The 144179-nt window shown below is 43.2% G+C and overlaps 4 protein-coding genes and 1 long non-coding RNA gene across 8 annotated transcripts; 1 reads left to right on the top strand and 4 right to left on the bottom strand.

The window, feature by feature from the left end:
• Positions 1-17520: 17520 nt before the first annotated feature.
• FUS (FUS RNA binding protein) lies at positions 17521-29227 on the bottom strand. The gene is made up of 15 exons (XM_081970928.1): positions 29137-29227; positions 26004-26028; positions 25122-25276; positions 24339-24480; positions 23983-24176; positions 23586-23796; positions 21960-21997; positions 20510-20542; positions 19980-20089; positions 19323-19452; positions 19050-19160; positions 18601-18742; positions 18409-18497; positions 18037-18184; positions 17521-17817 (listed from the first exon to the last, which is right to left on the bottom strand). The coding sequence occupies exons 1-15, from the start codon at positions 29147-29149 to the stop codon at positions 17778-17780; spliced, it is 1581 nt and encodes a 526-aa protein (XP_081827054.1). The 5' UTR covers positions 29150-29227; the 3' UTR covers positions 17521-17777.
• Positions 29228-41496: 12269 nt separating this feature from the next.
• On the top strand, positions 41497-43596 carry LOC309381848. The gene is made up of 2 exons (XR_014173581.1): positions 41497-41666; positions 43070-43596. It is a non-coding gene; the product is annotated as an uncharacterized lncRNA (long non-coding RNA).
• Positions 43597-46435: 2839 nt separating this feature from the next.
• Positions 46436-56905, bottom strand: LOC309401343 (sulfotransferase 1C2-like; the record flags this gene model as incomplete). The annotated part of the gene is made up of 7 exons (XM_081970409.1): positions 46436-46733; positions 48528-48708; positions 49937-50031; positions 53566-53692; positions 55153-55250; positions 55434-55559; positions 56749-56905. The coding sequence occupies 7 exons, from the start codon at positions 56903-56905 to the stop codon at positions 46621-46623; spliced, it is 897 nt and encodes a 298-aa protein (XP_081826535.1). The 3' UTR covers positions 46436-46620.
• Positions 56906-69481: 12576 nt separating this feature from the next.
• On the bottom strand, positions 69482-112348 carry BCKDK (branched chain keto acid dehydrogenase kinase). 4 transcript variants are annotated; one of them, XM_081969651.1, is made up of 14 exons: positions 112206-112288; positions 111357-111422; positions 103651-103733; positions 99810-100025; positions 96229-96297; positions 91761-91871; positions 88557-88604; positions 87515-87634; positions 85631-85729; positions 79712-79785; positions 76851-76979; positions 74167-74256; positions 72092-72253; positions 69482-70612 (listed from the first exon to the last, which is right to left on the bottom strand). In XM_081969651.1, exons 4-14 carry the CDS (start codon positions 100017-100019, stop codon positions 70468-70470), a joined length of 1257 nt encoding a protein of 418 aa, XP_081825777.1. In that variant the 5' UTR covers positions 100020-100025; positions 103651-103733; positions 111357-111422; positions 112206-112288; the 3' UTR covers positions 69482-70467. The 4 variants fall into 4 exon arrangements, with proteins under 4 accessions (XP_081825777.1, XP_081825776.1, XP_081825778.1 ...); XM_081969650.1 differs by lacking the exon at positions 111357-111422 and having other exon boundaries at positions 112206-112348; XM_081969652.1 differs by lacking the exons at positions 111357-111422; positions 112206-112288 and adding an exon at positions 112117-112183.
• A 997-nt stretch (positions 112349-113345) lies between these two features.
• VKORC1 (vitamin K epoxide reductase complex subunit 1) lies at positions 113346-124137 on the bottom strand (the record flags this gene model as incomplete). The annotated part of the gene is given in 4 exon segments (XM_081933649.1): positions 113346-115828; positions 118169-118278; positions 123877-124052; positions 124054-124137. Coding segments are annotated over 4 exon segments (597 nt in total). The 3' UTR covers positions 113346-115601.
• Positions 124138-144179: the final 20042 nt, after the last annotated feature.

The raw sequence follows: 144179 nt of genomic DNA, 5'->3' as shown, positions 1-144179 counted from the left end.
TATGGTTTTTACTTTGTTGAAAATTCCTTTCATTAAAAATTATGGATGACAAATCCGAAACAGATTGGAGACAATGGGAATTGTAATCCATTCTTGCTGACAAAAAGCCATATTGGATTACAGAATGTCGGGTTTCCAACCTTAATCCTCAAAATTGCATTATAATAATCAGTATTAATTTAATTGACACGATAGTCTTCTGAGATCAATTTTAGACCCAGGCTTACAAATGGAAACTGAAGAAAAAATATACTAAAGTTCCGTATCTCCAATCAAGAATGGAGCTGATATCAAAATGCTTGGGCTCCATTTTCGACTTGTTGCATCATCAGAAGCTATTTTTTATATGATGTTCTTTTAAAGAGCAGAAAAACTCGGTAAAATATAAAGGTTGATCACCATGGATGGTAAGTGCCTATCATGTTTGACAAGAAAGATGATATTTTGGGAGGGAGAGCTACCAGATACGGTTTTATTTTGTGTTCCTTTTATTAAATTACATGTAGTCCTTCACTTATAACCACAACTGAGCCCAAAGTTTCTGTTTCTAAACTAAGTGACTTTTGCCCCACTTTACGACCTTCCTTGCCACAGTTGTTAAATAAATCACTGTAATCGTTAAGTAGTAAGACGGTTACTAAGTGAATCTGGCTTCTCCATTGACTTTGCTTATCAGAAGGTCGCAAAAGCTGATTGCACACTGCAACTGTCATAAATGCATGCCAGTTGCCAAGCATCTGAATTTGCATCATGTGACCGTGGGGATCAGGGGTGGGTTGCTGCCAGTTTTACTACTGCTTCGCAATCCCCTGCGCACCAGACATACGCTGCGTGCGGCAGACATGTACTGCGCCCCTGTGCGCTGTTCAATGTAAATTGATCTTTGCGCATGCGCAGAACAATTTACAGTGATCTGCGCACGTGCAGTCACTAAAAACCAATGGAACAAGTTCAGGGTGTGGCAGGCCTGAGTCGCTGCCGGTTCTGCGTCCCAGGCCTGAATTCCATTACCGGTTCGGCCAAACCAGGCCAAACTGGGAGCAACCCACCTCTGGTGAGGATGCTGCAAAACTAGGATGTGTGAACACAATTATAAGTCACTTTTTTTTTCGGTGCCATTGTAATTTCAAATGGTTACTAAACAAATGATTGCATGTAGCTCCCATGATTTTATTTTATATATCTGTCCAATGCTAACCTCACCCATCTCTCTCCATTCCATTACACTGACCGAGCTCATATATATGTTGCATTAACTTCTACGCAAGGTTTGATGAAAGCCACAAGATTTGCCTTCAAACATGCTAAGCCCTAAATGGTGCTTTACAAATCATCACAGAGCTGGCTTCACCCAATTGCCAACTCAGTCAATTGTGTGCAGGTTTTGCGTGATAGGTGAACTCAAATCTGTGAAGCCTTACTGGTTTTAATGGTCTTTGATTCCCCAATTACAACTCTTAAGATTTTGTTATTACAACATCCATGTGTTTTAAGGCCTGCATCACATCCATGTAAATAAGATGAACATTGAGAATTAATTATGCCATCTAAAGGAATCATTACCTTTGGCAGCTAAATAAATGACTAAGAGTCATGATGGTTTATACAACTGCCACAAAAGAATATCAACCATTGAATACCAGTCCTTTAAAAACAAGAGATAGGGACATGATTGTCCTTAGGTACGGATCTCCAAGCTTAGTAATTTTACGATTTGTGGACTTCAATTCCCAGAATTCCTCAGCGGCCATGGCTAAGGAATTCTGGGAGTTGACATCCACAAGTCATAAAGTTGTCACATTTGGAGACTCTTCTGTCCTTATGAATCTTTTATTTTGGTTTCAAAGAGCTCCTGGCTGTCCACTGTGGGAACATAGAAACTAGAAGAGGTAGACTTTGGGTGTGGTCCAACAGGGCAATTCTTATCTTGAATATTTATGCCCTATCAATGACTCCTGTTCTGATGCAGAAAAATGTTCGCAAATCTGGTTTATAAAAACCGAAGAGTCCGCAATATAAATGTTGACCAAGTGGGAAGTTCCCGAGCAGGAAGCGGAAACCCGGCTGAAAGAAATATTCTATATAAAGTCTAGAGAACAAATAGTGTGTTTGGATAGGAGAAGAAAACACAAAAGCGGTGTTTGCACAAAATTACTAAGTACGGGTTGCTTTAACCTTGGTTGGTGGTTTAGGCAATTTGATGGGCCAATCCACCCTTTGTGGTTAGTTTATGGATCTGTTTTTTCATTCCAACCCCAAAAATGGAGAAAATTGAATGAACCATGATAAATTTACTCTTTGGACAGGATTAGGCAATTATGGCCCTTTTACAACTTGTGGGCTTCAACTCTCAACATGGCTGGCTCAGGAATTTTGTGAGCTGAAGTCCATAAATTGTAAAGGGACATAGTTACTCTTGGGAGAATCCTGCATTTTGTAATTTACAGCACAAAAATAAGGAAGGAAACATAATTACTGGATTCAGGGATAAGACTGGGATGGTTAGCAGTGGTGGGTTCCGGATTCCATTCCAACCGCTACGGTTGGAACAGGCCCGGTGGAGTCCACATGGATGCGTACAGCACGCGCATGCATCTTAGCGCCTCCGCAAGCCTCTGCAACGCTCCAGCTGCTCAGTGGAGTGTCACGCAGGCTCTGTATGCGCCATGCACGTGCGCGGAAGCACCAAAGACTTAAAAGTCCAGTAAGGAGATTGGGTGGGTGTGTGGGCCCACCCACCCGTACCGGAACAGTATCCAGTGCTCCGGGAAGGCTCCGGTACGCCCGTACCAGGGCGTACCGTCTGCAACCCACCACTGATGGTTAGGTACTCGGGTGGGGAATCAAGAATCTAAAGAAGGAGTGGGTGCCAAAGATAAAATCTTTGAGAAGAGGAATGGAAGGTGCAAAAAGCTTTGGTAAATGGAAAGGCCAGATTAGTGGAGTCCATATTCAATATGAGGTTGAAAGAGAACAATGCTTTCATTGATGATGGCAACCGAACTGTGAGGCAAACAAGAAGGAAGACTGAGAAACAGACAGAATTAAAGGAAATAGATATTTTTGGACTTCAGATGCCATTTCCCTTACTTTAACCTACTCTCCTCTTCTGTATCTTGGCCCACAGATCTGCTGGTGTCACCTGTTCCAATCGCAGAGAGGTTGTTTCAATCCTTGAACATTCCAGGAGTTCCCAACTTTTGTGTTGCCAGTCAGGTGATACTCACGAAGGAGTGACTCAAAGTCTGTCAGGAAGCAAGAGGAAAATTAAAGTTTTCCTGTCCCGTGACATGTGAGTGAGGTTTGTTGGCGGCTAGAGCAGGTAAGCCTCAGGGGACAAGAAGCATTCCTGGCTACTAACATTCCCAGGAAAGCTTGCCAGCACATCTGGATGAGGCTGTAGCTTTCAGAAAGTGTCTGCTATGTTTTACTAGATGGGTTCGAAGGAGATTTCAATTTAAGAGCTGGGTGATGTGGGTGGCTCAGGTGTTGCCTTGTGGAGAAAGTCCATAATCAGTTCAGAACGCAAGTCTTGGGCAATTAATTATTGGTCTAAACTTGCATAGAAGGTTGTTATCGTGGTGAGTACCCTCCTCTGTTTCTGATGCCATTTCTCAACATCTACTGTCCTATTGTCAGCTACTATCTACTATCAATGGAATAGCTTGCCTTCAGAAGTTATGGGTGATCCATTGCTGGTATTTTAAAGAAGAGATTGAACAGCCATTTGTCTGAAATGGTGTAAGGGGGGGGGGTTCCTGCTTGAGCATAAGATTGCATTGGAAGACCACCAAGGTCTCTTCCAACTCTTTATCCTGTTATTTGGAGGATACCTTACTCCTTGAGGGGATGTGGTGGCTTAGTGGCTAAGACTCTCAGCATGTTGATCAGAATGGTTGGCAGTTCAGCGGTTCGAATCCATAGCACCACGTAACGGAATGAGCTCCCGTTCGAAAGCATGTAAAAATGCAAGTAGAAAAATAGGGACCACCTTTGGTGGGAAGGTAACAGTGTTCTGTGCTCCTTCAGCATTTAGTCATGCTGGCCACATGATCATGGAGACGTCTTCGGACAGCGCTGGCTCTTCAGCTTTGAAACGGAGATGAGCACCGCCTCCTAGAGTCAGGAATGACTAGCACATATGTGCGAGGGGAACTTTTACCTTTACCTTTGCTTTACTCCTTGAACATCCGTTGCTCTGAAGGGGAGAAAATAAGAGGGTTTGCCCAAAATTATTTAAAATCCATTCTGCGTATATGGATGGAGTGTGTTGGTTCTGTCTTTTGGAATAACAGAGATTCATCGTGTTTTCTGAATATTCTAACCTGCAACAGCGAGAGTTCAGTTCCCTGCTTCATTATGAAAAAGTAACCTTTGACTGCCCACCTGCTGCACCAAATCATTCTCATAGGATTTGGGGGAAAATAAAAGTAGGCAGGGGAAATTATTTGTAGATCAGTTCAAGCTTTTGCTAAGAAGAGAGAGATAGAAATATAATAAAATTGGGGAAATGTAGATAAATGTTTTCTCAACTTCCCCCCCCCCCTCCCTCTGGTTCCTTTCCAATAGGCCATATCACTAAATATCGACATAAGTCAATAGCTAGTGAAGTTTTGGTGTCAATGAGACTTCATTTGTAATATAATACACTTTGCTCTTATATTACCACCCCCCCCTTAGATGTGTCTGACCTGAATCTCCCAGACGACCATACAGTTCCTGGTTGAGAACCACTGAATTAGTTGACATCTTATTAGACGCAAAGATTTATCTTTCAAAAAGTAGATATTCGAGGTTGCTTATTTCTGGATAGAGAAGCACCTTACTACTTAAGAGTCATTCCACATTATAGTAGATTTCCCATGCTTTGCTGGAGGCGTTTAAGCAGAGGCCAGAAACCTGTCTGCGATCAGTTAAGCTATATTAAATCATGGCTAATTGGACAATTTACAATTGGATAGGCCCACATATTGCATTAAGCTACAAACTGCACTTTACAGACCACAACATCTGAGCTCACAGATCACAGCAAACTAAAACCAGCCAGATAATCCTTTCCTAGTTTTTGCATTAACCCAACATATAATTTTTGGTACTTATCAATTTATTTTTGGAGGTCATAGAGACCACGCAAGAAAAGGGTTGGTTTTTTTTTGTGATTACCAGAGGGATCTAGGACAGCTTGCCAAGGCCCACTCTCCACGGGGCAACTCTCCTCAATTCAATGTTGTATTAATCATTTCATTCAATTGTCCCAAAGGTGTTTTTTCAAGAGACAACTGGACTTTCTTGGATGAGAAGCAAAACGTCTTCAAAGAGAAACCAGAAAGTCCAGTTGCTTCTTGAAAAAAAAAACACCTTTGGGACAACCATGTCCTGGATGACTTAGAATGTTTATAGACATTTCATTCAATTACTTTTATTATTGGTGTCCACGCTTTCATCAAAATTATTGTAACTGTTGTATTTCTGAATTGACTTTATTTTATTATTGGCCACCATTCCATTGAAATTGATTTTTGTATTTGTTGTTTAATTGTCCTGCAATGAGTTATCCCATGGCAAGTGAGCTACAATGAGTTGGCTGTGGCAAGTTGTCCCATTCCACAACAGAGAATCTGGAGTGTGCACAAGAGCACACCACATTTTTGTGTAGCCCCTGCAGCCTTCTAAAATCACAAGTAGGTTCTTGCACAATTTTTAGAGGCTCCAGAGGCTACACAAGAATGTAGCATGCTTTCTCTCTTATGGGTTTAATGGAAAAAGACTTGGGGGGGGAGGGGGAATTGAAACTTTGATGTTGTATTTATTTATTTATTTCTTAGATTTTTAGACCGCCCCTCTCCCAGAAAGGGACTCGGGGCGGTGTACAGTCAATACAAATAAAATCAGTCATAATAATAAAATACATTTAAGATACATTTGGAGGGGGAGATAGGCTGTACTAAGAAATAAATATATTCTAATCCTAAAAACATCCCAATTAAAACCCCAAACCCAATTAAAATAGAATAAATCCCCGGGAGGTAAAACTAAGAAAGTGCCAGGCCAGCTGATTGAAATAGGTGAGTCTTTAACTTTTGCCGGAAGGAACGGAGGTCGGTGGTAGTTCGAATGTCTGGGGGGAGGTCATTCCAGAGGGTTGGGCCCATCACAGAGAAGGATCTACTCCTAGGTGTCGCCCGCTGGCATTGCCTAGCAGACGGCACCAGGAGGAGCCCCTCCCTGTGTGAGCGGATAGGTCGCAGGGACGTGTGTGGTAGGATGCGATCCTGCAGATAACTAGGTCCTATGCCATGGAGCGCTTTAAAGATGGTGATCAATACCTTGAAACGCACCCGAAAGGCCACAGGTAGCCAGTGCAGCTCGCGCAGGAGAGGTGTTACGTGGGAGTAACGTGTACTTCCCATAATAACCCGCGGGGCTGCGTTCTGAACTAGCTGCAGTCTCCGGATGCGTCCCAAGGGAAGCCCCATGTAGAGGGCATTGCAGTAGTCCAGGCGAGACGTCACCAGCGCATGAGTGACCGTGCGCAGGGCACTCCGGTCCAGTAGGGGGCGCAATTGGCGCACCAGGCGGACCTGGTGGAACGCCCCCCTTGCCACGGCTGCCACATGGTCCTCCATTGACAGCCGGGCATCGAGGAGGACGCCCAAATTGCGCGCCCGCTCCACGGGGGACAGTTGTTCGCCCCCTATGGCCAGCGATGGAATCAGCTGGCTGAACCGAGGTGCCGGTACCCACAGCCACTCGGTCTTGGAGGGGTTGAGTTTGAGTCTGTTGTCCCCCATCCAGACCCCGACGGCTTCCAAACACCGGGACATCACTTCGACAGCCTCGTTGGGGTGGTTTGGGGTTGAAATGTACAGCTGAGTATCATCAGCGTAAAGATGGTACTCAACCCCAAAACCACGGATGATCTCACCCAGCGGCTTCACATATGCGTTGAACAGGAGAGGCGAGAGGACCGACCCCTGTGGCACCCCACAAGTGAGTGGCCTCAGGGACGACCTCTGCCCCCCTGTCAACACACATTGCTTCCGGTCGGAGAGGTAGGAGCCGAACCACCGCAAAACGGTGCCTCTGACTCCCATCCCCTCCAACCGGCGCAATAGGATACCATGGTCGATGGTATCAAAACCCGCCGAGAGGTCTAATAGGACCAGGATAGAGGAACAACCCCTATCTCTGGCCCTCCAGAGATCATCAACCAACGCGACCAAGGCTGTCTCAGTGCTGTGCCCGGGTCGGAAGCCGGACTGGCGTGGGTCTAGATAGTCGGATTCGTCTAGGTGTCGTGGAAATTGCTGCGCCACCACATTCTCAACAACCTTCGCCAAGAAGGGGAGGTTGGAGACTGGACGATAATTAGCTAGCTCCATTGGGTCGAGCGAAGGTCTCTTGAGCAAGGGTCTCACCACCGCCTCTTTCAAGGCGGTTGGTAAGTATCCCTCACCCAATGAGGCGTTCACCAGGCCCAGGAGCCAGCCTCGTGTCACCTCCCAGGCTGCCAGTACCAGCCAGGAGGGGCACGCGTCCGTTAAACATGTGGTGGGTCGCAGCCGTCCACGCAACCTGTCCAAATCCTCGGGGGCAACAGAGTCAAACTCCTCCCAGAATGGTCTCTCAAGACTCGCTGTTGGCGGCTCGTCTGGTCCACTGATGGAGGTCCACCCGCTCCGGATCTGATTGATTTTGTCCTGAAGATATTCCCCAAACTCCTCTGCTCTACCCTGTAAGGGTGTCTCCCGCACCCCCTGCGATAAAAGGGAGCGGGTCACCCTAAACAGGGTGGCAGGGCGGTTATCCGCGGACGCAATAAGAGCAGCACAATGTCTACGTTTGGCCGCTCTTATTGCCACAAGGTAAGTCCGCAAATAGGCTCTTACCTGTGTTCGGTCAGATTCGGAGCGTGAGGACCTCCACCTGCTCTCTAGACGTCTCCTGTGGCGCTTCATCACCCTAAGCTCCTCAGTAAACCAAGGAGCCCGGGTGGGTCGATGCCGCAGGAGAGGTCGCAAAGGCGCAACCCGGTCCAAGGCTACAGGTATTGGCCCAAGCTCTGTCTGGAATCTATCAGATTCCATCAGGTGCCTGGGGCGGTACCAGTTTATAGAGTCTGGTTCCGCCTCCTCGCGGTGGGGGATAGCGCCAGGGAAGTCCAGCCGGAGGGATGAGTGGTCTGACCATGACAGGGGCGTGATGACTAAATCCCCTATTCCCAGATCACTCGTCCACTGTTCAGATACAAAAATGAGGTCCTGTGTGTGGCCCCCTTCGTGAGTGGGGCCCTGCACTAATTGGGTCAGGTCCATGGCCGTCATGGAAGCCATGAACTCCCGAGCCACCTTGGAAGCCGCTCCCGTTGACGGCAAGTTGAAGTCCCCCATGACCAAAAGTCTGGGAGTCTCAACTGCCGTCGCTGAGGTTAGCTCGAGGAGCTCGGGCAGGGCTGCTGAAGCATAGCGAGGAGCCAAGTATACAATCAGCAAGCCCCACTGCCTCCCTGGGCCCCAGTTCACACCAAGGGACTCACACCCGGGTATCTGAGGGACAGTGAACTCCCTCGGCTCTAAACATTCCCGCATAACCACCGCCACCCCACCACCCTTACCCAGGGCCCGAGGCTGATGGAATGCACGGAAACCCGGTGGGCACATTTCCACGAGGGGTAAACCACCCTCGTGGCCCAGCCAGGTCTCCGTTATCCCTGCAAGGTCTAGCTCCCCCTCTGAGATCAACTCATTAATGAGGGGGGCCTTGTTGGTGACAGACCTTGCATTGCAAAGCATCAGCCGCAGGCCCTGGCTCTGTAGCACCTGTCCACCTAGACTGCAGGGGTTGGTACAAGCGACCGGGTGTAACCAGCAGCCGCGGTCTCCCAACCGACCTTGGGATCTTATCCTGTCCTCGCATCCCCTCCTCCCCGCGACCGTTGTAATAGGACAACCCTCTGCTTTAGTGACCTTTATATTCCCCCCCTCCACCGCATCCCCGTCCTTCCTGGACTCACCTGTCTGTCCGGCGCTGGCTCTCCTCCCGGTCTGATTAGCCCTCCCCCCCACCCTGGAACCCCCTAAAAAAGATAAAAAACATTTTACTAAAAATCCCCTTAGCTTCCGGTTCCTGCACCTCTCGGGGTCCACGAACCCGTCCTCGAGGCGGGCCCTTGAAAGTATATGTCGACGGCGGCAAAATTACTTTATGCACAAAAATGGAAGGACACTTCAATCTCCACAATGGAGGAATGGCTCCAAAAGTTGATGGGAGTTAGCAGAAATGGCTAGATTGACTGATTTGATAAAAGAAAAATATGTAAGTACTGTTGTTTCTACTTGGAAACCACTTCTGGACTTTGTGCTTGAGGTGGGAAAAATAAGAAATTTTGATTTTGAGTTTTACCAATTAGATAGATTTGTTGATATAGAAATGGCTGGTGTATGCTACTATGTAAAAGTAAAAAGTTGAGGTTTGATGCAGTGGTGGGTTTCAATTTATTTTACTACCGCTTCCATCGTGCGCATGTGTGCACTTGTATGATGCTTCTGCGCATGCGCAGAAGCTTCCGGACAATTGGGTGGAGCCTCCCACCACCGCCACTACCAGTTCGGCCGATCTGGGGCAAACTGGCAGAAAACCACCTCTGGTTTGATGTTACTATCTTATTTTACTGCACCAAAGGGAGTCAGAAGTCAATGCCTTTTCTTTCTTTTTCCCTTCTTTTCTGCACTCTTCCCTTCCCCTTTCCCTCCCTTATTTTTCCTACTATTTGTTATTTTATATTATAAACAAATAATAATAATAAAGAATGTAGCATGCTTTCTCGTGGCCTCTTGAAGCCACATATGAGGGCCCCCTCCTCTCAAATGGTTTCTGATTCCTCCAAAAAGCACAGGAGAATGTGATGGGCTTCCCTACTCTTTTTGGAGGCTGCAAAACCAAACTGGAGCATTCTCTGAGGTGTCCAGGCCTCCTTTGACCCAGAGCTGGTTCGGATAGACATTTTTGTCTGAGTGACAAAGACAAATAATTTTTTAAAAAATTACAATTATGTAAGCACTGCCTAAATTTTCTCAGCTGTCATTTCAGACTTGTGTATCTGGTAAGAAAAGGCCATAAACTTCTATTGACAAGATAACTTATCTTCTTAGCTGGACAATATGACTTGATTGAACCATAGGACAAACTGAAGCTTCAAAGAATCTTTTGTTTCAAATGAACAGGTGTGAATGAATTTATCTCCTGCTTCTTGGGGACTCTTAGTATTATATTTGCTGACTGTTTCTCCTTCTTTCAACTTCTTGACATAAAGGAGTCACTGCCTTACAACCTTTTGCAGATTATATGCAAAGGGCAACTGGCCAATCCAGTTTTCTCATGCAAAGAAACCTTTGACTTGAGATCAATGGATTTATCTCAGATCTTGATCTTGACCAAGAATAGCATTCCCCCCCCCCCACCAAGAGGGGGTGGTCACCAAAACTGGTTTTACAAGACAAGAAGCAGATTGGAGCTTTATGTCCAAGGAATATCGCTTTGGGGGGAAAGTAATCTGGGGTTTTACGGATAATTACTACAGCTGGTAATTTCTCTTGGCCTCAAGGATCTTGAAAGATCAAGTAGAAAATATAAAAGAAAAGAATGGAATTTGTATTTCGGTGGCTTGCCCCCCCCAAAAAAAGGAATTTGCAGAGAGATGATGTGTATCAATTAAGGAATTCGATTTTAATGAATGTGCATGGTTTCGTCCCCTACCCAATTTTTATTTCCCCACCCACCCAATTCTTTGGCTGTCTTGTAATCAGTCTGTCAGCCTTTTCCAAGCAGTATAATTTTCCTAGGTAGGTTAAGGCTGAAAGATCCAACTTGGCTCTCCCAAGATTAATTCTTAATATTCAGAAAAACCCGTTATAAAAGATGGATAAATCAAAATTTCAGAATCTGGGTTATTATATTGATAGCCTGGATTTCCTTCAAATTGTTCAGGGCAAATGTCGCTTTTCTCTACAGCAAGGAGAGTTTGAAGCAGAGATTCAAACTTTGAATTGAAGCAGGACTACTCCAAACTAGTTTAATGTGATGGTGCTGAATAATTTAAATCTGGATTACTGGGTTTAATTGATTTTCTTTTGCTGTCAACACTTCTGCTTGTCACTGCCCTTTCATCTTCCACCTCACCCTTGTGTAACCCAAAGGAGCACCTGCTTTGCCACGATCCCCCTTACTCAGCTGTTAGTCACAAAGGGAATTGATGGAATGCACAGGGTTAATATGGTGACATCCTCTGTGTTGTTACATAATCGTAACTTGTCTCGAGTTCCCCGACAGCCGGAAATCCACCATTACTGAACATTGTGGCCTCCAGTAATTGAATAATTGACAATTATAGGGTATCTTATTAAGCCTGAAGGACGGAAACCAGTACTTACAAAAGGATCTGTTCTCAACATTGAAATGCAGTTATCTCCTGGGTGAGATCAGGCTGACGTGTGTGTGTGTGTGTGTGTGTGTGTGTGTGTGTGTGTCTGTGTGTCTGTGTGTCTGTGTTTGTGTGTGTTGCCTCAGACAAAAGTTCTGTGCCATCCACATACCAAATTTTATATCATTTTTTTTTGTTTCTCCTATTCCATTTGTGTGGAATCTCCTGGGTGAGATCAGGCTGACGTGTGTGTGTGTGTGTGTGTGTGTGTGTGTCTGTTGCCTCAGACAAAAGTTCTGTGCCATCCACATACCAAATTTTACATCATTTTTTTTTGTTTCTCCTACTCCATTTGTGTGGCCCAATCAAATTTATTCAGTAAGGGGTGAGAGAGATGTCGGATAATTTGTAAATCAGCTGCAGCTAAAGCCCTGAGACCAGTGGTTCTCAACCTTCCTAATGCCGCGACCCTTTAATAGTTCCTCATGTTGTGGTGACCCCCAACCATAACATTATTTCCATTACTACTATGTAACACCGGGAGCCACAAAACCTGGGTGGGTGAGGCCAACTCAACATCACTCCCACCCAGTCACATGACATCCCCCCCCCAAGACATGCCTACCAAGGTTTCATGGCTCAGTGTTTTCTGTGGAAATAGGGTCTCTCTCCCTTCTCTCCCCCTCCCTCTCATTCCTGTTTTTCTGTTTTTCCTCTCCCTTTCTCTTTTTCCTTCCTTCCTTCCTTTCTTTCCTCCCCTTTCCCTCTTTCTTTTTCCTTCTTATTGAATACGATAGCCATTTGTTATTTTCTTTTTAAAAAATCAGACTTGCTTCCAATTTGTGCCTTCTGGCAAACTGCAATTTTCTTGGCAAGAGATCTAGCTTGCCATTGCTTTCATCATAGATCTGAGAAAGTTAGTTTCTATTTTTCTTTCTTTTTCTTTCTTTCTTTCTTTCTTTCTCTTTCTTTCCTCTTCCTTCCTTTACCCGATTTGTTTCCCTCTCTTTTCCCCTTTCATTCTCTCCCTTCAGCTCTTTCATTTCTTTCTCCCTCCCCCCCCCTTCTCCCTCTAATTTGTTTCCCTCTCTTTTCCCTCTCTCATTCTCTCCCTTCAGGTCTCTTTCATTTCTTTCTCCCTCTCCCTTCTCCCTCTAATTTGTTTCCCTCTATTTTCCCTATCTCCCATTCTCTCCTTTCAGCTCTTTCATTTCTCTCTCTCTCTCTCCCCACTTTTCTTTCATCTTTCTTGCGCGTGCAAGCAAATAGCCTCTTGGGCCGGTATCATGGTGGCGGGGACAGCAACTCCTTCCGCTGCCATCACTGAGAAGTGAGTAACTGGCTGCGCTGCGCAGGAGACTCCTGAGCACCAGACTCAGGTCGGTCCCCTTCGTGTTGACTCAGGAAAGAGCCGGAGCAGCTGTCTCTGGATGCAGAGAGGGAAGAGTTCCAGAGCCCTGTGCAGCGCAGGAGAACTGGAGCTCTTCCCTCCCTGCTGCTGCTGCTCCCTATTTTCCTCCTTCCTGAGCCAACACGAAAGGGACCGCGGCTCGCAATGACCTGAGTCTGGCACTGAGGAGTCTCCTGCGCAGTGTGGTTCCCCTGCGCTGCATACCGTTACCTCATTGCGCAATGGCGACAGCAGGAGAGTCGTTGGTCCCCTCCGCCTTGATCCGGCCCAGGAGGGTATTTTGCTTCCGTGCGCGCGCGCAAGAAATGAGCATGAGAAAAGGGCTGGAGCTCTTCCCCACACTGAGTTGCCTGCGAAGGACGCGGAATCGCAAAAGCAGGCGAGAGGCTCGTATCTTCTCAGGGCGGAGAGCAGATTGTGTGATTGGGTCAGCAGGGAGCCGCAGGAGGGGGGCCAAAGCCTATTAAGACTGTTACCCATGCTAAGCATGGGTAACAATAGGGAATCTCAGTGTACGCATATCCCCCGTTCCTTTATTTCCCCCGCCTTGTTTTACGCCTCAGAAATGGTACCTCTTGGCTTCTGTACCTCTGCCCATCAACCTCCATCATTCGGAGCGAGCTGCTTTCCCAGTGTCCTCTGTGATGCGCGTCTCTTTTCCCCCTCCTCGCCTTCATTGCGGCTCCTACTTTCCCACCACTCACCAGACACACACACACACACACCTCTCCTTCCGCTGCGTGGGGAACCTGAGCCGCTCCTTCCCTTTGGGCCAGTTTCTCACCAGCCTCTCCGCGGGGGCTCCTCGGCGACCCGTGAAAAGGTCATTCGACCCCAAAAGGGGTCACGACCCACAGGTTGAGAACTGCTGCCTTAGAACTTTATATTAAAATATGCCTGAAAGGGCTTCATTAAGTTTATCTGATACATGACCAAATACTTGGAATCAAGGATGTTTTAGCTTGACTTTTTCTGATATTCTTTTCTAAATATGAGAAATGGAACACTGATCTTGATCAATAAAGTTGGCTTCTGATCTTGTACAAGAATGATTTTAAAAGGATTATTTAAATATTGGGTTGATCAGCAGATGCAACTCAAAAGGATTACTGAAGAGAGCCAGAATCTGGATGAAACCTAATTCTCAGATGATTACAAGCAACTATTCTCTTAAGCAAACGTCTGCATACCAAATAGTGTATAGCTCATTATTAATCATTTTCAGGTTTCTAAGCTGCCCAATCACCTCTAGACATGGGCAGCATACAAATTTAATGAATGGATGGATGGAGGTAATGAAAAACACAAGGGCAAGAATGGTCATTCTAAGGTCTAGAATGTTCAATTGCAACTCCTATAACAGCAACTAAAGCCATAATCTTTCTTCAGTAAGAACAGTTGGACCATGAGCACCACTGATTTATGCTGTACTGTAATCCTGTTGAGGTAAATATCCCAGCCACCTTGACTGTTGCTGAGAATTCTGGGACTTGAAATTGATACATCTGGATGTTGGGAGTGCAGATGTCCAGGCTGAGCCTGAGGGAGGGGTCAAAGGTGTCATCAGTCATGAGTCCCTTCAACTCACAAAAGATCTGAAGTCCAGGCCACCTTGAATTATTTTATTCTTAACTCCCAATTGCCATTGATCCATAGTTCAGATTCTTGTAAAGCGCTTAAATTTACAATCAATCTTTATTCCCATCTGAACTACATGAACCTCCTGATTTCTCTGGTGCTTGACAGGGAAACTATCAATAATGCTTTTATCCTGGAGGAGGCAACATCGCGACAATACGGATGTGCGGTCTCGATGCTCAGAGACCGCAGCCGATACTTTTGCCGCTGAGTGATCCAATCAGACCTAAACCGTCCCACAGAGACGGTGAACAGGAAGAATACGTCTTGCTGATCTCAGGGACATCGCAAAGTCCCTGATCGATCCAAGAGAAGTTCTTCAAGCCGGCAACAAAAAGTCCAGCCATTAGGCTGATGAAGTCGGGACGGTTCCAAAACGGAAAGATACGGAAAGAGAAAGTGTTTCCAGCTGGTGAGGAATTTTTACCTTTTTAAAAGAGACTGCCTATAAAAACCTTAAAGCTAATTTAAATTTGAGAACAGAAGAAATAAGCGGCAGAATTAAGCTTTGAATGGTTTTGGACAGTGGGTTATCTTACTTTTTAAATGTTATTTTCATGGATGGAATTTATGCAAGCCTTTTAAACCAAAGAGATTAAGTTTTCTTCTTTTTTCATTATTATTTTTTGCAACCTATTATGGACTAAAATTCTCCTTCATTACTGCATGTGTTTTTCCCTTTTTCTTCTTTATTTCATTCAAGAATTTGACTTTTTAAAAAAACTTAGAATAAAAAAAAGATACAAAAAGCAACAAAGAAAATTGTAACAACAGAAAGACTACACTGCTACTCGGAGGCTGGAAGTTTGTGTATCGGAAACAAAACACTTTTATTTCCTCACTGATTATTCTGGCTTGGCACTTCAAGGTCACTGTTTTGTCTATAGAGAGTGAAAAGTGAAAATAAGACCTTATTGTGAATTTATGCTTAATCTTGTAAAAACCTTCCAAGCAAGAGCAGCAGTGTTTGTTAGCTTGAGATAATCGTACAATCTCAACAGCAGAAATAAACTTTAAGTTTGCAAAAGATATTGTTAGAAATTCAGAAATTATCAAATACATTTGAAAGGACGGAGAAGAAGTTGGAAAATCTAGAGCATTTAACAGTAAAATATGATGAAGTTGGAGATGCTTATCAAGTGGAAAAAGTGGAGGTTAGAGTCCTAAAAACTGAAGAGAAAAATGACTACAAGGAAATTAAATCCGCTGATATCTATGGTGATTGGTTTGTGTCTGGAAATGGAAAGAGTGGAACACTGAAAGAGGAATTAAATGGAGGGGAACCCTACCCCAGATGGCAAGATACAGAAGAAAGAATAAACAAATTTATGGATTTAAAGAGAGAAATTTTGTTAGCAACATCGTTGAAAACACCGACAATTAAAGATAAACTGATTAAGGAAACAGAAGGGCATCAAAATTGATGAGACTTAATAAGGAATGAATTGCAAAGAGGAGTCCATACAAATTTGATTAAGGAGATGATTAGAGGACCGATACCACAAATGGCAGAAGATATGAGATTGTTTTGCTACTGGAAAGATACAGGTTGATAGATGAAAGAGTATAATCTAAAACTAGTTAAACTTAGTGAAATTTAGTGACAATAGATATAGTTGAATAAATTGATAATGATAATAATGTATACATGTGTATTGTTATAAGTAATAATTGGATATGAATATTGAATGCTACCTATGAAAGTAAGATTAGAAACTTTTTTGGTTATATATAAAGGTTAATAAAAAAGAACTAAGTGAAATTTAGTTAAGTTTTGTTTATTAGGGGGAAAATGTTATGATAAAGGACAAATAAAGGAGAGATAATGATAACAATGTATATATATGCATGGGTACAACATAAGGAAAGTAAATGTAAATTGTAAACAGTGATTTGGAAAGGAGGATTAGAAATTTTTGTTACTAAATATTATGGATGTTTAGCCAGAATAGGCCATAAGGATTCAGTGTTATTGGAGGATATTAGAAATAGCAAATGAAATGCTAGTATGTGGTTATGTTTTAAATCTTGATATATTTTATGAAGGACTTAAACAATTAGTCAAATGAAAATGGAGGTATGATGATGGTAATATGTATAAATATATCTGAGTTAAAATGAATTGTGGTTGATGACTGTGGAAGAGATGCACGAAAGTCTTTTGTAACCAACTGATACACTTTCTACAGTATGTAAAGAAGGATTCTTTGTGTTGTGTGTTATGAAAAAGAAAATAAAAAATTATATTAAAAAATGCTTTTAGCCTGTTTTCTCATTGATAACTTCTGTCAAAAAAGAGAAAAATCTGGATTCTTTTTCCCTCTTCCTTTTTAATATCTGCTCTCTTTTGCTTCCAGACTGTAAAATGCATCCATCCTTCTGTAGGTGTTTACCTCACTTCTTAGCAACATCCATTTTACACAATCAGCGTAAAAATGGGAGATTTGTACCTCCACATTTCCACCTGTCTGTATTTGCATAGAAAGTGCCTGCAGTTTACAATCTCAATGTCTGCACTTCAACATGTAAAAGGCCAGCTTTTGCATTCAATGAAGGTAGACTTCTTTTAGCAAATTTAGCAGTTCCAACCAGGATGAAAAAGTTAACTTTGTAACTAATCCTCACACTTACATCTGTTATAGGTCTATAAAGCAAAGAACAACTGAAGTAACATCATAAGCAACTGCAATTTTGCTTAGTGACTGCTTTGCTTAATGACCAAGCTGACTGTCCCAATTGCAACTGCTAAACAAGGGCTATCTGTACTTCATGGGAATTTCAATGATGTAGGTAGAACAGCAACATCAGACTCTTTAAAAAAGACTCTGTTCCTTGTATTCTTACGTACCAGATTTTGAAAACAAATGAGCCTCACTAATAACCGCCCACATTTCTACAATGGTTTTTACTCAGAACATTTTTACAGAAAAAATGTATACTGAAATTAACAAAATTAGGCCTGGGAGTCTCTTAGCTCAGATCTGAATGACAAATTGAATTTAAAACTATCTCATTGGCGTAGTATTTCCTGTGTGACATAAAACCAATACAATTATTTTGAGAATTGCCTGAAAACATCTTTATTATTCAGCTCTATGTCCGCCCCCACCTTGCAGTTACAAGCACACAACTAAAATATATTTTTGTAATCTGGGATTACTCCAGGGACAGTCAACAAAAAAAATAAGAATAGGCATACAAAGTCTGTACACAAACTCAACATGGGGTACACAATTTGCAATGAAGTTAGACATCATACAAAATAAAAAAGTGTTTATAAATTCACATGGTCTGGGATCTTGTATTGGCTCAATAAGGTCTCTCACGGCGGTCTTGTCTGTGATCCCCCCTGCAGAGTGAGAAGAAAAAGATTAAATTTAAAATTACAGATTGTGACTACTAGCTATAGTTAGCTGTACTCCAGAGATAGGCTATTATGGGTGAAACTGATAGGAATTTAGGAGTGAAAAGCACAATACAGGTCCTAATAGCTTTTGGGAAACTTTTTATTCAGATGCAGAAATATGGTATATCATCTACAAATCCCACTGCTAGAAATAAATTTTACCTGGAGTCCATTTTTCCTGGTCCAAAATTGCCTCTGTCTCCGCCTCTTCCACCACGGAATCCACCTCGGTCTCCCCCTCGACCTCCACGGAAACCACCCCTGTCAAAGCCTCCCCGTCCACCACGTCGTTCTTCACCAAATCCACCTCCTAGGAAAAGAGAATAGATTACTCATCTCAAAGCAGAACTATAGTTTTCTCTTCTTTCATTCAGATGTTTGCATGAAAAGGCAAGCTACGTGTTTCACAAAATGTCGGCAAAAGACCATCATACATTTGTGTTCTTCTCCCATCCAAAGCACACAATAAATCTCACTCCTGTAAATGATTCTTCTCCTGTGCTAAGAATTGCAGATGAACTCTCTAATACTCACCCATATGTGGTCCCCCAGACCCGTCTGGTTTGGGTGCTTTGCACTGATTGCATTCATTGCGCCATGAAAAATTCATGTTCTCACATGTCCTACAACAAACACCATGGGAAGAAAGCAAGCCATTACAGATCAAATAAATTCACTCTAACTACCATCTTCCCTGTCACACAAATTGCTATAGATTTTACTTACGGATTAGGACACTTCCAGTCTCCAGCACGCTGCTGGCCGCCTCCACCACTAGGGAAACCACCCCGGTTTCCTCCACTGGAGCCACTGTTGCCGCTACCGCCGCCGCCGCCACCACCACCAAATCCACCGCGGCCCATTGGTCCTGAAGAAAATTCAAGGCAGCAACTAAGAACGTTTTCTTGCCAGTATTTACGATCTCATCCACTATAACAGCTATTTCTCAAATCTCAGCAATTTTACACATTTTTAAATTGCTGAGGTCAAGAAATACTGCATAAGGTATTTCCATCCATTTTATCTCCACATTCTACAACAGAACCTGGCCTTTCTTTCACCTTCACTGCTTTGCCATAAGACCAGTTCTTACTCTTCTCCTAAAATAAAATGACAGGAAGATGGATAAACAGATGCTCCATTACTTTCCAATTCCAAAGATAACTCTTACTCACCTCCTCTACCACCACGGCCTCTTCCGCCACGGCCATTGCCCCCTCCTCGGTTGAAGTCTGCTCTTCGGGTGGCAAATGAAACTTTAATTGGATTGCCAGAGAATTCTTTCCCTATAGAATTGGGGGAAAACACTTCTGTCCCTTACTGTGTTCATCACTAATTTTTATTTCACTTAAATTCCAATGACATAGAGACAATCCCTATACTATCACTTTAAACACAGCCATACAAATTCCCAGCAATAAAAATGCTGTTCCAAATCAATGACCTACCATCAAACCAATCAATGGCAGCTTTTGCAGATGGGGGATCATCAAAAGAAACTGTGGCTTCTCCTTTCAGTTTTCCTGTCTCACGGTCTGTATACAGGTTAATCATAGGCTGCCCAGTTTTCTTATTCATCTAAAAAAGACACGAGAGGACATTCTGATCAAAGTTTTAATGTAATTGTAGCTGCTCATACAACTAATGATTATATTTATTTGCTGTTCATTTCTGGAGACTGTCTCCCATCTCAAATGTTCGATTCTGGGCAGCTTATATTAAAAAAATAAAAAAATAAAACATAACTGCTGATGCTGTATTAACAGCAGCAATCAATTGAACAAGTAAGCAAGCAAGCAAACAAACAGGAGGGCTCCCATCATTCATTGGGGTCCCAGGCTTGATCAGAGAACCAAATCTTTAGGTCTTTTTTCTCTTTATGTAATCTCTGAAGTATAAAAATGTTAACTAGGCCTTTAGGTGAAAAATACATTACAAATAAAACCATCTGAAATCATCTTGGAGTCTACTATTTTCTTGCTTCAATTTAAAAATTCAAGGCAATTTTTGTCTTTACATGTGATTCACAAACTAGGTGATAATCCTCTGGATTCCCACTAGTGTATTGCTAAATGGATCCACAATAGTGCAAAGAATTTGTTTACCTTGATGAGGCCAATCTGCTTAAAGTATTCTGAAACCGACTCAATGGTTACATTTTCACCAAGTCCTTGGACAAAGATGGTGTTATTGTCAGAATTATCCTGCTCATTAGCTGCAAGAGAAGAATTAAGACTTTTAAACAAAATTAATTCCAAACAACACTTTAGTATTGAACCATTCTGGGCTGTACAAATTTTTAACTCTATTCCATTTTATCAAAGTGAACAGACATTTTCTTTGGTTAAATTTTCAATCCTGCATTATGATGTTGAAGTTCATTTCCCCTACAATTCAGTTTGTTTTTTTAACACAACTGAAATCAGTTTAATAGTTGTTTTATGTTCATGAGAATCCCAAGAGAGGTCAAAAGGCAGATTTGAAGATGCCCATCAAAAGTCTCAAGTTATTCTTGAGCATTGATTGCCTCACTGGTTTTCAGGAATAGCGGTCCTTAAGACGGAATACTTGTGATAAGTGCAAAGCTTTATTTTGATTATTAAGTGGAATGAGTATCAAACCGTCAACCACTTACCAGAATCATGACGTGAGCCTTGGTCCCGTGGTCCTTTTGTCACATGAAAACAAGGAAGGAAAGGTTCTGTTAGACAGAGTGGGGGGTCCTTTTTTCACATCACCAACACGATCACATTAGAAACAGGCCAGTGTTGAACATATGCAGCCTCATGATTAGAATGTAAGAAAACATACCCGCCCAGTGAGAAGTACTTCATGTTTTAATTATGAGATTATTTATTACATAACCAGTTTAAACATTCTTTCCGCCAGGTCATATTGAACCTTAATTTTTGCAGCTTTGGAGGGAGGAGCATAGCCTCCAGATACACACTCAAAACAGCATGGGACAACCACCCAGAGGAATCTATTTTTCCACTTTCATAGCATACGTTAGTCACTGCTACCCAGAGTTTTGTATTGACCCTCGATCACATTTTTTAAAAAATCTCCAGCACATGAGGCCTGAGGCAGAATTCTGCAACTTATTCCATTTTTGTTTTCTTGAACACAAGAGCTGTGTGTTAAGTAGACACCACCTTACACCACAGAACACATTTTGAGTAAGTCCTTTTACAAGATTAGATCTTTAGTGTTGAGAAACCATCAGGTTCTTTATTTGCATCAACCATTCTATTAACATATTATACAGAGAGTTCTTTTAAAAAACATTGTCACCTTTCAGCACATCCAATCTTAATTACTTTTGAAAGCGTATGCCCAACACTGGTCTCAAATGGATTAACAATCCTAGGTAGACCATTTAAAAATTTTTGTGCCAAGCCTTTTTCAGCAAACCCTATGGGAACGTTCCTTAAAACCAATTAGCTTAAGTTTGGTACATTCACGTTTTTTTTAAAAAGACCACCTTTTATGAAACTTAATATTAAAACCAAATTTTCTTTAAAATAAAAGCCCATGAAAACATTTATTTGTCAAAGAGCTCTTAAGAGTTTCATACAGACAAAATTATACATTCCGGTTTCAAGGGAGTGGCCCCTTGCATTTCTTTCCTGTACCAGTAGTTTTTTAAACCAGGTAACATAAACCTTCATTTTACCGTGTTTCTTCAGGACTGCATGCACTTCCATTAATACTTTTTAAGCCAACATTTGCATGTGTGTTTCTAACAAGGGACAACACACAAGCCCAACATTTATGAAGTGAATTTTCCACGTGTTCTCCCACAAAACACAAGTCTAGGTTTCATTTTTCCCCCAGTCTTGTTGCATAACATACAACCAAAATTGGCCCGAAGAACCCGTGTAGAAAACCCAGAACGTGGAAATCAGCACCACAGATACAACCAACCATTTTGGAATATGTGCCATAAACAGGGAGTGCTCCCATAGGTTTTTATCTGATAAACGGTGGCTTTTCATTTCTTTGGCATACAAACAGTGTCTCCGAAAAATAATATAATAGAAATACACTTTTGTGGTTCAAGTTTTTGAACTCTTTGGACTTACCACCAAATTTATTGAAGCCACCACCTCGCTCACCACCGCTGAGGAGATAAGTTAGAAGATAATGATGCTTTTTCCATGGCTAAAAAGGTTTGTTGCTAGAAACTACACCATATCCATTAAGATGCTGGCCAACACTTATGATTGATTCTTCCTGAAGATCTAAAGACAACCTCTCCACCTTTTTCTTGCCCTCATTTTTTTAAAATAAAGCATGATACCCTTTGAGAAGGTTTGCAATTGCTAACGTTTAGTCAATCTTGCTTCCGATCTTGAACCGTTACATGTGGCGTCCTGATGCAGCTTTTGAGACAAAGTTGTTTTCCTTGTAGGTGTTCTATTCTTGGCATGGACTGGTGAACCAAGCTTGTTTTTAAAATATCGCATACCGTGCACACTGTATTTCTAGGTCACTTTTCTCAAATTATTGTTTTTGCAAAGCTTTTGTTGCATACAATCCTACATGCAGATATCTGCTTTGAAAGCATGTATAAAAACCCATTCTCTCATCAGAATACTCATATTAAATCACTCAGCTCTAAAAACTGCATTATCTGCCTGCCATTAAAGATCTCTCTCCCTTCCTCAGACCCTTAACTAAATGTGGAAGGTGGAGATTTGATTAAAGTTCATTGACTTTCACACCTGTGGCACACAAAATGCAGAATTTGTTAACAGAACAGGTATTGTTAACAGAGCAACAACTTTTCATAAGCAAACAACCCTTCAACTACCCATATCTATACTCACCTCTCTCCTATCTTGTCTCCCCAAATCAGAAACCCACATGGTCAATGTTGCTTAGCAATCATTGTTTTTCAAATACCAACTTTAATCACCCCTCAATAAAAAAAAGGAGGCAGTACAAGTACCAAAGAACAGTTTGAGGATCCTACATGGTCGCTCGTAAACCACAAGTACAAGAAATAAGTAAACATGAACACATCCGTTTAAACCCAATTTGACAGCCATTACATGGCTAAACCATAGCATTAACCCCAAGGAAAAGCTGGCTTACAATTTGCCCAGAAGCATGTTGCTGAAACAATCATAGAAGCCTCAAAGTTGCTATCAGCATATAAACCATGCCCTTCATTAGGTTTACACTGGGGTGGAATTGAAGGATAATCCTATTATCAATCTCCTTTTTGCAAAAATTGTAGTAGTACGGTACTTGGTAGTATGAGAATCCTCTATGTACTTGTACACGACTCTAACATGGGTCACAGAGAAGTATAATTCACCTTCGAGGAACAGTATTGATACTCATATCAAGTGCACCTTTGAGGTTGTCAACAAATCCAAGTAGGATTACAAGATGAAAATGCCGTATTTCACCCCATGCACCAACTTGTTACTGCAATGACTGATTTGTCAGAAAGTAATTTTAACTCCTTCGCATGCAGGTAACAGAATACCTTTTGACAGTCATTAAGAATTCATCCCGCACCAAAAAACAAAAAGCACACCAATTGTGTACAAGATGATTTTCCCAGCCTTATTCACCAAAACTTCAGTTTTTTAAAAATGTTGTACCCTCCCAGAAACAATTAGCTTTTTTCAAGTACTAAGATTTTTTTTTAAAAAAACCCGCTCCCTCTACCACAACAACCTATTAGAGACACCTACCCCATGCCACCTCCACGGCCACCTCTGTTGCCACCTCTACCACCACTCCGATCAAAGCCACCTCTACCATATCCGCTGCCTCCTCCTCCTCCGCTGCCTCTGCCACGGTTGCGATCCTGTTGACCCCCATATCCACCTTGATCCTGGCTGCCATAGCCTCCTCCACTACCACTTCCACTCATGGAGGATTGATCCTGGCCATAGCCACCAGCTATAGAAAAAAGTGGGGAAAAAATCTTAGCTGATAAAACATGACCCTTGACTTCTGACAATAAGAAAACATGAGTAGGAGGGGTAAAACTCTTGCAGCGTTCCACCAGAATCAGACATTGTATTCTGTAGACTTCCCCTTTACCAAAATTTAAACTAAGATGAGCTGAAAAGAACATCTACTCACAACTGCCACCACCTCCTCCTCCACTGCTGCTGCTGCTGCTGCCATATTGACTCTGCTGGCCATAACTCTGAGGTGGATTGTAGGAAGGTTGCTGCCCATAGGAGCTTTGCTGCTGGCTGGCATAGCTTGACTGCTGGCCATAACTCCCACTTTGGGGTTGCCCGTAACTGGAAGTTTGGGAACTGGTGCCGTAACTGCAGATTTCACAAAAGAACAAGTGTAAATAATACTACTCTAGCCTCTTGCAAAGTATGTCCATTAAACTGGCTTTACCCTATTAGGATTCTTCAGGTTCCCCTCCCACAACTCAGGAGTTGGGGAGGAGAATCAGGACACACACACACCCCAACATTTACCTTCCAGTGCTGGAGCTGGTTGGCTGCTGAGAATAGCTGGGATAAGATGATTGTTGTCCATAGGATGACTGTGAAGTCTGACTAGGGCCATATGCTGTGGATGAGCCATAAGCTTGTGGTGTGGACTGAGTGCCATATCCAGCTGTTATGTTTTTTAAAGGGGGGGAAGGAGGGTTAGCAATAAATCAGCATCAAACATGGTGTCATATCAATACCTACAGGATTTCCCACCATTACTTATAGCTTTGAATTAAATGAGAGTGTTTATTTTTGGTTCAGAATGTATGTTTGGAATATGCAGGAGCATATAATCCAACACCTGCCTACAATCCATTAAAATATATTTGTTGCCAAGATCGCATAGCTGCATCACCATCCCAACAAGAGCTATATTATCCTGTAAAATGACAGTTGCTTTAGTAACTCAAAAGGGTGCTGCATTTGCTTCTGAAGTATTCCACACTGATGTTTTAATGAACAGATACAATTGTCAAGTTAGGAAATACAAAAGGTTTCACAACCTTACAGATAGTTGTTTTCCTAATCTCAAATCAAATTCTGTAATTTTAGCTAATAAGCCAAGAAATTCCATCAGTTATTACCAAACTATCACGGGATGGGATGCAACAGCATCATTTTTATATCTTTGCCTCTATAAACCAAGCCTGTATGTTGGTGTGTCACAGAACTGACAAGCCAGAATCACTCATCTCCCCCAGGTCAGCTGATCTCTCATGGTTTCCTATGTAGTTATGAGTTCAAAAACAAGATTAGTGTACTCACAGCCCTGTGTCTGGCCATAAGATGAGCTATAACTACTTTGGCTATATCCAGAAGTATCTGCTGATTGCCCGTAGCCACCATAACTCTGCTGTCCATAAGGCTGGCTAGTTTGTTGAGAATAACCTTGTGTGGGGGGAGTTGGGTAGGCCCCATAACTAATGGAAAAGGAGATAAAAATTATTCAAGGAACTTATATCCACAATGTACTTTCAGATTTTTGCTTTTTTACTGTATGTCTAGTGTGCTCCATTTAAATTACAGAAGTTGCAGGTGTTATTTTCAAAATTGCTGATAACCTCACAAATGTGGGAACTGTGCTATGTAATTCTAAAACTTACTGGAAATATTCAGAAATAAGCAATATATTTGGAAACAGCTTTAATCTTTATAGTTGGACAATTTAATGACTTTCCAACAGCACTTGAAAATTTGAGCATTATGGGGTCATCCTGTTGTCAAATTGCATTGGAAAATTTAATGAATATCTAAAATAAATGAATTTTAAGAAGTATTCCCTAAGGATAAATAAGATGTTTTTATGTTGATACACACTATTTTAATGCATTTCATATACACTGAATTTATTGCAGTTGATAGTTAAGATTGTTAATTTAAACAACTTTCTGTATTTTAGCCCCCAAGGGCAACCGATCTAGACATACTACTTGTAAGGAATTATGGTTATCAGTACATTTAAATAAAAATCAAGGCACAAAATTTCTGAAATTAGTACATCTTAATCTTTCTTATAGAAAAAAACTACTGCCTATTGAAAGCATGATATCAAAACATCTAAGAGAGATGGCCAGTACCTAAATTTGGTAAACAAAACAAAATAAACATGTTACTCATGCACAGAAAATTAATCCCAATGTCATTTACCTCTGTGTGGCTGATTGGCTATAATCTGCAAAAGAATTGGGGAAAAATTAAAACAGATCCACTGAACAAATTTTGAGAATCTAACACAATGAAAGGCAATCCCTAATTTGTATGACTACAGCTCCCAGCATCCCCAAGAATCAGGGCCAATAGATGCCTAGAGTTTTATTGCAATTTCTGAGATGCCCCAAGTTGTATAGCATTACCCATAAGTCTGTAACTGAAAATGTTTTGCACAGCCATGGCTGCCTCTCAGAATGGATGCATTAGCCCAAGAGTTGTATTTCAGTGTTGGTACACAGTATTGCACAAAAATGTGTAAAAATATCTCTATGCCACCTTGGCATGAGATCTGAAGAATGTGAGAATTATGTTGTTACACTTCAAATAGTACCCCTTATGCACCACACAAATGTGAAAAAGCAGAGCCCACCCTGTAACGTTACGTTTAACTTTATTATAGCTGTATTACCTGGAAATTCAGGTTTCATTAGTTTTTTAGTGGTGATATTAGCATTTAATCATGGCATCCATGCATTCTTTTGAAGTTCCAGAAACCAAATTTTTTTTTTGAACCAAACCAATATTTTCAATGTGATTTTTTTTTTCAGCAACTAAATGAGAGAGTGTATTCTGGAAGTCTTCGGATACATTTGCAAGCATTAAAAAACATACAAACTTGATTCAGGAAAAGGAATGATGAAACCCACAAATTTGCCGCTAGTGAAATGTTACCTAAAACCAGTGCTTTCTACTATTTCTCATGTCTAATTAATATTTTCTATTGTTTGATTTATTGCTTTCTAATGCATCAGATATACTAAATGCATTATTTCGATAACCTATAAAAAACTTGACACTCCCCCTTTAATCAATACCTTTTGCTCTGCCTGAAGTATCCATGACTTGTGGTGTGCATATTGTGAAAAAGCCAACTTTGCAAAGTAAAGTGTCTCTTCCCAAATTCAGTGATCATATTCTTTTCTTATTTACACCAGTTGGATGCTTGACTTTTAGGCAAGCAGCTGGGGATGCTTCTGGTGCTGTTTAATCAGATTTACAGAACTCTTTTTATGGCAAAGTTCAAGCATCCTTTCATTCCAGAAGGGAAGGGATTGGGAATTAAGGCATTTGAGGGGGAAAAACTGTTACCTAGAATGTTTGACTTATTAAACTTTTAAAAGGGTAATATTAGCATTTTTAACAATTGCAATCTAGCCCTCTTCTTGTAACTTTTAAGAAAGCATGCTTTTCTCTTCCTAGCCAAAGCCACTTGTTTTAGTATTCCAAGAACTTGTTTAGTACATAAAATGTATTCTGGAAGTCCTTGAATATACTGTACTTAAGTGTTGAAAGAAATACCAACTTGACTGGAAGAGGGAGTATGTAATCTATAAATCTGTCACTTGTGGAATATATGAATCAACGTTTTCTATTATTCAAGTTTTACATATAATTAATGTCTTTATTGTTTGATCACTTACTTACTAGTATATCATATGTACTGAATGTATGTAACATTTGTTTCTGTAACCTATAAAATACCTGATCCTTCTTAATACAAGTAGTCCTAGACTTACAACAGTCCATTTAGTGACCAAAGTTACAACAGCACTGAAGAGAGTTATGACCATTGCACCATCCCTATGGTCAAATGATCAAAATCCAGTGCTTGACAATTGCTTTATATCTATGACCATTGTCACGTTATTCCCTTTTGCAACCTTCTGCCATGCAAAAGTCAGCGGGGAAGCCAGATTCACTTAACCATTACTATCTGAAGACAATGCTCCACTTAACATTGTAACAAGGAAAGTCGTAAAGTGAGGCAAACCCACTTCACCAGTGTTTCATGTAGTGACAAATTTTGGGCTCAATTGTGATCGTTACTAGTTTATTACTGTAAATGCTTCTTTTTCTTTGTCTGAATTACTTGCACTCCAGGGGTTTTGGATTTTCGGGTAGGTGCACCATCTTTGCAAGATGTCCTTTGCACTTATGTTTTTTCTCTTCCACATTCCGTGAATATGGTCTTCAGCTCTAGCCTGGGACAGCAGACAATTGTGAAGCCCTCCAATTCTCCTCGTCCAAAGGCCCATTTCTTTTTAACAAAACCATCCAACAGCCCGTAATGACGGCAATTTTTTTTTGCAAATAATAAAAATTGTGAGGGGTGGGGGGAAAGGCCGCGCAGTGAAAATGATTGGCAGCTTAACAGGGACGAGGAATAATTCACCTACCCATGGAGCGGAAAAGCTGTTAAAAGGCTCAGTTACGAGCTTAAATAGGTTTGACAGAAAGGGAGCATGTGGTATTAGGACCGAAGCCCAGCCGCTCCTTTTACGGACCACTAGCGAAGACGGGGGGTGGGGAGAGATGAGCGCGCGCTCCCTCAGCGACTAAGCAACCGTTGCGCGCGCGTAGGCGAGCGGCCATTCTAAACGAAGGCGCGCAACCGCAGAGGAAAAGAACCCGGATGTTGCACTGCGACAAAAAAGAGCGGATGCTACGCGCACGCGCAGCCGGCTAGACGAGGCAGCGCATGCGTACTCCAGTCAGAAAGCCCGCTTATTTTCCTTAGCGGCTCCGTCTCGCGCATGCGTGGTTGTCCCTGTCCCCTCAACAGTTCCTCGGAAACCCCGTTCTCTTTCTCTCTTCGCCCCCCCTCCTCTTACCGGGTCTCACGCTTTCCTAAAATGGCCGCAGCGAATGGCGCAGTTGAGACCGATGGGGCGATGCGCAAACCTTTACACGGAGATGGGAGAGAGCATCCGTTCGTTCAACCTCCCTTCCCCGGTTGGAGCATCCGCATCCTTTCCTCTTGCTCCCTTCAAACGCCCTCAGAGCATGAGAGGGCGAAGCGTCCTCTCTTACTCCGGGTTCTAGTCGACTCACGTCCGCCTTCCTCCTTCTCCCTCAATGGATCCCCCCCCGAGGAATCCAATTTGCCCCCAATGCCCCATCGCACGTTCTCTGTGACCACGAGGACTAGCGACTTGATCCTGCTGAAATCGAACTTTAAAACCCCTGCGCCCCTTTTCCAGCGGCTTATGGATGGCCCGGCGCCCCCTTCGCGATCTTTCCGGGAAAACCGACCCTTGTCTCCCCGGCGACACCCCTGCCCCTCTCTCACCGTTGGACGCCATCGCTGAAGCTTCTCGACAAACTCCCTCGTGTCGCCTTCGCCCCCTTGTCCTGGCCGCTCCCTTCGCGGCAAATATACCTGCCCCTCCCCTTTCCTTTGGGTTACACCATCTCAGACAGCAGGGGTGGCCGGGAGAGTCAATTGAATCAGGCCGATTGCTTTTCGCTCTAAAACAAAACAAAGATTATCTTGTTCGCCGATGAGTTTGCAAGCCTCCACCCGAAATTTCTTTGTTTTGAAATAACCCTTTTTCGCCGCACTCCGCGTGGAGAGATTTAAAAAGCCAGCTGCTTTTCTCCCCCTCCCAATTGAAATGGTGTCGGTCCAACCTGCTGGATGGGATGAGATCACGGAGGCAGCCTGGGCGCAACCAAAGGAGGAAACGGGGGAGGGGGGAAGAGAATTGAGAAATCGGAAAGCAGCTCTCCCTTTGGGCCTCGGTTGTGGGCCCGGGGGTGGCGTCTTTTGCAAAAAATCCTATGGATGAAATGTCAGAGGAATCTCGAGTCATTTTAAAACGGGTTTAGTAGATTGGAAACACACTTGAAATCTGGTTCTGAGCTGTTCTGGGAAGCCAAGCATCGGCCGCTTCCAGGAGGACAGAGGCACCGATGAAAGGCATTGCTGCATTTCAGACCAGGGGTGAAATTCAGCAGGTTCTGAACAGTTCTGGAGAACCGGCAAATACCACCTCTGGCTGGCTGAGGGAGGGAATGGATATTTTGCAGTATCCTTCCCTTGCAAGCTATGCCAACAGAACCGGTAGCAAAAAAAATTGAATTTCACCACTGTTTCAGACCCATAGTTTTTGGGGTGGAGGGGGAAAAAAGATCTGGCTGAGCAGCCCATCCTTTTTCGCCTCTTGCCTGGTGGAGTTTTGACTCTGCTCTTCTGAAAAAGGCACCAAAACTGTAGCCAGCGCTGGCTCAAAAATATCTGGCAGCTCAACCACCGATCTTGCAAAACCTACTCTGGGGAAACCTGGGTGCACAATTTCAGGTTTCTCAATTGGGCTCCTGGCTCTTGAAAGTAGTTTATTGACCCAGAAAGCTATAAAACCGGTTGAGATCAGCTTGTCTCTTGTATAAATCTTTGCATAATGTTGGTTCAGCGTTGGAGGTTTGCAAGTGCTTGGAGTAAGTTAAAGGTAAAGGTTCCCCTCGCACATATGTGCTAGTCGTTCCTGACTCTAGGCGGCAGTGCTCATCCCCGTTTCAAAGCTAGAGAGCCAGAGCTGTCCAACGACGTATCCGTGGTCATGTGGCCAGCATGACTAAATGCCAAAGACCCACAGAACGCTGTTACATTTCCACCAAAGGTGGTTCCTATTTTTTTTACTTGCATTTTTTACGTGCTTTCGATCTGCTAGATTGGCAGAAGCTGGGAGAAGTCATGGGAGCTCACTCTGTTATGCAGAGTCGATTTGAACTGCCGACATTTCTGATGGACAAACTCAGTGCCTTGGCCACTGAGCCCTAGTGCGTGGAATAGGCAGGGCCATTTGGTGATGGCCCCTGGTTGGGCAGCTCCCAAGGATGATGAGATTAGGCTGATTGCTGTGTTTCCAATGTGTAATAAATGCTATTTTGCACTATTCCGCTTGTCATCCTTACTCTCCTGGCACTATAATCTTCAGAGTTCATTTCATTTCATTGATGACATGGAATCTAAGCAGCATTTGATGAACGGTTGCAGGAACTGGGTATGGCTAGTCTAAAGTGGGATCGTATTCTGCCCCATACATCCCTGCGACCAATTCGCTCGCACAGAGAGGGACTCCTCCAGGTGCCGTCTACCAGACAGTGTCAAGGGGCGGCGCCTAGGAGTAGAGCCTTCTCGGTGGCGGGCCCAGCCCTGTGGAATGACCTCCCCCCGGATATTAGGACTACTTCTGACCTCCGCTCCTTCCGAATAAAGCTCAAGACCCACCTATTCCAAGTAGCTGGCCTGGCTCAATCATGATCTACTATATCGCTCCTGACGGGTTTTTTATTAGTGTAATTTAATTGAATTTTTATTGGGGTTTTTAAATATTGTGATTTTAATTGTTTTTATCCATCAGCCTACCTCCTCCTTGTACACGTCTTATATGTGTCTTTGTTATATGTATGTCTTGTCCAGATATGTATTTTATATGTTTTATTGTACGCCGCCCCGAGTCCTTCGGGAGAGGGTGCGGCTAAGAAATAAATATTTATTATTATTATTAAAGAAAAAAAGGACCAGGGTGACCTGGCAGCAGTGTTCCACTAGTTGAGGGGCTGCCACAAAGAAGAGGGGGTCAACTTATTTTCCAAAGCACCAGAAGACAGGGCAAGAAACAATGGATGGAGACTAATCAAGGACAGAAACAACCTGGAATTAAGGAGAAACTTCCTAACAGAACAATTAACCATTGCAACAGCTTGCCTTCAGAAGTTGTGGGTGTATCACCACTGGAGTCTTTTAAGAAGAGACTGGACAGCCATTTGTCTAAAATGGTATAGAGCAGGGAGGCTAACCTTTATGTTGTTGTGCGTGACACTCCCCACATGCACTGCCCTCCTGTGCATGTGATGCCCCTGCACTCCCCCGTGCATGCATGTGCGACACCCTCACCCCCATGTTTTGGGCCTAGCAGGCCTCCCTGCAGCCTTCTGGGAGCAAAAATGGGCCACAGGGGAGTCCACACTTGCCCTACCCTGCACTCCACCACTGCATGCACTCATGACCCCCTGCATGCACCCACCTCTCCCGTGTGCACCCCACCCTCCTACGCATGTATGGCAGAGACCTGAAAATCGGCTGGTGGAGGCGCGCACATGCACGGTGGGACTGAACTGGGCAATGGCTGGCGTGCCCACAGAGAGAGCTCTGTGTTCCACCTGTGGCGTGTGTGCCATAGGCTTGCCATCACAGGTATAGGGTTTCCTGTTTGAGCAGGGGGCTGGACTAGAAGACCTTCAAGGTCCCTTCCAGCTCAATTCCGATTATGGTTTTTTTTGGGGGGGGTTAGATCCCACATTTGACCCCGTGAACAGAAATGTGTGCACTTGCACAAGTGTTAGCACTGCTATAAAATAAGCTAATAGAAAGCTGCCCTTCTTATTTGATGGATTTCGCATCCGTATCCTGCCTTTTGTTCAAATACTCCCATTGACTGGCAGCTTTCACGACATCACTAAAGCATGCTAACTTGGGGGTTTGATGAAAAAGGGAGGAATGCAGTGAAGAAATGCCACTAAAGAAACTTTTTCATCTTTTGGGCAGCTAGTCTGGCTGGATACCTTGAAGAATTGATTAATCCTAAAGAAAACCTGCCTGTTTTCATTACATCAATGTTAGTGTGTATAATAATCTAATGCAATTAACCTTGAGCAAAAATGAGTAGATACAAATTTCTATAGCACTCACAATTCTCCAATTCTCTTTGGTTTGCCAAAATTTCAGAATTAGGGACTTGCAGTCTTACTTCCCTGCTTCGCAGGAATGGTTTCTCCCAGGAATAAGGCTTTCCCTGTCTCTATTCCTAAAAACAGCTTGAGCCAGTTTTGAGCCGCGCCCTGTGAATTTATGAATGGCCTGGAGTGTTGGCATGGCAACACTGGAAATGAGGCCAACAGGCCAGGAAAAGGGGCTTTTCAACGAAATGCTTAAAGCATAGACAGAATCACTGACTGGCTCCGTCATCACACACGCCCATGTTGGGTGGTTTGGAGATTGGTCTCAGGAAATTTTGGGGCATTTGCAGATTGTGGTACTTTGGGTTGCTTTTAAGGGCATGCAGTTTATGACTGCAAAATGCATTGTTGGGAAGAAGATGACGCCAGCATGATGCAAGCAGAGTCGATCAGCCTCCTTTCTCGTTGCACCACCAGCATCTCGTTCTCCAAATGACGCTTCTACTTTTTCATTCTTCAATCCACCCTCGCTGTCTACTTCTTCTCCCAAGAAAACTTTTGCAATACTAGAAGGGGCTTCGGGCCTTGCAACCTCCTGCTAGAATATTTTTATTCCCTACCAAGTCCTTTCTGAGTTGGGATGAAACTTACACCTGGCAGCTGCATGAAATTAAGTCCTTTGTTCTTCGCCAAAGAGCAGTGATAGCGAGTTGTTAGATGGGGCAGCTTGTAAAGACCTCCCAGCATAGGTTATACATCCTTTACAATACCCCCCCCCCCATTCACCCAATTCCATTCTTCCATCATCCCATATAAGGAACTTTCTTCCTCCCATGCCAAGGCCTCTCTTCTGAAAATACAAACGAATACCTTATTTCACTTCCCTGCCTGCCTAGGCTATTTTGAAGGCTTGTGAATAGTGAAGAAGAGTAAGAAGGCTAGCAAATCTTAAAACAAAATGAGACTTGGTTTCTGAGCCTTAATAAGAGTGTAAATTCCGTAATGAAGTGATATTGATGGCCTTATCCACTCTGACGTGCCTGACTCTTCGCAATTGTATGGGCCAGGTCTCTCCACTTCTAAAGTTGCATTACTTCTTTGAGTTTTTCCATGCTCTGGCAGGTGTCAGTTTTGTGGTGTCCAGCCATTGTGTTCTTTGGTGGCCTTGTTTCCTTTTACTGCTGATCCAAAAATAATTGCTTTCTCCAGTGAATTCTTCCACATAACATGGCCAAGATAATTGAGAAACAGTTGTTGGAAGTTCCAAGTGGGGAGAAAGACACTGGAAACATGGAGGCTGCTTGGAAAGATGGTTTTTAATGGTGGACAGAACCACGGTTGAGGTCCAGGGAGGGGAGGGGGGAAGGGGATGCTTTGAAGATCTTGAAAAAAAGAAGGGAAGATGTAGAATCCTGGCAGTGATTTCCCAGGTGATGATGTGGGTCCTGCGTGGATGGCTTGAAGGGCCGGTGTCCGAAGACCTCTGCCCCTTCAAGGCCCAGCAGTTGGAGCTGTCACTCCACAGTGGGTGCCTTCTGTGGGGTGACAGGGTGGTCATTCCACCCAGCCTTCACCATCGGGTGCTCTCTCGCCTCCACGAGGGCCACCGGGGCATAGCGCGGATGAAAGCGCTGGCTCGCGGCTATGTCTGGTGGCCTCGTATCGACGACGAGATCGCATCCTGGGTGGCCAGGTGCTCCCCCTGCCAACTTTTCCGGCCGGCGCCACCGCCGCCGCCGCCCAGGGAATAGGAACTACCCTGTGGACTGTGGTCACGCCTACACCTGGATTTTGCGGGCCCTTTCCAAGGCCAGGTGTTCCTGGTCGTGGTGGACGTGTACTCACGCTGGGTGGAGCTCATCCTCATGACTTCCACCATAGCTGAGTCCACTGTCAGAGTGTTGACACGGCTGTTCGCCACCCATGGCTTGCCTGATGTCATCTTATCTGACAACGGCCCACAGTTCGCGTCCACCGTGTTCCAGGGGTTCCTGGCCTCCCAGGGCATCCGCCATGCCCCCATCACCCCCTACCATCCTGCCAGCAATGGTCGGGTGGAAAGGGCCGTCCGCTCGGCCAAAGAGGCTCTCGGCAGGATGGTAGGTGGCGACTGACCCACAAGGGTGGCTGCTTACCTGTTGGTACAGCACTCCACACCTTGCCCCATCTCCGGAAAGTCTCCAGCCGAGCTGCTGATGGGCCGGCGCCTGCGGACCACCTTGGATAGGCTGCACCCGCTCTATTCCAAGGAACAGCCTGGCAACCTGGGGCCCCCTCGGTGGGGGATCCGGTCTGGGCAAGGGCATTTTTGGGGGATGCGAGGTGGGTGCCTGCCACCGTCAACTCCGTAACCAGTCCCTGTTCCTACAGGGTCCACCTTCCAGACGGTTCAGAATGGCGGCGCCATGTGGACCAACTGAGGCGCCGCCTGTTGCCGGAGGTCCACGACAACCCGGCGAGGTTGACCACCAACGTCTCACAATGGGCCTCCGTCTCGTCGCCACAATGTGCCCTGCCACTGTGGCCGTTGAGCACCCCCCAATTGCCCGGGGAGCTCATATTTCCAGACGCCGCCTGCCGGCCGTCCCCATTTGTGAAACCCTGCCCCGTTAGGCAGGCTCCTCCTGGTTTACACCTGCCCTTGGCCTTCCCTGATTCAGGCCAGTCCTACCCAGGAACCTTGTCCCAGTTACCAAGCTCAAACCCGCCTTCGACCGCGCCCCTTCGGCCCTGCTTATCTTTTATGCAGACTCCATCTATGGAGGTAGGCCCCGAAGATGGCGCCCAGAGCTCCACTCCCTTGCGGGAGGAGCTATCTCGGGAGCCACCTCCTCCGCCAACGACTGATCCTGTTCTGCAGCGTTCTGGGTGGGTCTGGCGCCGCCCAGCGTATCTACGTGGCTACGCATGCGCAACATCCACGCATGCGCCCTCGCTGGGGGGGAAGAGGTGCAGTGACATCAGGAGTTCCCTCTGTGTCTGCCGACAACAGCCAAGCCGCATCTGATTGGTTAAGACGCGGTTTGGCTAAATGCGGGCAATCCCTGCATTCTGATTGGCCTCCCTGCTTGACAGCTTCAAATAAATAGCTGTCAAGCAGGGACAGCTCCTGCTTCTCTCCTGTATTTTGCCTGTTGATAGTTGTTCAATTAAAGCGTTCCTAATTCTCCTCAGGGCGTCCGTCTGCTTCTTCGCCTATATAACAGAAGAGATGCTGAGAGAGCCTGAGTTTTATGTCCTCTCTTGGGGCCCGCCTTGGAGCTTCCTGTTCCTGTATAAGAAATGCATTCTGATTGGTGGTCAGACTCCCAGGGGTGGGAGTCTTAGCTAACTTTGTAGGCTGTCTGTGTCCCAAGCTTGGTTGAGCCTTGCTGTAATCTTCCCAGGTGCCATGTGGTGAGATGGGTAGAGGGCTAATCCTATCATGTCCTGATGGCCATGTCTTAATCCCATCACCCTTGAACTGAAGGGGGGGCAGGGAGCTGCAGGGAGCTGCTTTGCCTTTAAAACATGTTTCTTATCCTGGGAAATATAATATTCTGCTTTTTCAACATTTCCCAAAATATTTCATTTTTTTAGGAGAGGGGTGGGTGCTAACTTCCTACCATGTTTTGTGATTTTGCCTACCAGTGACTAAATATTGTAACGCTCCCACACTCCTGCCCTTAATATTTAGACTACTCAGCCTCTCCTGAACTTTTGATACCGACAATGCCGGGGGGGGGGGGAGGGAGACGGTTGAGTGTGCTCTCCCTCCCTTTTCTGCCAGCGTGGGTGGCTCTGCATCCCTTGTGCCCTCCTTCAGATCAAAAGGCAGGCATGTGTACCAGGCATAGAGAACACTGCAGGCAAGGCGGCACAGCTGTATCTGAATTTATTGCTCCACCATCTCTTTTCCAAGCCTGCCCCCTTGACTTGTGCTTTGCACGTCCCCCTGTTTGCACATCCCCCACCCAGAATCCAAGCACACACTGGCTGCCCTTTGGAGGGTTACTGACCTTTGGACGGTACTGGACCTTTCCTCATTTCTGCAACTATGGCTAATCCAGCATTCCTTCCAAATTCCTGCCTCACCATTTACATTTTCTACTGCTGATTTCCTAGCAAGCCAAAAGGCTCCAGTCACGAAGACAGTTTCCCAGAAAAAAAAACAAAATAATTTCCCCACTTCATGCTGTACTGAAATTAGATTCATCAACTGCCTGAAACTGAATCCTGGCAAAACCAGAATGGCTCTGGATTTGGGGCTTTTTGGTCCATGGGGAATTACCATCTCTGGCCTTGAATTGGATTGCCACTGCTCCAGACAGATGCCCTTTCTTGGACCAACAATCTCTGCTCATAGTCATCACACCCTACTCATCTCCAATCTTGACTACTGCAATGTGCTCTTCATGGGACTGGACTTGGAAAGTAACTGGAAGTTTCAGTTGGTTCAAAAAAGTGGTAGCTTACATGATATGGTGCAAGTCTAGACCAGGGGTGTTAAACTCAATTTCATTAAGGGCTTCATCAGGATTGTGTTTGACCTCGGGGGAGCTGGGGTGGGTGTGGCCAAGGTGGGTGTGGCCAGCTCAACGTCACTCATGTCGGGGCACCTGTGGTGGCCCAAGCACTCTACTCCCCAGCTCCGTTTTCAGCTGCAACAGCCTCCTGCAACCCTCTGATAGCGAAAATTTATTTATTTATTAAATTTATAAACCGCTCCCTCTCCCCGAAGGGACTCAGGGCGGTGTACAAACACAGCTAAAAACCACATACAGAATACAATATTGAATACCCATAAAACAAATCCAGTATAAAACCGTTCTAAGACAAAAATTAAAAACAATCTAAAAAATCTATCCCCAGGGATTAAAACACCGCCAGAAGTATTGGGAATTAAAACTACGGTTAGGCCAGGCCAGCTAAATGGAACAGGTGGGTCTTTAATTTCTTGCGGAAGGAGCGGAGATCGGTAGTTGTTCTAATGTCGGGGGGGAGGTCATTCCAGAGGGTCGGGCCCATCACAGAGAAGGACCTACTCCTGGGCGTCGCCCATTGGCATTGCCGAATTGGTCGCAGGGATGTATGGGGTGGCCCTCCTGAGCTCCAGTTTTGTTGGCAGAGGCACCGCAGTATGGTCCTTTGCTGTTTCTAGAGTGGTCCCCACAGGTCAGACCTAAGCACCCCGCAGACTGGATCCGGTCCCCAGGCCGCTGGTCTAGACCCATGTCATCTCTCTTACGAGAACTGCATTAGCTGCCAATTCACTTTGGAATCCAATTTAAGATGCTAGTTGTCACCTTTAAAACCGTAAGTGCCCTGGGGCCAAGTTATTTGAAGGAGTGTCTTTTCCCAGTTACATGTCCAACCCATCAGAAAGGAGAGGCAAGGAATGTCCCCTCTCTGGTTTTGCCAACTGGCTTAGGGACCGCAGGATAACATGGAGTCCATTAGGTGGTTGGTTTGATTGCTTGATGTCACCTGGGGGAGGGGTGTTGTTGGCTTTTGTACTGCAATTTTATTTTTATAAGCCCCTCAGTCTCACTATGAGTGAGTGAGCAACCATATTGTGGGAAGAAAAGTCCAGTGCCAAGCCGGGAGAAATGTGCTGAAAATAAAATGAAGGCTGACTTCAAGGAAAGGTGGTGGGTTTTGTTTTTGTTTCCAGAAACGTCAGTGACAGCAGCAACATTTCTGGGGTGGCTGACAAAATGGCTGAGTAAGTGGATGGATTTTTATAGGATTCTGGTGTTTTGTGATTGAGATGCTTCAGGGGGTTGTGCAATGTAGTGAGCCTTGTGTCTTTTGCTATTCCAGTGGTGGTGGGATAATCCTATTATGTCCTAAAGGTCATGTCCTGTCCTTAGAATTTGGGTGGGGGAATGTGAATTCTTTTTTTAAAATAATGAAATAATGTATTTTCTAACAGTTGAACTATATATACATATATATGTATATGTATATGTACATATATATATGTACATATATATATGTACATATATATGTGTGTGTATGTGTGTTGTATTTGTGCTGATAAATAAATAAAGGGAGATATTTGGCATACCAGGAGTTGTAACACAAATACATATATGTGTGTGTGTGTATGTATGTGTGTGTGTGTGTATGTATATATATATATATATATTCAGGTTCAATTCCCAGTAAGGGTATGGCTAGCTGATGAGAGCTAAATAGCTTGAAATAGATCTATACTAGTCTCCCTTTATTTATTTATCAGCACAAATGCAACATGTGTGTGTGTGTGTGTGTGTGTGTGTGTGTGTTGTATTTGTGCTGATAAAATAAAGGGAGACTAGTATAGATCCATTTCGAGCTATTTAGCTCTCATCAGCTAGCCATACCCTTACTGGGATTTGAACCTGGGCTGTATTATACACTAGGCAAAAGTCTTAGCCACTATGCCACAGGCTTCTCTTCCTTTATCAGCTGAGCCAGGGAAATAAGTATGTGTTTGTGTTACAATCCCTGGTATGCCCAAATATGGGAGGGAGCTCACTCCTCCCTCTTTCTGTCCTTCAGCTCATCACAGAAAACCATCCAGGCAGAAACCCATGGATCTATACTAGTCTCCCTTTATTTTATCAGCACAAATACAACACAAATATAAAAAGGCAACATTAAAAATAAAAATATGGGTTTCTGCCTGGATGGTTTTCTGTGATGAGCCGAAGGACAGAAAGTGGGAGGAGTGAGCTCCCTCCCATATTTGGGCATACCAGGGGTTGTAACACAAACATATATATATATATGTATGTATGTATGTATGTATGTGTGTGTGTGTGTGTGTGTTTGTTTGTTTGTGTGTGTGTGTGTTTGTGTGTGTGTGTGTGTGTGTTGTATTTGTACTGATAAATAAATAAAGGGAGACGAGTAGTGACCTTCCTCCCATATTTAGGCATACCAGGGGTTGTAACATACACACACAAACACACACACACACACACACACACATATACATACACATATATATACATATATACTTGTTTTCGTAGATTTTCACGGGTGTAGGTATGCTGGTTTTGTTGTATTCGGGTCTTTTCCCGTGTAAGGTTGAGATTGTCTTTGCAAAGACAATCTCAACCTTACACGGGAAAAGACCCGAATACAACAAAACCAGCATACATATATACATATATACATATACACACACACACACACACACACACACAAACACACAGAGCAAGGTTGTCTAAAACATGTAATTTCTAAAAATGCATGTGCTAACTGTGCTAACTGTAATAAAAAGCACTATCATATGGTCTTGACACAGGATTTGTAATGATGTGGTATTAATGTAAATAAGAATGTAAATTCTTAATCCCATCAGCTGTAGGAGCTGTGACTGAAGGCGTTTTGTTTATGGAGTAGATTGGCCCAGTCTTTCTTAATAGTTACAAAATATCATAAAGACTTGAGACTTCTGCTTGAGACTATTAAAAAAGACTGAGGCTGTTTTCTGCCTTTGTTAAGATTTTTCTCCATTTCTTCCTCTGGGGAAGTATAATAATCTACTTCTTTTAATATTCCCCAAAATATTTCATTCTTGGAGGGGAGGCTTCCCACAGTATGAATTTCCTTAATAAATAAATTCCTGTCAGCTAAAATTCCGGTCAGCTTTTTTCTCATCAGAGGGAAAAAAAAGTAGGTTTTTAAATTATGGATTTGGAGACGGTCCCTAAGTGAACACTGGCACCATGGGACGTCATCAACTGAGTTTCATGAATTTTAATCAATTAGCCCTGTGTATAACAACGCTGGCTGTTCCCTTGAGGCCATGATCAACAAGCAGAAACTCACATGAGGTGGTTATTTGATGCAAATGGCTGACAGACTAGGAAAAAAAGGCTTGTGTTTGGCAAGGTTAAGCGAAGATGAAGGGAAATAAAAAGATCTGGCAGAGAGAGGGCATAAAATTGATCTCAGGAATGCCCTTGCAATTTTTACAAATTGCTGCCAAGGAGATATTGGGACTGTGGCCATTTATCCTGTCAGATTGTGAACTAAACTCAATGAAACTTTAAGGGGCTGACACAAAGAAGACAGGGTCAGATTATTCTCCAAAGCACCAGAGGGCAGGAGAAGAAACAATGGTTGGAAACTAATCAAAGAGAGAAGCAACCTGGAATTAAGGAGAAACTTCCTAACAGTGAGGACAATTGATCAGTGGAACAGCTTGCTTTCAGAAATTGTGAGAACTCCACCACTGGAGGTTTTTAAGAAGAAATTAGACATCCACTTATGTGAAATAGTATAGGTTCTCCTGCTTGAGCAGGGGGCTGGACTAGAAGACCTCCAAGGTCCCTTCCAGCTCTATTCTGTTCTGTTCTATTTATTTTACTCTACTTTACTCTACTCTACTCCACTCTACTCTACATCTACAAATTTTAATTATGGTTAATATTAATATCTCTCAAAGCTCATATAAAAGTTTTCTGCATTTGGAAACCTTTAAAATAGTTTTCCAATGAGATTTTTTTAAAAATTCCAGTGGGGTTGATTTCCATACTGTAGTCCTTATTATTCTCATCTATAACCTCACAGAAAAACAACAACATTACAACACAGGGATCCATCCTTTTGCCAAATAACCCATTTAAAACTGAGATGATGTTGCAGTTGAAGCTCCGACCAGTCTTGCCCAAATAAAGCAAAGATCCCGATGTCATGGCCTCCATCTTGCCTTTTTTTAAAACAACAACAACAACAACAACAACCCATGCCTGTAGGCATTGTACCCCTTATTTGCCCATTTCACTAAAGCTCAAAAAAAAGGGGGGGGGATTTCTCCATTTTAAAGAGCAACCAGCTTTCTTAAAAATAAAAACAAATATTGAAATGGGCTCATAATCTGAAAATACATAGCCAAGGGGTTCCCTTTTCTTTAAATAAAGATATTTGCTTTGATTGGATCGTGGAATCTTCAACCTCAGGTGAATTCTAGTTGCCTGGGGAGCAGGTAGAAGACCTCCAGTTGTCTTGGCAACAAAGCATTTTAAAGTCTGAGCTGCCTATTAGACTCTCCTTCCCACACGGCTTTTTCAAAAAAAATAACCTTAAACAAGCCTGTTTCCTGGAGGCATATGGCTGGCCTTGGGAGGGCTAGGAATGGCTCTTGCAAATCATTTAACATAGGTATGTCTCTTTAGTTAGCAATCTAGTTAGAATGAAAGCAGGGAACCGAAAGATTAATGGAGAATTATTGGGTGTTCTATTGTTGGAAGGGAGGGACGCGGTGGCTCAGGGGCTAAGATGCTGAGCTTTTCGATTAGAAAGGTTAGCAGTTTGGCGGTTCGAATCCCTATCGCCGCATAATGGAGTGAGCTCATGTTACTTGTGCCAGCTTCTGCCAACCTAGCAGTTCGAAAGCATGTAAAAAAATGCAAGTAGAAAAATAGGGACCACCTTTGGTGGGAAGGTAACAGCATTCCATGCGCCTTCAGCATTTAGTCGTGCTGGCCACATTACCACGGAGACGTCTTCGGACAGCGCTGGCTCTTCGGCTTTGAAACAGAGATGAGCACTGCCCCCTAGAGTCGGGAACGATTAGCACACATGTGCAAGGGGAACCTTTACCTATTGTGGAAGGGAGAAAATGGCAAAGGAGGAGTGCAAACCACTGTTTATATATTCTGCAGATCTGACATGAGTGACATGCTAGTCTATAAATTATGCTGCTTTCCATGAGACAGTGGCTTCTTCATGCCAAACATTAAAAACTGAAGTGCTGGGAATGTTTTGGCTTTGTTTCTTCATGCAATCCGCAAATCTGCCTAGAATAGTTTGTGACTGCGAATGAGCAAATCTGGTTGCTTTGACAAAATTGCTTTTTTAAAAAAATTATATAGTACATAATTTCCATGCGGCCTTCCTGGTAGTTGTCATTGTAATAATCTTGAGGGATTCCTCCAGTTTCATTCTGGGCAAATGGTCAGATCTTTTCTTCTCCTACGTTGGTGTAAATGTTGGCTTGTATCTTACTTGTTTCCAAAGAGGATTTTGTTTTTTTCCAAATTTAATTCCAGACCTTTCCCTCAGTTGATTTTTTTTAAGAAAAGAAAAAAGGGACATTTTTCTGATATCCATAAATATCAAATTCAAAAGACCACTGTAAACCACACTTCTATTACTAAGCCCATTCCCTCCTGCTACTAAAAAGGTTAAAGAGTTGTTTGAACAGAACAGAATTGGAGGGGACCTTGAAGGTCTTCTAGTCCAACCCCCTGCTCAGGCAGGAGATCTGACCATTCCAGACAAACGTTTGTCTATTTGAATTCAACTCAACCCAGGCTGACTCAGCCTTAACTCTAATCCTTTGTCTCTCTCAATATATATACATTTTGTTTTACTTTCCAGCCTCACCTACAAACCTGATATTTCCTGCTTGTTTCCCATCAAAGACCTAATCAGGTTCATCTTTGCTTAGCTTTTCAAGATCAGCCAAGATTGATTAAGTGCTTCCATTGTGCGTTGTAATATGGAGGATTCTTCCTTTTTGTCTTATGACATTATTGTGCTCTCTTTTCACCTCTCCACAGATGCAGATACCAAAAAGCTGTCTCTAATTCCCGCGAAAGATGCAGGCAAGGTCCTTGCCAAAAAACCAGAGAAATATGACCATCACCATAGTCTTCTGCCGTGTCAACCTCAGAAAACTACCAAGGTTCAAAAGGAAAATGACCCTCCTTATATCCCCAAGGTTGAACAGTGCTATCATCAAATCAACTGGCCACAAGCAGTGCTGCAAAGATGGGCCACCGAGAAGGCTAACCGGGAGAAGAACTTTAACCTGGTCTTCAACCAGGGACAAACCTTTAGGAATAGAGAACCAGAAGCTAAGAAAGGAGACCGCCAGGAGACCACTGAAATGGAATCAGCACCTCAATGCTCAGATGTTTAAAGAACACAGAATTATATTGGCTTTTGTTATAAGAATATAGTCCCAATTGAACCAGAATCGGTTCATTTCATTTCAGATCCATTGTTCTCAGAGTTGTGTTCACCTTTAATAAAAGTTGATGCCCCTTGAAAGGTGTTTCTGGGGCAGGGATGCTTTGGTTGGAAATGTGTTTCTTTGTTTCTGTAATAAACATAAAAACAGTCCTGGCGATGTCTCGTAATCTAGAAAACAAATGGGAACTCCTAAATGCTACTCTGTAGATCCGTGATGGCGAACCTATGGCATGCGGAGCCATGTTGCCTGGCACATGGAGCAGCATCCATTCCTCTCCAGGTTTCTGGCCTGCATGCGCATGCAACAATCAACTGGCCTTGGTGCATCCAGCGGTACCTGAAACTGGAAGAGCTGGTCTTTCATTTTCCCACATGAGCATGCGTGCCGGCTAGCTGATCGTCACGTGCACAGGTGCACCAGTAACTGGGAAACTAGTTGGCTGGCATGCATGTGTGTGCTGGAAACCAGAAGTTCATTTTCCAATGTGCATAAGCCCCCTGGGCAGCTCCTCTTGTGGCCCAGACGAGTTCATGCTCCCTTTTCGGCTCTTGGTGTCAGAAAGGTTCGCCATCATTGCTGTAGATTATTCAAACATGAAGAGAACCGCCCTGCCGCCCTGTTTCGGGTGTCCCGCTCCCTTCTGTTTCAGAGGCCGCGGGAGGCCCCTCTACAGGGTAGAGCAGAGGAGTTTGGGAAATATCTGCTGGATAAAGTCGCTCAAATCCGGAAGGATTGGGTCCCCTTCAGTGGCCCAGTCGAGATGCCAGTGGCGAGTCTTGAGAAACCTTTTTGGGAGGAGTTTGACTTGGTTGCCATCGAGGATTTGGACAGATTGCGTGGACGACTGCGACCTACCACATGTTTGCTGGACCCGTGTCCCTCCTGGCTTGTACTGGCTTCCTGGGAGGTTACACGCGACTGGCTCCTGGGCCTAGTGAACGCTTCGTTGGGTGAGGGGTCTCTCCCGGCCGCCTTGAAAGAGGCCCTGGTGAGACCCTTGCTCAAGAAGCCTTCCCTAGACCCTACGGAGCTGGCCAATTATCGTCCTGTCTCCAACCTTCCCTTTTTGGCGAAGGTTGTAGAGAGTGTGGTGGCTTCTCAGTTCCCACGACATCTGGAGGAGAATGATTATCTAGACCCGCGCCAGTCCGGCTTTCGCCCTGGGCACAGCACTGAGACGGCCTTGGTCGCGTTGGTAGACGATCTCTGGAGGGCCAGAGATAGGGGTTGCTCCTCTATCCTGGTCCTATTAGACCTCTCGGCGGCTTTTGATACCATCGACCATGGTATCCTGTTGCACCGACTGGAGGGGTTGGGGGTCCGGGGCACCGTTTTGCGGTGGTTCGGCTCCTACCTCTCCGGCCGGACGCAACGTGTGTTGGCAGGGGGGCAGAGGTCGACCCTAAGCCCCCTTACTTGTGGGGTGCCACAGGGGTTGGTCCTCTCGCCGCTCCTGTTCAACACATACATGAAGCCGCTGGGTGAGATCATCCGTGGTTTCGGGGTGGGATATCATCTGTACGCTGATGATACTCAGCTGTACATTTCCACCCCGAACCACCCCAACGAGGCCATCGAAGTGATGTCCCGGTGTGTGGAAGCCGTACGGGTCTGGATGGATGACAACCGACTCAGGCTCAACCCTTCCAAGACGGAGTGGCTGTGGGTTCCGGCCCCCCGGTTCAACCAGATAATTCCATCTCTGGCCATTGGGGGCATTCAACTCGCCCCCGTGGAGCGGGCGCGCAATTTGGGCGTCCTCCTGGATGCCAGGCTGTCCATGGATGAACATGTGACAGCCGTGGCCAGGGGGGCGTTCCACCAGGTTCGCCTGGTGCGCCAATTGCGCCCCCTATTAAACCGGGACGCCTTACGCACAGTCACCCATGCGCTGGTGACGTCTCGCCTGGACTACTGTAACGCTCTCTACATGGGGCTTCCCTTGAAATGCACTCGGAGACTGCAGTTGGTCCAGAATGCGGCCGCGCGGGTGATTATGGGGAGTACCAAGTACTCCCATGTGACACCTCTCCTGCGCGAGCTGCACTGGCTTCCTGTGGTCTATCGAGTGCGTTTCAAGGTTTTGATTACGATCTTTAAAGCGCTCCATGGCTCAGGACCTAGTTACCTGCGGGATCGTATTCTGCCCCATACATCCCTACGACCCATCCGCTCGCACAGAGAGGGACTTCTCCAGGTGCCGTCTACCAGACAGTGCCATGGGGCGGCGCCTAGGAGCAGAGCCTTCTCTGTGGCGGGCCCAGCCCTGTGGAATGACCTCCCCCTGGATATTAGGACTACTACTGACCTCCGCTCCTTCCGTGTCAAGCTCAAGACCCACCTTTTCCAAATAGCTGGCCTGGCTCGACCATAACTTCGTAACGCTCCTGATGGGTTTTTTAATTTGGTAATTTTATTAGGGGATTTTAAATTGTATTTTTAACTGTCTTTCACTTAAGTCCATCCTCCTCCATGCACATATGTATATGTCTCTGTTCTTTTGTATATATGTTTGTCTTATGTGTATTTTTTATCTGTTTGATTGTACGCCGCCCCGAGTCCTTCGGGAGAGGGTTGCGGCTAATCAAATAAAATTATTATTATTATTATTATTATTATTATTATTATTATTATTATTATTATTATTATTATTATTATTATTATTATTATTATTATTATTATTATTATTATTATTAAAGAGTTCTAGGAAGCATGATAATTAAGCTGTGCAATCACCAGAAGGAGTGATTCTGACATTTCCAGCCTCATTAAAATACAATATGAAACTTTACATCACTGCAGACGGATTTCACCAGCAGGATGTGAGGTGTTCCAGAGAGTTGCCCCAATGGCACTGACTGGGCCCTGCATACGGTCCATAATATGTTTGCCCTTCATTTACAGTAAAGTGAAACTAATCAAAATTAGTTGAAGCAGTCAGTGTATTTTTTTTAAAAGAATGATCAGAAATGCCAACTTATGGTCATTGTTTTTTAAACGATTTAACAAAATATAGGATCTACAGAACTAGAACAAGCGAGGCTCCAAACTTCTGCCAATGTAGAGGCTGGAGGAGGAGAACCATGTGAGACTGCGATAGCAGGAAAACAAGTGAAATGAAAATGAGGAGGATCCTTAGAGTTCCATAGTGAAAGTCAAATCAGTATCCGACATTTTTTTCCGGTAGTCTTCATCAAACCACGCATTCTGAGCCACTGTGAAGTGGTTCTTCCAGTCACCAACCATCCCTGTAAGGCAATCACACCATATAGTCTGCTTGGAAATTCTAAGTCATGCTTTCTACAAGACCCTTAGAGCAGGGGTGGGTTTGCTCGTTTGTGCACTTTGCATGCATGCACGCACATGCTTGATGCGCAGTGCAATTAAAATTGTTCTGCGCATGTGCAGAACTGAAAAAAAAGATGGCGGCAACTACTGGATAACTGGTTTGGGGGGCGTGGCAGGCCTGGTTCATTGCCGGTTCCAGCAACCCAGACCACCAAACCACTACTGGTTCGCCCAAATCGGTCCGAACCGGTGGGAACCCACCACTGCCTTAGAGGTAGTCAAAAAAGCAACATTGGACATTAATTTCCTCTGAACTACAATTATTAACAAGATATAACCACAGTAAGAATATGGGTAGTCCTCCCCTCCCTCACAATGTAACCCAAAATTTCTGTTGTTAAGTGAGATATTTGTTGTGTCCCATTTTACGACCTTTCTTACCACAAATTATAAAGTTAGTCACCTGGTTGTTAAGTGAATCTGGCTTCCCCATTGACTTTGCTTGTCAGAAGGTCACAAAAGGGATCACATGACCTTGGGACACAACAACGGTCATAAATATGAACCAAAGTGCCAAGCACCTGAATTTTGAACACATGATCATGAGGAGGCTGCAAAAGTCGTGACTGTGAAAAACATTTTTCAGTGATGTTTTAACTTTGAACAGTCAACAGTGAACTGTTGTAAGTCGATGACTACCTGTAGCCTAATTGGAAGCCTTTGCAAAGTCCTCAATATATAACCATTCACTTAGTGACCATTCAAAGTTACAACAGCATTGCAAAATGTGACTTGCAACGCATCCTTGCACTTACAACCGACGCAGCCAGCATCCCCACATTCATGTGATCAAAATTCAGTTACTTGGCATCTGGCATGTATTTACAATGGTTGTAGCATCCTGGGGTCATGTAATTTCCATTTATCACCTTCCCAACTAGCTTCTGGCAAGCAAAATCAATAGAGAAAGCCAGATTCATTTGAAGACTGCACAATTCACTTAATTCAGGGGTCAGCAAGCCATGGCTCTGGAGACGCAGGTGGCTCTTTCATCCCTCTGTTGCAGCTCCTTGTTGCTGGTCAGCGCCACAATTTTGAGAGAACCTTTCGGTTGAGCGGGGGGAAGCATGGCGCGCGAGGAGGAGATTCTACAGCAAAGAGTGAGTTTTCCGGTCAGCTCCACAGTTGATAGGGCTTTCAGTTAGGACAGGTATGGGAAAAAGGATGCCACACTAGGAAGAGGCTCTATGGTGGGGGAACCGAACTTCCGCTCCCTCCAGAATTAAATGGGGAGCTTCCGGTTAGGACCTTTGTGGCTCCCAGTGTTTTCTTATCTGTGGGAAACAGGTCCAAATGGCTCTTGGAGTGTTTAAAGTGTTTAAAGTAATCCCCTAACTGCATTGATTCACTTAACAAGTATGGCAAAAAAAAAGAATTTGTAAAATTGGGCGTGACTTATTTAATAACTGCCTTGCTTAACAAAATTTTGGTCTCCATGTGGTCATATGTTGACGACTACTTGTACATTTTATTGAGTGGCTCTTAATAATTTCATTTTTTAATTTCCCGAATGTCTAGGCCTGTTTAATGACCTATAATGTTGGGTCCCGATAAATCATCATTTATCAGTTCCTTGCATGCATGTTCCAAAACAAACATGTATTTTTCTAGGATTCCTCCAAAATTCTTGTAATGTAGGACACCTAAAGACAGTTCACTTCTAGTGACTTGACGGGGAGTGGGAGAAAGCATACCTTTTCTCATGAATCGAGAAATGGACTGGTCCATGACGGACAGGGGTGTATTTGCTCGGTTGACCATGGGATTGTGCTTCATGACTTCGAAGGAGGTATGATGTACAATCTTGTCTAGAACTGCCACATCTAATTGCTTCCCTATAAATTTCATTATCTTCTGGATTTCATGCTTTGGGTCCTATGTGAGACAGAGCATAGCAGAGATGGATAAAAGAGAAGCAGAACAGAACGGAGTCTTAAGAATTCCATAGTGAAAGTCAAGTCAATATCTGACACTTTTTTCCCCGGTAGGCTTCATTAAACTGCTTATTTTGAGCCACTATGAAGTCATTCTCCCAGTCACCGACCATCCTGTAAGATAATCACACCATATAGTGTGCTTGGAAAATTGGATGACCTAAAATGCCAGCCACCAAACACCCCAAACTGATTCAAGATGTGCCATGATGACCTGACACCATCTTTTTGCAACAGTGCTGCCTTCTGGCACTCTAAGAGAAACACATATGTTGGCAACCTGCTAGCAACTCATCTTCATGCTAATAATAAAAAAAAAAAACAGTCACAATAAGCAAATTGCAAAGCTTGGTTTATTGGTTAAGGTGCCAAGCTAGAAACCAGAAGACTGTGAGTTCTAGTCCTGCATTAGGCATGGAAGCTGGCTTGGTGACTTTGGGCCAATCACCAGGAGACAGAGGTTCTACTCCTGTCTTAGGCATGAAAGTCGGTTGGGTAAATGTGGGCGAATCACTAGGAAACAGAGAGTTCTAGTCCCGCCTTAGGCATGAAAATCGGCTGGGTAACCTTGGGCCAATCACTAGGAAACAGAGAGTTCTAATCCCACTTTAGGCATGAAAGCTGATTGGGTGACCTTGGGTCAGCCATTCTCTCTCGGTCCATTACGTCAGGCTCTGGTAACAAGCCAAATGATCAATTCATGTCCCAATCAAAAGTATATCACTCATTGATCTAAACAAAAAAAGAGGCCTGCATTTTCAGTAAAAAGCTAGGAAGAAGAAAACAATGTGCAAATCTTCAAAGCTACAACCCTATTTACTTTAAAAAGTAGACTGAAAGAATGTCATGGCAGCACAGACCTTAACTCAAGCTCTCTAACAGTTTATTTTCACAACATTTTCCAAGCAATTGGGCAGTGTTCCTAAAAGGAGAGATTATTCATGCCTTATAAAAAAATGTAATAAAATTATAGGATTCCATAAAGAGAAAAAGAACTTTCATTTTTAAGATCGCCATTTTTCACTGGATTGCATAAAAACGTGAGGACAATCTACTCACCTCATCTCAACCTTGCAACCTTGCAGGAGAAGAAGCCACGGGGAGGGGGAGGGGGAGCACACATGATTTTCCAGCCCTATTTCCATTCAGACTTTCTTTCCAGAACTCACCTTTTTAATGTCTTCATAAAAGAGATACAGGACACGGTAAGTATCTTTTGCTTTCCACCAATCTTTTACGTGATTGTACCAAGAGCCCCAGGCCACTGGAAAGATACAGAACAGAGCCATCATGTTGAAGGTGAAGATCTCAGTGAGACATACAACATTATTCTCAAATGTTTGGGCTCCCCTGCTCTTTCCCACTCAGACCGTGAAAACTTTGTAAAATGGCCCCGTCCTATTGAGATTCACCATAAGAATACAATACAATACAATACAATACAATACAATACAATACAATACAATACAATACAATAGTAGAGTTGGAAGGGACCTTGGTGGTCTTCTAGTCCAACCCCCTGCCTAGGCAGGAAACCCTATACCATTTCAGACAAATAGCTATCTTCTTAAAACAGACAAATAGCTATTTTCTTAAAGACTTCCAGTGTTGGGGCATTCACAACTTCTGGAGGCAAGCTGTTCCACTGATTAATTGTTCTAACTGTCAGGAAATTTCTCCTCAGTTCTAAGTTACTTCTCTTCTTGATTAGTTTCCACCCATTGCTTCTTGTTCTACCCTCAGTTGCCTTGGAGAATAGCTTGACTCCCTCTTCTTTGTGGCAACCCCTGAGATATTGGAACAATGCTATCATGTCTCCCCTAGTCCTTCTTTCTCTTAAGCTAAACATACCCAGTTCCTGCAACCGTTCTTCATATGTTTTAGTCTCCAGTCCCCTAATCATCTTTGTTGCTCTTCTCTGCACTCTTTCTAGAGTCTCCACATCTTTTCTACATCGTGGTGACCAAAACTGAATGCAGTATTCCAAGTGTGGCCTTACCAAGGCATTATATAGTGGTATTAGCACTTCACGAGATCTTGATTCTATCCCTCTGTTGATGCAGCCTAGAACTGTGTTGGCTTTTTTGGCAGCTGCTGCACACTGCTGGCTCATATTTAAATGGTTGTCCACTAGGACTCCAAGATCCCTTTCACAGTTACTACTACTGAGCAAGGTATCATCTATACTGTGCCTGTGCATTCCGTTTTTGTTGCCTAAATGTAGAACCTTACTCTTTTCACCATTGAATTTCATTTTATTAGATAGTGGCCAATGTTCAAGTTTCTCAAGATCCTTCTGTATCTTAAGCCTATCTTCTGGAGTGTTGGCTATTCCTGCCAGCTTGGTGTCATCTGCAAATTTGATGAGTTCCACATTTATTCCCTCATCCAAATCATTGATGAAGATGTTGAAGAGTACTGGGCCTAAAACAGAGCCTTGGGGTACTCCACTGCATACTTCCCTCCATGTAGATGCAGTTCCATTGAGGACTACCCGTTGAGTGCGGTTGGTCAGCCAGTTACGAATCCATCTGGTGGTGATGCTGTCTAACCCACATTCTTCTACTTTATCTAGTAGTAGGTTATGGTCTACCTTATCAAAAGCCTTACTGAAGTCCAAGTAAACTATATCGACGGCATTCCTATGGTCCACTAATTTTGTCACATTATCAAAGAATGCAATAAGATTAGTCTGGCATGATCTGTTTTTGACAAATCCATGTTGGCTTTTGGCTATTACTTTGTTTGCTTCTAGGTGTTCACAAATTCGTTGCTTAAGAAAGAAAGGTGGAAATGGCACGCTTTTGGTCCACTGCATTTCTCATCATCACAGCTCAGAATTGGAAAGAGTCATTTAGGTTCCTTAAGTCCAATTTAAAAGTCAGTTTGGTGTAGTGCTTAAGGCAGCAGATAGCAACTGGGAGATGGTGAGTTCTAATCCTGCCTTAGGGATGAAAGTCAACTGGGTGACTTTGCAAACCAATTATCAGGAGACTGTAAGTTCCAGTCTTGCGTTAGACATAAAGCCAGCTGGGTGAACTTGGGCCAGCCACTCCCTCTCAGCCCTGGGAAATAGGCAATGGTAGATATCTTCCAAACTCTTGAAAATATATCTGGAGGGACTTGTGTAGGCAGTTTTCAGGAGTCAAAAAAATGACTCAAAGTCACAGTCATATACACACACACCAGAGGTGGGTTCCTGCCGCCATTACTGCCGGTTTGGTGCGCATTTGCTCCTAAAATGGTCTGTGTATGCACACATTAGAAAAGGAAAAGTCCACCTCACTTCTACTTGCTAGAATCCAGATTAAAGCATCCCAGATAGATGCCTAGTTAACCACTACTAGAATGGATCCAACAGAGCTGAGCTCACCTAGGCAACTGCTTCTAGAAGATAATATTTGTAGCTCAGGGTTGAGCTGAACCTTTGTTGCTCTCTGAGCTTGGTTGTTTTCTTACAAATGTTTCATTACCCAACTAGATAAAAAGGAATCTGCAAATCCTTCCTCCTCCTAGCACTGATGAGATTACCTAGTTGGGTAATGAAATGTCTCCAAGGAAACAACCAAGAGAGCACTAAGGATCCCACAACTGCTTCTGCCCTCATCAACCTGCTTTCGCTGCAGGTGCAGATTTTCCCTCTAACGTTCAAGTGCAATCTATTTTCTTGAATGTAACGCTTACTAATAATACGCCTAATAAACATTTCCCGCATGGAATCTGCTCTTTACCATTGTAGGAAGCCCCTCCCCTCCCCAGATTAAAATATTCTCTATTCTTAATATTAAGAGAGGCAGGATAGAATATTTCCCCAAAGGAGAAATGGAGGAACATGTTCTTAAAGGCAGAAAGCAGCCCCTGTCTTTCTTAATAATCTCAAAAGCAGAAGCCTTAAGTCTTTAGAGATGGATATTTTGTATCTATTAAGGAAGACTGGGCCAATCTATTCATAAACAAAATGCACAGAAGGTTGGAGCTAATGAGATTATAGTCTACATACCCCCATCTAAATTCTAAGGACAGGACAGGCTCTTCGGGACATAGGATTTACCCAGCACCATTAGTATAGTAAAAGACACAAAGCTCACTACATTGCAGAAACCAGTGACGTGCAGTCAGGGGAGGCAGGGGAGGCAGAGCCTCACTGCTCTCATCATGAAAATATAAAAAAAATTACTCCAGGAAGCCGTGAAAGTGGCTGGGAGAGGCGCGCGGCTTGCTTTAGCCTCCCTGGACATCTCAGCAGCAGCCCCAAGTGTGCCGATCTCGCCATTTTTTACATCGGGCAAGCCCAGGATCCTTGCAAGGGGAATGGGACCACGTGTGCAGGAGGCTCCTCAGCTCCAGCCTCAATCAGCGCAGCCGCGGTCCCCTTCATCTTGCCTCAGGAAGGAGGGGAATGGGACCACATATGCAGGGGAAGGGGATCGCGGCTCTGCTAATCTGAGGCTGTGCGCTGAGGAGCCGCCTGCACATGTGGTCCCATTCCCCTTGCAAGGATCCCGGGCTCTGCCAGAAACCCTCTGGAATATCTCAAACGCAAAAACCCAGAATCCTATAAAGATCTATTCATTCACTTAGCCATTTTGTCAGCCACCTCAGTGCTTCAGTGCTGCTGTCACTGAAGTTTCTGGAAACTAAATAAACCTTTCCTTGCAGTCAGCCTCCATTTTATTTCCAGTGCCTTTCTTGCCTGTCTTGGAACCGGACTAGATTTTTCTTCCTACACTTTACTGAAAATCCCCACCTCGCAATGGCCGGCTCCTTTCAAAAAATGAGAAATGGGTGCTTGACTCACCTTTGCCTGCCATGAAAATCTCCAAATATTCCTCCCATGTACCAGGATTGGGTAACATTTTGTTCATTCTTTGGAAATGGAAATAGGACACCAGGCAATCCTTGGGATTCCTTGCCATGTAAATAAACTGAGGCGAAGCAGGAGCAGAAGAGGAAACAATCCCCGGATGAAACAATAAATAAAAGAAGCATACGCTTGCAATGTGTCTCAATCAGGGCCGGATTTTCCTATAGGCTAACTAGGCTTCAGCCTAGGGCCTCAAGATCAAGAGGGGCCTACATTCAAATTGTTAGCAAAATTAAAATTACACTATTCTAAAAACAGTGAACACTAAAACACTGAACCAAAATAAGGAGAATTGAATTTTGTTTCTTTGTAAATGTTGTGTGTTATGTTTGATTAGTTATTGTTACAAGTATTATATATGGTGCTGAGAATAAATGTCCAAATAAGTGTTCTCGACTTTTTATTTATTTATTATCCGTGCCACATTTTTTATAAAGGTTAGTACCAATTACAACATGTTTCATTTAATATATTGATATATATCACAGTAATGATGTATTTTATTATCTCTCATGTAATTTACAAACTTAAAAATGGGAGGTGAAAGGGCCCCATAAGTGGAATAGCCTAGGGCCTCTTTTCATCTAAATCCGGCCCTGATCTCAATCTTGGCAGCTTTGAGATACGTGGACTTCAACTCCCAGAATTCTGGCTGGAGAATTCTGGGAGTTGAAGTCCACATGTCTTAAAGCTGCCAAGGTTGAGAAACACTAGCATTAAGGAAAGGAGGGTACCCCAGAGGGTTCCTCCATATTACTATTATGTCTTTAACTCTTTCACTGCGACGCTCAACTCTAATTGTCAACACTGATTGAGTGTTAAAGTCAGTTAAGCAGTGGAAGGGTCAAGGAACTCATTGTTGATCTCTGTTTAGGGCATGATTTGGCTTTAATCCAGTCAAAACAAACATCTTTTTTCATGTGATAGCCAGAGGTGGTATTCAGCCGGTTCGAACCGGTTCTGGCATACTGGTAGCAGAAATTTTGAGTAGTTCGGAGAACTGGAAAAATACTATCTCTCGCTGGCCCCGCCCTCCCACCCCTGCCGTTCCCTGCTTTATATTCCCTTGTTTTTTTAGCTCAGCTGATTTGCGCAGCAGAGCATATTTCTGCTGAGCTGAAAAACAGCTCAGTTCACCAGTGCTGACATCAAGGGTGGTCTTTGAGCACTGCGCACGCGTGCAAAGCACTCTCTCATAGAACCAATAGGAAAAGATCTGGAATCCCACCACTGATGATAACAAATAAGAGAGGTATTCCCCCACTCCCCAAAGGTATACAATTGTCCACGCAGGTAAGAAGAATTTCACCTTGCAGAGCTCCCAAACCCTCTGCAGATCCACTTTTGTGAAGGGGGCGGGGTTACTGGAGGCCAAAAATGCTGTATTCAGTGTATAAGACACACTCAGATTTTCAACCTCTTTTTTTTGGGGGGGGGGGAAAGATGCGTCTTATACTCCGAAAAATACGGTAATTTCATATTGAGATCTTCTGGAGAAGGTTTGGCCGCAACAAGAAATACCTTGCAGTTCTCTGTCCAGAAGGACTTAGGGAGCAGCTGGACAGGAAGGTGAGTCTTGAGGGTCCTTGGAGACGGCATCATGTCAGCTTGGTCCACTCCTAAAGGACACAGAAGACCAAAAGGGTGAGAATCCATATTTGGACCTGAATGGATGGTCAGGGCATGTCTGGGGACTATAGTTTTATAGTTTGGCTGAGGATCTGTGATTGGACATCTTCAGCTGCGACCCTTGCCCTGCTAAACAATTTCTCCCAGACTTTTGTGTAGAAAAGGCAGGCTACCCAAGGTCTGGAATGGCCTTGCCCATTCAATGAATGGGTGTCGATGATGCACGGGGCCTCTCTGGCATTTCTCCAGATCGCCTTCTTGTTGGATCATATCCACTATCTCTTGTATCCAAGTGGTACCTAAGGGGAGAGAGAGATCGAGAGCTCAACATTCATCTATTCTGTGCTACGCATAAGCGACCTACTATGCCTCAAGGCCAGAAGTGGTATTCTGCCGGTTATGACTGGTTTGCCCGAAACAGGAGCCGAAATTGCGGATGGCCACGCCCACCCATCCCAGCACTACGGCATCCCATTTAGGCCTTTTTTTAAAGGCAAAGCGCATTCACGAAAGGTGGAGCTCGTGCGCGGATGCTGACATTTGCAAACTGGTAGGGAAGGTAAAGAAATACCACCCTTGCTCAAGGCCCTCAATCTGCGGTCACACACTTTTTCATAATTTGCAGGTTTGTTCTCACTTCCGCCAGCCCCCAAATGTTGAAAGGAATTATGCAACTCAAGAAACCTTCTCTTTCATCACCCTCAGAAAGGTTTCGCAAAGCATTACAGGAACAATTTCAGCTTAGCTAGGAAAGGTTGGGAATTGGATTTTGCAAAGGATCACCAAACCAGATTAAATTCTTTCTGACGATGCAAGATCATTTTTACACAATCTAATGGCCGTCCCAGATAGCTGAACAGACTCTCTTGAAAAACAGAACAGAATTATAATGGATCAGTAACGGGATCTGTTGAAAGCCATGAGGAGTTTACTTTCCTCTATAACTGGTGAACCTATGGCATGAGTGCCAAGGTGGCATGCAAAGCCCTCTCTGCGGGCATGCCAGCCATTGCCCCAGCCCAGCTCCACCACGCATGCGTGCATGCCTCCCACCAGCCACCTGATCTTTGGGTCTCTGCTGCGCATGTGCAGGGGTAGGGCACATGCAGGGAGGCGCATGCATGGGAGGGTGCCCACATTGCATTTTGAGGACTCACGCAGTGCCCCTGTGCCTCGTTTTGGGACAGGAAGACCTCCTGCACCAACCTGGAAGCAAAAAATGGGCGGGGGGAGTGGGGCGCATGCGTGGGGTGGGAGAGTGCGGGGGCTCGTGCGTACCGGCGTGCATGTGGGGGGTTTGCACGCATGCATGGGTGTCACGCAGGCATGCATGGGGTGGGGCGCACAAGGTTCACATGCGCATTATATTATGGGTGCGGGCACGCACGCGCTTTTGGCACGAGACGACAAAAAGGTTAGCCAAGGTATAGGTACCTTGGGGTACTATATACTCATAAACTGGACATGACTTCACCCCTAGATTCTTACCTGATTTTGGGTAAGTACAAAGAAGTATGTCATCTGGCTTGGCTTGGAAGTGCTGGATCCGGTCCCACTCATTACAAGTGCTTTTTTGTAAGGGAATCCCTTCCACCTCACCTAGTCCAGGGCAGGTGTCTGACGTGGGATCTTTTCCTTGCTCCATGGATGTTAGCTATAACAAATGGACAAGGCAGGGAAGAAAATCTGGGTAAAACAAAAACAAATCTTTCCTGGAGATCTTCAAACCTTCTCTAATGAATCCTTCATAAGCAGGGTGTTAGAAAAGATCACCTATCCAATTCTATGATTCGGTGTTATCGGGGAAACTACTAGTAAAAATCTTGATTTAACAGACTTTATTTTAATGGATTTCAGATCTAAGGGAAAAATATTCCTTTGCATTTAGTAATCATCCCTATTTAGTGGACAAAGTCCACCAAATTCAATTCAGTCCAGATTATTTATAATTTATGTAATTATGTAGTATTGTTATGTAAATGGATAGAGTGGTGCGGTGGCCTCAAGGTGGAGCTCATACCTCACGATCAGGAGGCTGTGAGTTCTATTTTGGTAGAAGCCGGGGCGGATTTTCCTATAGGCTAACTAGGCTTCAGCCTAGGGCCTCAAGATCAAGAGGGGCCTACATTCAAATTGTTAGCAAAATTAAAATTACACTATTCTAAAAACAGTGAACACTAAAACACTGAACCAAAATAAGGAGAAATTCTACGAATATGACTAATAAACAAACATAAATATGTATTGGTTAAGATCAACGCATTCGGCTCATTGGGTCTGTTCGTTTGTATATACTAGATTACACCAAAGTATAGTTCATACGTTCACTGATTGCTATGGCAAATATTGACGTACCTTATGCTACTAAGCTCTGGTTTGTTCTTGCATAAATAAAGTGCAAATTGGTGTAGATTGGAACAGACAAACGAACAGACCTATTGATATCCCGACGTTCGGTTATATTTGTGTTACTTCGATAATATGAAAATATATATATGGTGCTGAGAATAAATGTCCAAATAAGTGTTCTCGACTTTTTTTTATTTATTATCCGTGCCACATTTTTTAATAAAGGTTAGTACCAATTACAACATGTTTCATTTAATATATTGATATATATCACAGTCATGATGTATTTTATTATCTCTCATGTAATTTACAAACTTAAAAATGGGAGGTGAAAGGGCCCCATAAGTGGAATAGCCTAGGGCCTCTTTTCATCTAAATCCGGCCCTGGTAGAAGCAGACATTTCTCTCTCTGGGCACATGAAAATATATCTGCCGAGGGAGGGGCTGACATCGCTACAACACGACATGCAATCTTGGAGCTCCAGGACTGCTGTCAATATCTTTGCTGCTGGATGTTCCTTTTGGACCTAAACCATCCCATAGAGACGGTGATAGAGAAGGGCACGTCCTGCTGATTTTAGGGGCATCGCAAAGCCCCTGATCGATCCAGGCAGGGACGTGCGGTCAGGGGAGGCAGAGGAGGCAGAGCCGCACCGCTCTCATCATGAAAATTAAAAAAAAGGGAAATGGAAAAGGCGCTGAGGAGCCTTCTGCACACGTGGTCGGGAATGGGAGCGCTCTGTGGTCCCCTTCATGTTGACTCAGGAGTCAGGAAGGAGGGGAATGGGACCATGTGTGCAGGAGGCTTCTCTAGTCTCAGCCTCCCTCCTGCGCACATCCCATTCCCCGCCTTCCTAAGTCAACATGAAGGGGACTGCGGAGCGTGAGCCACGGTCCCACAGAGCATGAGCCGCGGTCCTGCGGAGCACACTCCGTCGTCCCATGGAGCGCACTCCGTGGTCCCCTTAATGTTGACTTAGGAAGGTGGGGAATGGGACGTGCGCAGGAGGGAGGCTGGAGGGATCGTGGAGGAGGGATCGCGCACCATGAGCCGCGGTCCTGTGGAACGCGCTCCGCGGTCCCCTTCATGTTGACTCAGGAGTCAGGAAGGAGGGGAATTCCCCTCCTTCCTGACTCCTGAGTTAACATGAAGGGGATTGCGGAGCGTTAGCCGCTGTCCCGCAGAGCGTGCTCCGCAGTTCCCTTCATGTTGACTTAGGAAGGCAGGGAATGGGATGTGCGCAGAAGGGAGGCTGATGTTGTCCCATTCCCCTCCTTCCTGGGTCAACATGAAGGGGACCGCGGCTCACGCTGATGACGTCACCAGCCTCACCAGCCGTAAAGCTCATCGCATGTCACTGGATCCAGGAGAACCTCTTTTTCCAGCTACAAGAGAAGCAGCCATTGAAGCTGCAGAAGGTTGGGACAGCCTCTGAACGGAAAGAAAGCAGGAGAGAGAGTGTGTCGAAATGGTGAAAAAAATCTCTACTATTAGAGAACCCAAAAAGAGTGAAATTAAAATTGAAGACAGAAGAGAGTAAGCAGTGGATTAAGCCTGTATTGAAATTAGTGTGTTATCTATTTTTCCTTAACTTCATTTTTTTATGGATGGAATTCTTACAAATGCCTCTTACTTTTTAAATTGGACTGGTCTCTTTTTTCCTTCTTCTATTTTTCCTCACTTTTTGTATCTGTGGATCAAGAATCTGTTTCTTTTCAACGCTTGGTTGGATTATGTACATGGATAAATTAAAAACAACAACATACATTTGGATTTCAATGATACCCCATTTTCCCTAAAGGCACCATTCTATAATTTTACGGTAGTTTTCCTCAAGTCATGAAGGAAGAAATATTGTGTACTCAAATAAGTTTGTCTTCAGTTTGTTATGTTTGCAAAGTTTTAGGCTTTATGCAGTTCAGACCTATGATGCTAGCCAAAGCTTCAAAACTACATGTCATTCAGGTGCTTTGCTTGTATTACAAGATTTTTTTCTGACTAACCCTCCTTTTGGGGCAAATTGTTTTAAATTCGGGGTATTGTAGTCTGTCTATAAAATGAATGTGGTTGTCAGGCCTGTAGTTATATTTCTTTTAGGATCTTTGGCCTGCCACACTTTCTTATAATTTCCTATGTGTTTCATTAGTGTAGCAGTTGGGGGGGGGGGGGCGGAATAGAAAGGAGTAGAATTGTGGAATGTTTTGTTGTCATTCTTTTATAGAAGCTCAAGGTCATCTTTTGTCTCCGCACCTCGACACCTGACCGGAAGCAGAGGGGTGTAGATGCCAGCGTGGAAGATGATGATTGGAACATGTGATGGATTATGGGGTGTGGGGATAGATCATGAACTTTCAACTGGGTGGAATTCCAGGAAGAACATTAGAGTTGGGATTCCATAGACGTGCTAACTTGCCTGTATGAATAAATTGGAACTTTAAGGATGATTCTGCCTTGGTCTCTGATTGATTTCATGCATGGTATTTAGAACGCTGACATTATTCCAACTCTACCTTTAAAATAAAGCACCAGCACACACACCCTCGCAGGGGGGGAGGGGGCTGGTGTGGGGAGGTGCTGAATTCCCAACGCTGACCGGGACAGCGTAAAATATCAGCGAAGAATTATGAGAAAGCTTTTGGAGATAAGAAGCTGAGAAAAATGCTTCTCTGTATACTTCAAAGGCAAAGGAATCTGCTTCAAGATTCATTGCATCTGGCAAGAGGATGGAGGGGGCTGGAAAAGTCTTTCTACACCCGGTTAGAAGATGAAAGGAATGGAGATTCAAGCCATCCCCATGCAATCATCTCTGATGGGCTTCCTGGACCATTTTGGACAACTAAACATGAGTGCATGCTCCCCCTCCTTCCCCCCACTTGGAAGCAAGGCTTGGAAGAAAAACCTGGAGTGCAGATTTTGACTCCTTCCAGACAGCAATAAATGAAATGGCTTATTACCCTGCAACTGAGTGGGAGACAGATTCCCTATCAAAATGGGAATTTCAACCCAGACAGAAAAAGGGATTTGGCCAGCATCTTTCACTTGCCAGCCACAAATTGGGCTGCAACCAGTAAATGAAGCAAAACCAGATTGGGTTTTCTTCCCAGAGTATGGATGGATGAGATGCCACTGGGCACCTCCTTTGCCATCAACATGGGAAAATGCTCCAAGCCAGCAGACGGCACCTACTTGGCACATAACACCCCCCCCTCAGCCAGCCATCATTGGAAGAGCTGCAACCTGTGAAGCAGGCAACTCCAGGATGGGTCTTAACCCCAGGTCATGGGTGGGAGGAATGCCAGTGGGCACCTGCCCTTCCTCAGCAGATGGCACCATGGCAGAAAACTGGACAGTGGCCAACCAAGAGATTGACCTCCCCACCGGTTACAGTCTCCCCTGCAAGGCCCCAAGAGGTTCTTACCCCACCTTCCTACAGAGAAGCAATCTCCACAAGGGAAGAAGGGTTTACCAAGGGGGAAGCTTCTTAGTGGAGAGCAGTCCGATGTGATGAGGAGGTTCTGAAGTTTAGAGATGTAACCAGGTTCCATTCCTCAGGGGGGGCAATAAAATGCCACCATTGTTGTCAACTTGGCCACAGAGCGTCAGAGTGTTTGGCTCCAGCCCCAATGCCACAAACGTGCGCACCAACCACCACAGTGGTAAAGAGAGGGCCCCAGATGCCACCACAGAAGAGTCATCTGGGCCAACAACCTCTGGAAGAGGATCCCCAATTTAAGGTGACAAAGTGTCCTACCAAGGGAGAGGCCTCAGAAGAGGAAAAGGGCAAACAATCTCCGGAGGAGGATCCCCAACTTAATGTGACAAAGAGTCCAACTAAGGGGGAGGCCTCGCAGGGGGAAAAGCCCAAATGACCCCTGGAAGAGGATCCCCAACTTAAGGTGACGAAGAGTCCTACCAAGGGGGAGGCCTCGGAGGAGGGAATTGCTGAAGAACAAACGTGTGTACCAATCACCACGGTGGTAAAGAGAGGGCCCCAGATGCCACCACAAAAGAGTCATCTGGGCCACCAACCTCTGGAAGAGGATCCCCAACTACAGGTGACAAAGAGTCCTACCAAGGGGGAGGCCTCGGAGGAGGAAAAGAGCCAGCCGTGGATGATTGAATCCAAGAGTCCAGAACCTGCAGCACCTGCATCAGAGAGCCCTAACCGACCATGGGAAGAGGTCGCAATGGACTTCATCGTGGAACTCCCAGACAGCAGTGGGAATAGAGTAATCTGGACAGTTATTGATTTGTTTTCTAAGCAGGCACACTTCATTGCTTGCTCAGGATTGCCATCCGCAAAGAAATTAGCGAAAATGTTTGTGAAACACATTTATCGCCTGCATGGAGTACCCAAGAGAATCATTTCAGATCGCGGAGTCCACTTCACAGCCAAGTTCTGGAGAGAGGTCCTGAGATCCATTGGGTCCACACAAGAACTGAGCTCAGAGGTTCATCCCAGCATGAACTGCGCAGCAGAGAGAGCCAATGCGGTGGTGGAACAATACATCTGGTGTTTTGTGGACTATCAGCAAGACAACTGGTCGGACGTGCTACCCTTCACCGAAGTGGCGTACAATGATGTGGTCCACAGCAGCACAGGATTAGTGGGTTTCCAGATTACCAGTGGCATGGAAATTGTTGCCATACCTGAGCTGCCAAGAGAACCACCCTCCTCCATGCCTTTGAATGAATGGATGGACACGCTAAAGAAAGGATGGGAGAATATGAAGAAGGCTCTAGCAATTGCGGTAGAAGCCTACACGAAGCAAGCTGATCAACATCGCTCGCACCAAAACCCCTTCCTTTTGGGGGACAAAGTTTTTGTGTCTACCAAATACATAAGATTAGGAATGCCTAGTAAGGAATTGGGTCCAAAATTTCTAGGTCCATTCCAAATAGTGAAGATAGTTAACCCAGTTACAGTTCAACTCAGTCTACCCAGAAGTCTAGGGAAAATTGACCCAGAATTTCATTGTAACTTGTTGAAGCCAGTAATTGGGTCTAGCATAAGAGCATCCACCCAAGCTCACTCTCCTCCTGTAGTGATAGAAGGGGAAACACAAGAAAAAATTGTAGACTCCAGGCTGAATAGGGGTCGCTTACAGTACTTAGTGTGTTAGAAGGGTTACCCTTGGTCTGAAGCTACTTGGGTGAACAGTGGGAACCTAAAAGTAGAGAAGTTAGTAAAGCAATTTCATGAGAAGTTTCCCGATAAGTCAAATGGTCCCCTTGGGGGGAGGAGAGGTGGTTAATTTTGTTATGTTAACTTTTATGTTATCTCTTTTCAGGAAACATTTTTCTTCTGAGGAGAGGCCGCCTGCCAGGCCTGTAGTTATGTTTCTTTTAGGATCTTTGGCCTGCCACACTTTCTTATAATTTCCTATGTGTTTCATTAGTGTAGCAGTTGGGGGGGCGGAATAGAAAGGAGTAGAATTGTGGAATGTTTTGTTGTCATTCTTTTATAGAAGCTCAAGGTCATCTTTTGTCTCCGCACCTCGACACCTGACCGGAAGCAGAGGGGTGTAGATGCCAGCGTGGAAGATGATGATTGGAACATGTGATGGATTATGGGGTGTGGGGATAGATCATGAACTTTCAACTGGGTGGAATTCCAGGAAGAACATTAGAGTTGGAATTCCATAGACGTGCTAACTTGCCTGTATGAATAAATTGGAACTTTAAGGGTGATTGGTCTCTGATTGATTTCATGCATGGTATTTAGAACGCTGACAGTGGTAACCATCTTACCTAATCTCTTCTCCTCTTTCATTTCCTTTTAAAATAAAATGATTGACTGCTAGAACTATCAATCACAGCATGGTGCAGAAGTTCCTACTTCCAGTGTTTTGGAAGGAAGGGGGAACTGAGAGGAAAGGGATTTGGGAGGTAAATGTGGAAGAAGGTCTGAAGGAAGCTTGGAGTCCCAACCCTAAGACCTCCATCTCTGCAGGCAGAGGCTGAATCCTCTTTGGATTCTTATATCGGTAGTCCTCGCTTAACACCTACAATTGCCATGTATTGACTGCATTTCCATGGTTCTGCTTGTTGGAAACTAGCTGTGCACAAACAGGGAACATGTGTCTCCGCGATGCAGCAGTGGTGGTCATACGTGCAAGGACTGATCATAAAGTTACTTTTTTCCCAGCAATGTTGTAACTTCGAATGATTGCTAAACAGCACAGTCATTAAACGAGGATGGCTTGTAGCGTCCTCCGGGTTCTCTCTAACTTGCGAGACTGGCAAAATGGACATAATAGTGTGTGCCATTTTTAGGCTGCTTTTGGTGGGCTGAAACTTTAGGGCCGTGATGGTGAACCTATGGCAAGTGTGCCACAGATGGCATCTAGAGCCCTCTCTGCGGGCATGTCAGCCATTGCCCCAGTCCAATGTGCGCATGCGTGGGAGGGTGCTTGGATTGCATTTTGGGGGCTCGCGTAGCATACCCAGACCCCGTTTTAGCTTCCAGGTTAGTGCAGGAGGCTTTCCAGGCCCAAAATGAGGCATGTGGGGGGCCCTCTTGGGCCTGGAAGGCCTCCTGCACCAACTTGGAAGCCAAAAATGGGTGAGGGAGTGTGAGGGGGGGGTCTCACGTGCATGCGTGGGGTGTCGTGCACAGATGTACAGGGTTAGGGCGCATGGGGGATGTAGCGTGCGCATTGCATTATGGGTGCAGGTGCATGCACTTTCAGCACGAGACAACAAAAAGGTTAGCTATCACTGCTTTAGGGGATTGAAGTGCCTTCAATTTTGAAATTAATTACGGGTAGTCCTTGACTTATAAAAGTTCACTTAGTGATCGTTCAAAGTTACAACAGCACTAAAAACATGACGTGACCACTTTTCATAGTTACAACTTTTGCAGCATCCCCACGATCATGTGACCAGAATTCCAGTACTTAGCAACTGATTCATATTTATGACCTTTGCTGTATCCTGGGGTCACGCGATCCCCTTTTGCGTCCTTCTGTCAAGCAAAGTCAATGGGGAAGCCAGGTTCACTTAACAACCAAGTTACTAACTTATGAACTACAGTGATTCACTTAACAATGGTGGCAAGAAGAGTTGTAAAATGGGGCAAAACTCACTTGACAAATGTCTCACTTAACAACAAAAATTCTGGCACGATTGTGGTCGTAAGTCAAGGACTACCTGTAAATGCCTTTTAGGCTCATGCATGAAGCAGTAATTTGCAAAGAACGCAAATTGCTTGCAAATAACTTTCAGAGTAATTTGCAAATTGTACATGCTTGCAAATAATTTTCCTTATGTATACCAGCTACATCACATGTGTTGTTACTCACCCAGTGTTTAACGAGGAAAAAAGTATAAGTTTTGAAAGTCTCTCAAGACATTGAGCAAAAGTCTGAATCTCAAATCTCAGATATTTACCCCTGTTGCATGACTGTAGTATCATTATTACCCTTTTTATCTTCTTTATTGTCCCCACATATTGGGAGTCATTATGATTATTATTATCCTGTTGCTTTCCACGTACAGGGAGCTTCTGCAATGGAGACAAATTCCTTGTGTGTTTAATCATATTCAGCCAGTATTCTAATTCTAATTCTAATTCTAAATTCTCCACCCCATTGGGGAATGTTCAGTTTCCCAAAGTCAATAACTTTCAAGATATCCATGTACTTTTTAATCTCAAAGGTACATATGCATATTTTTACCTTTGTTTCTTTTGCTGTTTTATCTCAAGCACGCCTTGACTCTCCCTTGTGAATAAATAATTATTGATTTATATGTCTAGAAAGTCCCTCCCATCTAAGTTATATTTAATTTATTGGCAATTTCAGTTTAGTTGGCTATGTTTTAGTATAACTGTTGGCTGATTTTCCATCATAGGAGAGCTGTGTTAGTCTAGTGTTGCAAAATAAATCAATCAATATCAATCAATCAATCTATATCAATCAAAACTCAGAAAGAGCTTGGTAGCACCTTTTCCAGCTAACATATTTTTTTTATTAAAAGGCACTCCTATGAACAGAATGTGTCCCTTGTTCTACTGAATTTCCAAATATCATTCAACAGAGATTATACTACGAATGGGTAAATTTTGGTTCAAGAATTAACCCCGACTCCTCTTTGATCAAATCATGTCATATTAGCCAGAATCAGCTACGTGTTATTGCACCAACATATTGATTACTGCATCATTCAGAGTTGGGAAGTTTATGGAAATTGTAATGTAAGCTCAACTAGTTTAGCATTTTTTAAAACAATAAGGAGGGGAAAAAAACCATTGTCTCAAAAATGCAAGAAAAGGAAGATTACAGCCCTAGAAATGGTATTCAGCCAGTTCTGACAGGTTCTGGAAAACCGGTAGTGGAAATTTTGAGTAGTTCAGAGAACCGGCAAATAGGCTGGCCCCGCCCCTGCTGCCTCCCAGCCTCCCAGTTGATCTTCTTTTGTTGCCCTGAACAGGAGAACAGAGCTGGAAATCAGGTTAATGGGGTCGGGAGGGAATGGAGATTTTGCAGTATCCTTCCCTTGCCACCTCTACAGTCACGCCCACAGAAACGGTAGTAAAAAAAATTCAGTCCCACCACTGCCTAGCACTGTGTCCTTCAACCAGTAGAGGGCTGCTCTTCTCTGACTTAGGAAAAACCTAACCAACAATCAATTATATTTAGAATATAATAACAGAGTTGGAAAGGACCTTGGAAGTCTTCTAGTCCAACCCCCTCCTTAGGCAAGAAACACTATATAATTTCAGACAAATGGTTATCCAATCTCTTCTTAAAACCTTCCAGTATTGGAGCATTTACAACCTCTGGAGGCATGTTGTCCCACTAATTGTTCTAACCGTCAGGAAATTTATCCTTAGTTTACAGATAAATTCACACATATATTTCCACATAAAGTTTGCACCTTTTCTCTATACTCAAAACATTTCCATAACTCCCCCATCTTTTAGAACAGAACGATGGAGCAGTGCAACAGAATTGGAAGGGACCTTGGAGGTCTTCTAGTCGAACCCTCTGTTCAAGCCGGAGGCCCCTTATCATTTCAGACAAATGGTTATCCAATCTCTTCTTAAAAACCTCCAATGTTGGAACACCACAATTGTATTTTCCATTATTTCTCCTAAAGGTTCCATCTCTGTAGAACCAAAAGGGATGTGATCATAGCTATCAGGTAAAATCCATGAAGTTACCAGGAGTCACACTTACCTCAGAGACTTTCTGTTGTGTGTTGGGATATTTTTCACCCTCCGGAGGCTTCAGGGAAGTCTCCTAAAGCCTCCGGATGGCGAAAAATGGTCCTACAGGCAAACAAGAAGTCCACTCCCAAACTTCTGGGTTGCCCGTAAGGCCGTTTTTTGCCCTCCAGAGGTCTTCCGGGGGCAGGGGAATTGTTTTCGCCCTCCCCAGGCTCCTAGAAAGCCTCTGTAGCCTGGGAGGGCAATAAACAGGTCCATTGCACGCCAAAAGCGGGAGTGCGGGGGGTCACACACACATGCGCGCGGGGGGTCATGCACATAGAATTATGGGTGTGGGCGTGCCTGCGCACAACCCCCCCTGCGCTCCCTCCGCTTTTGGCACGCAATGGGAAAAAGTTTAGCCGCCACTGCCCTATACCATTTCAGATTGGTGGTTGTCCAGTCTCTTCTTAAAAGCCTCCAGTGATGAAGCCCCTACAACTTCTGAAGGCACGCCGTTTTGTTGGTTACATGTCTTCACTGTTAGGAAGTTCCTCCTTAATTCCAAGTTGCTGTCTTCTTGATTAGTTTCCATCCACTGTTTCTTGTCCTGCTTACAGGACAATAAGTTGAAACTCCCCTCCTCCCCTGCGGCCCCTCAAATACTGGAATACTGCTATCATGCCTAGTCCTTTAGGTCTCTTATGGTATTGTGAAGCTTCCTCTTAGTAGATTTCAATGTGTCTGTCTTACCTACTTCATCTTTGGTTGACTATTGTCCCAACTCAATATGAAGCAACAGAGAAAAACTCTACAATCTTTCCTGCAATGGAAAGAATGGAATTTTTCTAATCATTCAGCTCATGGTTGTCCCAAAGGTTTTTTTTTTTATCCAAAGGGCAACTGAACTTGATTTTTTTTTAAAAAATGTTTTTACTTCTCATCCAAGAAGCTCCTTTAATTCAGTTTGCAAAAGCATAACTCTTCAGTTAAAAATAAAGCCTGGAGACATGGACTTACCTGGCCTTCTCTGACAACCGAATAGGACAGGATCACTTGGAATGGGAACCTGCTCAGGTGCTGCTTAGACTGTTGCAGGTAATCATATTTTCAGCATCCAAGCAAGCACCTTCTTAAAGGAGCCAGTATCTGGTTCCAAAGTCCATTTGTTCTAACTGTTTAATCAGTGAAATGGTAATGATTATCTCAATAGGCTTTTGGAAAAAAGTGGAGTCTACATAAGCCACGTTTTTATGGCAGACAGAGATTTATTTTATTTCTTTAAATCCTGCTTTTATTATTTTCATAAATAACTCAAGGCAGTGAACATAGCTAATGCTTCTTCTTCCTCCTGTTCTCCCCACAATGACCATCCTGTGAGGTGGGTTGGACTGAGAGAGAAAAACAGGCAGTCCTCAACTTACAATAGTTCATTTAGTGACCATTTGACGATGATGCAGGAAAGTACCTCCCCATGTCAAATGGCCACATACATAAATAAATAAATAGGTAAGCCATCCCTTGTTCCCATCTGCTGTCCTGTTCACACACACACATACCAATTTCAGGCTCTCTTTAAAAAAAAATGCTAGAGAAAGTATTCTTCCTGTAAGGAAGGTCTAATTTCAGGGGGAAAAATGAATTTTTAAAAATGCATGCTCTGTTTTTTTAAACATCAATCATTGGGATTATACATAATTTCAGAGAAATAATTTGTTTCCATTGCTCCCTCCTTAGCCGTGTGTGTGTTTAAGTATTTTGGCAACTGCTTGGACAAATCCCTGCAGTTTTCTTGTAAAGAAAAAAAAAGGGGTTGTCACTGCTACTATCTTCCCAGGGTTGAGAGTAACAGGACCAAAGTACCCGACCTGGTTTTGTGCCTAAACTAGGACTAGATCTCAGTTTCCTGGTTTCTAGCCTGGAGCCTTTAACCGTTACACCAAGCTGCCTCTCTTCTTCTATGGTTGACTGAGTATGAGCCATCATGCTAGTGTTGACTCGTGATATGCCCAGCTTAATCCACAGGCAGTCCTTGACTTTAAATTATCCATTTAGCAACCACTCGAAGTTTCAAACGGGCCTGAAAAAAAATGACTTATGATTCGTCCTCCTCGCCCTTATGACCATCACAGAATCATCACAGTCATGGAATCAAAATTTGAGTGCCAACATGCATTTAAGACAGTTGTAGCATCCTGAGGTCATCTGATCGTCATCTGCGACCTTCCCAGCTGGCTTTTGACATGCAAAGTCAATGAGGGAAGCTGCATTCACTTAATAACCACAGTGATTTGTTTAATACCATGGTCATAAAATTGGGTGCAGCTCACTTAATGATCGCCTTAGCAACAGAACTCTGGTCCAATTATGGTTTTAAGTTAAGGACTACCTATAGTAGTCCTTTATAGTTTATAACTAAACCAGGGGTGTCCAAACTTGGGAACTTTAAGACTTGTGGACTTCAACTCCCAGAATTCCCCAGCCAGCATCTATGTTTAGTTATGTCCTAGCAGCATCTACGGAAGTACAGGCCATACCTGTGTATGTGAGTCCTGCAGGTGAGCTGTGTCTTCTGGAAAGCCTGTGTTTCATTTATCGTCCCCATGAACGATAAAACATATGTTTTAATAGATATCAGATACATCTGTAGATATTTCATTTTCTAAAAGGTACACAATGATAGCCAGGCATATCCCTCAAGGAAAGACCAACATGCTGGATTTTTGAGTGCGCACTTTTTTATTTAAGTATTGTAACAGGAAATCATGGGTTTTCATTTTAAATCTCCCCCTTCTAATGGAAAGGAACGGGGGAAGAGCAGACAACAAACTCTGATTCTGGATTTAAAAGTCAGCTGAGTGACATCCGAAAGATCAAAGGCAGAGAGAAAAGACGCCAATAAAATACGTTACCTCAGGAAGAGGCAGAATGTTATGGAATCTGAAGCTTGGATTCCAAAAGGGAGCCATGTGGTAATTTTATTCCCACCTAGGCCATCATCTTCCACCATTGTGCACCATGAAAAGTCTCTTTGCCAACCAATAGATAAATTCTAATTCCCAAACAGAAAACCCACCTCCAAATCTTAAGATGGCAGCAAAGAAGAACTTTTCAGATGCCCTATCCTGTCATCAGAGTCAAACCATAGAAAGGAAGAAGTGCTGAGTGGCCTAGGTGTTGGGATCCCTTATGTGACATATGTAACGGTGGAAACCTCCTTTCGCCATTGCATCTTCAAATGCGTCGGAAGTCAACAGAGTAGGAGGTTGGGACAAGGCCACAGGTGGGGTTGGCAGTGTGCAAGAAAATGATGGAGAAACAACACTGCTTTGCACAGATGCTCTTGGTGGCCTTGAGTGTTTCCATGTGGGAACGGGAGAGATACGCTTTGGGTTACTTGGGTTCAAGAGGCCAACTCAAGGGCCACCGAAGATGCACCAATGCAGCAGGACGAGAGGATGAATAAGGAAGCAATGTTCTGAACAGCAACTACACAGGAGGAGAGGAGGAAGCCCTCTGTTCCTTTCTCACCGTATCTAGGTGTCCACAAGGATCAAAATGCTTCGTGAGGGGAGCACAGCAGATGCTTAGGAATCTCAGGTGAGAAGAAACTGTGATGGAATCCATGCCAATGTGGGTTTGGTGCAGGTATTAAAAGCTTTCTCCAGAAGCAAGGAAGGGGGTCAGTCTCGTTGTGGGGGACGTTCTAAATGCGGAAACTTTCCTCTTTGCCATCAATGTGCTTGAGACGGAGGTAGACATCTGTGCCAATGCCCTGCAGGGACTGGAGGGTCAAGGAACCACCCAGATACTCAGCGTAAGCCCGGGAAGTTGGCAAGCCAAATCCGAACCTGTGGAAGAGAGAATAAAAAAAAAAGGGGGGGGGTTGGTTTCAAACTCTCTGCAGCTACAAGAGCTATCAGTAGCCAGAGTCCTCTCTTCGAGAGCCAGTTTTTGGAGGAGACAGAAGCCTCTGAGAAACCCTACATGGCTTATTCACAGCAAACTAGCATCATTAGGCATTAGGTTGCCTTGCATTCCCTCCTATTATGACAGTGATGGTTAACCTTTTTGTTGCCATGTGCCCAAAGCCCGTGCTCGCGCGAATGCACATGTGCGTGCCCCAATTCCCAAAATGCAATGCGAGTACCCCCACACATGCACCCTGCCCTCCCATTTTGGCTTCCAGGTTGGTGGAGGTGGCTTTTCAGGCCCAAAATAAGGCACCAGGGGCGGAGGGGGGGGGGGCTTCTGATCTCCACAGTTTCTCCACCCAGCGTGCCTTAGCTTTCTCCTCCATTCCTGCCAGGGAGAGGCACCTGCGGAGGACGGAACCTGTGGAGATTGGGGAAGGCACAGGCAGCAGAAATGCAGGAGAAAGCTGGGGCACGCTGCAGGGGAAACTGCAGAGATTGGGGAAGGCCCCACCCCCACACATGCACGGCAGAGACCCAAAGACCAGCTGGCCGGCGGGAGGTGCGTGCACATGCGTGATAGCCTGGGCTGGGGCGAACATGTAGGTTCGCCATCACGGTATTAGGAGAGGGGGAAGCATCCATTAGGGATGTCAAACTCGATTTCTTTGAGAGCTGGTTGTGTTTGACTTTGGGGGTGGGGGCAGGGGAGGTGTAGGCCAGCTCGACATCACTCATGTTGGGGGCACCTATGGTGGCCTGGATGGGACTGGGGAATCGTGCCCGGCTGCACTGATCTCCTCCTCCTCCTCCTCCTCCTGCTGTTCTCGTTCTCCTTGGCCAGGTTGCTCATGATGTGTGCGGGAGGGTGAAGTGTGTGGGTCAGAGGGAAGCCCACACCCTCTCCACCCAAGGAGACCCAGCTTTGTAACCAAATCATCCTCAGCAATCAGATGGGAGACCACCAGGAAGGCTCCTGCCATCCCCTGCCAGCAAAAAGGGAGCTCGGGGGTGCCACGCACAGCCCTTCCAAGCTCCATTTTCACTGGCAGAGGCACTGTGGGCCGGTCCTTTGCTGTTTTCATGGTGGCCCCATGGACTAGATATAAGCACCCCATGGGCAGGATTCCGCCCACGGGCCTTGAGTTTGACACCCCTGCTTCATGGAGCGTCATGGCTTCAGGAAAGGCAAGACATTCCACCCACCCACCAACGCAACCAAACTACTGAGCAATGACTGTACAGGTGGTTCTTGACTTACCACCGTAATTGAGTCCTGCAATTAAGTCATGACAATCATCAAGTGGGTCACCAGGTGACCAGATCTGATTTTGCAATCTTTTTTTTTTTTTTGGGTGGCCTACCATATCTGGATTATCCCAAGCACCTCCCTTCCCACCTATGCCCTGTGCTCACCCGTGCATGGGGCCCGACTGGGCACTGTTCCCCATTTCCACCATGTTCCCGAAGAGGCTGTTCATCCGGGGATCCTGATTGCTCGCTTCGGCAGTGGTAAAGTGGTAATCAGTGACCTTCTCGACGTGGTCGTGAGGGATTCCTGCTCCTCGGTCTGAAATCCTGGAAAACGGGAAGAGAGACGTGCAGAAGAAGCCATTCCTCACATTGCAAACTTGTGAGACTGTTTGGGTGTTTCGGTAGAAGAACGTCTTGGTAGAAGACTAGACGGAAGATGTGCCACTCTTGGCTCTGGCCCTCTTGGGTTTCTCTGGAGCTTCTGACACCTAGTATGGTATCTTCTGGGTCACTCATGGTGGTGCAGTGGCTAGAAGACAGTATTATGGGCTAATTCTGCTGACTGCCAGCAGTTCGATTCTGACGAGCTCAAGATTGACTCAGCCTTCTATCCTTCTGAGATGGGTAAAATGAGGACCCAGATTTTGGGGGGCAAATATGTTGACTCTTTAAACCACTTAGAGAGGGCTGGAAAGCACTGTGAAGTGATATATAAGTCTAAGTGCTATTGCTATCTGATAGAATTCAATCTAGGAAGAAATTTGGAGCAATTCTGGTCCCTCCTGCTGGGACCTGCTCAGAAGATTATTTTTTTGGGGGGACATTAGTTTATAAAGTCCCAAGGGATTCTATTTGTCTCCCTACCTAACATCTAGAGGTGTGCAGGAGGTCACTCAGATCTTGTAGTGGAATGTTATTAGGATGCCGGTGATACCCAGCTCTTTCTATTCCCTCTGGTCTAACTCCAAGAAAATCATTTGTACCTTCAATTGCCCAGCTCAATAAAGGGGTGGGTGAGAAAAAAATAAGCTGAATGTAGACAAAATGGATAAGCAGAAAGTTGGAATCGGGAATTGGGGGTGGGATCTGCTTGGGTTGCATTCTGTTTATGTTTGTTTATTGCATTTATATGCCGCCCTTCTCCCAAAGGAGAAGAAAGACCAGTTTGGGAGGGCTCCTTCATCCCCAGTTGTCACTGGACCTACAAATGACAACTGCGGTGAGGAGTGAATTTACCCACTGATGGCTCTGAAGCTGGTGGCTCAGCAGAGGTCCCCCATCCCTTGGTTGCAATCTGTCTTGACATTCTGAAGATGTCTCTCAGTAAGAGGCACGGGGCCTTCTCTTCAGTGGCTTCGGAGGCCATGAAATGCCCTCACTAAGAAGGTTCGCTTAGTTTCTGCTCTCTTTGTTCCATTTAATTTATCTAGTTAAAGTGGGGAAAAGGGCTCTGCAATCCTTGTTGTAACAAACCACTCTGAACATTAGAATAAACAGAAAGATGAAGTAAAAATTACTAATAAATAAATAAATAAATAAATAAATAAATAAATAAATAAATAAATTTCCCTCAAAATGAGACCTCCCCGGAGGCTTTTGAGTGCATGCGCTAAAATAAACCCTCCCCTGAAAATAAGCCCTCCCCTAAAATATTTAAATACATGTGCAGCTGGTCCCAGCCATTTCGTGGGGGGAGGAAGGAGGGGGTAACATTTGCCATGTGCCCCACATGTACCTGCCATCCACGCGGAATGGCCTCGCGGAGGCCGCTCCTGCAAACCCTAGTTACTGTGCCCCTTCTCTTAGTGGCGACCGCAAAAAGAGGACCAGACCCAGTGACGCTAGGGCTGGCAAGAGTGTGCCAGAAACAGAGACACTTCCGGCCCTCTGTGGATCAGCTGATCCGTGGGCCAAGGTTAAGGGGCCTCCAGCACCTCGAAGATAATAAGACCTCCCTGAAAATAAGGCCAAGCGCGTATTTCAGGGGTCAAAATAAACATTTTAATTTTTAATAAAAGTTTTATGGTAAAATGTTTTATAAAATTCACCAAATTTCAATTCGACAGGATTTATGAGCCTTAGATTTTGGACGCCACCTGTAAGGTAACCTATTTCAGGTGCCTCGGTTCAGAAATTGTAGCTCTTACCCTGCACTGTTTCACCCAGTTAAAATTCCCAAGAGTCAGACAGGAGACATTTAGTAATATATAGATATGAAAATATTGCATAAAAAGTACCTTATGATGAGATCAATATCATTGTTGGCAATCGTGATGATAATGTCTGGCACATTGTATGGGGTATCCAGGTGAGATTCCATCGTAGCTCTGAAAGAATCAAACCCATGAAGCTATAATTCCACAAAAACATCATTTCAGCTGAGAATGCAAGAGTGTGGACATAGTGAATGTCAACTTTGAAGCGAGCATGGCTGAGGCCATCTTTGAGCCTTCTTGGTTGCCACAAAGCGAAGCGGGAGAAAGGGAGGGGAGAATTTTAGATAGCTTGGCTTGGCTGTCAAAATTAAAAGTTTTTTTTTTTGTGGGAACCAAGGTCATTCCAACAGGTGGCTGAGAAGAGGAGGAGTGGAGTAACCAGGCAACCTGCTAGCACCAGTAGCACTTTTTTTCCAATGCCATTTGATCAGTCGCTAAATGAATGGTTGTATGTCAAGGACTACCTGCACTGTTAAAAGTTCTGCGAGAGGAAAGAGCCCCTAAATTGGCTCTTTCCTCTAAGCCAACTGTCTCCTTCCTTCTTATGTTATAACTAATTCTTCTAAGAAATCTCAAGAAAATAGAAAGAGCTTATCTATCAATGAGGAAAACAAAATGGATTCAAAGCCACCAAATCTTGTTTTCTTTCAATACCTAATGCTGATCACCTTCTTCCGTAGGGAACAGGAAAAAAATATGTGGCAATCAACTCCCTACCTCAAAGACGGATTATGTCCTGGAATTATCCTCAATTTATGACTACAATGGGGACCAGAATGTAAGTCACTGCGGTTATAAATTGAGGGAAGACGGACATGATTTTTCAACTCTTTTTAGGATGTTCATTAAGCGAAACATGCAGTTGTAAATCCGAATCCCACGGTTGATAAGCGAACTCATTCTCCTGAATCAACAAAAAATGCCAAACACTAGCAAAATAATAATAATAATTGCAAATCGTGGTCATGTGACTGTGGGACCCTGCAATTGGCTGCAAATTGAAGCCAGTTTCCTGGGATTGGAAGGAGGGCGATGTGAGATTTTACAATATCCATAAATGCTTTGCGGGCCATGAAAAACGCTTTCCGAGACTATCGTAATTTTGAATGGTCATTAAACCATTCCAGTCTCTTCTTAAAAACTTACCAGTCGTAAGTCTAAGTCTTTCAATTATCCGGCCTGGCTCAACCGTAATCTTTTCATATTCCTCCTGACTGTCTTTTTAAATTTTAAATTTTTATTGTATATTGGATTTTTTATTTGTTAATGGTTTTAATTTGTCTTAATGTTTTAATCTTTTACCTCCTCCATGCATGTATGTCTTTGTATATATGTATGTTTATATATGTCTTGGTGTACGCCGCCCCGAGTCCTGCCCGGAAAGGGAGCGGCTAATAAATCCAAATTTATTATTTATTTTATTATTATTAAGACTACTTGAATGTAGTCCTAGACTTACTTTAGAATTTAGAGTATTCCAGGATCTGGAACCAACATATAATGTTTCTTCCCAGCAAGCAGGAAGGATGTGTAGGAGGAGTGGCAGAAGCTGGGGGTGGAGTCAAAAGAGGAATCAGCCGGGAATCCTTATGTAGTTACAAAAGGACTTAGCCCAACTTCTCTTGAATCCAGCTCTTATCTAATGCCAAGATCATGCTAACATTAGCGGAGTAGTTTCCTGGGCATAGACAAGATTAGTAATGAATCTGTTTAAATGGAATTTCACTGGTAGCCCTGATCTTTCCTGCCTGTCAGGATGGTTCAGAATTTAGACCTGTTAGAATAGAATAGAGCTAGAAGGGACCTTGGAGGTCTTCTAATCCAGCCCCTTGCTCAAGCAGGAGAACCTATAATGTTTCAGATAAGTAACTGTCTAGTTTATTCTTAAAAACCTCCAGTGATGGAGTGCCCACAATTTCTGAAGGCAAGCTATTCCACTGGTCAATTGTCCTCACCGTTAGGAAGTTTTTCCTTAATTCAAAGTCTCTTCTCTCTCTGGTTAGTTTCCAACCATTCTTTCTTGTTCTGCTCTCTGGTGCTTTGAAGAATAATTTGACTGCCTCCTCTTTGTGGCAGCCCCTCAAGTACTGGAATACTGCTATCATGTCACTCCTAATTCTTCTTTTCTTTAGACTAGCTAGCTGAACCCAAAACATATGTATTAGTCACCAGGCCTTTGATCATCTTAGTTGCTCTGCTCTGAACTTTTTCCAAGGTCTCCACACCTTTTTTTGTATCAGGGTGACCAAAATTGGTTGCAGTGTTTCAGAGGTGGTCTTACCAGGGTTTTACAAAGGGGTACTAGTACTTCATGTGATCTTGATTCTATGACTCTGTTTATACAATCCAGAATTGTATTAGCTATTTTGACGGTGGCTGCACATTGCTGGCTCATGTTCTAGTGATCATCCACTAGGACTCCAAGATCCTTCTCCACAGTTACTATTTTTGAGCCAGGTTTCGCCTAATCTGTACTTATACGTTTGATTTTTCCTGCCTAAATGTTAATCCTGGTTTGATCTCACCTAGTTATGCACGCCCTTTGAATGCCACCTTTGTCTGCTGGATTTCCTCCATTCACTCTCCCTTCATGATAGCTGCCCGTGACAGATGCCTGCTTACGTTCTCAACATTCCTGCCCTCTCATTCAAACCCACCAAATTAGGACAAAGTCTCCCTCCTGCTCACAGAGCTCTGGCACTCACCGCATTGCGTTCTTCAGCAACTCTGGAAGGATGTAATCCAGAGGCATTGGAATGAATGGGAAGCGAGCCGCCACATGTCCATTGATCCGCACCTGAGGCGCGTTGCCATACTTATGTTCACACAGGCGCCTGTGGAAAAAACCGCAAAAGGGCTAAATAGAGACCCATTTCTTATTTAATATTTAATTATTCAATACTTAATAATATTAATATTTAATTATCAATATTTAAATATTTAATTATTAATAATTAAATATTTAATTATTAATAATTAAATAATATTTAATTATTAATAATTAAATAATATTTAATTATTAATAATTAAATAATATTTAATTATTAATATTTAATTATATTTAATAATAATTAATATTTAATTATTTAATACTTAATATTTAATAAGTTTCTTATTAAGTGATGTGTCTGGGGACATTAGAAAAAGATTGACTTGTTTCCATCTTTCCAGGCAGGCTGACTTAACCAATTCTGTACCTTTTGCACTCCCTCTTGATCCTTTTCTCTTAGATTAATGGAAGAGTAACAGCATTTTTTTTTTCAATCATCCAGGCACAAAGGTGCTTTTTCAAGAGGCAACTGGACTTTCTGGTTTTTCTTTGAAGACATTTTGCTTCTCACCCAAGAAGCTTCTTCAGCTCTAACTGGATGGTGGAAGAATTGAAGGATTTATAGCCTTCTAGGCAGCTGGTCATTTGCATTCTTTTAGAGAGTCGTTGAGGCCCCTTGGAGGTTTATCTGTCAGGGTCACCTGAATAGTTCAAATGGGTGGAGAGTCTTCTTGAAACTGCTGGAATGACTGTGTTGCAGACTGTGGAGATAGATGAGGTCATATCCCTCCCCCTCTGTTGAGAGAGGGCTGTTCAATTTTGATTTGTGACCCTGGACACACAGCTAAACTTCCAGATGACCTTAACAACTGGTTAAAAGAATGCAAATGTCGAGCTGTCTGCAAGGAGTATAAATCCTTCCATTCCCCACCATCTAGTCAGAGTTGAAGAAGCTGCTTGGATGAGAAGTGAAACGTCTTCAAAGAAAAACAAGGAAGTCCAGTTGCCTCCTGAAGAAGCATCTTTGAGACAACCACAACCTGGTTGACTAAGAATCTCCATAGACATCGGGCCCAAATTCAATCTTTATCCAACACTTATAGTCGTTAAGCAGATCAGATCCATCTTTTAATTGGTCACCAGATACACTATCCAAATGTTCGGATTTTAAACCATTTTAAAAATTCGATTCAATGTATTTTGGATTATTTTGTGCTTTAATTTAGTTCAAATGCATTTTAATTCAACGCTTGATGCCACTGCATGATTCCAATCGATCTGCAATTAGCAGAAGATTTTCAGGACGGGAGGAAGCCAACAGTTGCAGGCAGTCCTCGACATGACCATAATTGGACCACAATTTCTGGGGCTAATGAGATGATTGTCAGAGGGAGTTTTGATTATCTTTTTGACATGGATGTTAAGTGAATCACTGCCATTGTTAAGTAAGTCATGAAGTTGTTAAGATCGTAAATGCCGATTTCCTGAACCTGGGATGCTCCAACCATCATAAATACCACGTTTCCCAGAAAATAAGACAGGGTCTTATTTTCTTTTGACACCCGAAATAAGCACTTGGAGTTCTTATTATTTTTGAGGTGCAGGAGGCAGAGAGAGTGGTCACCTCATGGCTGCTGCTGTGTTGCAATGCTTATGGGGAGGTCTTATTTTAGCGCATGCACTCAAAAGCCCAATTGGGCTTATTATCCAGGGAGGTTTTATTTTCGGGGAAACGGGGTACATGCCCTTTGCCAAGCTCCCAAATTTTGATCACGTGACCATGAGGATGCTGCAACGGTTATAAGTGTGAAGACTGGTCATAAGTCATTTTTTTTTCAGTGCCATTGTAGCTTGGAACGAATGGTTGGTAAGTCAAGAACTACTTATAATCTTACAAAGCCTTAATAAACAAGGAACTATCTAGTATGGACACTAGATGGAGCTATTGACTGCAGCACACAGATAGTCCTCAACGTGCAACCGCGATGGAGCCAAGAATTTATGTTGCTAAGTGAGACATTTGTTAAGTGAGGTTTGCCCCGTTTTATGACAGTTTTTAAGTGAATCACTGTGGTTGCTTAGTTAATAACACGAGTGAATCTGGCTTGCCCACTGACTTTGCTTTTCAGGAGATCCCCAGAGGATCACATGATCCCAGGAACACTGCAACCGTCATAAATATGAACCAGTTGCCAAGTGTCTGAATTTTGATCACATGACCATGGGGATTCTGAAATGTTCATAAGTGTGAAAAATGATCCTAAATCGCTTTTTTCAATGCCACTGTAAATTTGAAGGGTCACTAAATGAACTGTTGCAAGTCGAGGACTACCGGTATTATACTACTGGTAGCCCCCCAGGTTACAACAATTCATTTGGTGACTGTTCAAAGTTACACCGGCACTGAAAACAGTGACTTACAACTGTTTTTCACACTTATGACCGTTGCAGCAGTTCCACCCCCCCATGGTCACATGATCAGAATTAAGACACTTGGGAACTGACTAATATTTATGACGGTTGCAGTGTCCCTGGGATCATGTGATCCCTTTTTCTGATCTCCTTTTCACAAGCCAAGCCAATGGAGAAGCGAGATTCACTTAACAACCGGGTTACTAAGTTAACAACTGCAGTGATTCACTTAACACCTGTAGCAAGAAAGGTCGTGAAATGGGGCAAAACTCACAATGAAATGTCTCACTTAGCAACATAAAATTTAGGCTCCATTGTGGTCTTCAGTCGAGGGTCACCTGTATAAGCAGTGTGAAACCAGATCTACAGCAATAATTAAATTACCTGGCAAAATCCACCCATTTTTCAATTATTTTCTTTGGCGACAAGCGGGTGCAGATGATTCCAACAAAGTCTGGCTGCAAGAAAATGCAAAAATAATAATGCTGCTTCAGCATCGGATCAACATCATTCATTCCAATAAAATATTTAACCTAAAAGCTTTCTTCCCCCGACCCCAGGGCCAAAAGCTAAAAGACTTTTGGGCTGGGCCTGCGGGTTCTGTGGGCTGATGAGTCAAAAGCAAAGATGTCAGCAAAACCTTGATGACTGGTTGCTAATATCTCCTGCCAGACAATTTCTCGGTTATTCGGGAATCTAAATCTGTTCCAGCCAAAGGAAAAAGGTTTTATCTCTTTATTGCTGGAGGAAGGAAAGTTTGAGGTCTGTTCTAGCAAATTTGGGGGATTTGGGGGCTTGGAACACTGCATCCGTTAGATGCTCTCTTGTATGCCTCCCATAGTGCTTTGTTGTTTTTTTCATGTAAATTTTTTAAATTAAATGTTTTAAAGAGAACAGAAAAGCCAATATAAAACAGAAATTAGAAAGAAAAAAAGAACAATAAAATTTCAACAAGAATAAATAGAAAGAAGAAGCTCCTGGTTTCCTTGGCGACAAGTATAAGTATGATTACAAAAGCATCTCTTACACTGTGGGAAATCAGAGAAAAGGAAAAATAATCCCACCTCATCTTTTTTTCCTATTCTCTGGAGTTTTTTCTAATCACCAGAACCTGCGATTCTGAATAAATGAATTTTTCCTGTTTTATGCTAAAAGAGGTCTCCAGTCCCCTTACAAAGGGAGAGAGGCAGGGAAGGAAGGAAGGAAATGACATGGAGGGAGAGAGGGAAGAAGGAAGAAAAGAAGGAAGGAAGGAAGGAAGGAAGGAAGGAAGGAAGGAAGGAAGGAAGGAAGGAAAAAGAAGGGAAGGAAGGAAGAAATAAAAAAGAAAGGAAGGAAGTGATATGGATGGAGAGAGGAAGAAAGAAAAAAAAAGAAAGAGTAAAGAAAGAAAGAAGGAAGGAAATGACATGACAGAAAAGAGGAAGGGAGGAAGAAAAGAAAAGAAAACAGAAAGGAAGGAAGGAAATGACATGTCAGGAGAGAGGGAGGAAGGAAGAAAGAAAGAAAAAAGAAAAAAAGGAAGGAAGGAAGGTTGATTGGTTTGGTCTGTGAAACCAAAAAGGGAAGGAAGTAATAGAGCTGTATGAAGGTGGCCTGGTTTTGTAAGGTTGAGAAATACCCCAAAGAACGTGAAGATACACAGGTATAATTATGAACGAAAAAGCTAAACTATGTGCCAGAACATAACAACCTGATGTTATCTAGGTTGTTGTGGCTGGCCTGAAAACAGATATTTAGGTTAGTGAGGCAAGCAAATTATGCCCCAAAGATTGATGATAATGGAACAACTGAACTTGAATTGTGGGGAAATTGTGTAATATTCTTAATGAGTAAAGCACTTGAGGCAAAATTATTCTGTTAGATGATATGAATCAATGGACGAGGAAAAGAGCAAAGAAATAAAAAAAAAATGATCGGGCCATTTGAAGCTGCATGAACGACTCAGAATGACAGAGAATAGACAATACAAATATACAGTTTAAGCATTGTCCTACTCACAGGTGCACAAGACAATGGAGTGAATATAAATCTAAAGGCAGAGTTAATCTGATTGTTCATAAAGTCTGAGAGAATTAGCCAGTAATGAAAGAGATCATTATGTAGTGTCAAGATTGGGGTGGTTTTCACTTACCTTCCCTATCAGTTCGCAAATGTGCGCGCATGTGCTTTGCTAAAAAAAAAAGTCCCTAAATAGGACAAAATAGAGCCAGAGGGGGTGGGTAGGCCCACCCGTGATTTCTGCTACCGGTTCGGGCAAATCAGTCCAAACAAGCAGAATACTAACTCTGGTCAAGAATAAAACTTGGGGGTTGGTGGGATGGAAATGAAGAAAAGAGGTAAAACAAATAAATAATAAAAACAAAACTGCACGAGAAGAAAAGACGGCTCCTTATGAGAAAACATTACGAGACAGGTTAATTTTTCTACAGAAAGAATGGAAAGTGGACATAATCGAAGAAGTTGTAAGAACTGCTTGGAACAATGAAAAAAAAACTTTTTTTTTCTTATTTATTTTGTTCTTTTCTCTTCTACTCTGCTTTTTCATGCTTTTCTGTGAACTTGGAATTTCACTTCCCCTCCCCCCGTCCCTATTCTCAAACTGCCCTCAGAATTGACTTCGTTTTCTGTACTTCTCAAAACCTACATCTGCTCTGAATTCTTCCATGCTGGAAAGGTCCACAAACTGCTACCAAATGACAAATTTGTTAGCAATGCTTTTGGAGGCGTCCAGAGAGATAGAATTTCTGAATCAGGAAAATAATATTTCTACACCACAGCATGGGAAGGATTATGGCAAGGGTATTCTGACCAAGGCTTCCCAAGAGCATGAAGCAAACTCCTGGGCCAGACAAAAACCCCTTTTATTAATTTACTGTGAATTCTGCTCATCCATATACAACAAAGTTAGAACTATTAATCAGTGGAACAACTTGCCTCCAGAAGTTGTGAATGCTCCAACACTGGAAGTTTTTAAGAAGAGATTAGACAATCATTTGTCTGAAGTGGTGTAGGATTTCCTGTCTAGGCAGGGGGTTGGACTAGACGACCTCCGAGGTCTTAGGGATTGCCACAAAAAAGAGGGAGTCAAGCTATTAACCAAAGCACCTGAGGGTAGGACAAGAAGCAGTGGATGGAAACTAAACAAGAAGAGAAGCAACTTGAAACTGAGGAGAAATTTCCTGACAATTAGAACAGTTAATCAGTGGAAAAACTTGCCTCCAGAAGTTGTAAATGCTCCAACACTGGAGATTTTTAAGAAGATGTTGGATAACCATTTGTCTGAAATGGTATAGGGTTTCCTGTCTAGGCAGGGAGTTGGACTAGAAGGCCTCGTCCCTTCCAACTCTGTTATTCTATTGTATTCTATTGTATTCTATTCCATTCCATTCTAAAGTCTTTCAAGGGAGGATTTACAGTCACAGACCTTATCTGGCTTGGAGAGCTCATTTCCTCCCCAACCTCCTCACTGTCTGAATCTGCTGCCAGTTCCGCTGGCCACTGGCAGGCCACAATAAAGGGGCACAGATTTAGGGAAGGTTAGTGGAGATGAACAGAGATGGAAACCTTGTAGAACTTTGAGGATAAATTTACTGTGAGAAGATTGAATGGCGATGTGAATTTTTAAAAAAGGAAGCAACTTTAAGCCAATCGGACTTGATCTGGGTATTCTTGGTAGCAGTACAAAGATGAATGGCTACTGCTTCTTCCAGCAGTTTTTGTCTTCTTGTTTTGGCCTGCAGCCCTAAGATTTCCTAATGGCCTCCCATCCAACCTGGCTTAGCTGCCCAGATCAACCAAGATTGGTTATGTGCTGCCAACCTCCTGTGATCTGGCAGAACTGAAAAAGCTTCTTGGATGAGAAGCAAAACGTCTTCAAGGAAAAACAAAGCCCAGTTGTCTTCTGGAACAAAAGCACCTTTGGGACAGTTGACAAGGCTTGATTTTTTTTTAATCTTGGAGAGATTCTGGTTGAACAGGGAATACCCAGCAAAGAGAAGCACAGGTGGTTAAACTGATTCTTTTATCCAAATAAAAGAGTCTATTTAATTTTTGTCTATTTTGAAATTGCTTCTGGATTTCAGTGTTTGCAATGGGAAATATATATATATGAAACTTTGATTCTTTTTTTGTGAACTAGACAGGCTTATTGTTATATAAATGGCTTGTACATACTGTTTTGTAAAAGCAAAAAGTTGTGGTTGTAATGTTCTTACAGCTGCTGACAGAGCATACAACCATAGAGCATACGGCCAGAGCAGCCACTTCTGGAAGACTCGGTTTGGAAGCCGCCAAAAAAGCCATGCTGGGATGGTGGTGGCGATGGCAACGGAGGTGCCCTGGCTCTGCAGGGAGAGCTGAGCCAGGGCATCGTGAGGCTGGGAGGCACGAGAGCGGAACAGCCGCTCGCGCAACTCCCCTCTCCAGCCATGCAGAGCGCCATTCACGGGCATTTCGAAGGCACCAAGCCACGGGAGCCAGGTGGCGGCGAACAGGCACTCATGCGGCTTGGCTATACCCCTAGGTCAGTGAATGGTGCTGTGCCCGGCTGGAAAGGGGGTTTGCCGGGTGGCTGCTAGTGAGCGTGGTTGCTTCATGGCTTTTGTGTTGCGCTGCTGCGACAGCGCAACACAGCCATTCGCCCATGAGGCTGTGCCCGGCTCTTTGGGAGCCTGCTTGCAAGAGATCAGCCGCCTGGCAACTCCCCTCTTCAGCTGAGCACAGCGCTGCTGATCAACCTAGCGGTATCCCAAAGGCACCAAGCAATGTGATCACCTTTGCCTCCCCTCCGGTTCCCACGGTTTGGCACCTTTGGGATACCGCTAGATTGGTGAGCGGCGCTCTGCCTGGCTGGAGGTGGGGGGTTGTCCAGGGGGCTTATTTGCAGGGGAAGGCTTATATTTTTTCCCACCAGAAAAATGTGGCATGGCCTTATTATCAGGACATCTCGTATTTTCGGGGAAACATGATACAAATATTCTCTTCTATCGATAAACACTTTTTGGTTAGAGGGACTCAGAGCCTGCCTTATATGAGATGACTCCCAGTGGAATTCATTCTAAATCTTGGTATGATTTCTATAAATAAGGAATGCAGAATAATGTCCGAGTATTTGATCCCTCATACATCAAAGAAATACAAAGCTAAGGGATAAACTAATAAAAAACAGATTTGAAAAAAGAAAAGACTCAAGAAAGAAAAAGAGTGAAAGTGTAAGAAAGAGGAATAGAAGGAAAACAAAAAAAGAATGACTTTCAATTTTCTTTGGTACAGATATAAGTAAAAATATATCAAACTCTTTTACTCTAAGATAAACATATGTCTACATTATTTCCATAATCCCATATCTAATCATCAAAACCCAGATCAACTTTTAATTTCAGTTTCTCACAAAAAGTCCAGTAATGGTTCATAATGCTTTAATCACTATTTGTTAAGGAAACCATAACTTTATTTGATTGCACCAAACTCTAAATAAAACAGGAATGGAAAATCCTAAACTGTAGTGTAGACCCATGCATGTCAACTGGCAATTTTAAGGTGGATGGACTTTGATTCCAGAATTCCCCAGGCAGCATGAAGTTCGCCTATCTTAAACTTGCCAAGACTGAAAAAAGCTGATCTACAGATAGAGATTTTTCCAATCCTCTTTACTGGTTATTACTTATGAGCAATCATAATGCAAAATCCTGACTTCCATCCCATCCCAGACCACTGATAATGCAAAATCCTGACTTCCACTCCCTTTCATTTCTTGACTAACCTGCCAGTTCTCTTCTCCTGCGTGCAGGGCAACAAAAATAGGCCACGTGACTTCCAGTTTAAAAAAGTTCAGTCAGACTTTCCAACTTCTTGGGGGGGAAAAGATCTTGCGAAGTTGGAAGTTTAAAAAAAACTGGTGGTCACATGGTCTCCCTTTGGGCTTCAGGGATGTGGCAGCCTCCCAGCTGATCGGCGCTGCAGATTCATTCACACTTTCACAGCCTCCCAACTCATCAGCATGGGTCCCAGTAAGGCCCCTGCAGCTTCCCCACCCTGAATGGCAAGCCCAGGGGGGAGGGGGACAGAGGACAGGACGGGAGAGTCAGTGGTGGGATTTCCTGGTTCGCCGAACTAAGCAGAATCTTAACATCCAGTTCACCCGAACCGGTGCGAACCGACTGTAGCCCACCACTGTTCAGAGTCCTCAAAAATGTGAATCGAAATCACGTTTAGCTTACTAACAGAGAAGTCCTGACTCCTGCAAGTCAAATCTAATTCTCCTGATTATAAAATCTCCGTTGAATTCAAGAAAGACAATACTTTGTCCTCATGCAAGGCAAGGTGGTGAGTAGCCAGCATCCGGATGCCCAAGCGGGAGGTGAGGGTCTTGTCCAGAAAGGAACGGATCATCTTCTCATCCTGGAAAGAAACAACTCCTGAGATTCAAAGCAACTGCAAAACCTTTCTTCCCACCCAGCTTTCTTCAAATGTCCTTCTCCTTGGTCGCTATTTGATTTTAAACGGGTGCAGGTGGCACTGAAACGTTTTCCCTGCAAGTGAGATCCAAAAATCAGCTGCCTTCGCCATATTTAGCCATTTCCCCAAAATTGACTCCACGGTTCAGATGATTATAGTGACAGGAGTGAAATTGGGAAGGTTTCATAACATGGAGCAAGCCTGGATAGTCTCTCCTCACGAACTAACTCTCCAACTCAATGTTTCTCAACCTTGGCAGTTTGATGATGGGTGGACTTCAACTCCTAGAATTGAACTGGGAGTTGAAGTCCACCCATCGTCAAGCTGCCAAGGTTTGAAAAAGATTGCTGCAATTCTTCTAATCTCTTATCAGGCTTCATCAGAACTCCCTCTGAAAGGGATTTCAATTCTCATGGAAATCTCTTGTGAACTTTTACTGGGAAGAAAATCCAATTTATCGGATAGGCTTCCAAGAATCCCATCAATCCGACTTGTTTCCCACTTGAAGTAAATAAATCAAAGAGAGAAGCAACCTGGAATTAAGGAGAAACTTCCTAACAGTGAGGACAATTGATCAGTGGAACAGCTTGCTTTCAGAAATTGTGAGAACTCCACCACCGGAGGTTTTTAAGAAGAAACTAGACATCCACTTATGTGAAATAGTATAGGTTCTCCTGCTTGAGCAGGGGGCTGGACTAGAAGACCTCCAAGGTCCCCTCCAGCTCTATTCTGTTCTGTTCTATTTATTTTACTCTACTTTACTCTACTCTACTCCACTCTACTCTACATCTACAAATTTTAATTATGGTTAATATTAATATCTCTCAAAGCTCATATAAAAGTTTTCTGCATTTGGAAACCTTTAAAATAGTTTTCCAATGAGATTTTTTTTAAAAATTCCAGTGGGGTTGATTTCCATACTGTAGTCCTTATTATTCTCATCTATAACCTCACAGAAAAACAACAACATTACAACACAGGGATCCATCCTTTTGCCAAATAACCCATTTAAAATAGTTTTCCAATGAGCTTTTTTTTAAAACCTCCATCACTAGAGGTTTTTTAAAAGAAACTGGACAGTCACTTATCTCAAATTGTATAGGGCCGTGATGGAGAACCTATGGCATGCATACCACAGGTGGCATGCAGAGCCATTTCTGAGGGCACGTGAGTCATTGCCCTGTCAGCTCCAGCACGTGTTGAATTTCGGCCATTTTTCGTCCTCCGGAGGCTTCCCTGAAGCCTCCAGAGGGCGAAAAACCGCCCAATGCACAACCCATAAGTTCGGGAACGGATGGGGGTGGGCACGTGAGCATGCGCAATAGTGCGTGCGTGTGTGCTTTTCGCACCCAAGGCAAAAAAGTTTCGCCATATAGGGTCTCCTGCTTGAGCAGAGGGCTGGAGTAGAAGATCTCCAAGGTTCTAGTTCTCGTTCTATTCTAATTCTGTTCTAGTTCTACTCTATTCTTTACATCTCTGTTTTCGTGAGGGGGGGAAAGATTTTTAGAATTTGTTCCAAACATCCTTCCCATCAGGAGAAGGATAATGGTCTCCTCACTGATAACGGAGAAGCTACCTGTTACCTTGCAATCTCCTGAAACCATGACAACGATCACGGTGGTCTTATCTCCATCCCTCTCAAAATATGTTAACAGGCCTTCAGCCGCGGAGTTCTTTGGTTGCTGCACAGTGGCCTCACCCACTTGGACAAACAGCCTCACCGATTACCTGGATGTGTTTGCGACATTCTCGCAAGCCTTCTGCCAGCAATGTGACGATGTCCTTGTGATCATCTAGGAGCTGTCGGACCAGTTTACAGTACTGGGTCTCTGATTCTTGGTCTTTGATCTTTTAACACAGAAGAAAAGATGAAGGAAAAGCATTAAATAAGGGAACTGGGGCTCTTGAATGATGTAGTCTAATGACAATTCATTTTAACCAAAGTCATTTATTTTATTTACTCGATTTATTTGCTCCTCGTATCACTGCCAAGCGACTTTGGGCATCTGTTTTTTTAAAATCTATTTTGAAATATATATTGTTGCTTTTCATGGCTCTACAGCAGGATTCCCCCAAAGTGGACAATATTGACCCCAAGGATCCAATATTACTGTTAATGTTAATATCAATAGTCTTTATGAACTACTACTATTATTATTAATTAAAGTAGGCAGGCAGAATTTTATTTTGGTCATGAACCAATACAAATACAATCAATAAAATGAACAACACGAAAACTATCCCCTACCAACAAAAGCTATATAGCAATCATCTGTGGGCAAAACTTACACATCATGTAGTAAAATTTGGCTATTTTTAGAGAAATACATTTGTCTTGATTATTTCATGGACAGTGCAGATAAAAATGATCAAAGGGCCCCGGAAATTTAAATAAAAGAGGTATAATCAACTTGTGGCGAATGTCTCTGTAGAACTGGCAATGCAGAGGAATTGTGGATTGTTCATTACAGTAATAATGATTAATAGAAAACAAATATATATATATATTAATATTAATATATATATTAATAGAAAACAAATATATATATATATATATATATATATATATATATATATATATATATATATATATATATATACACACACACACACACATACATACATACATACATACATACATATATATATATATAGTATAATAAATGTTGGAGGTGTGTGTGTCAAAGAACAATCTGAAACTTCACGAAGGGGTCGATGAGCAAGCCTCACAATGGCCAAAATAAACATTTCTCTTTCCAAAGATACTTACTGGGGGAAATTCACTCAGTTTCTGGAAGGCCCGAATATAAAGCTCGTGCTGAAAATAGAAAAAAAAAAAAGGCAGGAATAAGTAAAGCAGAAGAACCATCAACAAAATCAGGCAATATGCACTCACCAAATTCCCAGCCTCTGGTTAGATTTTGAGAAAGAAAGAACTGAAATAGGATAAACACAAGGGGAGAGACAGGCCAAGTATTGGGGGCTTTTCCCAGGGGTGGGCTTCAAAAACTTTTAGCAACCGGTTCTCTGCCCAATTGCTGGGTGGGTGTGGCCATGGTGGGCGTGGCCTACTTGGCTTCCTGTACCACGGCGGGGGGGGGGGGCATTTTTTGCCCTCTCCAGGCTCCGGAAGCTTTCCTTGAGCCTCTGGCAGGAGAAAACTGCTTCCCCCGGCTTGCGGAAGCCTCCAGAGATCAGAAACAGGTCATCTACTGGCCTACACTGCAGGGCCACTGTAAAACAGTAGTCACTGCTGTTGTAATGCTGTTTTGAGGGAAAATGAGGCCACGAGGCCATGGCAATTAGCAAGCTACTTAAAAATTTGACAGTGGCTAGGTGAATAGTTTTCTTTTTTAGCCACTGTTCAAGGGAAGCAGAATACAGTATATTAAAGGAAAACGGTACTCAGATCAAGACTTTTGCCATCTAATTCTCTTGGGGGAAACAACAGAATATTTGATCAGTATTCCTATCATTTTTACTGTTACCACACTTAGATTATACATTGTTATTTCCCCAAAACCTCACCCTCCAAGACAGATTATGCTGGGAGCCATTGATTTCTTAAATTCTCCGTACATCCTTGACTTACAACCACCAATGGAACCAGATTTTCCACTGTTAAGCAAGTTGCTAAGTGAGTCACACCCATTTTGGCTTTTTGCCATGGTTGTTAAGCAGATCACTGAGGTTGTTAAGTGAATCGTGTGGTCATTAAGTGAATCTGACCCCCTCCCCCCCCTTGATTTTGCTTGTCAGAAGCTGGCCGAAAAAGTTGTAGGTGTGATCATGTGACACGGGGACATTGCAACCAGTGGTGGGATCTTATCGGTTTAACAACCGGTTCAGGGATCGGGTGCTTTGATCATTTGAAAAAGCACCTTTGGGACAACTATGACCTGGGTGTCTGTAGAGATTCTCAGTCATCCAGATCATGGTTGTCCCAATGTTGCTTTTTCAAGAGTCAACTGGATTTTCTTGTTTTTTTTTCTTTTGAAGATGTTTTGCTTTTCATCCAAGAAGCTTCTTCAGCAGTGGGGAAGGGAAAGATTTATATTCCTTGCCAACAGCGGGTCAATTGCATCCTTTTTACAATGCAATACAATAGCAGAGTTGGAAGGGACCTTGGAGGTCTTCTAGTCCAACCCCCTGCCTAAGCAGTAAACCCTATACCGTTTCAGACAAATGGCTATCCAACATCTTTTTAAAGACTTCCAGTGTTGGGCGATTAATTGTTTTAACTGTCAGGAAGTTTCTCCTCAGTTCTAAGTTGCTTCTCTTCTTAATTAGTTTCCACCCATTGCTTCTTGTTCTACCCTCAGGTGCCTTGGAGAATAGTTTGGCTCCCTCTTCTTTGTGGCAACCCCTGAGATATTGGAACACTGCTATCATGTCTCCCCTAGTCCTTCTTTCTATTAAACTAGACATACCTAGTTCCTGCAACCGTTCTTCATATGTTTTAGTCTCCAGTCCCCTAATCATCTTTGTTGCTCTTCTCTGCACTCTTTCCAGAGTCTCCACATCTTTTCTACATCGTGGCGACCAAAACTGAATGCAGTATTCCAATTGTGGCCTTACCAAGGCCTTATAAAGTGGTATTAACACTTCACGTGATTTTGATTCTATCCCTCTGTTTATGCAGCCTAGAATTGCATTGGCTTTCTTGGCAGCTGCTGCACACTGCTGGCTCATATTCAAATGGTTGTCCATTAGGACTCCAAGTTCCCTCTCACAATTACTATTGAGCAAGGTACCACATATACTGTACCTGTGCATTTTGTTTTTCTTGCCTAAATGTAGAACTTTTTAGAGTCCTGGAAGCATTTGGAGATTTTCTGGGTCACCTGAGTAGTGCTCCTGGTTCCTGTAGTCTGCATTTTCCCCCTTCTGGAAATCCATTTCTACTCCACACTCCAAATAGTATTCATCCCAAATAGTATAGCTAAAGGTCTGTAGAGATTCTCAGTCATCCAGGTCATGGTTATCCCAAAGGTGCTTTTTCAGGAAGCAACTGGACTTTGTTTTTTTCCAGTCCAGCTGCCATGCACAAAAGACAAATTCCCTTTGGGTCTGTATTAAAGATAGCCCTTGACTTACAACCATTCATTTATCCCAAAGGTGCTTTTTCAAGAGGCAACTGGACTTTGCAGACTACAGAAAACAGGAGCATTCCTCAGTTGACCCTGAGGACATAGTTAAACCTTCAAGTGCTTCAACAGTCCTCTAAAAGGATGCAAATGACCAGCTGCCTGCAAAGAGTGTAAATCTTTCCATTCCCCGCTATACTGTCAGAGACGAAGAAGCTTTTTGGATGAGAAGCGAAACGCCTTCAAAAGAAAAAAAAAACCAAGAAAGTCCAGTTGACTCCTGAAAAAGCACCTTTATGAAGCTGGATGACTGAGAATCTCCATAGACCGCCATTCATTTAGGGACTGTTCAGAGATATGACTGGTGTTTCCACTTTGCACAGTGGCAGCATCCCCAATCACACGACCAAAATTAGGGTGCTCGGCAACCAGTACGCATTTACGATGGTTATAGCATCCTGGGGTCATGGAATCGCCATCTGGCACCTTCCCAGCCAGCTTCCCACAAGCAAAATCAGGGGGAGAAGTTGGATTTGTTTAATGACCATGTGATTCACTTAACAATGGCACTAAACCAGGGCAATAAAAGCCACGGGTAGAAGTCACTTAGCAACTGCCTTGTTTAGCAATGGAAATTCTGGTCCCGATTTTTCTGGTCGCAAATCGAGGACTACTTGTACTGCTGCTTTGAGAAGCAGCTGCTCAAAAAAGCAGGTAACGAGGCCCTTGTTATATAATGTGAAGAAGCAATTACGACACGGCTTTACGGGTGGGTGATCAGAACGTCCATAGCCTTAATGGCCTCGTCTGCCTCCCCTGCTTTAGATCCAACGGCAGTTATGGGTCATCTCTTTCCGATGCTTCCCCGCAGACCTTGGGGCGCCTACCACATGGAGGATGGTGGGGTTGCAGCCAATGATGAAGGGAAGGCTTCGAAACCCTTTGATGCGGTGAGCAATACGGACCGGCAGCTCGTGGTGCAGGTAACGGGAGCTTTTCTGTAGCCAAAACACAAAAGGGGAGATTGTAAATCGGCGAGCTCCAACCTTTCCTGGCTGGTTGGAACAGAGGCAGACGGAGAAGGAATGGTTTCCCCATGCATGTGCCACTTTCATAAATGCAGCTTTGCATGAGCTCGCCCACTATTTCTACAATCTGGTTCCAAACAGGCTGCAGACTGGCGGCTGGGGACTAATGTACATCATTTGATTCTGCTGCCTGATTATGTCCAAAAGGAAGGAAAATATCTTAGTTGTCAAGGTGTTATAAGCCGAATCAGAGGAGGAGGTGTTGGAATCAGGGTCAGCATCAAGGCAACCTGGGAGCTCCAAGGGGGAAGAGGGAATGGAGCTGGCAGAGAGTGAGACAGAGGTGGAGCCTATGCTGTCCGTCAGCTGTCAGATGGAGAGCCAACAGCCCCCAGGTCTGGAGGTAGCTGCTGAAGAAGAGGAGGAGCATCTGGGTCCAGTGCCTGACGCATGGCTGCGCAGAAGGCAGAGGAGAGGAGAGCAGTGGAAATCTATGGGCCGAACCTGGGGAAGGAAGAGCCACCGCTGCTAGGGAAGCCATACCCTAGCTCTGGGGATAAAAGGCAGAGGGCGGAGATGAATAGATGTGACAGACAACTTATTCATCTTCCGGATGGACGGACTTGTTAGCCTGCGAGATAAATTTTTTGCCAGCACTCCTAATAAAGGAATCTTTTGAGTTCATGTCAGAGGATTTGTCGTGTTTGGGGAGCTGGGTCAGAACACAAGGTCGAGAGAAACACTGCATTAGAGGGTATCAAATAAATAGATAACTGAAACAAATGAGATTCAAAAGCTTCAAAGAGACCCAACGCACTTACTAATAGTGGATGTTTGGAAAGTTTCCATCTCACTTCTCAAGAGTTTCTCCTCTAGTTCCTCAGTTTTGGCATTAAAACTCATTGGATTATGCCCTCCCCTTAAAGGACTTGACGGGAATGTTCTCCATGGAAAGATACAAGCTGGGCTGCATCACCTATTATTCCCAGCCAACCTGGCCAAAGGTGTAACGCAACTCAACTGGAACACCAGAGAGTATCATAAAGATTGATCTAAAGTCCAACAGCCTTGTTGAAACTGGACAGAGCTAGGGCGAATTTATAGCCTGGATGGTGATTTGCCTGGAAATTCAATCTGCCAAACCACATCAAATAACAGGAGCTTGCTTAAAGTGAACACATATGGAATCGGTCAGATGAATAAGCATGGTTTATGCTTTGTGACCACTATGCCACAGTATTGTGTGCATGTGTCACATAACACCATTCACATGATACTCTGAGCCACATAAGAATAAGACTCTAGTTTGCCAGCTTTTATAAGTAGGGGATTCATTGTAGCTTCAACAGCTATCCAAATTTATTTACAATTTATAATATTACAGCTTACCAAACTAGAGGATTTTGAATCAGTTTACACGGGGTAAAAGTTTAAGGAGTCGCTGTGGATTTTACTCCGCTAGTTGTTACCGACTATAGGGGGCGGTACTCATCTCTGATTCTAGGTGATTGAGCCTAGAAGACATTTCCATGGACATGTGGCCAGCATGATGTCACGGACTGCTGTTACCTTCCCAACAAAGTGGTACCTATTTATCTACTCACATTTTCATGCTTTTGAATTGCCAGGTTGGCAGAAGCTGGGGTGAAGACAGGAGCTCACCCAGTTGCGTGGCGCTTGGGTCCCGAACCTGGGCTGCCAGCTTTCCAGCTGACAAGCCAGGCATTTTAAACATTGAGCCACCGCGCTGCCCAGTTTAGGAGAAACTTATAGCGTAATAAAACACTGTAAAACAATCAATAAACCATATCGATAGAGATAGGAAAGGAAAACAATAGAACAGTTATTGAGGCAGTTTGGTGTAATGGTTAAGCTAATGCCCCAGAAACAAGAGACTGTGAGTTCTAATCCTGCCTTTGGCATAAAAGCGTGCTGGATGACTTTGTGCCAGCTCCTCTGTTTCAATCCAACCTGCCTAACAGGGTTGTTGTTGTTGTGGAGAAAATAGAAGGAGAAAGGAGCATTAGATATGTTTTCCACCTATAAAGTGATAAACAGGTAAAAAGAAGTAAAGTAAAAAGTAAAATAAAGTAAAGTAGAGAAGAAAGGAAGGAAGGGAGACAATTTCTTATTAGAAATTTAGAAACCAAAGGAACAAATTTTTAAAAGCTATGATTAATATTCATTAGAGGAAGGTTAGGGTTGCAACACAGGAATGCCAGCAATGTTAGTGTGCAAGTGTTGATTGTTTGTGTACCTACTAGACTTCTTATCAGCCTGACAAGGAATTCTTTCAGTGGGGTACAGAACTACATCTCTCACCTGTAACGTCTTGAAGAACATTTTTAGATTTTTTTTTAAAAAGACAGCTATCAACATGTGTGCAGGGGGTTGGACTAGAAGACCTCCAAGGTCTCTTCCAACTCTGTTATTCTATTCTATTCCTATTCTATTCTATTCTTCTATTCTATTCTTCTATTCTATTCTAATATATATGTTGCTGTATTTATATGATACAAGGTGCATGTTAACATACACAGATTAGTAGGGGCCCCTAGGCTCATGGGGCCCATGGGCAAATGCCCATCAGGCTTCTGCGTTAAGACAGCCCTGGGTTGTTCGATCTCCAAGATCCTTTTTCATCCCTATGAGTCTATGATTTAATGATTCTACAAGTTATTCTTGAAATGTGAACATTTGTATGTGATTTTTATTTTCAATTCAGACAGAAATGGAGAGTTTAGGTTTAGTGGTTAAGGCACCGGACTAGAAATTGGTAGACAGTGAATTTTAGTCCCATTTTAGGTATGAAACTTGCTGGGGATTTTGAGCCAGTCCCTCTCTCCAGCCCAATCTACCTCACAGAGTTGTTGTTATGGGGAAAATAAGAGGAGCAAGAAATATCAGGTATTTTTGCCTATTGTTGATAAAGATAGGATAAAATAAATAAATACAAAGTCTCACAGCTCTTCTGTCATTCAGGCTAGAAGCACCACAGTATTGTCCAGAAACAACTTGGATCTCTCAAGGAACAGAAGGCTAAGATTACAAGCACAGACTTAATTCCACTTTTCCCCTAAGGGCCCTCAGCCAAGCCCAGCACTTGGCTCGCCGGTTACTGTAGCTACATGTCTTAATTTCAAACACCCTCTGCTTTAAACCAAGGATTGGTTCGCATATGCCTTGATGGTGCCTAAATTCTAAAGATTTGGGGTGGGGGGGGGCAGTGAAGTTTTGGAGAGCTATCCTTTACCTTAATGCTGCAGAAGACACAAAATAGAAGGCGGGGAAGAGAGAGGTTCTCAAAATAACAAAGTAAAGTTCATATTTAAGAAGAAAGAAGGGGCATTCAGTTGTACGTGCAATATTATCCTTTTACAGTATAAGGTTTAAGCCGGAAGTGTTTAACCCTGGCAACTATAAGACTTGTGGACTTCAACTCCCAGGATTCTTCATGCTGACTGGGGAATTCTGGGAGTTGAGGTCCACAGGTCTTAAAGTTGCCAAGCTTGGACACTCTGGTTTAAACCATCTCAGAATACACACACACACACACACACACACTTGGGGGAGGGGCAGGGGTGGGGGTTTGCAGGGGTTCGGGAGAACCTCTAGCTAAGATTCTGTGCAGTTCGAAGAACCCCCAAATCCCACTCCTGGCAGGCCCCGCCCCACCCACCCCACCACGCAGCCTATTTTGGATAGGGCACATACGGAAGCTCGGGGAAGGTAAAAAACAGGCTTACCGGAAGTTTGGGGAGGCTGGAAACGGGCCCATTTCGGGCCTCCAGAGCTTGGGACGGTCATTTTTCCCCTCCCGGAGGTTCGAAAGAAGCCTCCGGAGCCCAGGGAGGGCAAAAACGGCACACACACACCGCCCAGCAACCGGGCAGAGAACCCCTTGCTAAAATTTTTGAAGCCTACCCCTGGGGAGGGGGGCTATATGTGTGAAATCCAAACTAAGAAATAGAATGGCAAATTAAACTTGGGAGGGAATTTTGAATCAGGAGCTCCTTCTTTATTAACAGATTTTCCATGTGCTAGATTGTGTCACCTGTAAAAAAACGCATTTCTATTCTAGACACATAACAGAATCATATGATGCAGCTTTTCTAGGTCACACCTATTAGATATATATACCCTTAGATCCAATTTCCCGAAAGAGACTTCCTGCTCTTCAAGATTTAGCAAACAAACCAAGATTTCTCAATGTGTAGAACAGCTCCCGAGGCAGCAATAAACCTCATAATTCCAAGCAGGGAAGGGAAAGGAAGAAAAACAGATTTCGATTTGGGAAGTAACAACGTGGGGGTAATCTCACACCTACCAAAAGATGACTGCCATCCTGAGAACGTCCAGAATACAACATGGTGGTAGGTGTCAACCTCACAGAGGGCTGCAAAGAGAACAGAAAGCATGTTCACAAAAACTTCAGAGGCCCCCAGGGAGCCAATAAGCACAGCTTTCCACAACAACAACAACAACAAAAAATCATTATACATGGCCTCTTTAAGACTTACGGACTTCAACTCCCACAATTCCCTAGCCAGCATGGCTGGCTGAGAAATTCTGGGTAGTGAAGTCCACAAATCTTAAAGTTGCCAAGTTTGGAAACCTCTGCTGTATTCAAAGCCTTTTCTCAAATCTATGACACCCTCCAAAGGTTTGACGGTGACCCTCTTTGCAACATGCAGAATATGAAATCAATCCATGATGGTACATTAAAATGGATTGGCACCAGGTATTTGTGATTTTTTGTTTTTTTGTTTTATGGTCGTGTTTTATAGTTTTTAAAACAATTTTATATCTGGGTATTTTTTAATCTTGATTGGGAGCAGCCCAGAGCTGGCTGAAAGATTGACGTCTACATAAATGTTTTAAATAAATAAAGAATAAAATTTCCAGACACAAACTAAACCCTGAGCTAGTTATAGTGGCCAGCAACTCCCTCGTTTATTTTCTACAACCCATTTTCACACCCATCCATAAATTTCCCCCGCACCTGATGTAGAGAACTACAGAAGTGAACTATGAAGGGATGATGGTTACAAAACTATGCTTCAAGTCCAGGAAAAAGGGAGTATGTGAATAAGAATTCCACTCCAATACACTAGAGCAGTTTTTCTCAACCTTGGAAACTTTTTAAGTTGCATGATCCCACAAGGAACGAGCAGCTGCAAAAGCTGATGGAGTTAGTAGAGATGACTGAATTGAATTCTTTAATTAAGGAAAAGAGTACACCTAATTTTATTTTTTACTTGGAAACCACTTCTGGACTTTGTTCTCGAGGTGGAAAAAATATGAAACTTTGATTTTCGGTTTTGATGATTAGATTGATCTGTCGTAATAGAAATGGCTAGTATCTATTACTATGTAAAAGTAAAAAGTTGAGGCCTGTATGTTTATTACTTTATTCTTCTGCACTATAAAGAGAGACGGAAAATGTTTTTTCCCCTTTTTTCACCCTATGCTTTTCCTCTTTTCTTTTTTCCTCCCATACTGCCCCATTATTTTCATTTTTCTTCGTATTACTTATTTCCGATGAACTAACATAATTTGTAATAGAGTGATGTGGTTGCCGGCTGCCAATTGCTTGTGGACTGGGGAATTCTGGGAGTTGAAGTGCTCACGTCTTCAACCTGCCAAGGTTGAAAAATACTGTGCTGAGGGAATCATTTCAAGCGGGAATGAGCAAAATAGGATCCAAAGACTTTGTGTCTGCGGCATTCAAAGCACACTGGCTCTCTTCCCAGGGAATGAAATAACAGAGAAGCTCTGCTAAGTCTAGCTCCACCCAACCTCCTTGCTATGAACACTGAAAGGGCATTAACTATGCCAAAACCAACAAATCTGTAGCCAACTAGGTCAGGCACCCTTCAGGAATATAACATGCGTGCTCGGACCTGTCCTTTTATTTCAGTCCTGGGACAAATATGCTCGGTGCTCGAGCGAGTCCTGGCCCGAGGTTTTATCGGAAGGTGGTGGAGAAACAGGAACGGCTGCCCCGTCGGGTTATGTCTGGCCTATGCTTCGTCAGGTTACGTCTGAGCTATGAATGGGGACTCGGCTGCCATATCTATTCTAAGTCCCCTTTTGAAGGACTTTGATGTCCCTTGGCCTGCAGGCCACACCCTCCACATATCTGGAAGGGAGATTTTGTAAGCTCCCTGTTGAACAAGGCCTCTGTCCTGGCAGTGGTGGCCAGGTGAAGGACGTTCTCCGTTACGGCCTTCACTGCCCCATTTGCAATGACATCAGGGATAAATCATTAATGGCCGATGAACTCAAGGGCTCTGACCTTGAAAAATGGAATTACCGTATTTTCTGGCGTATAAGATGACTTTTTAACCCTAAAAATTTATTTCAAGAATCGGGAGTCGTCTTATACACCGGGTGTAAGAAAGGCCATACCAAAAACCCAAAACAAAAGAAAAAGCAATGCGGCCAAGCAAAAAGCATGCTTCCACCAGCGCAGACGCCGGCCTTTCAATTGTTAACCTCGGCGCTCCTCGCCTGGGCAAGCGGATGGATGAGCGCTGGGATGGCTTAGTAAGGTCTGGCTGTTGGTCTGGCACTGATCTCAAACTACGAAAGCCCGGCATCACGGAGGCCTTCAGCCGGCTCATGGGCGCCTGAAATTAGGGGGTTGTCTTATACGCCCAGTGGCCTTATACGGTGGAATATACGGTAACTTCTTGCTTAAGGATGGACAATTAGGACAACTTCACAACCTGTGGACATCAATTTCCAGAATTCCGCGAGTTGTAAAGTTGCCCATCTTTGATCTCGCAGATGTGTTTTCTATCTGTCAGCAAAACCAAGTTGCTACTTTGACTCTGGGTCATTTCATCTTAGAAAGAAATTGTAGCTTGGGCTTTATTAGGTTGCAGGTACCTTTTCTACCTCTAATGCAGGTAATCCTCAACCTATGAGCAGCTGTTTAGTGACCATTTGAAATTATGACAGACCACTTTATAACCTGGTTTTGAAGTTCCAATGGCTGCCCCTCCCTCTGCGCGCGCTTGGCCACCGGCCCACATTTATGCATTTGCTGTGTCCCGTAGTCACATGACCGTGGTTCACGTTTTTGTCAAAAAGCAGCGTTTTCTTCCGGTTTTTGGCAGAAACAGCCCGTAGCAAACAATGAATTCACTTAATAACCAGTGCAAAAAAAAAAGGTTGTAAAAATGCATCCGTTCACGTGGTGACCCGGCTTATGACCGACAAGCTCAAATGGGCAGGCTCCATTATGGTCGTAAGTTGAGGAGCACCTGAACGTCTATTACAGGTCATACTCAACTTACAACAGTTCATTTAGCGACTGTTCGAAGTTACAATGGCCCTGAAAAAAATTGACTTATGACCATTTTTCACACTTATGACCATTGAAGCATCCCTGTGGTCATGTGGTTTACATTCGGATGCTTGACAACTGTTCATAATTATGACTGTTGCAATGTCCTTTGGGGACCTTCTGGCCAGCAAAATCAATGGAGAAGCCGGGTTCACTTATCAATGGCATTACTAATTTAAGAACTGTGGTGATTCACTTAACAAAAGTATCAAGAAAAATGGTAAAAATGGGGCAAAACTCACTTAATTTTCTCACTTAACAACATAAATTTTGGGCTCAATTGTGGTTATAAATCAAGGACTACTTGTATATTGAGCCACTGTACCCTATGTATTGTGTTCTATCTTATAGAATAGAATAGAATAGAATAGAATAGAATAGAATAGAATTTTTTATTGGCCAAGTGTGATTGGACACACAAGGAATTTGTCTTTGGTGCATATGCTCTCAGTGTACATTTCACTGTTTTGTGGTTACTTTATTGTATGTTATGGCAATTCCTAGGTTACGAATTGGGGTCAAAACAATAAACTTAACTATTTATTTACACTCACCTTTTCAGCGGCTGCATCAATGGCAGATTGATTGTAGAAAGAGGTGACCGTCTTGGATCGCTCCCTGGCCAGCTCGTGATGCTGATCGATAGCTGAAGATGACCCGTATCGGAGTCCAGGGAGAAGGAAGGGGAGAACACAAGGGGCCTGGTTCCCTGCTGCCCCCAGTTCTATCCGCAGCAGTGTTTTCCACATAATTCTCTTTACCATAGACGCCTGAAGAGACAGAAAATGTGCTAACCCACTTTAGAAGTCCTTGTATCAATTTGACCAAGATCCTGAGTCCTGGCTAACTCCCGGATTAGCTGCTCCGGGGACTATGAAAACATCAGCTGTGAAGGCATGCTGCATAATTCCACCACCACTTCCCTCTAAGGGGGTAGGGACCACGAACTCCCCATCTTTGCAGTTTTGTCAGCCTCCTTCACAGGGCAGGTCAAAGCAGGCAACATTGCAGCCGTGGCGGTGCAATGGAAGCCCTGCCCTGTTGTACGAGCGATGGCACACATAGAAAAGTGGCAAGGATTGTATCGTGATGCCATGATTGCTATCTACTCTGTTTTGACTCCCTCCCCCGCCAACATGTCCCTGCCCAGCCTTATGGAATTCTTTGCACCCTTATGCAAAGATGGCTTCTGTTGTGGCCCGCCAGCTACCAGTGGAGTTGGCAGCAGATTCACACAGTGAGGAGGTTGGGGAGGAACATGGGCCAGTCCTGGAGTCTGGGGAAGGCTCTGATGAGGGCTCTGTGTAGGAGGCAGAGAGGGGGCCAGAGCCATATGCCAGTTATCAGCTGCCTTCAAAGTCAGACATCAGTGAGGCAGAGGAACAGCTGGAGCCTGTTCCCAGTGTGTGCATGCGCAGAGTTGCCAGACGAAGAGAACAGCTAAAGAACAGGAGTCGACTTGGGAGTAAGGCCACAGGTGGACGGTGAATGGCCCCTCCCAGAGGAAATAAAAAAGGAGTGAAAGGGGAGTGGAGTTTGCAGGAGACAAATTCGCTTAATTGGTTTGTGACTCTCCGAGACTCCTTGCCAAGTTTTGCAGATATCAGCCTGGCAGCTCTCCAAACCAGATAAGGTCTGTGACTGTAAATCCCCCTTCGAAAGACTTTGCTGGATATGAATGAGCAGAATTCACAGTAAATTAATAAAAGGTTTTTTTTGTTTGGACAAGGAGTTTGCTTCATGCTATTGGGAAGCCTCGGTCAGAACAGCTCCCTCCTTCTTAACACTGAGAAGAGGAAGTACAATTGCCTCTTGAAAAAGCACCTTTAGGACAACCGTGACCTGGTTGATTATGGATCTCCATAGATATTGAGAAGAGAAATGGTAACAGTCCCTTTGGATTGTTGTTGGTATTTTTTTCCTAAATGGTAATGAGGAAGGAGCCATTTTTATAGATGTGTGTGTGTGTGTGTGTGTGTGTCTGTGTGTGTAATGCATTTCATAAGGCTGGGCAGTGATACAGTGTTTCCCCCAAAATAAGACAGGGTCTTATTTTCTTTTGACCCCCGAAATAAGCACTTGGCCTTATTCTCAGGGAGGTCTTATTATTTTTGAGATGCAGGAGGCGGCGAGCGTGGTCACCTCACGGCTGCTGCTGCATTGCAATATTTTCAGGGGAGTACTTATTTTAGTGCATGCGCTCAAAAGTCCAATTGGGCTTATTATCTGGAGAGGTCTTATTTTTGGGGAAACAGGATATGTTGGTGTCAAAACAGGCAAAACAGCAACCAGAGTTTCAGATCTTTATCTGTTGGGAATAACCACACTATTTTGCGGTATTGGCTCGTTTTATTGTTATTGCGCCTATTGTTTAATGCTCCTATGATTGTTCTACATGCGCAAGCTGCCCAGGATTATTTAACCGTGATGGCAGAAGAATGGTGCAAAATAACAAATAAGAAACAAGCAGAAGCAGTCATGCCCAATTGAATATTTCTGTGCTGTTGCTATCATTTGCTTTCCCCTATTGAATCTTTAGCCAAAAAAAATTGTGACCCTAAAAAAATTGTGATCTGAAAACAAGGTGTCCCAGAGGGCAAATTAAAGGTGTGGCTTGAATGCAGCAGAATCAGAAAGAAATCTATATAGGGCAGCATAAGCAAACACAGCTTGATAAACAAGCACCAGACTTAATGATGTACAGAATCTTCTGAATATACTCGGGGGGTGGGGGGGTGGACCCAGAGTACAGATAGTCCTTGATTTACGACCCCAGTTGAGCTCAAAATTTCTGCTGCTAATGTGACAGTTGAGTTTTTCCTCATGTAATGACCTTCCTTGCCACACTTGTTAAGTGAATCCAGCTTCCCCACCGTGGGACACTGGAACTGTCATAAATGTGAACCAGTGGTCAAGTGGTTTTGATCGTGTGACCATGGGGATGCCACAATGGTCATAAGTGTGAAAAATGCTCAAAAGTCACTTGTTTCAGTGCTGTCGTAACTTTGAACAGCCACTAAAGGAATGGTAGTAAGTCGAGGACTATCTGTACTTTGTATCCTTCTTTTTTTTTAAATAGTAGTTCCCTTGAAATGTAAGCCTAATATTTCCAGTTCAGGGCATCAAGTTAGGAACAGCTTCTGAGCAACTGGATAGTAACTGCATAATAGACATTTCATGAGTAAAAACTCAGCAGGATCCTTAAACAAGGAAGGAAACTAAGATAGTTGCTAAAGTAGGTCTGAGGATAGATTCATCCAGAACGACTGGATTCACACCTCTGTTTATTTATTAAGTTTAATATTCCAACTTTCCTCCAAGAACTGAAGGCTACATCAAGAAGAAGCCTTCATTTCATCCCCATAACCCTGAGAAGTCAGTTGACCGAAAGAACAGGACTAGCCCAAAGTCACCCAGTCAATTTGGGTCCCCCGCATTCTCAATCCATCATCTTTGTCACTACGTTATTTTGTTTGTCTACTTGAGCCTCTATTATAAGTTATACTGTAGAGAAGTTTTTCTTATCTGGCAATGATTTACTGCGCATGCTTCTTAACACGTTTCTATATACATCACACATTCCAGAGACTTCTTTCCTTTTGATCTTCTGTTCGTCTGCCAAGAAGGTGGACGATAACTGCTCTTGCCAGAATGTAACAATTAGATAGATTTGTTTTATTTCTATTTTCTTATTTTTGTATTAAAGTTTGTTTTTAATTAGAACATGTTCTCGGATTTTTTATTTTCGCTTCTTCTGAAGATATGCTGTTTGGAAAGTCATCGATTCTAGACCTCGTTAGTTCAGGGTGAAATTTTCCCCCTAACAATCTTCACCGCTCCAACTCCTGGACGGAGAGAGGGACTGTTCTACAATCACCCAGGGAACTTCAACTTTGGGATTCAATGTTTGGGACTCACCAACAATGCTCATCCAATGACTTCATCCAGTTATTTGCCAACTTTAGCAACTTCTACCGTGTTTTCCTGAAAATACGACTGGGTTTTATTTTATTTTTTGCTTCAGAAGATGCATTGGGGCTTATTTTCTGGTTAGGTCTTATTTTGGGGGAAATACTGTACTTAATGCATCCATCGGACTGACAATCTTAACTGGGGCTTATTTTAGGGGGGTTAGGGCTTATATTAAGAGCATTCTGAAAAATCATGCTAGGACTTATTTTCCAATTAAGTCTTATTTTGGGGGAAACAGGGTAGCTGTGCGGACTTCAATTCCCAGAATTCTTCTCAGTGGCTACGCTGGCTGTGGAATTCTGGAATTTGAAGTCCACATGCCTAGAAAGTGCCATGGCTGAGGAACCTCACTTTAATCGCCAGGATCCCTGTTCAAGAGTAACAAAATCCCATCCAACCTTCCTTGGCCTCTGCAGTACTTACTCTTAAGATGACAAGTCACACGGATGCTTCCGTTTTCCCCACGTCTGGTCGCTGTCCTCTTTGGCAGGGCCTTTGTGCATTCCCTAAATGTGACAAGAGATGACACAATTCACTCATCTAAAGCATGACGGCTTTATTCCTTGATAGCTGAACCAGCAATCTTGAAAATATGGATGGATGCTATTGAAAAACACTCCGGGTGAGGTACCTTTGTAAGGTGGTCAATGTATATGTGCAAACTGTGAGCATCTGAGAAGAGACCCAGCACACTAAAAATATGTCATACCTGCAGTGCGCACTGATGATGTTACCTAGTTTGGTAACGAAACATCTGCAAGAAAAACCCAACAAGCTCAGAGAGCACCAAGGACTCCACAATGTATTTTTCATTTTAAATTAGAGGAAGAAAAAGAGACAAAAACCTCTTCCTGCACTTAGAAGTTGTTTTCCTTCCTCTATTTTTTAAAAAAGATATTGCATCTTCCCAGTATGCTAGATGTTGCCCAATTGTCTCATAGCAAAAGCCACGTAGAGCAGCAAAATGCTCCAAGACTTTCTGAGTAACAATTTGGCACAGTTCTTACACTAGTTTGGCACAGTTCTTACCTGCCTATCGTTCAAAGGCTAAAGTTGCAAATTTCCTACCAAAGATATTAAAACAGCATTCACAGCACAATTCCCCTCCCTTCAAACTATGCAGTCCAACAATCCAAGGGGAACTGGATAGTTTTACCAACTTCAAGACTGAATTTGCTTAACAGAACATACTGGGGGAGAAAATGAGAGCAATTCTCCATCCACAGCAGCGGTGGGTTCCAGATCCCATTGCAACTGGTACGGTTGCAATGTGGCCCGGCATCCACCACATGAATGCAGGCAGCGCACGCAAGCATCCTTACCTCTTGCGACGCCTCCGCAACACTCCAGCTTCTGGGAGGAGTGTTATGCAGGCGCCGTACATTCCGTGGCGGGAAGTGCCGAAGAGCTCAAATACAAGTAAGGCGCTCGGGCTGGCGGGCCCTCTGGAGCACTATACTGGAATGGTAGCCAGTGCTTCGGGCAGGCACCGGTACGCCTGTACCAGAGCGTACCGCCTGCAACCCACCAAAGCCAACAGAAATTGAAAAGAATTATTCTCCTCAAACAAACTACATTATTGCCTGCCAATTTCCTTGTTCTACAATGATCGGTGCCCTCCATTTCTATGGGGGAAGGATAGAAAGAAAAGGAAAATCCATTTACTGACTCAAATTTTATATATTCTAAGGGATTAGTTTATACGGATAGTCCTCGACTTATAACAACATTTGAGCCCCAATTTTTTGTGAGTTCTGCCTCATTTTACAACCTTTCTTGTCACAGTTGCTAAGTGAATCACTGCAGTTGTTAAGGTAATAACATGGTTTTAAGTGAATCTGGCTTCCTCCTTGATTTTGCTTGTCGCAAAAGTGGGACCACATGACCCCAGGACACTGCAATCAACGTAAAGACGTAAAACTAAGGAAACACTCAAGACCTATCATAAAGTCAGTGGTGGGTTTCAAAATTTTTTAGAACTTCTTCTGTAGGTGTGGCCTGCTTTGTGGGAGTGGCTTGCCGGCCATGTGACTGGGTAGGAGTGGCTTGCCGGCCATGTGACCGGGTGGGAGCTTGGAGTGGCTTGGCAGTCATGTGACTGGGTAGGAGTGGCCAACTTGTAAAATATGGTGAAACTCATTTAACAACGCTCTTGCTTAGCAACCAAAATGTTGGCTCAGAAACTCTGGCATTTGAAGCACGCAAGTCTTAAAGCTGTCAAGTTACAAGACCCTTGCACCCCTAACCCTTTAGAAAGAAAAACCCCAGGGGTGTTCAAACTTGACAGCTTTAAGACTTGTGGACTTCAACTCCCAGAATTCCTCCTCTCGCTCTTCATCTTGATGATGTGCGGACGGGCTGGGGGAGGGAGCTGGTTCTAAACGGCACTTTAGATTTGTGGAACCTTCTCTATAGAAGAGGTTAGAACTGGCAGGAACCCACCCCTGCATAAAGTGTAAGATGAGTTATGGGACATTAGTATCCATGTTTACTTCGGTATTTCACAATCTTTTCCACTTCAAGATATGTGGACTTCCAACTCCCAGAATTCCCCAGCCAGCATGGCTGGCTGGGGAATTCTGGGAGTTGAAGTCCACATATCTTGAAGGGACCAAGGTTGAAAAATACTGTTCTATTCAACCTGTTATTACTAATAGGAAATTCCAAATATTTCTAGAATTTTCTACCTTCTGCTCCACTCTCTTCTCAACATGAGGAGAAACATTAAAAATCTTTTCCTGGTATCTAAGATTTATGGGACAAAAAGCATTTACATTCCTTTTTCATTTGGGTAGATTACTTTGTGTACTTCAACTATGTGTTCTTTCACTAATCAGCCATCCAAAACAAATACACACACACACACACACACACACACACACACACATTCTTTTCTTGCCTCTCTGCCTCCAATGCAAATCTTTGTGTTCTGATCAGTGCTAGAGACTTAGCGGTTACTTTTCAAAATCTATACAAAAGTTATGCCTGGTGTGTGCCAGCGCAGACTAAAATTTGTTTTGCATCCACCAAAGAATAAATTATTCAATTACAGGCAGTCCTCAACTTATAACCACAATTGAACCCAAAATTTCCGTTGCTAAGCAAGGCAGTGGTTAAGTAAGGTTTGCCCCATTTTGCCACAGCCATTAAGTGAATCACCCCAGTTGTTAAGTTAGTAACATGGTTATTAAGTGAAACTGGCTTCCCCGTTGACTTTGCTCATCAAAAGGTCGCCAAAGGGAATCACATGATCCCGGGATACTGCAATTGTCATAACACATGCCAGTTGCCATGCGTCCAGATTTTGACCATGTGACTACAGGGATGCCGCAACTGTTGTAAGTGTGAAACTATCATAGGTCACTTTTTTCAGTGCCATTGTCACTTCAATCAGTCATTAAACAAACGGTTGCAAGTTGAGGACTATCTGTTTACTGTATCTCAATTTAAGCTTCCATTTTAAAACTGCTTAAGACTGCAGAGTAAAACCTTAACACCCTTATTCATCTGCTTTGTGTAGTACTTATTGATTTGAGCTGTGTCTTTCCTCCAAGCAAAAAAGAGTTATGCATGCAGGCTCACACATATTCATTCTTTGCTGTGACTTCTACACGCCTTCAATCAAAATTTCTTAGGTACCATTTTATAACAAAATAGTAATATGTGTGACAGTAACATCACTGACACCCGCGGTGTCCTTTTCTCAGTCCAAGGGATGCTAGTAATTTCCTCCTAGCATTTGAATAAGCCTGCAACGTGGCTTGGGCTGAGAGAGAGAGAGAGAGAGGCTGATCCACCAAATATTCTTTTGCAATTTGGGGATGTTTTGTAATGAACCAAAAGAATTTTCCAGACAACGTTACAGGATTGGCTGTCTTCCTTTCGATAGGCGGAAACCTAATCTAATCTTGTTTTAGGATCACACAGACATGGTGGCTCCTCCATGCAAAGTAAATCTCTGAAGGTGAAAACAGCGCATGGTAGAGAATGAGTCCCAGTCTTGTTTTCGCCTTGATATCCTCAGTAGAAGAAAAAAAAAAAACCCAGCAAGGAAGCCCCCATTTGAGTGTCTACAGCAGGGGTGTCAAACTCAAGGCCCGCGGGCCAGATCTGGCCCACAGGGTGCTTAGATCTGGTCCATGGGGCTGCATTGCAAACAATGAAGGACTGGCCCACGGTGCCTCTGTCAGCAAAAATGGAGCATAAGGCCCTCCTGAGCTCTGTTTTCGCTGGTAAAGGGCTGCAGGAGGCTGTCGTGGCTGAAAACAGAGCTCAGGAGCCTGTTTTCACTGGCAGAACACTCAGGCATCGACATGAGTGACGTTGAGCTGGCCACATCCTCTCTAGCCACGCCCACCCCAGGCCCCTAAGGTCAAACACAGCCCTGATGTGGCCGTCACTGAAATAGAGTTTGACACCGATAGTGAGACGCTCTGGTGAAAATCTGGACCAGGATGAAGGGCAGAAGGAATAACCTTGAGGAACAGGAGGAAGAGACACAACCCAAACAACAGTCAGATAAAGGAAACCTGAGTCTGGGCCAGAACTGTAACCTGAGAAAACGTCTTAGCAAAGCCTTGCCTAGTTCTCATCAAGATAAAAGGAGGGAAGGGAGAAGCATATTCAGACTTGCAAGATTCTGTTACTGCAGCCTTATAGTAATGATAATAATAATAATAATAGTACAGTATTAGTATTAACTTTGATTTCTTAGTTTGGTGTACTATGATGGAGAACTGATGGCATATCAGATGTTCTTGACAATATCCCTCATGACCAGTAATCAATCAGAGACAATGGGAGCTGATGCCTAATAGCAATAGCATTTAGACTTATATACCACTTCACAGTGCTTTACAGGACTCTGTACAGAGTTAGTCTATTGCCCCCAAAATCTGGGTCCTCTTTTTACCGATCTTGGAAGGATGGAAGGCTGAGTCCACCTTGAGCTGGTGAGAATCGAACTGCCGAATTGCTGGCAGCCAGCAGAAGTACACTGTAGTACTAAACTCTAGCCACTATGCCATCACGACTCTTTGTGATGAGAGGACTGGAAGGCCACAGGGCCTAACCGGACTTTAGAGAAGGGCAAGCAAAGGGTCACCAAAGGGCAAGCGAAAAGGTGGAAAGTGAACCAAGATTATTAGTTTATTTCCAAACTTGGAAGGGCACTAAGCCCTAAAGTAGTGCTTATCAACCTTGGCAGCTTGAAGACATGAGGACTTCAACTCCACATAGCTGGCTGGGGAATTCTGGGAGTTGAAGTCTACCCATCTTCAGCTGTCAAGGTTGACAAACACTGCTCTAAGGACTTGAAAAACAGGACGCTCTCAATTAATGCTATGTGGTCAAATAGTGGCCCACAGCTCTATCCCAAACTGGCCAAAAGGCTGAGAAATTAAAGCAACAGGAAACCGGGATACTTGGCTTGAGTTGCAGAAGGAAATATTGTGGCTTGGTGACCCTGGAAGCCACAACTCAAAGCAGAAGCCCTCAGGAGCGGCAAGGAACCCACAAGTCTCCAGAAATCCCAGAATCCATCACCTACCTCTTCTCCAGGTCTGGAAGAGCTCCTTCTACACAGATCCATTAAGTCCCCCCTTCCCCCAAAAAGCTGCTCTGTATGGCCCCCCTCCACAACATTCACATTCTCGGCAATGCCTGTACATGTAAGACAGATGAGCTCTGTCTGTTTCTTTGGCCTCATTTCACCCGAAGCAGCTGAAACCTGGAGGGAGGGGTAGGGCTACAGGACTAGAAAGGCGCCAGGCGAACAGGCTTATGAAATCCCGGAGCGCCGGTAAAGTTTTTGGAATCTGGAAAAGATTATGGCAGCAACTGTCTCGTCAGCTGATGCCCGGGGAATCTGCAAGCTTGTTAGGGACTGCAGTCAATCAGCAGGAAGCCATTAAAATGTGGACCAGGCAGCAACATGGGGAGAAAACAGAAGGTATTACTCAAGAATCTGCCAGCTCATTTTCAGCGGTGACTTTTAAGCACAGTACTTACAGGAAAGCTATGACACTAAGCATGCTTTCTTGCAAATAAATTTCAGGGACTTGTTTCTGGTAAGTCGTTCACTACTGTGGATCTCTTTTTTTCACTCTGTTATCTTCAGTTCATACTGGCTGGACTCATACATCAAAGGTGACGAAGCAAGAAGGCGATTTGTGTGGCTTGGGTTACGCAGTATGTGTAAATCCAGCCAATTATGGCTTTTTCAACAACCAGGGTAAAACAACCCATGATGTGGCATGATATCTGAATTTACTCTTTGTTTTACTGAGAAAAGTTTATTTAGCTTTTCCAAATAACATGTTGCATTGGCCTTGCATTTGCCCCACATTTCTACCTTGCATTTATAATTTATTTGGGGGCAGGAGTGTTGCTGTAAGATCTATTGTAGCATTTCTATGTTCCAGATTCCTGGTTCTTATAAGGACCAATAAGAGGTTCCTGATTATGGGGAAAAGGAAAATGCTTTTTCTCCTCTCCCTAAGTTCTTGAACTTGGCTAGTTTCCTTGAAAATGTCTCAACAGGAAGTGTGCCTAATTCAAAAGAATTCAGGAATTAAGTTTGTTGTAACAAAAAGGTTAACAGGTCACTGCTTCCAGAATAGTTCAAGAAACGGTCTGTTTCTAGGATAGTAAATATTTAATTAGAAATTACTTTGAAACCTGCAGGAAAAAATAGCCTATTGAACTATTATCTCTTTTGTTAATTTTTTCTCATTTTACAATTGATAAGACACAAGGACAAGATTCTAGTTAAGAGACTAAACCTAACACTTTTTTTTCCTGTGGTCAAAATGATGGCTAATACGACAGAAATCAAAGGCACATTTTCACATCAATTAATCACAGGATTTCAGCATATTCTGTTAAGGAACCTTATAGTGTAGTGTTTTTCAACCCTGCGGTATGATCTAAGCACAGTACAGAAAATTGTCTGCTACAATGTCTTACCTGTCAATGACTTCTTCAGTTTCAACCTCAATAATAGTCGGGAAAACACTAGATACAAACTCAAAGTAAGCCGCTCCAAACTTGATTGTAGAAAATACTACTTCAGCAACAGAGTGGTCAATGCCTGGAATGCTCTACCTGACTCCGTTGTTACATCCTCAAACCCCCACAGCTTCAACTATCCACCATGGAACTTACCCCATTCCTAAGAGGACCGTAAAGGGGGCGTGCATAAGCCTACCAGCATACCTACCGTCCCTGTCCTACTGTTCCCATTTATTTGTATTCATTTCTTTAGTTCATATCCATGATTATATTTATACCAGTTAGCTTGTATATGTTTTAAAAACTAATAAATACAAATACAATACAAATTTAAGATGTGCAGACTTCAACTCCCAGAATTCCCCCGCCAGCAGGGGGAAATTTTTCCTGCAGCCAGCAGTAAGGCTGGCTAGGGGGATTCTGGGAATTGAAGTCCATACATCTTAAAGTTGCCAATGTTGAGAAACACTTCCATAAAACATTAACAGATAATTCCCAGAAGCACATTATATAACGGAAGCCCCAAATTTCACAAGCCTTGCCTTCTCCTTGAACTGAAGGTCTCCTTTGATGCTCATTATCTGAGAGATTTGGCAGTGCTGGGCAACATGTTTTTCAGAGTAATTTAGCTGCCATAATTCATCATCCAGAATACCTGCTAATCAAGCTTCAGGGCTAGTTTTTAGTCTGAAACCTACTGCAATGTCATCTCATTGTTTCTTTATTCAGCTAGTCCGAATGCCAAGCCAACTAAACTTGAAAACATGGCTCACACAGTGTATTCCAATATTTATTGTCTTGACTTTCAGAAGAGGTTTGAGGCAGCAACACATTTTGTTATGAAAACATAATTTCACATTGCCAGCACCAGCCCTCAAATATGCTAGCTCTTCCTGGAGTTGATATTATCATGTGTAGTTTCGCTTTTTAGTCTGTCTTTAGTCTGTCAGGTAATTCTACATGTAATATAATATACAATATTATATCACATATAATTTATGTACTTAGCACCACACTTGGGGGGGGGGGTTGGACTAATTGAGGTAATATTTTTTTCAAGTCGTTATTCTTTAATATTACATGTTTGCATTTTTTTTTTTGGAGCAGCTGTCACATACCAAGAAGTGGGGGACCATCAGCCCTTTCTTGCCAGGTCTATCTGTTTACATTTCCAGGTTAAAGTTCTAAAAAGGGAAAACGAACAAGGTAGGATGTTTTAGAGGGCAGCCCAAAGAGATCTAACACCCGAAGGGGACCAGGTGCCTTCTGCCAATCACCAGCCTTGTTATTCTGATCCTGGTTTAAACCTACTGGATTAAACCAAGTTAAATGCTTTCAATTCCAGAGTTGTGCTAATAAAACCTCTGGATTCTTAGGTGCTGGGGAACGACTAATGAACCGGTGCCATCAATGTGGGCGAGACCCAAATTTCCTGACCAATCTCTGCCCCAAAGAGCCTACTGTTCGAATGTATATTCATTGGATGCAAACTAAGGAAGCAGAAATACAAGTAAGAAAAGGAGAATCACCATGCATTCTCTACTCCAGATGTTTCACTTTGGGCCCTGAAGTGGTTGCTAGCAGTTTTTTGTTTTGCTTTTACCCACTGCCACCACAAAAAAAATTGTGTTCCAACTTCCTTCCTACCCCATGTCCTTTTCATAAGCCATGGTTATTCTTAAACCCGCTTTTCTTTAACGCTGCAACGCACCTCACTCGGGTCATTCTCCAGGGTGGGAACCTGGAGTCCTGAATCCCCCTTTCCCAACCACTCTGCCAAACCCATCAGGCGGCTTCCTGGGCCGAAAGGGGAACCCCGCTTCAGTCCCAGCGCCTGCATCCCCCCCCCGTAATAAAAACCAGGAAGCTGCCTCCTACCTTCCGTGCCGGGGCAACAAGAAAGCAGGGTCTAAAGCCTCCCCCCCTCTGCGCAAGCACAATGGTATGTCCCTTAAATGACATCTTACCGCCAAGCCGAAACGCCGCCGCAGTTTCTACACTTCAAGACCGGACTAAACCAGCTGCTTTTTTCTTAGCAGAAAAAGGGGGAACTGATGGCGGGCGTTTTTTTTTTTGACGGAGATAAAGGCAGCAATGCCGCCTGGGAAATGCAGTCCAGCCAATGCGCTTCCATGAAGCTTGACAGACGCTCCGAGAAATACGACTCCCAGAAAGCCTCGCGCTACATGGGAGGAGCCTGACGGGAAATGTATTAAAGAGCATCAGATAACTTTGTAACAATGGCAAACGACGGTCGTGAGAATAACGAAACAAGTTATTATTTCAATAACTCGTAACTAGTTGGTGAAATGCACCAACTTTCAAAAGAGGTGGAAAAATGTATCGAGACCAGGATGATATAGCCCAGTCCCTAGAAAAAGCATATTGCAGATAAAAAATTAATGTAGGATTAATCTCTACATTTATTTTCTTTACATTACAATGCTGATGCAAAGAAGCACTTAAGATACACAGTGTATCACAGAAGTGAGTACATCCCCTCACATTTTGCAAATATTTAAGTATATCTTGCCAGCAGTTTAGACATTAATGGCTGTGTTGCATTATTTTGAGGGACAGCATATTTACAGTTATAGGAGCTGAATACTCACTACTTTATATTGTAGCCAAGTGTCATTTCTTCAGTGTTATCACATGCAAAGATAAATATTTACAAAATGTGGGGGGATGTGATACACTATAATTGTCTTTGAGATTTCTGAATATGTACTCCAGAACTGAAAATAGAAATATCATCAAGTATTTTTTCCCACCTTTGACATGTTTCTGATCCTGCTTTCATTATCATTCCAAGATATATTTTTTTTGCTTGAACAGCTATTTAAGCATAATCAATTTATGCAAATATTCTTCACTCTTTAAAAAATGCTATTTATAAATCAAGATGCCTCTGGGAGAAATTAAAGAAATATATCCGTAGAAATGTTTTTTAATAAAATGAATAGTGGAATTATTATTTTTCCTTTCTGTGAACGGAAATAGTCAAAAGATACTGATGTAACTTGAAAACAGGGTTGGACTTTACATAAGTGTATACATCATGATCATACAAGTCTTAACTGAGTCAATTAGACAGAAAGCCAATCTGGATTTTTGTCTTTATGTCTTTATTTTTTTGGATAAAACATTAAAAGTGTTAAATACAGAGCTGGTTGCATTAATAGAAAAACAGCGCCCCCTGCTGCTAGCTGAGAGAACAATTCCTCCATTGTTTCAAATCTTTCCATTATTTAACCTAAAATCAAATGGGAACAAATGTTGCTTGTTATAAACATAAGTTTAATGTACAAAAAGGGAACCCACATGATTCTTCTGCCCAATTTTCTCTTCTTGCAACAGGAATGAGAAGTTAGAAAGTGATTCCATTAAAACAAAATGAAATATTAGCCCGGTGGCTGGCAAATACATTTTGTTATACATAGAAATGGCTCAAGAAGTTTTGGTACCCAATACAGAAAATCAAAATCAGTGTAGTGTTTAAAATAATAGTAATCCAAACTATCGTTGTAAAATATAAACCTAACATTTTAGCTATATTTTAAATGGCTGAATATGTTATGTTATAATTCATTTTTTTATAAATTCACAACTGAATGCTCTTTGCTACCAACAAAGGATATTTGTAACTCAAAGTTGAAATGAAGGATCCTTGGTGCTTTGTGAGCTTGCTTGTTTTCTTGCAGATATTTCATTACCCAAATTAGGTAATTAGGCATCTGTTCAAAGGACACCTAGTACGGTAATGAAATGTCCGCAACAACCAAGTTCAGAAAGCACCAAGGACCTCTTATTTTTGTTAACTCTGGATTTTTGCTTTGCAAGAACGTCTCTGCATACTGAACTATTTTTGAGTTTGCTTCTTACCAGGAGAAATTACAGATAGTCCTTTTACAACCAGTCGTTAGGACAGCCTATAATGGGTGCTTTATGGCCTGTACAATTTCTGGCTACTACATTGTAAAATGTGCCCACACCCTCAGAGTGACCGCACTCTGATCTCTTAAAAAACTGGCTTATATTTACATTTACAACGTCCCAGTTATCTGACCATGATTTATAATATTTGTTTGCTGGTTTCAGGCAAAAAATAAATGAAATTCAGAAGAATGGGCTTTTAAAAATAACTATGTGATTCACTTAACAACTGGAGTGATATGTACTTAACAACCACAGTCAAAAATGTAGGGGAAAAAGTCGTGATGTGGATGCTTCAGTTTACAAATGGAACAACTTAAGATCGCATTTCTAGTCCCAATTGATACCATAAGTCAAGATCTACCTGTAACTGTTTATAGATGGATTTGCATCTCTGTTTATAATCTTCGTTTCACAATCCATTGAATATAATAATTTGGGCTGTGGTTCTAGACCAGTCTCAGTTTTAATTTATCTACAATGTGTAGTATTTTATTTCTAACAAAAATAATTATCTGCAACTTGCTATTCTTTTTTCCATAATTAAGCATCACTATCTGCTATTTGGGAAACACTTTCGGTTTGCCAAACGATACAGTTAGCATAACACCAGGCAAAGGAAAGTAATGATGGGAAAAGTAAACTGGGCCTGATTCTGTGTGAAATGGTGTTGATTTAAGCAGCCCCTGTTCAATGGTGAGTCACTTTTAATATCATAGTTGAAAATCTTTAAAAGTTTGCATTAAGCATGGCATCTGTGAAAGATGGATACCAACGGCAGGAAAATGGCAGATATAACTGAATGATAAGACCCTGCTTCTTTTTACATGCATGTGATATGTGCCATGCATATGAAAAAAGGGCAGGTATCGATGACCTGGTTGTCCATATTATGATGTTGATGCTATCTACCCGTGCTAAACCTTCCCCTGTACTAGAGGTCCCCAAATTTGGCAACTGTAAGACTTATGGACTTCAACTCCCAGAATTCTCCAGCCAGCTATGCAAGTCTTAAAGTTGCCAAGTTTGGGGACCTCTGCCCTTCACATTAATCCTCTCATAAAACTCCTCCATTTACCACTTTATATACGTCTAAAGTTATCAAGAATAATCTGTAATTGTACAAAATAAGTATATATATATATACATAAAACAATTTAAAAGAGCGCTAAGGAAAAAATGCCATTTTAAAAGTTGTTAAAATCGAAACAGCTTAATTTTGGTTTGCACCGAAGAAGGTAGATTCCATTTTAGTTCCAGGTAATAGAAATCAGGTAGCCTAGAGATGTTTGGAGGCTGAAAGATGAAGGGAGATATGCTGAAGGGCATGATCTCCTGGGCAAAGAAGATGAAGGTGGTGTATATACTGTCTACTTGGTCATCTTCAAAAACAAGGTCAAGGGATTGTCCAGGCCCAAAAGCCACGTTCAGCGCCTCTTGGCTTTTGGCTTTGGTGGGGGTGGACGGCTGAGGTAGCCCAGGCGCTTGTAGTTTATAAACAGGAGGGCAAAGTTAAGGAAGTAGGTACTGATGCAAATCACACAGAAGTCGTGGAGCACATAAAAAAGGATGTAGGCCAAGTAGAGAGATCCAGCAATGGAGACAAACGAAGAGCCCACTAGAGCGACGGCTGCCAGGTTGTGGTGAAAGAAACCTATGAGGAGAAACCGTGGTTAACTTCTCTTCAGCAATTCAAGAGAAGTGCTGTTAATCAGGAGTTAATAGTAAAAACATGAGTTGATTAATGAGCTCGCACCCTAGAGAGAAGCATTTTTCAATGAGCAATTTTAAGATGTCTGGACTTCAACTCCCACAATTCCCCAGCCAACCATGCTGGCTGCAGTTTGGTAGTTCAAATCCCACCAGGCTCAAAGTTGACTCAGCCTTCCATCCTTCAGAGGTGGGTAAATGGTCCAGATGGTTGGAGGCAATATGCTGACTCTGTAAATTGCTTAGAGAGTAAAAGACTATGAAGCAGTATAGAAGTCTAAATGCTATTGTTGCCTATTCCAAATCCTCTTCTATTGATGTGCATGATTCAAGCGAGAGTAATACAGTCAGTCCTTAACTTACGACCATGATGTTTTTGCCAAAAATTGGCCTTTATTCTAGTTTTCTGCAGGATGAATCCCCCCCCCCCCCCCGCCCTGCTGGCTGGGGAATTCTGGGAGTTGAAATCTGCACATCTTAAAGTTGTCAGGGTTCAAAAACAGTGTTAAAGTTGCTCAGATTGAAAAAACACTACACTAGAGAAAGTGGCTTGGCTCAGGGGTGAAATGCTACTGGTAGTAAAAATGCTACCAGTTCACCCGAAACAATAGTTAAAAAATGCTTTTAAATTTTTTTTTTTAAAGGTTCCCATGATCATGCAGTACCTTTTTCTAAAAAAAAATTTAAAGCATTTTTTTTACTACAGATTCAGGCAAAAAGGTAGTAAAAAATGCTTTAAAAAGTTTCAAACGATCACACGGCACAACTGATCGTACATGAGATTAACGTTTGAGATTTATTTTTGTGTAAAGTGTGATAGTTTGTTTTTGAGCCCTCTGTGACTCTGTGAGGTTCCTGCAGGGGCCATTTTGTGTGAAGTGCAGCTGCTTTTGCATTGTGTGTGAGTGAGTTGCATAGCTTTTGTAGTATTTTTGTGTAAAGTGTTTTTGAGGTCTCTGTTACTTTGTGAGGTTCCTGTTTGTTGCACCAAGCCACACCTGTCTGGTCACTTGACCACCAAGTCACACCCACAGAACAGGTAGGGAAAACTTTTGAATTTCACCATTGGCTTGGCTCAGAGGTTTGTGTGAATCATGGTTCAGGACTTAGCATGGTTGTGTGAACTTACTTCATGTTTGATCAAACTATGGTTAACCAAGCCATGGTTTATTGTAACATATGAATCCAGCTTACATGTGTTTCTCACTTCTCCTTTCCTTATGCTAACTATGGAGTGCCAATCCCCACCTATCCCCATAAAATCCCCACTCCCTCTAAAGATCACTGTTCTTTTTCTTTGGCATTCCCACAGTACAACTCTTGTGCAACCACTGTGTCACATCTCTTACCTAATGAGCACATTCTGTCCTGCAAAAAACCATTTTTTAAAAAGATCTTTTTTAATTTTTTACATTTCTGCAGACTTGGAACTTTATTGAGTATTTATCATTTTTCATTCATTTCTCATCCTAGAGCTGAGGTGGCGCAGTGGTTAGAGTGCAGTACTGCAGGCTATTTCAGCTGACTACTAGCTGCAGTTCGGCAGTTCAAATCCCACCAGGCTCAAGGTTGACTCAGCCTTCCATCCTTCCGAGGTGGGTAAAATGAGGAGCCAGATGGTTGGAGGCAATATGCTGACTCTGTAAATCGCTTAGAGAGTAAAAGACTATGAAGCAGTATAGAAGTCTAAATGCTATTGTTGCCTATTCCAAATCCTCTTCTATTGATGTGCATGATTCAAGCAAGTAATACAGTCAGTCCTTAACTTATGACCATGTTTTTGCCAAAAATTGGCCTTTATTCTAGTTTTCTGCAAAAAAAAAACCCGCCATCAGCTAAAATGGATTCCCTTAACCATGCCAATAAAGGAGGCTATAAAATTGGGTGCAGTCACATGACTAGCACGACTTACGACTGTAACTCTAAGCTCAATTATAGTCATAAATTGAGGACTACCTGTATTATGAATATTTGAAGATAAATCAGCCAACTTGTTTCTTCTACTAAGGAAGACAATAAATTAATGCTGGCTAGTAAGCCATGTGAAGACGCTGCACTGGCTAAATCTGCTTGGATGACCACTTGTGATGGCAACCTAGCTCACAACACACACGCACACACACACACAACCAATGTAAGCCATTCTAAGTCCGAGAGAAAAAACAAGATGTACACCTAAACCAATAACAACAGGATTATGAGGCAATCTGGGTCTAAAAAGGTCAAAAGGATGGGCCTCTCTCCATCATGTTTTCTCTTGCACATCCTGTGCCTCTTAACTCACCCAGGAGAATCTGCAGAATGTAGAAAATAATCCCAAAAACGCTGTTTGGCTGATTGAAGAGGCTGCGAGGTCCCAGAATGCCTGCCACCAAGCCAAAACCACGACCCCACCTGGAAGAAATAATGCTGGGTAATGATTACATTGACAATAAGCAGAGGTTTGGGACTTGGAATTCCAGGGAATCTCGGCCTGAAGCTAGATGGAGAAATCGAAAAACAGCCATTGTCTTGAAAGAGATACAGGCAAAAAAAAAAAAAAAAGATGTGTTACACTTGACAGAAGGGAAATTGGATAGTGAAGAACCAGGAGAAAAAGAGTATTGAGTAGTCTTTGCATTACGGTTGTGACTGGGGCCAGAAATTCTGTTGTTAAGCAAGATGGTTGTTAGATGCATCATGCCTGATTTTACGATTGTTTTTGCCATGGCTGTTAAGCAAACCACGGCCATTACTAAATACCATGTAGCCATTAAGCAAATCTGAGGTTCCTTGTTGGAAGGTGGGCAGGAAAATTGCAAATGGCGATCACATGACCCTGGGACCTGCTAGTATCCGTGGTTTTGGAGTGGGATATCATCTGTATGCTGATGATACTCAGCTATACATTTCCACTCCGAACCACCCCAATGAGGCCGTCGAAATGATGTCCCGGTGTCTGGAGGCCGTACGGGTCTGGATGGATGGCAACCGACTAAAACTCAACCCTTCCAAGACGGAGTGGCTGTGGCTTCCGGCCTCCCGGTTCAACCAGGTGCTTCCATCTCTGGCCATCGGGGGCGTTCAACTAGCCCCCATGGAACAGGTGCGCAATTTGGGCGTCCTCCTGGATACCCGGCTGTCCATGGATAACCATGTAACAGCCGTGGCAAGGGGGGCGTTCCATCAGGTCCGCCTGATGCGCCAATTGCGCCCCTTATTGGACCGGGATGCCCTACGCACAGTCACTCATGCGCTAGTGACGTCTCGCCTGGATTACTGCAATGCTCTCTACATGGGGCTTCCCTTGAGATGCACTCGGAGACTACAGTTGGTCCAGAACGCGGCCGCGCGGGTGATTATGGGGAGGACTAGATACTCCCCTGTAACACCTCTCCTGCGCGAGCTGCACTGGCTGCCTGTGGTCTACCGAGTGCGTTTCAAGGTTTTGATTATGATCTTTAAAGCGCTCCATGGCACAGGGCCTAGTTATATGCAGGATCGCATCCTGCCCCACACATCCCTACGACCAATTCGCTCACACAGAGAGGGACTTCTCCGGGTGCCGTCCGCCAAACAGTGCCGGGGGGCGACACCCAGGAGCAGAGCCTTCTCTGTGATGGGCCCAGCCCTATGGAATGACCTCCCCCGTGACATCAGGATTACTTCCGATCTCCGCTCCTTCCGTGTACAGCTGAAGACCCACCTCTTTCAATTATCCGGCCTGGCTCAATCGCAATCGTAATTTTCCCATTCCTCCAAACTGTTTTTTAAATTGTTCTTAAATATTAATTTTATTGGGTTTTTACAATTGGGGTATTTTAAAGCAGATTTTTAACTGTCTATAGATGTAATTTGTTTCCTCCTCCGTGTATGTATGTGTGTTGTGTATGTATGTACGTTGGGTGTTGTTATATATTTTTTATGTTATATGCTCCATTGTACGCCACCCCGAGTCCTACTTGGAAAGGGAGCGGCTAATAAATCCAAATTTATTATTATTATTATTTATTTAGTATCCTAAATACATGCTGCTTACCAAGTGCCCTAATTTTGATCACCTGAGCTTGGAGATGTTACAGACAGTTGTAAGTGTGTGCAGCTTGAAGAATCAGGCGCACACATTACATTCTTTTTAAACTGACTGTATATGTACAGCTCATGTCTGTACACAAGAATCCAATCAACTGTGGCACTAAATTGGCGCTAGATAAGACTTAACTGGAATTTAAGGAGGGCTCGGACTGGGTTGTTTGTGGGAAGACTACTCCAAGCTAATTCCTCTCTTGACTCTGCCCCCAGTTTCTGCCTTTTCTTTTCCTACAGTAAGTACCGTTTGTAAGTCAGTTTTTCTAGGGCAGTTGTAACTTTCAACACTCACTAAACAAATGGTTGTAAGTCAAGAACTAGCCTGTACTGATGCTTCTCAACTTTGTCGTGGGAGACGACTTCTTAGAATACCATGGACAGGCAAGAAAAAAGCAGACGGCCTCATTGAACAAACCAGCCCAGAATTCTCACACAACAGACTGTGCTTTCCTGAACTGGATGCGAAGAGAAGAAAAGATTCAGGGTAGCCACACCCAAGAATCTCTAAGGATGTATTTATGAAGTTACAAGCTTAATAACTATACTCTGGCAAGATTCTGTCTATTAGGTGTGAGCAAATAAAATACTGGATGCAGTTGGATTCACTGTGTCGTCTTTATAGGTAAGTCCTTGATTTACGACCATAATTGATCCCAAAATGTATGTCGCTAAGTGAGATACATGTCAAGTGAATTTTGCCCCATTTTATGACCTTACTTGTCACAGTTGTGTCAAGACACAAATGACCATGTTTAAACAAGCCTACTTTGGACATATTATAGAAAGATGTAGTTATCTGGTGAAGGCTCGAATGGGGTGATTGTATTACTCTGCCCCTCCCTTGCCTCATATTTTGTTTTGTTTTACAGGCTTCCTAACTCCCACATGATTCTGGACAACTTATAACAAAAAACCAAATTATTAAATGCACAGGTACAGTATATGTGGTACCTTGCTCAACAGCAGTAACTGTGAGAGGGATCTTGGAGTCCTAGTGGACAACCATTTAAATATGAGCCAGCAGCTGCCAAAAAAGCCAACACAGTTCTAGGCTGCATAAACAGAGCAACAGAATCAAGATCACGTGAAGTGTTAATACCACTTTATAATGCCTTGCTAAGGCCACACCTGGAATATTGCAGCCAATTTTGGTTGCCACGATGTAAAAAAGATATTGAGACTCTAGAAACAGTGCAGAGAAGAGCAACAAAGAAGATTAGGAGGCTAAAACATATGAAGAATGGTTGCAGGAACTGGGTATGTCTAGCTTAATAAAAAGAAGGACTAGGGGTGACATGATAGCAGTGTTCCAATATCTCAGAGGTTGCCACAAAGAAGAGGGAATCAAACTATTCTCCAAAGCACCTGAGGGTAGAACAAGAAGCAATGGGTGGAAACCAATTAAGGAGAGAAGCAACTTAGAATTAAGGAGAAAATTTCCTGACAGTTAGAACAATTAATCAGTGGAACAACTTGCCTCCAGAAGTTGTGAATGCTCCAACATTGGAAGTCTTTAACAAGATGTTGGATAACCATTTGCCTGAAGTGGTGTAGGGTTTCCTGCCTAAGCAGTGGGTTGGACTAGAAGACCTCCAAGGTCCCTTCCAATTCTGTTATTCTAATTCTAAATGAAAAATTAAACAATGAACCAGAAGAGCGAAGTATGAAAACCAAAAACACAGTGAAAATAAAAAGGGGGCTTCCTAGTCCCTCTGATCCCAAGGCCTGAGAGTCTTCTATAATTTCCAGAATACCATCACACCACTGGAAGCTTCATAAATTTTTGGAAGGGGAATTGGTCCAGAGGACAGGAACTGCCCATAGTATAGGCCTACTTCCTGGGTCAAGAAAAATGACACTCTTTAATTGGCAGCCCCCAAAGCTCACTTGACCTGCTAAACCGAGCCAGATAACTAAAGATAAGCAGTCCCTTATGTAACCAGGCCCTTTGTTATGCAAGACCACCATGAATTGCATCCAGAAGTCAACTGGCCATCAGTGCAGCTCATGCAATATTTGCAAATGATGAGAAACTCTGCCAATTCCTTTTCAGCTCTTTTCTCTCTTGGCCTCCAGAAAAGACACTCATCTCTCGCTGGGAGTTGAAAGGCAAAGTCATCCAAAAATCAATAAAGTCCTTTTCAGTGGTGCTGGAAGATAAGGAGTTCACATCACAGCTCAAATGCTGGTTCTGATGGGAAACACTGTCTTCTCTCCCATCCCCCAAATTTTCTGGGAATTATATTGCAGCCTAACCAGAGATCAAAATGACAAGGGAATTTCAGCTAAATTGTAGAGTAGCGAGTCCTGGGCCAGGAGCCACAGATTTACTTATAAACATAAAGTGGGTGAAGAGACAGAACGAGGGGGATGGGAACCACGTTATCAAATAGTTCAGTTCTATTCCAGCCTGGGATAAAACTAGCTTTCTCCATAATCAACTTTTTCAGAACAGAAGGGCTGTCCCTTTCATTTGCATGGACAATTTTTATTTATTTGCATTTTGCTTTTTATTTATACAAATGATTAAAAGACACAAATTCTCCCTTGCAACTGATACAGGACATTATCCCAGGGAGAATGAAAACTAAACTTTGGGTAATTCTGAATCTTTTGTTCTGTACAGGTAAGATGCTTGCTTATGACCACAACTGATCTCAAAATGTTTGTTACCAAGCAAGTCAGTTGCTACATACATTTTTCACTACTGAACATCCCTTTTTGCCACAGTTATTAGGCAAATCATCGCAGTTCTTAAGTGAACCATGCACTTAATTAAATGCATCTGCCTCCCTCCTCCACACTGATTTTGCTTGTTGGAAGCTGGCTTGGATCCAGGACAGTACAACTTCATAATAAATGCATATATGCACCCAAATTGTGATCACGTGGCCACAGGGATGTGGCAATGGTAGTAAGGGGGTGAAATGGTCATAAATCACTTTCCCCCCCAGTGCTTTTGTAACATTAAACAGTCATTAAAGGAATGATTGTAAGCAGGGCCGTGGAGAGGATTATTAAGTGCTGGAACAAGGCTAATATGGGTCCCCTCACCTACACAGACACATAAATCAATGATGTCATAATTGTATATTTATTAATTACATTCAAACACACTTGCAAATATATTAAAAAGAGGATAGGTACTTCTATAAAAGATAATGAAAACAATACAAATTAAAATTTGGTTTTGAATTTTTTTTTTAAAAAATAATCCCCTTCATGGGTCTCCTTTGAGCTCCACCCCCACCCCCCTAACAATGTACTGGCTGCACCCCTCTCTCCTCAGGTCTGGTTGTAAGTCAAAAACTACCCGTCGTGAAAGAAGACTGAAAGCCTAGATCACATTAGTCAGCTCTATAATATCAAATGTGCTGGGAGTGCAATTTGATCCTCTTCTTGGTAAACCTACAATGGGGAATCTAAAAAGAAGCGCTGCCAGTTCCCCCCAACAGCAGAAGCCCATTGGCTTCTCCTGGGCTAAGACCAGGCCAGGTTCACACAGTACACGAACAGGAGACCACCAGAGGATCCCAGAGCTGCAGGATCGATTGGGAGGGGCAGGAGAAACTATTTAAAGGAAGCAAAAAGACCAACCACTTCCGGATTTTTGCTAGGAAAATTACAGGATGTGCAAAACCCAAGCTCGGCTCTTAAAAACGTCCGGGGCCCTAAACCTCCGCCCAGGCGCGTAGGAATATTGCAACTCCACACTCTGAATTCCTGCAGCCCTGGATCTCCTGGTAGTCTCCCGTCCGGAATAAACGTCTTAACCTGGAAATGGAGAAACGTAGGGGAAGTCAATAGGAACCCGACAAACCCCAACCCCTTCCACTTAATGGACCCGAGCTTAGGGGATGCCAGCTTAGAGGGCGGAGAAGCTTGGGATCCACTGGATCGGGGGTGGGGTGGGGGACCACCGACCTGGAGGTGAAGACCTTGGAGCAGCTGATGTCGGCGCTGATGTCACACATAGCCCGGTAGGCGGCGTCGCGCTCCTTGGAAGTCTCCACGTGCCAGGCATAAATAGAGAGCGCCAGCCCCGCCGCGCAGAGGAGCAGCCGGGCTACGCGCTCCCACCTGGGCACCGTCATCCTGCCGGTCGGCCACGAGGAGAGGACACTGGCCGCTGGAGCCAATGCTGCTTCTTCCAGCCTGGCCCGGGGACACTAGGCCGTTTGCCATTGGCCGGCCTTTGGGCGTTCGAACAGCCATCCCAGCTAATCAGAAAGCGGGGGAGGAAAAGGAGCAATGCATGCTGGGGGTTGTAGTCTTCTGGCGTTCTCTCAATTAGGGGCCTTCCTCCTGAGCGTCTCAGGTTGGCCTAGGCCAGGGGTGTCCAAACTAGCCGGGGAATTCTGGGAGTTGAAGTCCACAAGTCTTAAAGTTCCCAAGTCTGGACACCCCTGGCCTAGGATCAGGAATGATAACAGACTACGACTAGGACAGGGGATTCCAACCTTGGCAACTTTAAGAGGTGTGGACTTCAACTCCCAGAGCTGGCTGAGGAACTCTGGGAGTTAAGTCCACAAGTGCAAAATTGAAATTCATTTTTTTTTACTACCGGTTCTGTGAGCGTGGCTTGGTGGGTGTGGCAGGGGAAGGATATTCCAAAGTCTCCATTCCCACCCCACTCTCGGGCCAGCCAGAGATAGTATTTGCCGGTTCTCCGAACTACTCAAGATGTTCACTAGGGCAGTGTTTTTCAACCTTGGCAACTTGAAGATGTCTGGACTTCAACTCCCAGAATTCCCCAGCCAGCGAATGCTGGCTGGGGAATTCTGGGAGTTGAAGTCCAGACATCTTCAAGTTGCCAAGGTTGAAAAACACTGCACTAGGGGTTTTCCAGAACCCGTCAGAACCTGCTGAATTTCACCCCTGTTGGAGACTCCTGGTCTAGGAGAATGTGTCACCTGAGTTCTTAAAAGACAAGGGCTCCCTAGAGTCCGGTGGAACCCCGGCAATCCCATGGACATGTCTTGATTAGAGCAACAATAGAGAAATGTCTAGAGATTGCCCTTCGGGGATGTTTTCCCCACCATTAGACTACAGTGCAGCCCTGAGGTTTTCACGCAGCCAGATGCCAGCTTGTTTAGCATTTCTAAGAGGATTGGGGTAGTGGGGCTTTGGTGTGATAGGTAACTCTTCCCACAACTTTGTAGATGGAGTCTGTAGAGTTACTCAGACATCGAGGTCATCGAGTGTCTCAAAGGTTTTTTTTTCAGGGTGCAACTGGACTTTCTTGTTTTTTCTTTGAGGTCATTTTGCTCCTCATCCAAGAGACTTCTTCAGCTCTGACAGGATAGTGAGGAATGGAAGGATTTATATTCCTTGCAGACAGCTGGCCATTTGCATTTTTTTAGAGCAGGGGTGTCAAACGTGCGTCGTGGTGGTGGCGTCATGCCGGTGTCACATGACGTATTGGGACTTTTCTCCCCTTTGCTAAACTGTCATGGGCATAGCCAGCATGTGATGTAGCAAGGCTGCAAGGTTGACACCCGTTTTAGAGGGTCCTTGAAGCACTTGGAGGTTTGTCTGTGGCCTTAGGGTCACCTGAGCAGTGCTCCTGTTTCCTGTAGGCTGCAATTTTTCTTTGGAAATCCATTCCTACTCCCACACCATTCAAAGGGTGTTCATCCCAAACTGTATAGCTAAAAGTCTGGAGAGATTCCCAGTCATCCAGGTCATGGTTATTCCAAAGGTGCTTTTTCAGGAAGAAACTGGACTTGTTTTTTTTTTTTCTTTGAAGACATTTGTAGGTGGAGGCAAACATGCTAAGTTTTTCTGTCTCTGCTGCTGGCCAGTAGTCATCCAGATTCTTTGTGGCCCAGATCAGAGAGCTGACTGGTTGCTGCTATTGGGCTGTGGAGTTGTGTGGCTAGAAAGAAAATAACTACTGGTTGTTATTTATTTAATTTGGTGTGAACAGTCCTGCATTTTGGCTGTTTCGAAAGAGGGACTTACAGTTGGTGCCCAAACAGGTTAGCAAAACTCAGGTTGGGAGAGGTTGGGAAGAAAAATACCAGTAGATTGTTACGTGCTCTGTTATTTATCCTAAAGCTTATATATTACATTATGTTAGAACAGAAGGAGACTTAAATGTTATTCAGTTGTTTATTTATCTAGAACTGTTTTGTTTGATTTTTGGTTTTTGTTCTCAGAACAACTGCCAGCAAAGATAAATGCAAATCAGCACTAAAACAAAATGGAAAAAACAACATTAACAATAAGCTGGATAAAGCAAATTAAGGCCAAATTAAAATATACTTATTTCCGCCTCATTGCCAAAGCAGCGTGAAAATAATTCTGGGCGTAGTTCTCAGGAAATGAATTCTTTAGCTGGAAGCTTCTGATAAAACAGTTGCTTGGATTCATGTTTTTTTCCCAATAGAGGAACCCGGAAAAGAATATCTTAAAATCTTGGTCAAATGATTTAGGACAGAAGTTCCCAACTGTGGCAAAACATGTTGGCTGGGGAATTCTGGGAGTTGAAGTCCATGTGCCTTAAAGTTGCCAAGGTTGGAAAACTCTGATTTAGAGACATTGGGCAGCAAGTTGTGAAAGATTTTAAGGCTCCAAAGCATTTCAGATTGAGCTGTGAAGAGAAGGTGATCCCAACTAACTAATTCAGTCGTTTGAAAATGACTTGCTGGTGTTTGCTGTTCCTCAATGATTAACCATGCAAGCTTTGCTTTAAATAAATAGGAATGTCTAAATAATCTATAGAGATAAATCTCATGGACCATGCACCAAAGTAATGCAGCTGGGAATTTGCCAAGGCCTCGATAATTTTAGATATACAGGTTGTTCTTGACTTACGGCTACAATTGAGCCCAAGAGTTCTGTTGCTAAGCAGGACAGTTGTTAAATGAGTTTTGCCCCATTTTATGGCCTTTCGTGCCACAGTTATTAAATGAATCTCTGCACTTTTTAAGTTAGTAACACAGTTGCTAAGTGCATCCGGCTTCCCCACTGACTTTGTTTGTCAGAAAATCACAAAAATTGATCATATAATCCTGGGACACTGCTCCCATCATAAATATGAACCAATTGCCAAACGTCCAGATTTTGATCATGTAACCATGGGGATGCTGCAACAGCCGTAAGTGTGAAAAACTTAGTCATAGTCATTTTTTTTCAATGCCATTGTAACTTTGAATAGTCATTAAACAAATTGTTGTAAGTCAAGGACTTCCTGTATACATGTAGTTCAGAGGTGGGTTTCTGCCAGTTCGCCCCGGATTGGGCAAACTGGCGGTGGCGGGAGGCTCTACTCACCCACCCGCATGCGCCTGTGCATGCGCAAGCACACACAAGCAAACCGGTAATAAAATAAATTGAAACCCACCATTGATGTAGTTATTTCATTTAATGCATTGCCTTCTTTTATTTTTATATCAACAGGACAATAAGCCTAGGATCCAAACCGGAGATCTTGCCCTAGTTAAATTTACCCAGGGAAGAAGTAAGTGATTAAGTAGCATTGGGAAAGAAGATGTTTAGTTCTATAATAGCCTAAAAAGGTAGGACCAAAGGAATTTCTTCTCTCCTAGCGAAATACTTATTTTTTAAAAAGTAGGAAGGGAAAAAAAATCTTTAAATCAGAAGTGTCCAATTTTGGCAACTTTAATGCTTGAGGACTTCAACTTCCAGGATTCCTCAGCCAGCCAATGAAGTCCACAAGTCTTAAAGGTGCCAAGGTTGGACACCTCTGATTTAAATGGTATGAGATGGGGTAGGATAGAAGTCAAAGCAATCAAAAGCTATCCTAACAGGAAAAAAGCTTTCTTATGGTCTGTGAACTTGTATGATCTCATTTTCAGAGAACAGGGATAACTGGTTGGTTGGCACATTTAATAGGAGCACTTAATGCTGCAATAAAATGAGGCTCCAGGTCTCATTTTATAGGTGTCAGTTGAAATGGGTGTTCTAATGCTCTGTCAAGAAAGGAACAAACATTTGATCTTTATAGCCATATGTTAGAATATTACATTGTCTTTTATTAATTACATTGTCTTTTATTAATATTTAACTTTGAACAATGTCCCGCCTAAGTTTTCCTTTTTAATATATTTTCATTTCATTTTCTTTATTGTATTTTTGAACAGTTCATCTCTTTCACAAAGGGACACTAGGCAGCGTACAATAAAACTGTGTTTCCCCGAAAATAAGACAGGGTCTTATTTTCCTTCCCCCTCTCGAAATAAGCGCCTGGCCTTATTTTCGGGGAGGTCTTATTATTTTTGAGGTGCAGGAGGCGACGAGCATGGTCACCTCATGGCTGCTGCTATGTTGCAATATTTTTGAGGAGGGCTTATTTTCAGGGGAGGGCTTATTTTAGCGCATGCGCTCAAAAGCCTGATTGATCTTATTATTCAGGGAGATCTTATTTTCGGGGAAACAGGGTACTTTAAAAGATTAAAAACAGTATATGAAAGTTAACTTTTAAAAGAGGCAAAGATGGCGCTGAATCAGAATTCTACCAGATATGGGATAAATTATATAGGTGGATGAAGGAAAGAAATAAGAATCAATGAAGGAAGGTAACAAAATTTAAAAATAATAGTTATGGGTAAAATAAGAAAGTTAAGAATGGTGAAACCTAAATAAAACATAATCGAATGGGAAAAATAAAAATAAAAACTTAGTTAATTCTAGGTGATAAATAAGTAGAACGTTGTAACTGCTTATAGAATGTTTTCGGTTTTAAAATGTTTATTCGTTAACAGATAACTCATCATGACATTTGACTAGACAAAAGTACTTTCAAACAAATATAGTTAAATGAGAATGTTGGTATATTGATGGTATAAAGATTTTTGATTTAAAATGTACAATTCAATTTGAATGAAATATAAAGAATGATTGTAGTAACGCATGAAATTTAATTGTAACCAATCAACATGCTTTCTGGAAGATATAATGAAGAGTGTTTTTGTGTGTGTTTTCTGTTTAATTAAAACAATTTAAAAAATAAAAAAATAAAAAGATTAAAAACAGTATATGAAAGTTAACTTTTAAAAGAGACAAAGATGGCGCTGCTGACGGTAGCCTTGGTGAAATGTTCTCTGATAGTTTGCTGTTTTTTTTTATCATTTTCTGTGTTTCACTGCGGATTTCATACTCAAGAGATGAATGTATTTTTTCCCCTTTTTTCCTTTTATGCACACCAAAGACAAATTCCTTGTGTTTGCAGTCACACTTGGCTAATAAAAATTCTATTCTATTCTATTCTATTCTATTCTATTCTATTCAATCCTGCATTTTGTGCAACTCCTCTCTTTTTGATTGCTTAGATCCTTTTGCAACAATTGTTGGGTAAAAACTTGCTTTAAATATATCCATAGTAGCGCATGAATATGCAGCTTCTTCTTTTTAATCCCAGCATGCTATGAAAGCATGACATGAATGGAAAAGTAAAAGGAGAAATGGCATCTACAGGTAGATTAAAAGTTTGATGTATGTGCATTAAAAAAAATAGTCTATGTTTTCCCAAGGCAAAAATTAATACAGGTAATCCTTGACCTGTGACTCCAATTGAGCCCCAAATTTATATTGCTTAAATGAGAAAAACTTACTTAACAAATCTCCCATTTAGAGAACTTTTCTTGGTACATTTGTGAACTGAATTGCTGTAGTTGCTAACTTAGTAACACTATTGTTAAATGAATCTGGTTTCTCCGTTGTCTGTGATTGTCAGAAGTTTGCAAAAGATGGTCATAAAACCCCAGGTCATTGCAGCTGTCATAAATGTGAGTCAGTTTTCAAGCATCCGAATATAAATCAAATGACCATGGGGATGCTGCATTGACCGCATTTTGCAACAATTTTACTGAAAACCCAGGACTTCTGGGTTTGGGCAAAACTGCACCCATAGCAAATCAATGATTCACTTAACAATGTAAAGTTTTGTATGCAAAAAAAAAATGTAAAAAAAATGTGGAGACTCTAGAAAGAGTGCAGAGAAGAACAACAAAGATGATTAGGGGACTGGAGGCTAAAACATATGAAGAACGGTTGCAGGAACTGGGTATGTCTAGTTTAAGTAAAAGGAGGACTAGGGGAGAGATGATAGCAGTGTTCCGATATCTCAGGGGTTGCCACAAAGACGAGGGAGTCAAGCTATTCTCCAAGGCACCTGAGGGCAGGATAAGAAGCAATGGGTGGAAACTAATCAAGGAGTGAAGCAACTTAGAATTAAGGAGAAAATTTCCTGACATAGAACAATTAACCAGTGGAACAACTTTATTTTATTTATTTATTTGATTTGATTTGTCAGTCGTTTACAAGATAATAGGTATAAGAATAAACATGAGTATGAATGAAATGTGTATGAGTAAATGGGGACAGTAGGATAGGGATGGTAGGCATAATGATGCGCTTATGCATGCTTCCAGAAGTTGTGAAGCTCCAACAGTGGAAGTTTTTAAGAAGATGTTGGATAGCCATTTGTCTGAAGTGGTGTAGGGTTTCCTGCCTAAGCAGGGGGTTGGACTGGAAGACCTCCAAGGTCCCTTCCAACTCTGTTATTCTATTCTATTCTATTCTATTCTATTCTATTCTATTCTATGCTATTCTACTCTACTCTACTCTACTCTACTCTACTCTACTCTAACAACTTTGGCATTTCCCTAACAACTGCTGCAAAAAAGGTGGTAAAATTGCATGTTCAATCTAGTGTATGACCATTAAATATGCAATCATAATGGGCAGGCTCCATTGCAGTTGTATGTCTTGGACTCCCTGTACAATATCAATGATAGTGGATTAGCAGTCATTTTCTTTATAACAACCCATGTTCTTTAAATTAATGGGACAATTTTGTACCACCAACCTACTTCGCAGTGTTATAGTATTCGGCAAATACAGGAGAAAGGAACACTCTGATTCCTTGAGCTTCTGAACAAAACCTGGTATAAATATATATACTACTAATAGTAATGTTGTTTATCTTGCACTTATAATTATGCAGAATAGAGACAGAGAGTAAACAACAATGCTAACATGATTCCAACAATAAATTATAGCACTACTTTATAATATAAGAAGACTCTAAAGTAAAAGACCCAGGATATACGACCATAATATCTATTGATTCAAATTAATAGATTTTCCCCCTCGATGCAACTTCACAGGGCCTATGAAAAAATATATTTTATTAGTTTTTGAAGCTTTAAGCCAGAAGTGTCAAACTTGATTTCACGGAGGGACACATCAGGGTTTTGTTGGACCTCAGTGTGTGTGGGGTGTGTGTGTGTGTGTGGGTGTGGCCAGGGTGGGCATGGCTAGCTTGATGTCACTCATGTCAGTGCCTATAGTGGCCCAAGGACTCTGTCAGCGAAAATGGGCCCCCAAGCTCTATTTTCAATTGTGACAGCCTCCTGCAATCCTCTTCCAGCAAAAATGGAGCTCGGGAGAGCCACAGGCAGCCCTTGCAAGCTGCATTATCGCTGGCAGAGGTACCACAGACTGGTCCTTCACTGTTTCCAGGGTGGCACCTCGTGAGCCAGATCTGGCCCCCAGGCCTTGAGTTTGGCACCCCTGCTTTAAGCAGTCCCATTACAAAAGTCATTCTGTACAGAGTCAATTCCAAAGATAGAAAGTGAAGAAAACTCTCAACCATGATATGGCTCTTCTGCTACCTGGGAGAAAACCATTGACCTTGGACTAATAAGTAGATTAAAAGTGCAGTTATGCAAGCCAAGGACTGTTCTTTTCAACAGCTGGATGTGTTCATTCAGCACCAAATGTCTACGCTGCAATTTACAATATTTACTGGAATTTATGCTGATATTCCCAATCAGTGTAATGGATGTTAGTAAAAAGGAGAATCAAATAAGAACCATCTAGGGGCAGTTCAGGTTCTTGATGGTCCTCTGTAAAAATAAGGAGCCAGAAAATGTTTCGAGAGCTTCTACATAGGGAGCAAGAAAATTTGTCCAGCATCCCAACAGGAGAGTCATGCTCCATCTCTTAAAGAGTGCCATCTACTAAGACCAAGGAAGTGAGCTTTTTCTATTGCTGAGTCTGCCTCTCCACTTCATCCATGATTAGGTTCTCCCTGACCTTCATTGATGTTTGAAGAGCCTTAAAACCTGGCTGTCCTCCCAGGTATGTGGTTGGGAGGTTAGATGAGCCAACGAGATACTATTGATTGACTGCTGATGGTTATCACCAGCTGCCATTGTGTTAGTTCTGTTCCTGTTGGGTGCATATTGTCATTCTTTTTATTGTTCTGCATTGTTTCGACTTTTGTAACTCTGTTTGTCACCCAGAGTTGCTTGTGTAAGGTGGGAGGCCATATAAATCAAATCAGTCACTCAATGGATCAATACTATTATGAAAAGCAGCAGCATTCAGGGGTAAAGTTAGATTTTGGGTAACCTATATAATAGGCTGCTGCAGATGCTTAACAACTGCAGTGAATCACTTAGCAACTGTGGCAAGAAAAGTCATAAAATGAAGCAAAACTGACTTTAACAACTGTCTTGCTTAATTTGTTCCCAAACTTCCGGTTTGTGCGTTCAGGGAAGCCTCTGGAGGGCGAAAAACAGCCGAAAATCAAGGCCGAAAATCAGCTGGCCAGCACGCGTGCTGGAACTGACACGACAACGCCTCGCTTGCCCTCAGAAAGGGCTCTGTGTGCCATAGGTTCTCCATCACTGACCTATAAGGAGTCCTCAACTTATAACCAGTTGCAACCATTCAGAGTTATAATGGACTTACCTGGGGGCTGATCACCTGGATTTGAAGTTATGATGCTTCCTCCCACCCCACCCATGATCATGAGACCTGGAAGCTGGACTGTATTTACAGCTGTTTGCAGTGCCTCATGGTCATACGACTGCATTTTACGCCAGTATTCATGAATCGTCTTTTAGTACTGGATTTTGGCAAAACTGTTCCCATAACACACCATTGGTTCGCTTAACGAGCAAGATGGTCATTTAGCAACCACCACAAAAAAGGTTTACACATTCAGGCCAATCATGTGACTGCCCTGTTTTTACAACCTTCACAATCTATGACTGTGCAGGCTCCATCGGGGTCGTAACTCAAGTGCTACCTATACTGCCTTTGAATTTTTACAGCTAATGAAGATGAGATCAGATTGAACCAGTTAGGCAAAATAGATTCTAATTTTGAAACTGAGTTACATAAAAATCCTAGAAATAAATAAAAATCATACAGGTACTCCTTGACTTACCACTGAGCCCAAAATTTCTGTGGTTAAGCAAGACAAGTTGTTAAGTGGGTTTTGCTCCATAGTTGTTAAGTGAATCTGCAGTTGTTAAAATAGTAGCATGGTTTTTAAGTGAATCTGGCTTCCCCATTCACTATGTTTGGCAGAAAGTTGCAAAAGGCCTCACATGACCTTGGGCACTGCAAACATCATAAATACATTTCAGTTGCCAAGTGTTCAGATTTTAATCACGTGACTATGGGGACGCTGTACCAGTCATAAGTGTGAAAAGCTGTCACTTTTTTTCAGAGCCATTGTTAACTTCCAATAGTCACTACAAGAATGGTTGTAAGTGAAGGATTATCTATAATCTGACCAGTGACGTGCGGTCAGGGGAGGCAGGGGAGGCAGAGCCTCACCACTGTCAATAATGAAAAGGAAAAAAAATGTAAACGGGAAAAGGCGAGTGCTGAAGGGAGGTTAGCTAGCTGCTGCCTCACCGTGAATGACTGCCTGTTTAAAAAAGCCTCTAAAGCTCTGAGCTCTTCCGCGGGCGAAAGAAAGCACTTTAGTCAGTGGGGTGTCGGGGGAGAGGAGAAAATGCTCAGGCATTCTCTCCTGCTCTCCCCCACACCCCGCTGACTAAAGCGCTTCCTTTCGCCCGCCTGAGCTCTTACGCGGGCGAAAGAAAGCGCTTTAGTCAGTGGGGTGTCGTGGGAGAGGAGGAGAGATTCTATCCTCTCCCCTGACACCCCACTGACTAAAGTGCTTTCTTTCACCCGCGGCACAGCTCAGGCAGGTGGACGCTCAGAGCCCCTGGAGCCCTTCCGCCGAGCAGGGTGCTCCCTCACAGCTCCTGTCCCGTCTGGCAGGCGCCACCCGCCCGGGAAGCAGCTGAACTGGGAAGTTCCGGCCGGCAGTTTGGCTTCCAGAGCGGGCGGTGCAGGCGCCAGTGGGCTCCTCTGGGCTCCCGCCTTCCCAAAGCGTGTCCCTGTTTTTGCGGAAAGCAAAAGAATGGAGAAGAAATGGGGAAGCTTCGGGTGGGAAATGAGGCCATGGAAGAGAGTTTTGCCCTTTGCTGGAGAACATAGATCGGTCTTGCGCCCATCCTGGAGAGATCCCACCCTGGGCTGGCTTTCAGAGACGTGAAAGGCTCTTTCCTCAGGCGGGCATCTTTTCCAATGAAATAGATCGAGACAGGAAGATCATTTTATTACATTTGAACGTTTTGACTAAAACGGATTCTCTCATTCAAGGAGGGAACCCAAAGACCATCTTTCCGTCCCTTTTATCAAAGAAAATGCCATTGGACAGGGCAAAAATAACTCCTCCTTTGCCCTGGAAATCAGCTACATGGAATTAAACACTATAATGTGTGTGTGTGTGTGTTTGTGTGTTTGAGAGGGGGGAGGAGGGAGAGAGGGAGGAAGGAGGGGAAAGTAAAAGAAAAAGAAGGAAGAAAACTTATTTAAATAAGTTTAAAGCTGTTGCTTTAAATCGGAACTGAGCATGCCTGGCTGTGGAATTCTGGGAGTTGAAGTCCACAAGTCTAAAAAAATTGCTGCCTCACTAGCCATAAACTTCACCGCATGTCACTGAATCTGACTCTAGGAAAAGAAGGATTGTGGGAAATGGTGTATTGTGCCACAGTTTATGTGTTCCCTTAAGATTGTTGCTGTTGTTAGTTGCGAAGTCGTGTCCGACCCATCGCGATCCCACGGACAACTTTCCCCCAGGCCTTCCTGTCCTCTACCATCCTCTGGAGTCCATTTAGGCTCAGGCCTACTGCTTCAGTGACTCCATCCAGCCACCTCATTCTCTCTTGTCCTCTTCTTCTTTTGCCCTCCATCTTTCCCAGCACTGGGCTCTTTAATATAGTACTAGACTGCATTTGGTTCTTTGTTTTTCTTTTCTTTTTGGTTTCTTCACTTTGAAGTATTTGCCCAGATGCCATTCTTCACCTGTGTCCACCTTAGTCAAACATTCACCCAAAAATAACGTCAGAAACGTAGAAATAACGTAGACATTTGTTTCACTATTTCAGTTCCGACAAAGCCAACCAATTGAGAACATAACTCAGCTTCCATCTGGAGCATTTATAGGAGAGATATTGTGTCCTAACCCAAAAAAGACACTGAGTACATTAGATAAGGAGGAGGATGGGAATCAGAAGCCAGCCAGCACATGAAGATGGAGAACTCGGATACCGGGACAAAAATTAGTCAAGATAGTGGCCTCCACTATATAGTTGGAACTATGCCTGTTTTTTAGGTCCATTGTGATGCGTATACTAAATGGTTGGCAATTGCACTGTTCCAGCTGACATTTTGACTTTGAAGAGACTCCTGTCTGATACAAGAGAGCAGAGTTTCTTCTCCTGACTGTTTTTTCTTCCTCACATTTTTTACACTTTTTTTCAGGTCAAGCATGTGGTAATCCATTGGTTGCAACAGGAATTGTCTAACTGGCTTATTCACCTGAGCCTGATGTTCTGGGCTGAGAGTGACTGACTTCCAAATCACCCAGCTGGCTTTCACGGCTTAAGTGAAATTAGAATTCACTGCCTCCTGGTGATTGGCTCAAAGACACCCAGCTGACTTTCATGCTTAGGGCGGGACTAGAACTCAAAGTCTCCTGGTAATTGGCCCAAAGTCACCCAGCTAGCTTTCATGGCTAAACCAGGATTGGAACTCAAAGTCTCCTGAATAACTCAGCCATCATTCATGGCTAAGGCTGAACCCACAGTCTCCTGGTTTCTAACGTGGAGTCTTTACCACTTGGGTGGGCTGCTGGGGGTTTGCAGGGGTTTAGGAAAACCTCTATCTAAGATTCTCTGCAGTTTGGAGAACCCCCAGATTCTACTCTTGGCTGGCCCCGCCCACCCCCACGCGGCCCTTTTTGGATGCAGTTAAGTGCAGGGTGTGCGCATAGGCTCGGGGAGGGCAAAAAATGGGCCTAGTGGAAGTTCGGAAGGTCCTCCAGAGCCTGGAGAAGCAGTTTTCACTCTCCCGGAGGCTCAAGGAAAGCCTCCTGAGCCAGGGGAAGGCAACCCCCCCCCCCATCGTGGTGCAGGAGGCCGACTATCCCATGTCTACCACGGCCATGTCCACCCAGCAACCAGGCAGAGAATCCCCTTGCTAAAATTTTTGAAGCCCATCCCTGTCACCACTAAACCATCCTGGCTCTATTCTCGTGATGTAATTCTTTGAATAGAATTTTTACAACCCGCTTGGTCCTTATGGCCAGAGAGGTGAAAGATACCCAATATTTTTAACTGAAGTTTTTTTTTTCAAATATAACATGGTTATATTAGTAATTAATGAAATTACTTTGCATTGATTTATTGTATAACTTTCTGTCCATGGACTAGATATAAAATGTCAGGCTTGGAGCATATGCGATCATTTGAGTGTATACAGAGATCCACTTCCTTGTCAGCTTTTGCATATCAGAGATTTCAGGATTTCCAGGGTAGGAAATCAGATTAACAAGAGTTGGAAGGGATCTAGTAGGTCATCTAGTCCAACCCCATCCCCCTGCTCAAGAAGGTGAGCCTACACCATTTCTGACAAATGGAAATCCAATCTCTTCTTGAAAGTCTTAAGTGATGAAGCCCCGACAACCTCTGAAGGCAACTTCTGTTCCATTGGTTGATTGTTCTCACTGTCAGAAAGTTCCTCCTTATTTCTAGGTTAAATCTCTCCTTGGTCAGTTTCCATCCATTATTCTTTGTCTGGCCTTTGGGTACTTTGGAAAATAGATTGACCACCTTCTCTCTCTGACAGCTCCTCAAATATTGGAACACTGCTATCAAGTCTCCCCTGGTCCTTCTCTTCTCTAGACTAGCCATGCCCAGTTCCTGTAACCGTTCTTCATATGTTTTAGTCTCCAGTCCCCTAATCATCCTGGTTGCTCTTCTCTGAATTTTTTCTAGAGTCTCAACATGTTTTTTTATAGTGTGGTAATCAAAACTGGATGCAATACTCTAGGTGTAATCTTACTAGGGCTTTATAAAGTGGTATTAGTACCTCACTTGATTTTGATTGTATCTCTTTGTTAATTCAATTTAGGGTTCTATTGGCTCTTTCGAATGAATAAACAGAAATCAGCAGAACCAATATTGCTTTTCAGTATGGGATTGCTAATATTAATTTGATGCTTTTTTTTTGCAGGAAGTTTATTCACTTTTCCATTATTAGAATTTTATATTTTCACTACACTGTGAAAGTACAGCAAAAATATTATCATATTTCAATAATCCTTTCTTTGTGTTTGTATATATTCAACAGATTATTTCCTAATTTCACAGCAAATAGTTATTGAATACATACAAACACAAGGCTGTTATTTCCTCATTGCATAGATATGATTTATTGGTCAAGCATTATGGTTGATTTTTAAAAAAGTATTCTTTAAAAGAAAGTGCGTAAGTGTCAAGGTTTTTCTCAAAACCCTTTAACAATAGGCTCATGTTTATTACCCAACTACCTGATCTGATACGGTGCTTGGATGCAGATTTGAAAATGAAAGCAAACTATGATGAAACACCTGTTTGTTGTTCTATCGGAAAGCAAATAAAGAATTAACTGGCTATTTCCTTTTAAGGTAGCTGTAAAACTCACCCAAACTTTTTAGCATCCTTGAGTTGGCAGAAAAACTTGCGGAAATACTGAGGTAAACAGAAAAAAACAACTTGGCCTATTACTGTTTGCAAAAAAAGTAACTTTTCCCAAATCGAAGCTGTTGGAAGAAAAATCCAATCCGCTTCTAAGCTGGGGGAAAGATGCTGGAAATAAAATGGAGGCTGGCTGCAGGAAAGAAGTCCTCTGTTTATTTTGGTTCCAGAAACTTTAGTTTCTGGGGTAGCTGACAAAATGGGTTTGAGATAGGTGGGCTTTTATACATTATTTGGGGCCTCGTGATTGAGATGCCTCTTAATGTGCAAGAGCATGTCCTTTAATATTCTAATGGCTATTGCCAGATTCCTATGGGGTCGTATATGGGTCATGGCTGGCTCTACAGGCAAAAGGGGATATGCAAATCCTAGGCCAGCGATGGCGAACCTTTTTTGGCTCGCGTGCTACAGGTGGGGGAGCGCAGGGGGGTTGTGTGCAGGCGTGCCGCACCCATAATGCAATGCGTGACCCCCCATGTGCGCATGCGCACACTACAGGCGCGTATTTTTGCATGCTTTTATCACCCTCCCCAGGCTCCAGAGGCTTTATAGGAGCATGGGGAGGGCGAAAACAGCCTCCCCCCCCTGGAAGCACTCCAGAGGCTTCTGGGACCTTCAGGAGGCTTCCCTGAAGCCTTCAGAGCGCTCAAAACAACCCTCCGAGCAAACAGGTTTTGCGTTCCCGAACTTCCAGTTTGCCCATAGGGCTGGTTTTTTGCGCTCCGGAGGCTTCAGGGAAGCCTCCTGAAGATCCCTGAAACCTCTGGAAGGCTTTTGCGCTCCGGAGGCTCTTTTCGCCCTCCCCAGGCTCCTATAAAGCCTCTGGAGCCTGGGGAGGGTGAAAAATGGCTTTAAAAAAGGGTGAACTCAGCTGGCCAGCGCACGCATGCGCGCTGGCCAGCTGACAGGGCAGCGCCTCACGTGCCCTGACAAATGGCTCCGCATGCCACCTGTGGCACGCGTGCCATAGGTTCGCCATCACTGTCCTAGGCGTTTGAGCGAATTTTGTCAGCTTTGGCTTGCCTTATTATGTTGCTCATCCGGAGTCTCCATTTGCTCTTTGCTTATGAATAGAGTGGCCCAATTTTTCTGAATGGATAAAAAAATCTAAAGACTGGCCTCTTCATGCTTCTGCTTGAGGTTATAGCAAGAAGACTGGAGGTGCTTTCTGCCTTTGTTAAGGTTTTTCTCTATTTCTCCTTTAGGGGTAATATTCTATCTGGCTTTTAATATTAATAATAAATAATATTTTAATTTAGGGAAGAGAGGGCCTTCCTACAAAGCTAAGGTACCAGAAAATTAAGCAAGACAGTTGTTAAAAGTCAGTTTTGCTTCATTTTATGACTTTTCTTGACACAGAAGTTGTTAAGTGATTCACTGCAGCTGTTAAGTTAGTAGCCCAGTTAAGTCAATCCTGGCCTCCCCCTTGATTTTGCTAGTCAGAAGGTTGCAAAAGGTGATCACACAACCCCACAACCATCATAAATATGAGCTAGTTGCCAAGAGACTGAATTTTGATCGTGTGATCATGGGGATGCTGCAATGGTCATAAGTGTGAAAAATAGTCATGTCACTTTTTTCAGTGCCGTTGTTGTTGTTAGTTGCAAAATTGTGTCCGACCCATCGTGACTTCATGGATAATGTTCCTCCTTCCTGTCCTCTACCATCCTCTGGAGTCCATTTAAGCTCACACCGACTGCTTCGGTGACTCCATCCAGCCACCTCATTCTCTGTCAGCCCATTCTTCTTTTGCCCTCGATCTTTCCCAGTATTAGGCTCTTCTCCAGGGAGTCCTTCCTACTCATTAGTTATTTGAGTTTCATCTTCAGTATCTGGCCTTCTAAGGTTAATCTCCTCTAGGACTGACTGGTTGGATCGCCTTGCAGTCCAAGGGTCTCGTAAGAGTCTTCTCCAGCACCACAGTTCAAAGGCCTCAATTCTTTGGCGCTCAGCCTGTGAAACAATCACTAAATGAATGGCTGTAAGTTGAGGATTATCTATATGGCCAGGATTTTTTGCCATAAACTATTTATACTGGTTAGAAAATGCTGGAAGTCATCCTTTTAATAGTCTCCCAATCAGCCATGAAGAATTGAGGCTGTGCTCTCTCTCTCTCCGTTCCATTTCAAAGGCAAAGCAATATCACCAATACAGATACAGTAGTCCTCAAATGATGATCTCAACAGGGACTGTAAAATTGGTCTTTAAACGGTATGGTTGTTAAGTGAGACATCTTGACCTATTTTATGGGTCATTTTGCTATCGTCGTTAAGGGAGGCATCACAGGTCTGACTGAGACTTGCGAGTTACTGCAAGATTCCCCACTGAGTTTGCTTTTTGGAAGTCGACTGGGAAGGTCGCAAATGATGATCACGTGAATACAGGACATTGCCACTGTCATAATTGCAAGCTGGTTGCCAAACACCCAGATTGTGATCACATGGCCCTGTGGGGACCCTGTGACGGTTGTAAGTGTGATGGGGTGGTCATAAATCACCTTCGTAACGTTGAAAGGTTGCTAAACAAATGCTTTTGGGTTGAGGATTACCTGTAAGTCATTTGCTTTAACAGGAAGTTCTGAGTTAAAACTGAATGTTTGGATGGGTGGGTGGGTGAGTAGGTGGATGGATGTCTACTCATTTATCCTTGCTTCATTTTCTCAATCAAAATTTCTCTGCATGAGGTTGAGCTTCACTTAGGAGAAAATGTTCTACTGGCCTGATAGTGTCTTCTTCGCATGAGCAAACATAACGAAGCATGAATAACATCCCCTTGATGAGTAACAGAGAATTTGCCAAAACCTCCACAGTGCTGTGTCAGCCCATATTTGAATAAAAACAGTACGCAATAGGATTGTTTCCTGTATCAACAATCTGGTATGAAAATAAGGCAGGAAGACCCCATGGAAACCTCAGGAATTAGGTTTTATTTTGTTTAATTTTATTTTATTTAGTTTCTCAGACATGTACAAGATAACAGGTATAAGTATAAACATGGACATGAATAAGGGAAATGAGTACAAATAAATGGGGACAGTAAGACAGGGACGGTAGGCACCCTGGTACACTTATGCACACCCCCTTTATGGACCTCTTCAGAATGGGCTGAGATCCACGGTAGACAGTTTGAAGTTGAAGCTGTGTGAGTTTGAGGATGTAACAACGGAGTCAGGTAGAGCATTCCAGGCGTTGACCACTCTGTTGCTGAAGTCGTATTTTCTGCAATCGAATTTGGAGCGGTTTATCTTGAGTTTGTATCTATTGTTTGCCCAAGTATTATTGAGGTTGAAGTAGTCATTGACAGGTTATAGCAGACAATTTTGTGTAAATGTCATGGGAATATAATGTGAGGTTATGGGAACCTAATGTAAGGTTATGGGAATGGCCCTTAGAATTCTTTTAAAAATAACTTAGTTTTATCTCTAACCAGAGTAAAGTACTGTAAAGAGCTTGCATGGAAGAAAGCTTTATTTTGTTCTTAATGAGATAGAATTGATGCGATGGAAAGAGGAGACAAGCTTGGAATTTGGCAGAGTTGAAAGCCCTATCGACTACGGCTTTTTCTCTAGCATATCAAACATACGGTGGGGAGTGTAATTATTCTGGGAAAACATATTACCCAAAGGCTCAAGAGAATTATGTATGTATACGCTTAAAAAGCAATACTCTAAATTAGTGTTTCTCATCCCTCAACAACTTTTTATTGGTGTGGACTTCAATTCTCAGAATCAACATGGAGGCTGAGGAATTCTGGGAGTTGAAGTCCACCTCTCTTAAGTTGGAAAACACTGCATTAAATGGGATATGATTACTTTCCATATTTTCATGTGTACTTTTTGCCATATTAAATGTTACATTTGCATACCTTTCAGGGAGGATTGGGAGATTGCACCCCAAGGTGTCATGAGGTATCAGCACATACCACTACCTATAGATACAGGTTCAGTGCAGAGGAGACACAAGGTTTCAAGTTACACTCAGCGTTCAATGTCTCAACCAGGGGTGAAATGCTACCTGTTCGGACTGGTTTGCCTGAATCGGTAGTAAAAATGCTACTGGTTCACCCGAACCGGTAGCTTAAAAAAATGCTATCGGTTTGGGTGAACCGGTATTTCCAACTATCAGCTGTGACACGTGAATTGTATTAGCTAGAATCGTTGGATTTCCTGCTTTCTAGTTAATCTAAATCACGTGGCACAACGGATCCCAACCTTATTATTGTACCCATCCACCCAGACGTCATCACATTCCATTTTTGATAGAATGATCCTGTGCATCTGGGGAGGTGGCGCATGCGCTCACATTTGCGAAACCAGTAACGAAGGGAAGTTGATTTCACCCCTGGACTCAACCATAATGGTTATTGTCTGATAACCTGATGCAGGAATCTGATGCAGATTCCACCAATTTGGTATCTTGTACTGGTGCAATTTCCACCAGTAGAACATTTGAGCACTCTTCCAAATCAAGCAGAACATGATTCCATTACGTTCATCTCTGGATCTCTGGTTCTAGAAGTTCCCTGAAGTTTTCAGGGGAACAATGGGCTTGTGAAACAAGAGGGTGACCGGCAAGGAAATGTCAATAAAATTGTCCGAAAAGGAAATTAGTCAAGGTGGCTCTTAATCGTACAGTTTAGTCAGGCAGGCATGGTGTCCCATCACAGAGCTGAATACTAGCAAAGAAGCTGCAATAAAAGAAGCTCCAAATCTTGTTGTTTGACTTCAGGCCAAGTTCAAGGAATGGGAAAGCAAAAGACAGAAAGGAAAGGATGAAAATGTTAGATAGCAGCCAAATATTACGCAAAGGAGTGACAAAACGGGGCCATAGTTCATAATTAAAAGTGATGAAACATTAGTGATCTTTTTCTTTCTGAAATTTCAACAGTGGAAACCAGAAATAGAAGTATTTCCCAAATTTATAAAGGAGAGTCAGCTCCTCAATATGCTTGGAAAAAGTTCCTCTTCCAGAAGTCCAAAAATACAATTAACTGTGAAATCGAATTGGCTAATATTTACTTCCCTGCATTTATTACTCTCCACTTCTTGTTTTCTTTATGTCAGAATTTCAGTTCGTTTTTTTTTTACAACAGCCGACGTGTTGGGAAGAGAGACTGCTGCATCGTGTTTAACAGAATTGATTTTATGAGTGTTGATTATAAAACGATCTTACTGCGTCATCACTATAGCATGTAAAACAACACAATAGTACTAATGCAATAGAAAGAATAATAATATACAGGTATCTTCGACCTATGTCCAGTTTCTTAGTGACTATATAATGACCGATCTCCCCATGACTGTTCCAATGACTGCCCCCCTCCCCACAGTCACATGATTGCCTTTTGGGTAACTTAGCAACCGGCTTGCATTTACATCCATTTGCAATGTCCCAATCACATAACCAGGATTTCCATGTTTTCTGCCAGAAACCGGTATTTACTTCCTGTTTCTGACAAAAGGCACCCATTGGGGGCAATGGATTCACTTAACGACCACATGTTTCCTTAACGATCACTGCATTCTCTTATCAATTACGGCGTTCACTTAACAATTGTGGCAAAAAAAAGAGATCATAATTAAATGCGGTCATATGGTGACCTGCTTAATGACCCAACATGTCTTGCGATCGTAATCCTGGACTCAATTATGGTCATAAGCTGAGCACCACTTGAAAAAATGAACTGAATTTTTTTTTTTAAAGTTTCAGTTCATTTTTTCAAGTGGTGCTCAGCTTATGACCTTTTTTTTTAAAAAAAAGGAAGAATAGAAACTTCAAAGTAACATTAACTAGCGCAGGCTTTTAAGATGCTGCGAAATCTAGATTATATGTAGGTTAAATCAAATTCTTCGGGAAACCAGTATTTTTCAAACTTGGCGATTTGATTTATGGATTTCAGGTCCCAGTGAAAAACGCTGATTTGAACCCTATAGCACAACGTACTGTTCCATCTTCCCATTTCCAACAATTTAAAGACATTTTAAAGAGCAAACAAGGTAATCAATCTGTTTTAAGGGCAGCAGATCTGCAAAATTCCAGAAAACTATTCGACAGCATCAAAGATTGGAAAGGTGTCTTTAAAAAAATTTTTTTTTTTTTTTTGCAGATTTGATAGATCTTATGATTCATTTATTCTTTACACTCCTTCATCACTCTAGCTCAGGGATGTCAACTTGATTTCATTGAGGGCCCCGTCATGGTTGTGTTTGACCTCAGGGGGCCCGAGTGGGCGTGGGTGGGGTGGGCATGGCCAGCTCAACGTCACTCGTGTTGGGGGTGCCTGTGGTGGCCCAAGCACTCTGCCAGCAAAAACAGGCTCCCAAACTCCCAAACTCACACTGCCACAGCCTCCTGCAACCCTCTGCCAGTG

The sequence above is a fragment of the Natrix helvetica genome (assembly GCF_964273705.1).
Source record: "Natrix helvetica genome assembly, chromosome: Z".
NCBI classification, from domain to species: domain Eukaryota; kingdom Metazoa; phylum Chordata; class Lepidosauria; order Squamata; family Natricidae; genus Natrix; species Natrix helvetica.
This window is presented reverse-complemented; position numbering and strand designations above follow the sequence as displayed.

Bases quoted from the DNA above. Each gene is read 5' to 3' on its own strand.
- FUS (XM_081970928.1), bottom strand. The intron at 23,797-23,982 runs GTGAGTAGATGT...TTTTTTCTATAG, and splicing joins AGGAGGAGGTGGTGGCAGTT to CTGGTGGCTATGGCCAGGAT. The intron at 20,090-20,509 runs GTAAGTGGTTGA...CTTCTCTTGCAG, and splicing joins AGGCTCACGTCATGATTCTG to CTAATGAGCAGGATAATTCT.
- BCKDK (XM_081969650.1), bottom strand. From the start codon at position 100,019: ATGGTAAAGAGAATTATGTGGAAAACACTGCTGCGGATAGAACTGGGG. The intron at 87,635-88,556 runs GTAAGTATCTTT...CTGTGTTAAAAG, and splicing joins AACTGAGTGAATTTCCCCCA to ATCAAAGACCAAGAATCAGA. The intron at 72,254-74,166 runs GTACTTTTTATG...CCCGTTTTCCAG, and splicing joins GATATTGATCTCATCATAAG to GATTTCAGACCGAGGAGCAG.